Here is a 121,896-nt window from a genome sequence, read left to right as displayed (position 1 = left end):
GTTTCGAGCCCAAGAAAGACAAAGGCTCTCCTGTATACACTTACCCTTCATGGGTACAAAACAGAGCGCAACTGTCCTCCCAGTGTGCTCTCTGTGCCTGTTATTTATGTGCCAACATTTGATTGACACCATGATTGTCGAATGAAAATGCCAGACATCAGCAGTATATCCCCTTGAGTCACTGAAATTTTTTGTACCCTTTGGTGGACATACCGATCACCTCCTTGCTGCTGAACCCATGATTTAAATTACTGAGGGTTTGGCCTCTGGAAACGTTTATGTATTTACTTCAATCAGGAATCATTTAAAGTTTGTACCGCTGTTTAGGAGCTTACAGACCACCTATTAACAGTGGATAATTTACTACTCAGTGGATTTCTTAAATTCAACCTTATAAGCGCACATGTAATATAGACTTCAAACAAATCAAGAATGAAATCAAAGTATGTTGCAATAGGCTGCGAAAAAAACAGTGAATCTCTCTTATCACCCAGCAGTTGATTTGTGCTGTTTGTCTCAAACATGGAGATCCTCCTACACGTTGTTCTGCTGAAATGTAAACATGGTAAAGTGAGGAAAGCCACGGGCTCCTGGAGGTCATGACCATGTGATTGCACTTGGGCCAGTCAGGCAAGCCTTCAGATTAAGATGGCATCCACATTTTCCGCCCCCGAAACCCACATCAGGGTCTTCAGCCAGGCTTTGCTGACAGGCCCCAGTTAGTCTGTCAAAATTTGGTTTCTTCTGTGAACCTCGGCGTTGACACACACACTACACTGTGTAAAGTTCAGCAGGAGCTGTAGGGTCTCAGTGCTAATGGGCAGCATGCGGGTGTGAGTCGAACCTAAAGATTGACTGCTAATCGCCAGCAGGAGAAAGGCTCATGGGGGGCAGAATCCCAAAGGTTGACAGGAATCAGGATCCCAAAGGCTGATGGGCAGCAGGAGACCAAAGGCTGACTGGTGGCAAGAGCCCAAAAGCTGATAGCTATCAGGATCCCAAAGGCTGATGGGCAGCAGAATCCCAAAGGCTGATAAATGGAAGGAGCCCAAAAGCTGACAGATATCAGTATCCCAAAGGCTGACAGGCAGCAAGATCCCAAAGGCTGATAAGTAGCAGGATCCTAAAGGCTGATAAGTGCCAGGATTCCAAAGACTGACAGGCAGCAGGATCTCAAAGACTCACAGGCATCAGGATACCAAAGACTGACAGGCAGCAGGATTCCAAAGACTAACAGGCAGCAGAATCCCAATGGTTAATGGGCAGCAGGATCCTAAAAGCTGATAAGTAACAGGTTCCCAAAAGTTAACAGGCAGCAGGATCCCAAAGGCTGACAGGCAGCAGGATCCCAAAGTCTGATGGTTAGCAGGATACCAAATGCTGACAAGCATCAGGATCCCATAGGCTGACAGGCAGCAAGTTCCCAAAGGCTGACAGCCAACAAGGTCCCAAAGGCTAACAAGTGGCAGGTTTCCAAAAGCTTAGGGTTAGGGTTAGGGTTTGGGCAGGAGCCCAAAAGCTGATGGACAGCAGGATTCCAAAGGCTGATAAGTGGCAGGATCTGAAGGGCTGACAGGTGACAGGATTCTAACGACTCACAGGCAGCAAGAGCCAATGGCTGAGGGGCAGTAGAAACCAAAGGCTGACAGACAGCAGGATCCAAAAAGCTGAGGGAGGGGCAGCAGGATCCCAAAGGCTGAGGGGCAGTACCAGTATGCTACTCAGCTAACAGCAGAAGTTAGCTGTTGACTGAGAGCAGAAGTTGAATATTATAATGCAACAGAAACTGAATGTGACGAAATGTGAAGGAAGGTTTATGATATGAACTGTCCTTTACGGTCTGTAATAATTTGGACCGAATATACAGTATGTTGTGTTCTCACCATGCTAGTGCTACATGTAAACCATGCCCCTCATGGTTTGCTGGGCTCATGCTCACTGCCTTGTTTTAACACTTGCAAACACCAGCTGTTTCTTTTTCCACATGAAAGTGTGAATTATTGCAGCAGAATTCCGGCTTGGCTTGTTTACGTCTTCCCAGCACAGCCACACTGCCTTGGCTCTTGGATTGCCTGTTTGCTGCAGTTTTCCTTGACTGGATACACACAGCGACCGTTATTACACACAGTGGCATAGCAGAACCGTAATGCAGCTGACACACACCTTGAAGACAAACCACAACCGCAGTAAACACTCTACGTGCAGCACCATCCTCCGGCTCAGTGGTTCATGGTAACTTGGGGTCACGGAAGGCCACTGAGGGAGGAAGAGGAGAATGTAAAATGACAAGGAGAGTAAGAGATGCTTTTGTGCATCATCTTGCTTATGGGTTGAGCCTGGGGGTCTGAGTAGATCTGCGAGATGCAGACTTGGTGTAAATCAACATTCTATGCAGCCCAAACGCCCAACTAGAACTGCATACATTTTTTATAGTGACGCTGTCAGCTAAGAATTGGGTGGGGGGTGGGGGCAATTTTAGGGAGCCTCCCATTGATCGGCATCCTATAAATACCCCACATACCTCATCAGTTCTGCCTTATCAGCCCACGTCGCCCCACCTCCCTGTCTGTCTGAGATGATCTGGCACTTTCCCTCCCCAGGCTTCCGGACAAAGAGAGCCCTGTTAGCACAAGCATGTCTGAACAGCACACAAAGTATTAAAAAGCTCCTATTCAGATGGAATTAAGTTCTACAGTAACACGGGAGGATCGGAAATATTGCCTTTTCAGGAATATACACTGATCGATAAATCAAATGTGAAAAAGCAAACCCCAGGGGAGACGTTGCTTTGGGGAAACTGCAACACAGGCGATCTTCACCTGAACAAATAACAATGTCTTTTTAGTGTCTTTTCCCAACCCATTGTGAAATACTCCACTCCCAGGTCCGTCTCCCTCACAAAGTACATGGCCGACGCTGCCTCAGGAGTGTGAAAATGGGTACCCCTCTGATCGGTCAAGGCCACGTCACTCATTGCGTAACCACGTTAGGGTTGCCAGCCGTGCTTGCACAAGCAGCCTCTTGTGTGCATTTTGGAGGCAGCCGGTGATGTTTCTCCTCAGATAATGACAAGCTGAGAGCGAGCGTGAGGATCTTCCAGGCACGCCCGCATACCTGGGCGTGATGGAATCCTTCTGGGCAGTCTTGTGGACCTTGCTGAGGATTCCAGGGTTTCTGATATGGGTGGGATGCTGGATTCCTCAATTAAAGTTCAGCAAAGCCTTTATATGGACACCCTATAAACAGAATTCCTGTTAAATATATAATGCGTTCATATATATACATATACTACGCATCTATGTTTTATTGTGTGTGGTCATGAAAATGTATGTGTGTGGGTTATGTATATATTACATTGTGGGGACCAAAAACTGTTATTTTGACATTTTGGGGACCGTTTTTTTTTTTGGTCCCAAAAGGGGAATCTCAGTTTTATAAAAATCTGTCAGTGCAATACAAAAACTAAAAATGCCAAAAGTCTTGTATTGTTTGGTTATTTAAGGTTAAGGTTAGGGCTGAGTAGGGGTTAAGGGTATCGTCGGGACTCAGGTTTTTCCCATAGAAATGAATGGATGATATGAATACAAACGTGTGTGTGTGTGTGTGTGTGTGTGTGTGTGTGTCTCTGCAGTGTCACCTTGCTCACCAGTGTAGGAGCCCTTATTGTGAAACTCAGCTATTTGGTGTAATTGTCTAATGCCACTCAGACGGAACAGCCAAAATATTACTAATCTCTGCATATTATGTCCAGCCTGGCTGACAGGGGACTGAAATTGATTCCTAAATTGATTTTGCTGTGGGTGTCAGCGGGGAGCCAGGCTTCCAGAGGAGCCGGCTTGATGTTATTATAACGGTAATGAATGAAGCATCAGGAATTTCGCAGCGTGATCCATCTTTTGCGGCATCGCCGACTGCCTGCTTTGCTCTGCTCTGACTGCCCAGCAGGCTGAAGCTTCTGCTGAGGATTCCACCTTGTTAGCACGTGACATATGTAATAATTCACACCCAGGGCCTTTACACTGCCAGCCTTTGTTATCAGCAATTAGCTTGGGAGGGGGGCTGCCTCCCGTATTGCTTTCGGGGGGGGGGCGGAGAACCCCTCTGCCTCCTGGGCCCTCCTCCCACTCAGGTGGCTGAGGCCTAGTTTGTCACGAATACGGTGTTGTGATTGGTCTCTTCTGTGGCGGCATAGCCTCTCAGTTTATCTTTGGTGTAGCCCCACAGTTCAGCCTGGTGATTTGGTGCTAGCGGATGCATTAATAATCCACAGTTATAGGAACCAGGTGGAAGGGCTACGTAGCCCCAGGGCGAAGCACCAAGTAGCCCCTGGTGGTCCTGCACTGCAGCTCGAACTGCTGTAGCTCTTGTGAGGGGGGATATTCGCATCCTGCTAACAACGGGGACGGACCATTTCCTTTGTGTTTCTTTTCAGATGCCCTAGAATTTCAGCTCCAAGCATCAAGTTGTTTGCAGGTGACACAATAAGGGCCTTCATCCATTCCCTGTGCTGACTGCCTTTGGCTTCGTGAGAAGATGCAGTAAAGTTTACAGTATGAAGGACAATGGCGGCTGATGTGGAAGCCCACTGGGGAGCAGGGCAATGTGGAAGAATGATGTAGAGCTTCTCCCTGTTTAATAAGGTCAAGCAGCCGCACGTGTCCGTTTCCCCGCAGTCCAATCAAAATTCCTGAGCTCTCACTGGTCTGAGCGACAGAAGCACCATCTCCCCTCAGTCAGCAGACTCTCGCTGAGGCGACAAATCGGGGAATCGAGGTGGAGTCTGATGGCGGCAGTGTGACAGGGTCCCCCAGAGTCTTAGCGGCATCGGCATGGTCTTACCTTGCTGCTCTCTGCTTTGTGCCTTTGATGGTATCACCCCCACCCATCCTGTGGCGATGGACCCTGTGTATCACAACGATCGCAAGCCAAGGAGCTTGAGTCCCCGCTATGCTGCATCATCATCATTAAACTCTTGTCCTTTGAATAATAAACCTTTCTTCATGAGCTTTCTCATTAATGGTGTTTTATCATAATAATTGAAGCTTTATTGCTATATAGTTTTTTCAATACACATATATTTAAAGAAATCTTTTAACCTTTAAAAGAAGAACAACATTACACGCTTCACTTGTAGACATGCAGTCTGGGAATTTATCATGTTACATATTGTTCATATCTAAGTACAACAAATTGCCCCCCGCCTCCCCAACCACCGGCCGCCACGGAGTACGCTCAAAATCTTTGCCTTCTGGACATGTGGTTTCCTCTCTGATGGGGGCTTGATAAGTTCCCTGACCCGGCCACCCGCAGGAACAGGGGCTCCATTGTGCTTCTCTAGCTGGAACCAGTTGGGGGCTCGCAAAACCAGTTCTCAAAGACCCAAGCCCCTTTCAAGCATGCAGAAGTTCCACAGCGGATATTCAGTTATATACATTATTAAAACTATCTGTCTTTTCATTTGCATCTTTCAGCAGAATAATTGCTGACTTTATTGATTAGTGACATGCCGAAATTGAAAAACCTAATTCATCACTTCAACCTAATTCAACTAATTCATCACTTGCGTTTAAACGTGCTTGTGGTTGAGTTAATCCCTGCGTTTCCCTGTGGGGGGGGCGTAGCTCCCACTCGTGTCCTGATATCAGGTCAGTCTGCTGGTAGCAGTCAGGTGTTCAGGGATGCCTGTTCCTGCAGTTTTGCTGAACATGAGGCTTGGCCTGCTGAGACAACTGATCTCTTTTAGCCACCGATTTTCCAGAATATTCCGGCATGTCTTGGGTCACAGAGGTATGTCTCTGGCACCCCATACTTTGCACTAAATTTGGATCAATGGCATCCCTTGATGTCTGCAGATTAGATCGTTTATCGTGGGAGTCGCTGTTTCTTTTTGTATTGCTGTAATCTGAGCAGCGGGGGACCTCTGCCATGTGTTTTAGCGAGGGGCTTAAACTAGACTCACTGGTATGCAAACCAAAGCTATGGAGATCGACCCTGGTCAGTGATGTGATGTGTCAGAGTGATATCCACTATAGTTATCATACCAGGTATTTTACCTTGTTAAACAGGCAGATGTAACCCATCAATTACTTTTCAGGTACTGCTTGTCCAATTGGGATCATAGCAGGTGGTCGAGGAAAGTATGGTGAGATGCTGATCTGCTGATTATATATGGTATCGGCTCGTCACAAAGCCTTTCCTGACCCACCTCGGGAGCAGGGACTGTGGTCCCAGTTTTTCCTCCCAGTAGTCTGTGTCCAAATGTGACTCCAAATGAATACACAAACCATTCTTGAAACAACATTGTGGAACTTTGTACATCAAATCCATCTGTGGCAGAGGATCCTGGCCATGTGGAATGTATGGTTCTAGGGAAGCTCTGTAATCGGACCCCTGAAAAAGGTATGAAACTCATCGCATCCAGATCTATAAATGGATCCAGTGCAAAACTGCTATTACAGTAACAGTGTAACAGTGGGAAAAAAAATTGACCCCAGCACATACCCTACATGCTCACAATCACTCACTATGGGCAGAGACACCAGGTTACCTGTCTATGGGAGGAAACAGGAGAACACACGCACAGCAGGAGCTGGGAATCAAACCCACAACCTGCAGGTATAACACTGCATTGCCAACCACTGCAACCAATAATCTCCTGTTCATTACAGACTTACATAATGGATATTGTGCTGCTTAACAGCTGTTGAAATGTAAAGAAAACACAGGGAAATAAAGTCAGATACTTTTCTCTAGACATCTGCCACATCCTTGCTTAACACATCATCTGTACTGCTGTCGTCTGTGACTCCTATGTGAAACTGAACGTACTTTAAAGGCGCAGTGGCTTCTGGGAAAGTGGGGATGGAGAGATGCAAAGGAGTGGTACGTCTCTGTATTTCTGTCTCTCTGTGTGAGATCTGAAGACCACAGTTCTGGTACTTGGGCTGATGAACAAAAGGACTCATTAATGTGGTTTTAGCTTTCTGCGGCCTGAGCTGTGGAAACATCTTCACTCCTTTACGAGTCTCTTTGAAGGCCAGGGGGAGATATGGCTGATTCCTATGCAGAGTCATGTTTGGGCGACTTTTGATGATTACCCAGAAAAGCCCCATGTTTTTATGGTTACAATCTATGTCCACAGCACTTCATCAGGACTTAATATTTGTTTTCTGGGGCATTAACTCTGTGTAATTATTTACTTTCTGGTTTGTGGAAAGAGAGAAACATTTTATTTACTTTTGTATAACTCACTCAGTTAAATGGACCCTACTTTGGCCTGTGCTGGGACACTGCAAACACAGACACAATGCCTATTATGAGATATTGTGCTTTTCTCTACTGTATATGTAAACTCATTAGGCCAGTCTTATGCACTTGGCATCCTTTTATTGGCTTATTAATTTTCGCCGTAGCTCTGAGGTACACAGTGCTGCAAGGTTTCTGTTAGGAATTCAGTGTATTTGTTAGTGTTAGCATTGGGATTTGAATTGCCGTTACGGTTCCCATATGTTTGTTAGGCTGGTTGTTTGTATGCAACTTGACTTGCCTCCCATGTGCACCAGTGCCCTGATCATGTGACTAAATGAATCACTGGGTCCTTCTGAGAAGGAACTATATTTTTGTTTTTGTAATGGTTTCCAATGTTTCCAGTGCATGAGTCACTGGGACAAATGGAAATCATTGCCTGGCACTTCTCTGCCTGCCAGCAGAATGCTGCCATGATACCACATCATGCTGGCACACTGCAAGTCTTTCAGGCCTTCAGGGAGCTGGGAAAAGGATGATGAACAAGATTATAAAGAAAAGCATCTTAACAAATGAGCTGCTGTACTTCCTTACTGGGCCCTGTGATGGATGTCCAAGGTGTAGCCCTGCCCTGCACCTTTCCATACCCCCATGTGGTCCTGTACCAGATAAGTAGTCAGAAGGTGGGTGGATGGATGGATGGATAGATGGATGAATGGATGGATGTTGGGGACATCTGTCCGCATGTTTCCGAAAATTTCCAGTCTGAATCACGGCTGTATGGCTATAGGGTAATTTTGTTATAATTATTTTTTTTAAATCTTTGCTGCCCTTAGCCATTTACATATCAAAATGCACATTCCCATCCCATTAGTGCTGTCACCCAATTACAGGCCTTTCTGAAGTTGCTTGGCTGCCCGCGTCTCCCTCAAACCTCTTGTTCTTCGCCCTGTGAGATTTCTCCTCCTCAGGCTGTTTTCCTCCTTCGTCTCACTGAGAGAATAAAGAATTCCAGTGGCAAAAGCAATCAGCAAATTCGGATCAAGCTGCCCCTCGGCTGAATTAGCTGTCAGAATAAAATCATTTGTTCCCCCCGCTTACACCCAGGCTCAGTCCTTGGACCCCAATCCCTTCAAGTGGTGTTTAATGTGGTTTCTACAACAATTTCCTCTGGGTCGATCTGCCATTGTTAATTTTGGACTACAAGCCAGCTAACTTTAGAAAGTGCTTAGTGTGTGCATTGAGTATTTTCACAGGATCCTTTTTCATTCGGTTTCAGAGCGAACTGGGAATGTGGCCCTAGCAGCACCACGGACAGGGAGGCAGAAGCGATTTCAAAGGCCTGCAGTTGCTTTGAAAAGCACACGGCATCTTTTACATGTCTGGGGTGATTTGCCACAGAGGGAAAGGCATTGTTGGGACAGATAGCTTCAAAGAACAAAGTTTGGTTTTACATTATTTAATCAATCAGGACTAATTTTCTTCTAAGATTAAAAGAGGGCTTCAAGGAGCCTCCAGAATACTCCGTAGAGGACCTTAATTCTGAGTCGTGGTGATGATTAGAAGACTGTGTTATGGCAGAGCTGCTCTACAGCCTGCGGCTTTTGCGCGGATGTCCACGAAGTGTGATATTTTGGTTTTCATGGTATTTCTGGGACGGATATGAATGAAGCTACTGTAAAAGGAAAGTAGACGTACTGCAGCATTGACACGGCCCCCGGAGATTGATGCACATTCTTTTATTTACTCCGCGCACACAGAGACGAGTGTCCCGCCCCTGAAGCTCACTCCTCGGCATGATCTTCTCTGCTTCCTATGTGCTGGAGACGTCTGACGGCAATTTGTTTTCATGGATGCCGGAGGAGATTACCCTGTGATTCCAAAGAGCCTCCACATTCAACTACAGTAAAAAAACAGTCAAACTGTATTTTATAAAATGTACAAAAGCTATGTACAGGACCAGATCAATGAAATTTTACTGAATCGTAGAAAAGAAACTGTTATATTTCAATGACAAAGAGTCTGTGTTGCCACGGTACCCCGCGGTCCAACGACAACTGGACCGGTCCAGTTTCGTTAGGGTGGGATTCTGCTCTGCTACCTGAGTCCATCTCCCTATAAACGAATGATCTCTCAGTTATCCCAGAATATGTGTCTCCCATTCGCACATTCCTCTGAGAGTCTCTTGAGGAGGTGGTATTTTCCAGTCGTGTCCAATCCGGCCAGAGTCTTGCCAACAGCATCAGGGCATGCATCATGTCACAGTGTCATATGACAGCATGATGTGACTGTCCTGAAAGGACGGCAGTCTTCCAGAAAACACCAGGAGGACACAATGAGTGGTGTTTCACGGCAGGTGGCAAAACACCAACCCTCATATGAAAACATCGTATAAAGTCAAAACACTGAAGCAATTAGCACAGTCAATAGCAAATACCATGTATATTCGTTTACAGCAACAATACAAAACTTCTCTAAATATCCATGTTTTTGTACATGACAGTACGTTACCTGTCACTGTTACTTGTACATATTATCATTTCCTTATTCAGCACACCATAGCAAGGCACTTAAGAGACTGGGTTCTGTACGATGCCTCAAAACTGCAGTACCATCAAACAGTACTGTACTCTGGTTTGCCTCACATACACAGTCCAAGGTTCCTTGTAAATGTAAAGTATGGCTTCTTAAGACAAATGCAGGCTGCCATCTTTAACAAAATACTTTACACAATAATACATGTTACAGGAAGCAAGGAGAGAAGTAAAGGAGGTTTGGGGAAGTTCTCCTGTATTGTCCTCTGTTCGCAGGGAAGGCAAGAGCATCTTGAAAATGTACTTCTCCCTGTAGACACCAATCAGTGTCAAAGGAAACGCCTCTAGCCAAGTCACTTCCTAAACAAGCAAGCAGGATGGGGAAAAACTAACAGTTTTTCATTTGGTGGCTATACACCACCTGCTCTTAAGACATCATGTTGAGGAATCTATTCTCCTCAGCGAGAGCGGTCAGCATGGAGCTCATATCTCCAATGGCCATGTTGCTGACCCCTGCTGGTACAGAAGGTAATGTCACTGAATTGCGGGGAGTGGTGAGTCGGGAGGAATTCTGAGACAGACTCTGGAGAAGGCTGGGGCTGAGAGTGCCCGACATGAGACTGGAGTGGTCCCCATCATCCAGCATAGAGTCAAAGTCAATCTGGGTGTGGTCCACACCCTGGGTGGAATCTACCGTGCTGGAGACCTGGTTGGTCCCCGGGGAAGCCATGGTGACCGTCACACTTGCTGAGTCACCATTAGGCTCAAACATGTGGATCTGCCCCCTGTAGAACATGACATTCTCCCTGTTGCCACTTGCAAAGTTGTGGCCCACACTGCTGGAGCTTGTGGGGCTGGTGTCAGAGGGGCTATAGCCAGAGCTGAAGGCCTGCTGGGGGAATCCAGGCTGCTGTGCCAGGCTTGGCCCCGAGTGCTGCCTGCTCAGGGGTTTGGGTTCTGTGGGTGGCCTTGGCTGCATCAAGCTTTGACTGCCATTTTGGACGCACTGGTGGGAGGACGCTGCGTAGCTCTGCTGGCTGTAGTTTCCGTGATATGTGGTGTGAGCTTGACTGCTGTCCAGCTGCGTTCTCGATCTGCAGCTCTGGGCATCTTGAGTTTGCATGGCCATTCCTCGGCTGTTAGGACTGCAGATGGTCCCGGCCACATTGTTGCAGGATTGCCGTGAGCCGGTGGCCCCGTTTACACCATTAGCCAGAAGGTCCTGTTCATACTCCTGAAGCAGGCTTAACGGATCGCCCGAGCTGATGGCCTGTGCCCGCTGCTGTTGGAGGCCATTAATCCTCTGGGATGTGGGGCCTGAGCCACGTTGAGTAAAACCCTGCTGTGCCGCTGGGCTCTGACCTATTTGAACCATTTGCTGGTTCCCACCAAGGTTCTGGTAGGGGCCAAAATTTTGTTTCTGCTGAACTATGGCCAGATTCCCTCTTATAAGCTGCTGCTGCTGCTTGATTTGACCCCGCATGGCGTCAACGGTCCCCGAACTGACCTCGTTCCACTGGACAGGCATGTTGCTCTTGTTCAGGCCAGGGGAGTCAGGGAAGTGCTCCTGGGACCCGGGGCTCATCTGACTGGGGAGCTGAATCTGTCCTGCTGGGCTCATATTAGCATCGACAACAGCCATGCGGCGTTGGCCATAGAAAGGCTGCTGCTGCTGCTGTGAGGTCCCGCTTCCCAGTAGGCTCTGAGCCTGGCTGGGGTACGCTGATGGAGCGGCAGACTGAGGGGGCTCGCCACCCTGGGATTGCAAGTACTGCACCATGTCATCCGGCAGCACCAGATCGTCTTCGGCACCCTGCAGGCCTACATCTGCGGTCTCCATCGCCACGTTCTCAGAGATGCTGGGTGGTCGCCCAGCATAGGAGTAGCGGTGCAGGTTGCCGTCGGAGCGGGTGTAGTTCTGTAGGCTCAGACCACGGTGCTCCACAGAGGGTGCAGGCGGATTCATGCTACTAATGCTGTTGAATCGCTGCACCCTTGGCAGTGACAGTGGGTCTATGGCCGGACGGCGGACAGGGTCACTGGCCCGGCGGGGGATATTTGCAGGGATCTCGTGGGGCATCATGCCTGGAGCAGAATAGCCAGACTCACTGCATCGCCTCAGTGTGGCAGGGCTGTGGAATGGGCGAACGGCAGACTCATGGCCATCCCCGAAGAGTGCCATCCTGGTCTTAAGACGGTCCATATTGGGCAGAGGTGTGGGTGGGGCTCCCCCGGTGGCGGCAGCGTACTTGGCTTTGAGGCGGTAATGCTGAGCAGGTGTGAGGCTCAGCAAGCCAGACATTCCTCCACAATGGCTGGCCTCACTAGAGCGGCGGGATAGGTCGGCTGAGATGGGGTCGTAGGAGTCGGCGGAACTGACATTGTTGTGACGTCCTCCGAACTGTGAGGCTTCGCTGGAACGGCGGCTGGAGTAGCACGGTGAGATGCCGGAGGACCTCCGGCTCAAGGTGTAGACTGAGCTGACGGTGCTGGTAGTACTGTCCCGCCGTTGGTTCAACTGGTCCAGCACGGTCACCTCGTTGTAGGGCAGCTCGCCAAGACGTGGGCCTGGGAACATGGTTGGACCACCAAGGCTCGAACTCTCCAGTAATGACCCTGCATCACACAGAGGCTCATGTCAAACTTGATATTCCACCAGTTATGAGCTATTCCACCAGTAAGCAACTAGCTACTGGTCTGTCCAGGTTGTCCCTTATCTTACACCCTATGTAACCTGCAACAAGCTCCCTGCTGCTCCCTGAGTGATACTGATATGATGAGTAGGGATGGATGGACAGATGTTTCTAATACTGCGAACCTAAGGTGCTTATTGAACTATGATATGGGAGGCAGCTTGGTTCTATGAACCCAAGGTTCTTACCAGACACTGGTATGGGAGGCAGCTTGGTTCTATGAACCCAAGGTTCTTACCAGACACTGGTATGGGAGGCAGCTTGGTTCTATGAACCCAAGGTTCTTACCAGATATTGGTATGGGAGGCAGCTTGGTGTTTTGCACTTGAGGCGCTTGGCTGGGCCAGGAGCAGGAGTCCCTCACGGTCTTTAGCTTCTCTTTCTTGAGGTGTTCAAGTCTGTGGGTGGCGCTCCCAGTCTTGCGCAGCTGGAGGCCAACTGCCGGGGCACCTGGGGAGACGGTGGAGTCCACGATGGGGGGCTCATCCAGCGTGCTCAGGTCTCCCAGGCTGCCCCCGCTGGGTACAGCTGTCTCTACTCCACTGTCGTGGTGGGAGGCGCCACCAAGTGGCGACGGCTCACTGCAGCACGATGACTGGCCACCAGGGCTGGACTGATACATCTGGGTGGCGGGGGACAGAGATGGGGGCAAGAGTGAACCGGTGAGGGCCAAAGCAGAAGGATGTACAGGATCAGATGGGACAGGTTTAAGGAAACGGGTGATTCGTGGAGAAGGATGAGCATGTGAAATGGTGATTATGGGAAAAGGTGACCACACCAGTGACTCAGTTCATCATGCAGGGTCCATTTGATCACAGTTATTTATGTATAACCCTTATTACTTGTGTTTGGAGTTATTATGAAACATCTTTATCCGCTGAACAAGAACTGACCTGAGGCCATGCTCACCTTAGTAATGTCTGTCCGTAAGGGAAGTGTAAAGGGAGAGAAAAGAGACACATTCAAGCAGGAAAGCGAGTCAGAGGAGGAAGGATCACAGTTTAGGAAAAGTAACACGGCAGCATAAGTTTGAGCTTGACGGGGAGAGGTCCTCTGCCACCAGCTTACTGATGAGCTCCATTCAGTCTATGCCGACCTTTTGATGTTCATGGGCCGACATGTCTTGTGTTTATATATCATTTATGTTTTGGAAATTAACCAACCCCTCCCCCAACCCCCCAGCATTCTGTGGCCCAGCGTAATACTGTTTAGACACCCCTGGTCCACGGCACTTCAGTAAAATGAGAGGCACTCACTCAGAATAGCCAGGGCAATTTCTGAGTGATGACAGTGCTTTGAACCCGAGGTGCTTACCGGACACTGTTATGGGACCAGCTTGGTTTTATGGACTCAAGGTGCTTACCAGAGATTGGTATGGGAGGCAGCTTGGTTATACTGTCATTTAGATTAAGGATCTTTTATCTCATATGGCAAAATACCATATTACAAGGAATTCAGCCTGAGAATCTGATATCCCAGTGCATCATGTGCAAGCTGAATGGTGTATGTGTGTAGGCATTCACCTGCTGGGATCTTACCACAGAGTTCTCTGTCTTTATCGGCTTGACCTGCAGGCAGTCCTCCATGCCTCTGGTGGTGCTGTTGCTTTCCAGCTTGTCTTCCAGGCCTCTGGCACTTTGCTTGGCACTGGCCTCATTCTCCCCATTCTCACGGGGGGGATGGGTGCGGGAGGGCAAATCGTTGCGCTGCTTCTTGGTGACATGTGCTTCGGGGCCATGGACGGTCTTTACGTGCTTCCTGAGAGAGCTGGGGTCCGTGTAGCGCTTGGTGCATCCGGGGATCTTACACACGTAAGGTTTCTATACAGACAGAAACCCAGAGTGTTTACTATAATGGAAACACTTAGATGTCAGTATCTATTTAATAATTGCTTGCAGCAATATGGGGAACCAGGCAGGGGGCACCTGATGCCAGACCATCACAAGGCACATGTACTCATACACACATACTCACACATGCATAGTCACACATATAATCACACACACGCATACTCGCACATGCATAGACATGCATACTCACATGCAAAATCACACACGCATACTCAAACACATATTCACATATACTCACACACATATCACCATTACATGCATACTCCCATACACTTACTCACACACACATAATCACATATGCATTCTCATACACACTTATTCACACATTAAGGGGAATTTAGGGAAATGTTTTTGGATGCCAGGAGGAAACTGGACTATCTGGAGGAATCATAGGGAGGCCGTGGAAACTCTAGTGGTCAGGAACTGACCCCCAGTCCTGGAGCTGTGATGTAACTGCGCTGCCCACTACCAAACCCATGAATATGGATTAAACACCCCCCTTGCTTGGCACAACAGCTCTCCATGTGACCATAGTGCCCAATGAAGGATATGAATTATGCACGTAGATCGACAGTGGGATGATTAAGTTCCCGGTAAGCGTTCATGGCGTGATTCATGGCCCACATGCTGTAATAAAGTTGCTGCTGCCCAACTTCCTGCGAGCTCAGTGATCCCAGTGCTCATTTTTATCTGCTGGTAGGTAGCAAGAAACTAGAGACGTTCTGGGTCTAATGATGCGACGCTGACCCTTAGGTGGTGCCATACAGGAGGGACCCCCGCTGGTTCCCACTAACACAGTGTGGACCACCTTGCTCTCAGATGGTGTGCTGCACTAGCCACCCCAGCGAGAATGCTGAAGGCGAACAGCAGTAGCAGTGTGTGAGGTCAATAAAAATGTCCCTGATCCTACAGAACTGTCATACCTCATTCGAGTGGGTTCGGTTCTGATGCTTGGCCCGGTCCGAGGCGTTGGAGAATGCCTTGTTGCAGCCTTCATGCTCGCAGACGTAGGGCTTCTCACCGGTGTGGGACCTCAGGTGGGTCTTCAGGTTCTCCAGACGTGAGTAGGCCTTCGAGCAGCCCTCGAACTGCGGATGAGGTAGGCGGTAATGTAGTGAAGGAATGATGCAGTGATTTGGTGACTCAGTGATGGGGTGACAGGGTGACACAGTGATTTGGTGATGCAGCGAAGTGGTGACTCACTGACGGAGTGACGAAGTGATGAGATGATACAGTTCTAGTGTTTTCTCATGTCACTATCAGATGCTTTTATAGTGAGATGGCTAATTAGTGGCTAGTGAGGTAGCCTGGAGTTAACTTAAGAATGCAGGGCCGCCCCTGAGACAAGGCACCTTACATCAGCTCATATGTGTTAATAAGCAGCCAGATCTGTTACGCGCTGAGATCCTGGCCATTACTCTGGAGGCCATGCTGCTCTCACATCTCGTCACATACTTAAAATGGAATCATAAACACAGGCATAACAGGCTTAATGAATAAATAATTCACAGAAAGAATCATTACGAAAAACTCTTTAAACGTACATGCCCTGGTGTCGGGTATGTCTAACTGAATACTGGTTTATGCAGTTATGTGCTTTTGCATCTGTGATACTATCAGGTATATGAACACATGTGCATCTGCATGCTGGCATGATTATATTTGTGCTTGTGCGTGTTATATATGTGTGTCTTTGCATGCATGTCAGCATTACATATATGCATCTACCTGGATCCATGTTCAGATGCATGCAGTACACGTGCCTGTGTGCCCCCGCATGCAGCCTCACACCTGTATCGGGCCTGACGCAATCATAAGCCCCCACACCCCCACTCACCGTGCACTTGTGCGGCTTCTCGCCCGTGTGCCTCCGCATGTGCACCACCAGCATGTACTGGGCCTTGAAGGGCTTCTGCTCCCGCGAACACTCCTCCCAGCGGCACACGAACTCCTTCTTCTCCCCATGGATGTGCTCATTGTTGATGTGCTGCAAAGCAGGGGGGAGGGGACGAATTAGCTTAGCGCGTGCCGACAGGGGAGGGCTTGGCTGTGGGACCGTCCAGACCCCGATGAGACAGCCCGAACCCACCCCCACCATCCCAGAGGATGGCTTCGATAGGGCCAGCCGCCTTTAAGCTTTGATCAGGGCCGCTGTTTGACTCAGCGGGCAGACACCTGAGCTACGAGGGTGCCGTGTCGTTCCGGAGGGGCCCCGCTAATAGGGGCTTGTGAAAACAGCCTCCTAATTTAGGGAGCCCACAGAGAAGCCATTCATCTGAGGAGCGATGTCATCCATCAGGGCTGACGGTGCGTTTCCATTTGTCACGCTTAGAGAAAAGGGCGCCGCACTCGCTCGTTCTTCTGTCGGGGACCCCGCGTGTTGGGGGGGGGGATACCATCTCCATTAGAGGGATTCGGCACCATGTGCAAATCGAAATGATCGTCTGGGAAAATCCCAGGATCACCAATGGAACTTCTGTGGGTTTGGATTCACTCAATACAGGCGGGCGGATCGGCGTCTGTGATTCAGGGCCCTGGTGAATCTGCCCACGAAGCCACGGCTCATTAAGGGCGGTGTGGCGTCTCCTGCCTCATTAGCGCCCCCTGCAGGAACATGCTGTGTGGAAATGTGGTAAGACTACCCATAAACCCCACACTGAGACCCCATAACCCTGTGCCTGGAGATCCAAATCCGTGAATGGCGGAGGCTCATGTTACACATGCTCCACACACAGATACACATGAACACGAGTATCGGACAGCAACCATGATTATTATCATGTGTGCAGTGTGTGTATGGCAGGACTGAGATCCATCCCAAAACAAGCCGCTAACGGAGCCTGCAGCAGTAGGCCGGCCCTACTGCCACTGAGTGTTTCTGCACCTCCCCCCAAGCCCGTGGCCCCCACCTCTGTGCCACGCTTCACTGACAGACAGGAATGTCTGTGTAACCCTCAGCCCGTGTTCCGAGTCTTTTGAGGTGGAGAGGGGCGGCCCAGAGCAGTCCGGCGGCTAAGGTGACTCCATCGCTCAGGTGCTACATAAGAAGCACACACACACAGCCATGTCCAGCAAAGACTCTCAAACGCCCCATCACCACCTTCCTCCCCCTACTCTTTTGAATCAGACACATTTTTGATAGGATTTTATATTGAAAAAATGTTATAATATCCAAAAGATGGTCTGAAAGGCCTACTAATCCAAACTCTTCCAGAGTACTTCACTGAACACGGGGCCCAAATGCACGAAGCATACATGGACCCTCCTAACTCACACACGGAAGAGGGTTCTGGGATTGGCCCCCACAGCAGCTGTTTCAGGGGCCACAACTTTCTATTACACCATCGGGGGACTGCATTCGACATGCGGCTGGTACGCCCCCCAGGCTTGCTGTCTCACTGTACCTACGCTATTACAGCATCGGGGGACTGCATTCGGCATGCAGGTGGGACGCCCCCCAGGCTTGCTGTCTCACTGTACCTACACTATTACACCATCGGGGGACTGCATTCGACATGTGGCTGGGACGCCCCCCAGGCTTGCTGTCTCACTGTACCTACACTATTACAGCATCGGCGGACTGCATTCGGCATCCGGCTGGGACGCCCCGCAGGCTTCCTGTCTCACTGTACCTACACTATTACACCATCGGGGGACTGCATTCGACATGTGGCTGAGACGCCCCCCCCCCAGCTTGCTGTCTCACTGTACCTACACTATTACAGCATCGGGGGACTGCATTCGGCATGCGGTTGGGACGCCCCCCCCCCCCAGCTTGCTGTCTCACTGTACCTACACTATCACAGCATTGGCGGACTGCATTCGGCATGCAGCTGGGACGCCCCCCAGGCTTGCTGTCTCACTGTACCTACAGTATTACACCATCGGGGGACTGCATTCGACATGCGGCTGGGACACCCCCTGGTTTGCCATCTCACTGTACCTGCAGTATTACACCATCGGGGGACTGCATTCGACATGCGGCTGGGACACCCCCTGGTTTGCCATCTCACTGTACCTACAGTATTACACCATCGGGGGACTGCATTCGACATGCGGCTGGGACACCCCCTGGTTTGCCATCTCACTGTACCTGCAGTATTACACCATCGGGGGACTGCATTCGACATGCGGCTGGGACACCCCCTGGTTTGCCATCTCACTGTACCTGCAGTATTACACCATCGGGGGACTGCATTTGGCATGCAGCTGGGACACCCCCCAGGCTTGCTGTCTCACTGTACCTACACTATTACAGCATCGGGGGACTGCATTCGACATGCGGCTGGGACACCCCCTGGTTTGCCATCTCACTGTACCTGCAGTATTACACCATCGGGGGACTGCATTCGACATGCGGCTGGGACACCCCCTGGTTTGCCATCTCACTGTACCTGCAGTATTACACCATCGGGGGACTGCATTCGACATGCGGCTGGGACACCCCCTGGTTTGCCATCTCACTGTACCTGCAGTATTACACCATCGGGGGACTGCATTTGGCATGCAGCTGGGACACCCCCCAGGCTTGCTGTCTCACTGTACCTACACTATTACAGCATCGGGGGACTGCATTCGACATGCGGCTGGGACGCCCCCCAGGCTTGCTGTCTCACTGTACCTACATTATTACAGCATTGGGGGACTGCATTCGGCATGCAGCTGGGATGACCTCCAGTTTGCTGTCTCACTGTACCGATACTATTACAGCATCGGGGGACTGCATTCGGCATGCAGGTGGGACGCCCCCCAGGCTTGCTGTCTCACTGTACCTACACTATTACACCATCGGGGGACTGCATTCGACATGTGGCTGGGACGCCCCCCAGGCTTGCTGTCTCACTGTACCTACACTATTACAGCATCGGCGGACTGCATTCGGCATCCGGCTGGGACGCCCCGCAGGCTTCCTGTCTCACTGTACCTACACTATTACACCATCGGGGGACTGCATTCGACATGTGGCTGAGACGCCCCCCCCCCAGCTTGCTGTCTCACTGTACCTACACTATTACAGCATCGGGGGACTGCATTCGGCATGCGGTTGGGACGCCCCCCCCCCCCAGCTTGCTGTCTCACTGTACCTACACTATTACAGCATTGGCGGACTGCATTCGGCATGCAGCTGGGACGCCCCCCAGGCTTGCTGTCTCACTGTACCTACAGTATTACACCATCGGGGGACTGCATTCGACATGCGGCTGGGACACCCCCTGGTTTGCCATCTCACTGTACCTGCAGTATTACACCATCGGGGGACTGCATTCGACATGCGGCTGGGACACCCCCTGGTTTGCCATCTCACTGTACCTGCAGTATTACACCATCGGGGGACTGCATTTGGCATGCAGCTGGGACACCCCCCAGGCTTGCTGTCTCACTGTACCTACACTATTACAGCATCGGGGGACTGCATTCGACATGCGGCTGGGACACCCCCTGGTTTGCCATCTCACTGTACCTGCAGTATTACACCATCGGGGGACTGCATTCGACATGCGGCTGGGACACCCCCTGGTTTGCCATCTCACTGTACCTGCAGTATTACACCATCGGGGGACTGCATTCGACATGCGGCTGGGACACCCCCTGGTTTGCCATCTCACTGTACCTGCAGTATTACACCATCGGGGGACTGCATTTGGCATGCAGCTGGGACACCCCCCAGGCTTGCTGTCTCACTGTACCTACACTATTACAGCATCGGGGGACTGCATTCGACATGCGGCTGGGACGCCCCCCAGGCTTGCTGTCTCACTGTACCTACATTATTACAGCATTGGGGGACTGCATTCGGCATGCAGCTGGGATGACCTCCAGTTTGCTGTCTCACTGTACCGATACTATTACAGCATCGGGGGACTGCATTCGGCATGCGGCTGGGACGCCCCCCGGTTTGCCATCTCACTGTACCGATACTATTACACCATTGGGGGATTGTATTCGGCATGCGGTTGGGACGCCCCCCCCAGTTTGCCGTCTCACTGTACTGATACTATTACACCATCGGGGGACTGCATTCGACATGTGGCTGGGACGCCCCCCAGGCTTGCTGTCTCACTGTACCTACACTATTACACCACTGGGGGACAGCATTCGACATGTGGCTGGGACGCCCCCCAGGCTTGCTGTCTCACTGTACCTACACTATTACAGCATCGGGGGACTGCATTCGGCATGCAGGTGGGACGCCCTCCAGTTTGCCATCTCACTGTACCTACACTATGGGCTTCTGCTCATGCTGGGGGTCTCCTACTCAAAAAGATTACTAATAGTAGCAGTAGTAAGAGGACTTGAGTGTGTGGTGTTTAAGATGGCTAAGAATCAGATTCAGATGAGGACACGCTGTCTGAGTAATCATTTCTCTACTGCTGCCATGCAGACACATGACAGGACTGCATCCTCTCAGCCTGCTGTGGGTTACTGTCATCGCACGCCTGGCTCACGCTCCAACCAAGCCCAGTACTTTGATCTTTAAGTGCTGCATGAACAGGGGAGTTAGATGAAGTGGGGGCAGCCAGGGGTGGGACCAGCGCGGGCTTGCCTGGAATCAGTGGTATGGGGGTAAAATGGCGCCACCCACCAATGTGCTGACCTCAGCGACGGAATCTGGGAGGATCGAGTGCTGACCCTGAGGAAAAGCCGCAATGCGGCCCCACGCTGTGACGCATGACCCTGCCCATAGGACCTGAAGGGTGGGGCGGGGAAGGCTTCAGTGCTAATCGTATCGTCCTGCAGCTTAAAACGAGGAGCTGGGAATTTGGAGATCCCAGTGTGACGACATATTCCATCTGAGCCCCAGGGGTCAAAGGTTTTAGAGGAGGTCGGAGGGCAGGGCCACCTCTTCTGACACAGCTTCCTGATCATTTCTAGAACATTCTCACTAATCCAAACTCAGTCATGGGACAGTGACACTTACTTGCTTTTCAGAAAAATGGTTTTAATTAAGCAATGGCATGGATGATACCCTTGACGTTGTGATTGCTTGTTTCTTAAAATAACATCTTAAAACAAAAGGGAAGACTTCTGTGCCACAGAACATCGTGTCTTCTGACGTGTCCCCTAGCTATCCCATGATGCAATGTTCCCCCCAGCTGTCCCACAATGCAATGTGCAGCAGTGGCGACAGGCCACAGGAGGTGTCTGGGCAGTGTGTGAATGCGTGTGCGCTGGGCTGCTCGCTTACGTGCACCAGCTGCTCCTGGGTATCATACTCCTTGGCGCAGCTCTCCCAGCGGCAGTGTGTCTCGTACACGGCCTCTGGTTCCTGCCGGCACTCGTCCTTGTCCAGGTCTTCCTTGAGATCCAGAAGCCCGCCCAGGTGGTCCTGTCACAAGGACGCCATGGTCAGACCTGTTCCATTCCATCTCTCTGCATGAGCATGCGCCTGGGACGCCCCGGGATACGTGTATTTGGGTAGCTGTTCCCTGCCCCGACGTGAGGGCGGATAGCCCTCCAGCGGCACGAGCCGAGATGGCTGCACTCTCAAACTTAAAAGGCCCAAAACTCTCTAATGTGGGACGTGGAAAAAAAAAATGTTTTCTTTTATCAGTGATTTCAAACACGGGCCCCCCCAAATCACCCCACTGCACATGCAGTTTTGTTCTAGGCCTGTGATTAAGGGGCATTAATTTAAATGGTGTTAGATGGTCTCCATGTGACAGTTAATGGCATTCCTCAGAAACAGAAAAACCTCGATAAGAGCCCGACTCCAGGGGCCTGTAAACGTGCCCCCCCAGATGGCAGCGGCGTGTTCAAGCTCCACCTCCCCCCCCCGCCCCACACACACACAGATAGCCCCCCTTTCCATTCCCCAGCCTGCCCCTGGCCTGCTGACGACAGCATCTTCATCTCCGCCCCTGAACACTGTCTTCATCAATTCTGCAGGCCCCAGGACGATGGAGGCACCGCCAGACCCATGCATCACGTCCGAGGCTGCCTCCGGTACGGCTGCTGAGAGGGGGGTGTGCCTCAAGGAGCCCCCTTTGGCTGACAGTAACAGACAGCCAATATTTCACTAAAACAAAGTGCAGCAGCATGGTTTGGCGTGGCCGAGAGGGGTAAGGGGAAGGCGCGTGAATGGACGTAAAGTTCTCGTGGTGCTCGGAGAGCGGAGCCGGGGGACTGGCCGCTCCTCTGGGCCCGCTGATGCACCATTGGTCGGAACGCAGTTTTTCAGGGAAAAATGACTCCTGAGGGTAACGGAACGCCGTAGCGTGCAGACGAAAAGCTGCCAGAGGTGCGATTTTACTCCAAGAGGAAAGTAAAAAAAAAAAAAAAAACTTGCGCAGCAGAGAGAGACACGGGCCGGGAAAAAGAGCGGGACTTCACAGGGAGAATGGGGAATTTTTGGTTTGGGGCCAAGATGGAGCATGGAGGATGGATCAAACCTCCAGCACAAAGGGCAGCATCTCCAGCTTCCCATGAATATATCATGTACACATGAACCCATGCATTCTCATAAACTGCGATTCACCATAGGAACCACTGAAAGCCAGTGGGCACATCAGGAAGCCTGGGCTTTTACCTGAGAGCAGGGGGAGGCTGGTCGAGGGCCCTCTGCCTCTGTTTTGACCTTTGACCTTTTCGTGATCATGGGGTTGACGGTGCTGCTGACCGCAGAGTCGCTGCTGGCGTTCTGAGGGGGGGTACAACAGAGTTAGGGTTTAGGGTTAAGGTTTGGGGTTTAGAGATAGGGTTTGGTGCATGGCACACAAGACCAAAACATTAAAACATTTACATAACAGAATCCAACTGGGGCTTCTACTGGAGCAAATGATTATGGTAAAAATCAGAATCAAATCAGTAGATGGACTGCTGGGTAACAAATACCTTCTCTGTTGTGAAAGTCAACGTGGAATTGTTCCGGATCCAAACAGGATTTAGCAGCTAACCGTAACACGATTTTTACGCTTGCTCTTAGCTATGCTATCCTGATGCTGGTCCTCTCCCACAATACCCGGTAGGGCTCACCTTACTGGACTCTGTGTTGTGGATGGCAGGGGGAAGGGTGGAGAGGCCCAGAGGATGCTGCCGGGCCGAGATGGTGGGCGTGGGCTGGACGAGGGGCGGTGTGTGGCCAAAGGCGCTGAGTCCCCGCTGCTGCGAGAGGATTTGCTGGTAGGCGACGGGGTTGATGGGGTGGGGAAAGGGGAATGAGGGACTGTGGCAAAGGAGACAACAACATGGGGAGACATGTCACTGGACTGTGTCCTTCCAGGCAAGCGTCGCGTGACATCGGTCATCCGGGCTAAGAGACAAGTGGAGGGATGTGTACTCAAGTCTGATTGATGCATCCTTGGAGCCACGTCCCCTGCATACCTGATGGCCCCCACAGACAAGTGTCCATAGGAGCTGCTGGCTGCTGAGCTGCTCCGGGAGTTATTGATGTAGGCCACCAGCGAGTTGGGTGACGTGCGGATCATGGTCTGCAGGTCGATGCTGGTGTCTGACAGGGGTGAGATGGACAGGGCACGCTTGCGGCTCAGCCGGGGAGTCAGCCTGGGGCTGGGGAACCGGGACACTACAGGGGTGGGGGGGGGGGGGGGGTGAGAAAGAGAGACTATAACACCCAGTACAGAGATTCCAGACATCATGTCCATTTACCATCGACTTAAATTGCTAGAAACAGAAAGGTTTGTTTATAAATTACAGGCTGGTTAACTGGTTGCACATATTCAGTACTTTGTTGAGCAGTTTGACTGGAAGGTGTGACCTCCCCCCCTAAAGGGACAGTGACCCACTGCTAGGATTATCAATGCAGCCAGGTAACAGCGGAAACCTCCAGGGGCAAAACGCACTGTCACTTTCCTCCCTGGCCAGCGGCCATTTATTTCTGGAGCCTCGTGAGAACAGAGTGATGGATGCGGCCGTGACGTCCCTCAGCCAGCCGTGGCCCCCCCTGGTAACAAAGCACGGGGCCTAGTCCACTGGTACCGCAAAGTCATTCACCATTTATACTGTAAACAATCTGTATGGGGGTCTGACGGACATTCCACCCACCAGAGCACCCATGTGTGCAGAACAGCGAGCTATAGGCCTTCTGTGTGAAAAATATCACTGTGCAAACAATAAAAAGGTAAGGGCCCCCTGAGACCTGTGGCGGCAGGAGGGGAAGGTTGGCAGAACACAGACGAGGGGGTCATATGTCTGTCAACGTCTTTCAGTGACGTCTGCCTCCTGCTCGGGTTTTTCGGGGGCTGATAAGCGGGATTCACGGGACTCGTACTGCACGGCTAGATCTGGTACTACAACTAAAATGAAAGTCGAATCCATTTTAAATGACAGGAGTTGGGACACGGTTCTGGCCTCTCGTCGACAGGTCGAGCTTGAAGAAGGCGCAGTGAGCAGACGGACACCCATGTTTCTGCTGAGAGGGGTCAGTCCAGCCATACTGGAGCGGTTTAAGTCATTCCAGCACCACCTCACTGCACAATCGCACACTTTCATCTCCGGCTGCCATGGTCACATTCAGGCTTTCCAGTGGGTAATTAATCATTCCTGATAATTTACACTAATTACTGTGATAAGAATCTCACTGCAGTGGTTATAAGGCAGCATGTTAAATGGAGGCAATTTGCCGAATTGATTTGAATGAATGAAAAACAGAAAAGGTCCAGTTGTGTTGTTTTAAAATAATATTTTGATAAGTAAACAATGAAAATGGCTGCTTTTTAATGATATTCAGTCGCCCCCTGCTTTCCAGTGAAATTTGTAGGCTGGAGGCTTAAAGCTATGTAATGCATCTGTTGATTGCGATTAGTGGGCTGCCTCTCTAAGCAGTACAGCTAGAGCAGGGCTGGGAGCCCCTGGCAAGGTCTGATCGCCATGAGGACCACTGTCAGGCTTCATGTGTGTAAAACATGAGCCAATGTGCCCCCGCTGCCTCAGGTTCAACAGGTGCTCAGTGTTAGCAAGGGATGTGGAGGAGGGCAAGGGGCAGGGGGCAAAGGGCCAGGGGCAGAGGGTAAGCAGAAGCCCTTAAATAGGCCTTGCACATGTGCTGCCTGCAGAGGCAGCTTTAGAGAGGCTGGGGGCTGTTTTGCTCGTCCGTCTACCCCCAGCTCATGCCCTGCTGTGTTTTCAGTTTCCCTCTGTTAAAAATACCGGGAATGCGAGATAGGGATCTTATCGGGGCTCACGCCACCGCCTCCATATGTGAGCACCGGCAATTTCGGCAAATTACGGGTTCAGCTGTGGGTGAAGAGCACCGAATAAAGTGAGCAGTAACATTCCTCAGCGAAATGCATAGGTCGACAGCAGTGGCGTCGGGGCGGACAGGAGGCCTGACTGACAGGCAGAGCGCAGCCCGGCGGAGCAGGCCGCGTCCGCACCGGGTTTGGCTGGGAACCGCGCGGCGGGCCCTTTATCCATCACCGCCGGCTCACCTTCAGGGAGTCGTGTTTATTAGCGTGCCGCTTCCTGTGATGAATGAGGAAAACGAGCGAAGGCGGCCGAGCTGCGATTGCCTGGCCCCTTGCTCTCCCTCCCTCCCGCCTGGTGATTAATGCTCAGCTATTGCTCCCCCCCACCCCCCGCCCTCCAAAGCCACCCCCATCTTGCTCCACACACACACACACACACACACGCAGGCTTTAGGTCTTGTGACGAGCCTTCCTGGGCGGGCCTGAGACAGACTCCTGGAGGACCACTAACCACGCAGTCCATGTATTCATATCTTTGTGGGGACCCTTCATTAACTTCTACGGATACCCCTAACCCTACCAAACCCTAACCTCAACTGCAAGTAGCCAAACAAAATACAAGATTTTTGGCATTTTTAGTTTTTGATTGCCTCCACAGATATTTATTAAATTGAGGTTATCCTTGTGAAGACTGAAAAAATGTCCCCCTAAGTTAAAAAGATACAAGTTTTTATCACATTGTGGGGAAATCTGGACTCTACAATGTATTAATTACAAAAACAATACCTCTAACTGACAACTAATAGACCACTACCTCCAATGAACTGCTACCTCTAAAGATTTTTTTTTCACTGCAACAGGTACTGAACTTCTGGTACTAAATAATTGTTACTGCCCCTTTTCCATGAACTTCTGTTCCAGTACCAATATCAAACCAGCTGAGGTACATGTTCAATGCTTTGGTACTTTGGTGATGGACATGCAAATGCATTTATTTGTCAACTGGTTATGCAAATAACTTGCCTCGGGAACACAAAATATAACCGCCATCTTGAAAAAGCAGAATTATAAAATGAGAAAATAACAATCAACTAAGTAAGAAAAATAAGTAATAATAACAGATGTATGGACAAATGGAGAGACCCAGGATATAATCGTGATTGGGCCAGAAGAACAGATTCAATGAGTTCTGGGTGGCATGATTAGAAATAAAAAAGCATTTCGTAACACTTTACATTAACTGCTCCTCCATGATGCATTCATTATGTATTCATATAACATTCAAAAGCAGCATGTACGCATACCATGTGACCCTAACATGCTTATTAGCTTTAATATACATTAACGACAAACATTACACAATTATTAGAAACATTACTGAATAATGTTTTTATTAATGTATATTAAAGTTGGTAAGGTATCATGTGAAACGCAGAACAATGCAGTGCTGGTCACTCATAATACCATTCGGTGCCACTACTAGTTTTTCATGCCAGTGTATAAAACTGTTGACTTTAGTACTATTTTGCAGTACCAGAAGTTTGGTGTCTGGTGCAGTGGAAAAGAACCCTAATAGCCCACTAATAGATCATGACATCCAATGGACCACTACCTCAGACTGCTAGCTCTAACAAACCACTAACAGACCACTACCTCCAACAGATTGCGCGTTCTAACAGACCACTAATAGACCACTACCTCCAACAGGCTGCTCCTTCTAACAGACCACTAATTGAGTACGACTTCTAACAGATCTCTGCCTCTAACAGACCACTAATAGATCACTTCCTCCAAAGGATCTCTACCTCTAACAAGCCACTAATAGATCACTACCTGCAACGGACCTCTGCCTCTAACAGACTGCACATGGTCAGCATTCTGTTCCTAACATGGTGTCACTCCTAGTTCCCAAACTGTCTGGTCAAGCCTGCTCCTGGAGTGCAGGTGTTTTCTCTGGCTGAGGCTACTCTCCAGACACCCTGGAACTCTAGTCCCAAATTATTCCAGTATTTTCCTTCAGGGGAGTTGTACCCCCGCCCCATCAAGTTTGTCTCTCTGAGCTGCCTAATGAGAGACAAGGTGTCCTTCTATTAGTTTGACCCAGAGAGCGGGTGGGGGGCTTACGAGTAGGCGTCTTGGCTGCACATTACCATAGTCTGGGTCCTGTCAAGTGTTTACCAAGCTCAGGGCTGCCCAGGGAATTCGCCTGCGGTTTGCAACGGCCTCATTTATTTATTTATGCGTGCATCCATGCAGGCAGCTGAGGAGCGGCCCCTGAAAAGAGCACTCTCTGCTCTTATTGAAAGGCACCCAGTGAAGCATCTTGGGGAAGCCGCACAGGTGACAGATTAATCTCTCACGCCCAGGAGCCACTCTTGGGACGCCCTGGTCCACATGCTGCGATGTCTGGGAACACGTCGGCTCACGCCAACCCGGGATGACATGATGCTGGCGAGGCATGCAGTATGACAGCAGACCCAGTGTAGCCCTGTGCAGGCCTGTGCTCCTGGGCTCCCTCCCGCTGGAGGAACAACTCTGCCTCTGCCGGCTTCCCACAGCTTTTCGCTGCAAAGGTCCTGTTCAACCATCCACTGTGGACATCATGGAAATCCTCAGCAAAGCGTTGGCGCACCGCATATTATAAATTTTATGCATATCCATACTCCGGAAGAATCTCACCTAATAAGGTTTTTCTGTTCAGAACAGGGGACGCTATTCACGGCTGAGCCAAATGTTCCCTGAGCCACGTCCCGTAACCGGTAAGCGAAAGGAAACACCTGAGTGCACGGGGGCGCGGGCCTGCGGTGGGTCCACAGAATTTATTAGCGTATAAATTGGTTTTAAATATGCATATAAATTTATCGGGGGCCCGTCTCGGAGTGAGGGAGACCGTGCTGAATATCCATCCAACAAGCAGATAAATGCAGCCCTTCATTGGAGAGCCTCTCCCAGCCAGCAGTCTGCCTCAATGGCGGTTCTGTGTCCAGTCGGGACCCAGAGGCCTGCTCTCTCAGTGCCAGGCAGCATCAAGCTCACTGAGAAGGAAAGCTAAACATGGCCCCGGTGAGGCGAGGCAAGGCGAGGGCCGTGCACTGCGGCTCTGTGGGTGTTTGGGTAAACAGAGCAGGGGGTCGGCTTGTGCAAACGGCCGCGGTGCCTGAGGGGGGCTGCGGTCCGCCCCTATCGGTTACCCGCCACCACGTCCCTAACGTGGCTTGCAGTTTGAGTCGTGCGTCCATGTGTCTGAAGTGTCAGTGGGAACATGGAAAGAGGGCAGTTTAGGTGACGGCAGCTCCCTGGCATGAGCTACGGGGCACAGTCAACAAATCAGTTGTATGATTATCTGGTAACATTATTCATGTGCCAACCCTTAGACCTAACCTGTCACACATCCCGTATTTTGAAAGATCTGTACATAACATTTATTTTAAATTCAAATTTTTATATTAAAAAAAAATCTGCATCATCATAATGTATTAGCGAATTAACAGCAGATGAGCAAATTGCATGCATAATTCTGTGGTAAGGAATTCACGCGCTGCCACTTACTGTCCACTGGGCTCATGTAGTCCGGCAGGTGAGCCGAGGCGGCTGCGGCCCCTGTCTGCAGGAGGAGGTCCCCGTACGAATGCCGGTGGCTGGCCATCAGGTGGTAGTACTCAGCCGGGTTGGCCCCCGGTGGGGGCGGGGCTAGGCTGAAGAGGCCACGCTCCTTCAAGTGCTCATGCGTCACTGTGGATGAGAGAGGGGAGAGTTCAGGGGACTGGCGATAAGGAGAGCTGAAGATATCTGAAAGGGAGGCGGGGTGGGGTGTGATGGGGAGGAGACCGTGATGGACAGGGAGTGGAGCTTCTGACATGAGGATGGACGAAAAGAGTCAGTGTGGCTTTCCAGCTTTCCCAGCAGAGTCTTTGCTCAGATCTCCACACTAGAGCGGAAGGTGTATCCTATACTGCCATCAGCACCCTGTAAAGTTCTTGTAAAAGTGTCACGAGCAATGAATGTCAGATATGAATTTGTTTAACAGCTTGTCAACCTGGTTTCCGGCTTGCCAGGGTGGGGGGACAAACTCCCCCATGCGTCCCCTCCCCCAGGTACTATGGGTTTCTCGGAAAGGGAACAGGCACTCTATTCGGCCAGGAGCATGCCCGAGGTATAGGACTAACCCTGCTAGTGGGAAGGAGGAGCATGCAGGACCCTTGAAAGTGTCCCTTATCACCTCCCGATGACCAAGTCACCGTGACATTTGGGGAAATGGTCCCCAGGTGTTAATCATTTGGGATTAATGCAAGCACTGCCTCATTCACATTCCTCTAATGGAAAACTGGCACAGTTCTGCTGGCACCATCCTGCATGTGTGAGCTGAATCTGCTGTCTGTATTTTGACAAAATCCAGGGCTACAGATGACGCTGTCTGCATAGCAGTCAGGATCAATTTGGTATGCGAGTGGCTTCCCTTCTGACTGCCTTATCAGTGGGAACATCTCCCTTCTGCTGCTTAAACTTCCAAGGTGCTGACAGACTGTAAAGGCTGATTCATCTCCGTCTGGCTTCCTGCCACAGCCTGTTATCGCGGCCCTGTTCTGCTGAAAGATGCCTCGTCACGTCTTCATAAATACGGCTAAGGATGTTCAGTCTGTTTTCTGCTCCAAAAGTAAGAACATAGGTAGACACACACCTGGACAGGTACTGAGGGACCAATCAGCTCACGACCAGAGGTATTATTTCTCCCTGAGAGCTCAGTGCAGTTTGGGCCATTGCCAGAAAGAGAAAGTCATCATTAATGCATAACAGGGCGCCTGACCAGTGGGGTCATTCATTGGTGTTGATGTGCATCACAATAAGCACCCAGGGTCCTGACAATGAACCTCCCATCCTCTAAAGGCACCATGCATGCTATAAAGTTGTTTCTGAGTTATCAATCAAATCACACCAGAAACATCAAGTAATCTCAGTATTTCCAGCAGAGAATTTCAGTGATCTGCTCTGGGATTTTTACGCACCTGATCGAGAGCTCAGTCATGCATATTTAATCTGTCTCACTACACACATCGGGTGAATCATGGATCACTCACCGTCTGCCGGACTGAGTCCCCGGGCCGCTGAGATCATGGACAGCGTGGGGCTGTGCATGGATCGCAGGTAGTGCTCCATGTGGGAGCCCATGTAGGGGTGTGGGGGGTTAAATGGGGGCTCCCCGGCACCCACTCCATGCGGGGACAGCCGGATGAGGGAGATGTCAGAAATGACGGGGCTGCCGGCCAGACCTGGGGGACTGAAAAGAAGGGGGGTCAGATGTGTAGGGAAGCCGCAGTTGCTGATGAGCTTGACACGTGACACATGGAGGGCATAAAAAAACTCTCTCTCTCACACACACACACACACACACACACACACACACACATGTTGGGTAAATATATCTTTATGGGGACCGCTCATTCATTTCTATGGGAAAAATGCTAACGCTAACTATGACAACCTTAACCTCTATCCAGCCCTAAACATAACCCATAACCCTAAGTAACCAAGCAAAATACAAGAGGTATTGCATTTTTAGTTTTTTCATTGCAGTCACAAATTTTATTGAAGTTTTATTAAAAATGCGTATTCATCACGTTGTGGGGACAATGTGCCCCCATAAGGTAAGTTATACCTGCTCGCTCGCACACACACACAGACACACATAATGCCGTTGGGATTCGAACCCTCAACCCCTGAGGAGGGTGTCTCTACTGAGCTGCCAAGCTGCCATAGCTTAAAACCAACGCAGATCTGACAAATTGCCCCAGAATCCTATACGTTACTTCACACTTTCATAGGAAGTCCTTATGTGGTTACGCCCCTGGGAGGGAGCCCTTCAGAACAGCGTCAGGCACGCAGTCTGTAAGTAAAGCTATATGTGCATCCTGAGAGCCGTCCAGACGGCCATTTGTTTTTTACTTGGCAAAGTGAGATCGCGTCTGCCATAGCCCTCCGCCGCATTGTGCTCTGGCGGGTTGAAGCCGAGGACAGCGGGGGCTGCGGTTTGGGTGGGCACAGCCTCACAGCATGTGAGGGATTACACACCCAGAAGGTGTAAACTGATGTCCTGCCGGCTTGTGCTGTATCGCCTGATCTGTAAAGGATACCGTAAGGCGATGTCCCTGCGCACTCACAGGTGGTACCATGTGACGTTTCTGCTGGCTGGGCCCTGAAGCTCCTGTCCGCTCAGTCGAGTCAGGTAAAGCGGGACCCCATTCTGACTAATCTGGCTGGCCTGTCTGCTCATTACCTCCCCCCACCAGTGCAATTCACGGTGCCTCTAATCTGAGACGGATAGGAGGGCATAGGAAGACTCCCCCAAGACGTGACTGCAGGCAAAAGCTGACGGATGGCTTTGAAATTAAATGAGAGCAGAGTAGAAGCTGCCTCCCCTCCAGCCTGGAGCTCTCGGGATCCCTCTATGAGCAGAGCTGGCAGATGGCCGGACAGGAAGCAGAATCATGGTGAAAATGACAGGAGCAATGAGTGTGCAGTCATAGGGGCTGGCTGGTTGGAAACGTAGCTGGAAATGCATCTCACAGGAAAGCCAGGTCTGAAGACAGGATTCACCATGCGTCACTGGGTGTGTTAGGAAGAAAGAAATGGAGTGGTCCGAGATCCAGACAGAGTGGGTCGAGATCGGATGCATAAGCCCGAGACACAGATGCAGTGATCCGAGACACACATGCAGCAGCCCAAAATGTATATGAAGAGGCTCGAGACAGAGATGCTGCAATATGAGACACAGATGCATTGGCCCGAGACACAGACGCACCAACCTGAGACAGACAGAGCAGCCCAAGACACAGACAGAGCAGCCCAAGACACAGACAGAACAGCCCGAAACACAGACAGAGCAGCCCGAGACACAGACAGAACAGCCTGAGACACAAACGCAGTGACCTGAGACACAGACAGAGCAGCCTAAGACATAGACGTAGTGACCAGACAAACAGACAGAGCAGCCTGAAATACAGAGTAGCAAACCGAGACACAGACAGAGCAGCCTGAGACATAGACGCAGTGACCAGACACACAGACAGAGCAGCCTGAGACACAGACACAGTGACCAGACACACAGACAGAGCAGCCTGAGACACAGACACAGTGACCCAAGACACAGACAGAGCAGCCTGAGACATAGACGCAGTGACCCGACACACAGACAGAGCAGCCTGAGACATAGACTCAGTGACCAGAAACACAGACAGAGCAGCCTGAGACACAGACGCAGTGACCCGAGACAGACAGAGCAGCCTGAGACACAGACGCAGTGACCCGAGACAGACAGAGCAGCCTGAGACACAGACGCAGTGACCCGAGACACAGACAGAGCAGCCTGAGACACAGACGCAGTGACCCGAGACAGACAGAACAGCCTGAGACACAGACGCAGTGACCTGAGACAGACAGAGCAGCCTGAGACACAGACGCAGTGACCCGAGACACAGACAGAGCAGCCTGAGACACAGACGCAGTGACCCGAAACACAGACAGAGCAGCCTGAGACACAGACACAATGACCCGAAACACAGACAGACCAGCACGAGACACAGACATAGCAGAATGAGACACAGACATAGCAGAATGAGACACAGACATAGCGGCCTGAGACACAGAGCAGCAGCCCGAGACACAGACAGACCGGCCTGACACCCAAACCCCTCAAGGCATCGACCCCCTTACACTGATCATGCTCTGAAAACTGGCAATAGAAGTGAAAGCCTAACCCTCAAAGCCCAGAGATCCAGGACAGATCCAGCTGTCCATGTAGCGGGTCATGCTCAACAACACGCCCCCCCCCCCCCCCCATCTGACATCAGCTCCCCTCCTTCATCACTGTAACACTTCCGGGACCCAACAGCGGTGGGTGCTGCAATGTGACCACTCCCTCTGCATCAAAGGGGAAAGTCTTAAACCCCAAAAGAGTAGGAGGCTGACTTGTAGTCCATGGGGGTTTTGAGACTAAAAAGAAGGCCCCGGATCCAGAGTGCTTCCAGAGACTGCCCCAATTTCTCCTTTTTGTATGAGGAACCCCATCTGTGCTTGACCCTAACCCTGCTCCCTTTGCCATAATGGCTGCAGAGTATCACCAGCCATGCTCCAGAGGCGAGCTCTTTGCCAAGGGCCCCACGAAAGCGAGTATAAAGGGTTCTCTGTTTGGATGGGAAACAGGCACTGCACACACACACACACACACACACACACACACACACACACACACACGCACACACGCACACACACACACACACATACACACACACACACAAACACACACACACAAACACAGCCTCCTGCTGGTGGCATGCACTTATCAGTCTGGACGATTTCTGGATAACTGTTGGCTCATGGACGTTGAACTGCTCCAGTCCAGGTTACCAGCTTTGCAGTCATGTTCCTGTCTCGGTGACAGGGTGAGATTTCTCTCAGAGGAAAGCCCCCCAGGTTCTGAGTAGTGAGTCGGCTTCCCCACACAGGCAGGCCCCCAGACTGGCAGCCTGTTCTGTCCACAAGTGACTTAAAACCTCAGTCTCACACACTTAGGGAAAATTGGATTCCAATGACAATGTATGACACTAAATGGCACATAAAATGAGCCGCTTTTTAACAAGCAGATCAAACAGACTCCCATCTCTTTTACGACTTCACAGATTCATTGTGGATTCCTGGCTTGGACTCTTTCCCAGATGCAGTAATAAATGTAGATTTTGACTGCATCTCACAGAGTCAACAGAACCGCTAGCGACCCCCGGTGTCCAGTGTGTCCAGCCCAGCCGTGTAGAACAATGCAGCTGGATTCAGTGTGACAGTGAAATTTCTACTAACAAATATAAGCTGGCAAAATCTTTGGGTCAACAATACGCTGAGCAACATGCCGGGGACACACTGGGGATACGCTGTCCGACATGCCGGGGACACACTGGGGATACGCTGTCCGACATGTTGGGGACACACTGGGGATACACTGAGCAACATGCCAGGAGCATGTCATCTAACAAATCAGGGGACATGCTGTCTGACACACCAGGGACATGACATCCAACACGCAGAGGATATGCTGTTTAACACACCAGGCACACGCTGTCCGACATGCTGGGGACATGTGGCCACAATGAGGTTTCAGGAGAGGGCTGTAGCTGCGGGCAGAGACGTTCAGCAGATACGTTTGTTAGCGACAGATGGCAGTACGGGCGGAAGCTGGAAAACAACATGTATGAAGTAACTAAACAATGAAATCCATTTCCTGCCGCCAAAGAGCAGCCGAAATTCCTAGCCCAGAGCTGACCCCACAACGGAGAGAAGGTTTTGCTTGTCTGGACTTGCTGCTGACAGGCAGACACCCCCAGATGAGTGCCCGCAAACATGACAGGCAGGACATGTCCTGATCTGCCGCTCAGCGGCGGCATTTTGATCAAATCCGCGTGGCTTGTGTTCTCGACCCATAAACAAGGGCGATTAGTCACATGAGTCACACTGCAGCCCTAATTAGGACCTGTATACATGAAGATCTGTACAGACACTTTCATGAACCTCTCACAGTTTACATGAAAGACGGGCTTCACTGGCTGAGTTTCCAGAATGCATTGCTACAGAGACATTACCTCATTTCAAAACTGTTTTCATTTTTACTTTCCTGGAGTCCTATACATTCCTACCCAGATCATAAAACGTTTTATGTAAAGCAAACATTTAGGGCCATGAATGTTATAGATGAATTATAAACTCCCCTCAACGTCTACTCTGGAAAAAAAGTAAAATCTCAGGTGTCCCCTGTGATGAATGACAAAGCTAATATACATCCTCTTCATGCATCATGTGCTTCACTCATCAGAAAGACACTTTGATGCAACGAGGAAAAGTGAGACACATTCGAAGCTGCCAGCAATAAGGCAATATTTTTTTTATAAATAAAAAAGGTAACAGGAGGCCACCCCCGACCCAAACCCTGAGCCACTCTGCACAGGATCAGACTCGGTCACTGACAAAGCAGGGGGAACCCCCGACTGAGACATCCCATAATCACAGGGACTAGAGAGTGACAAACAAAGGGGGTCCTTTAAACCCAGAGGGCAGAGATGGGAAGAAAGTGCCGGAAGCTTCGTGCAAATGGCCTGCTGTTGTCCGGTGGTAGACTGGCTTATCAGTCAATCAGGCTCTTAGTAAATGTATGTGCGTCCTGTTTTTGCTGGAAAGCTGACAGACTGCCCATGTATGCCTGCCCGTCGGACCGCCCGGCACACCGCCTGCGTTGCTGTCCAAACGCCGGGAGCCCAGATCTCCAGCAGATGGACGCAGGCCGGTCGCTGCACCTGTTACCTTCCCCAACGCATGCCAAGAGCCCCCTCAGGACCCTCCCTGGGCCGGACGCCGACACTGAGGATGCGTGGTCGCTGCCAGAGGTCCCAGGGCGCAGGGTTCCTCATCCCCCCCCCCCACACACACAGTGCTGAGCAGAGCGCCGCTGAAGAGGACTGCTGCCGACACGTTTGTGCTTGCAGGTACGGCCCATTTCTCCAGGCGGCGTGAGCCAGAGATGAATCACAACATGACAGAGGCTTGTCTGCAGCCTGAGGCCACGGCTCTGATTGAGACAAATCACAGTATCTGCTATGGGCTCACCATAAACCCCCCACTGAGACTGGACCGGTGCCACAAGCTGGTGGACACAGTCTCACCGGCTGCACCAACTTGCCAGCCTCCTTAGAATAATGATCTATGATTAAAACTGGCAAAAATCAAGTCTAGGGGAAGGACATATTTGCAAATAAAGAAAAGCAGGAGGCTTCCGGGGGCCCAGCAGCTGGGGGGCATTGGGCCCCTGAGTCATCTTAGTCTGCCTCCCAGGTTCGGGGGATATGGCCCTCCCAATACCCCACTGCTTCACCTGGCCAGTTGAGCCACAAGAGTGACCTGTCCAGAGCTTCTTCTAACCATCTTAGTCACAGTGCTGGGTCATTTCTGGTAGTCTGCTAGGAGTGCTGGTTACTTCTACTAGTCAATCGAAGATCGTTCTGTATTCTGGGAAGATTATGTGTTCTACTTTTCAAAGACAACAGTATTTTGGGTCTGCCTGTGGTCCGAGCCCCTCCCAGAAAGGTAAGGGGGGAAACTGCCCCCTGAAGGTACGGCTGGAGATCCCCAACATCCTCTGTACCGGTGGATGAACAAGCGAGCGATTGAGCGGCGCGTATCGTTTGAAGGCCCGGCAAGAGAATGCAGTCTTTGTCTGGCTCGACTGGCTCACATCTCCGGTGGCAGAAGCCACAGTTTGAGGAAATCAATGGGCCCAATCAAGGCATCTTGGCCCGTGGGTGGTGGCTGCTGGGAAACACAGCGTTTGGGATGCACTGCTCCCCGATCACCAGGCGTGTAACGGAAACATCAGAAAGACAAGAGCAAGGCGGGAACCAAGAACCTCCTGGCTTCCTGGGGCTTGCATGTCCCTGCTAGCAGCTAATGCTCAGACTCACCAGTGTGATGATGGAATCATTCCAATTATGCACAAATTGAATGATGGAGAAATCATGTGCAGGCGTACATGGAGTACATGGAGAGGTGTACTTTAGCAGGTGTAACTGGTCCAGCTCCATATACCCTGATATCTGTGTAATAACGAGGGGTGGAGCACCCACGAGAGCAGTGGCTTGGGTGGCTCCACGCGTAGCCCAGTGCCCCAATCCCCCTCCCCCCCCTCGAAGGCATAGTGAGGGAGGCGCGGTGCGCCACTGCCTTCCAGACAGCTTTGACAAAATAAGCAGCGCCCTCATTATGCTATATGCAAACAATGATAAAGGGGACAGCGGCAGGATGTCATGTTAGGCAATCAACGCGGTGACCTTTGACATGCCGCCACGGGCAGATAATAAACCGCTGCGGCTTGCCGCCAATGACACCCCACTTAATTTGCTGTGCAATGCTCGTGTAATTAGGTGAATTTGGCACAGGCAGAGCAAAAGACAGCTAGATCAAGGTCTTGATGAATTAGGGGTCCACTGTCAAGTTCAAATCACATTAATCAAGGTGGCCAGGTACAGAGACAGGATTTTTTCCTTACTTTCCACAGCCGGTGATAAATGTGCCGGCTTCTGCACCGCTCCCAGAATGCATCACCATCAAATCTATGAATTTAATGTAACAGCACAATTTCCACAATCCCACAGATCCCCCCCCCCTTTCTGTTTTGAAATAACATGAGTTTGATGGGACAGGTTCAGGGCTGCGGGGTGGACTTAGTGTCGAGTCATTCACATATTCGACAAAGCATGTGTCTCGCCTGAGCGGTAAGACCTAAGAGGCATCCAGACTGTCCGGTCATACTGAAAAAAGCATTAACAGATGGGAGAACACCAGTCAGGTACCAAGATGTACCAGACTGGAAGGTTCTTTACCACCACGCAAAATCTTTCTGGGGGGCACTTTTCCCTTCCGTGCCAACTGCGACGGGCATTAAGATGACTGTTTCAGGGCGACAGGGCTATCCGTCCCAGTTCAGCATAAGCATAACAGATTTTTCTGTAAATCGGCACTAATGGGAAAAGGATATATGCCCCCCCCCATTTACCGCACGGCGAATCATAGTGCTGGCCCTGCAGCAGACTGCCAACACGCAGGAGGTTTGGGGGGAAACACGGTGGCTCTCGTCATGGATATTAAAGCCGGCTGTCCTTCACCTCCGCTTCTGGCAGCTGACGTTTGGGCCTGCTCTCCAGGTTTCCCCCTCTGAGCATTGGGGGGTGCTAATGAAGCAGAATTATCCGCTTCCTCTGAAGATGGGTGTACAACCCAGTCATGACCCAGCCTGGCCAGGTTCCTGTAGCACAAGCCGGAACCACCTTGACCTGTATCCAGAGCCCCCCCCCGCCCTCCCATGCAGAAACATATCGCCTTTACTTTACATGCGACCATGTCCGATTCAGCAAGAAGGAACCAAAGACAGACTAAAACATGGATCCCTTAGCTTTCCTCGGTACAGAAAATGAGCCGTACGGGTCACTTACGGTGAGCTCTGTGACATTTAAGGCTGTATGAGCGGTAGGCAGAGCGGACGGCATGCTTCAGAGGGATACGTGTTGGACGGTACACTTACCCATGCATGGCAGGCAGGCCATGTGGCTCGTAGTAGTACCTGCCCTCGTGGTGCCGCATGTCGATCGGAATGGGAGTGTGGAAGGTCGGGAACACGGGGTGGGAGGCTGCGAACAGACAGGTGGAGAAGAGGAAAAGTAGAAGATGGAAGGATGAGAGAGGGAGACAGAGGGAGAGAGACACTTCAAAAAAGGAAGCAGGGCACAATAAAACAACACAGATTTCAGAGGCAAGCTGGGCAGTTTTGTGCAGAATATTGGCTCTATCACAGAAGCCAAGTGGAATAAATAAATAATCAAAGTCATCCCAAGAAATCCTACATCTCCAACATAAAAGATCTCCAACTGGGCCTCTGACAAAGACCTGCAGCTAGGCTGCCTTTGAACCATGGCGAGGACGGGCGGTACGGGGCCAGGCCGCGGCACCGGCGCAAACGCGAGCTGACAGCTTTGCGAAAACCCTCTTTCCAGGCTGGAGTGTCTCTGCGGTGCCAGACCCAGTGAGGGAAGTGCTCCGTAAACAATGACCAGAATGCCGCCACCTCCGCCTTCATCCCCGCGTGTCCCGTGCTGGGGACCGTGTTTATTATCAGCGAGTGTTAATCGCTAATCGTAACTTGCAGCTATCCCGGCTCCACCCATCCCACTGAGGGCAACCGCTGTGCCTGACCCATTCAGGTTTTGCTGCATTTCATTCTTAGCTCTTTTATGATGTCATAATTGAAAGCTTTGGCCTGTGATGCGGGGCTCTCACATTTAGAGGCCGCAAGAATATGAAAACAGCTAAGCTTTTGGTCTTACTTTTTATTTGCAGAAGAAAAACTGCAAAAAATCAACATCTTCCTGTAATAAAAAGAATTCTTGGCACTGGGTTTCTTATTAGAAGCAACAAGCCGCCTTTAATTGTCCAGATTACGGGAAAGCTCTGCGGATCATTAGTACAGTGCAGCCTCATGTAATCGCCGTGTGAAGTGAACTCTAAGCATCCCCGAAGTTTTTTTAAGACGTTTGCTTCTCATTAAGATTTTTCCCCTTACGAGCATCAGCCCTGATCCGCCACCCCCCCCCCCCCCCCCACCCCAGCCCCCAGTGCGGCCCCTCATGAAAACGCCCCGTTGTCCTCAGAGAGCACTGCCCGCTTTTACAGTCCCGGTTTGCTGATTGTAAACCTGCATGACGCTTTTCCTGTTTCGGAAGGAGTGAAAACCTACATTAAAATTCCTGGGCCATCACGCATGTTAGTGAGGTGGAGGGGTTCATGGGGGTGCAGATTGTTATCTCCATCTGGGGGGGGGCACCAAGGACCTCTGTGAGTCAGCCTTCAGTGTTTAACCACATTTCAACATGCCTGCACTTTGTACAAAAGATTTAGAGTTTTAGCATTTTTCTATGTTTTTGCAGAAATTTGCACATCCTGTCACTATACAAGCAATATCTGCACAAGTTGCAGTTACAGAACAGCCAGAACAGTCCAACCACTCAAGGCATACAACGGGAAGGAACTATTTTATTGGGGAAGCTGTTTATTTGCTGTATTTCTGGCTATGCCCCGTTAAATGCAGCCATCAGGCACTGCATTCTGCAGTGTTCCTTAAGAGTTTGTGAATACTTCCCTAGTTAAATGAGCCATTTGACTCCTGGGATTGATGGGAAAACACGCCGCAAAAAACACACGTGACTAACAGCCAGATCACCCCCCTCCCCCCACCCCCGCCACGGAAGGACCCCTGCACAGCCCCTCCATGTTTTTAAAGTATCAAGCGCTGGAGGCGGGCAGGGTAGCGGGGGGGTGGCCTACCATTCTATGGCATGGCGGGGCGGGGGGGGGGGGTGCATTTTTCCCTGCGATGTGCAGTAACCAGTATAATAGGGCTCTGTGCGGGCGGTGGAGTGGGCACAAGACAAACAGCTTTATTCAAAGAGGCAACCAAGTTAATGCACCATTAATAATGTCGCGGGTGGAGGAGGGCTGTGGAAAGACCCGGAACCGGCCCTGGAAGCACCATGGAGTGCATCGGCCCCCAACGGCCCCGGAGTCCTCCTACACACCCCCCACGGGTGACCTGCTTTGAATGCTGACTGCCACGCCTGATGGCCCCTGTGCGGCCACATGGGTGTCACCAGACACCCCAGCTGTGAAACGCCACCATCTTCCATTCCGTGACAACTTGGAAATATTTCTGCTGACCCTCCCAAAAAAATCCAAGCTGGAAAAATAGGTAATTAACCCTCCTGGCAAACAACTATTAAAACAGTGACGGACCGTCGCAGTCATTCCTCACACTGCTTGGCCTTAACACTAGCTTGCCTAGTAACCTGAACCCAGAGCTCTTCTTACGTTTTGGACGCCGTTAAAAGTTACAGGAAATGAACGTGCGCATTCAACCCCCACTCCTCCAGCTATGTCAAATACCAAACCCTGGTCTTTTTTGCAGGGGCGTGTGTTGGATTGCACTCCCCCTGCCTCAGTCCACTGTCTACTGGTTGCTTGAGCGCCCCGGGGGGCGGGCAGCGCATTCGGGACGCCCTGAGCTGGCTGGGCCGCCGGGACGAGGGGGGATCAGCCAGCCCGGCTTATTCCATCACCTCGACAGCTCCATTGTTCGCGCACAGCAATAAGAACAAAGGCCGTCGCTCTGGAGAGTTCAAGAGGCGCTTTACCTGATTTACTGAGCCTGGCCCTCCCCCTGCGGGCCAGAAGCACTGGAATGTCGTGTTCAAGCCCCCACCTCTATTAGTCTTTGGGTGATAACATTTGTTTCCACATGTGGGAGAACACGGAGACGAGGGTCTCTCACTTTCTCACTGCCACCACCCCCCCACCGACTGTGAGCCCCAAGCCCAACATGACCACTGAAATGTAAACATGTGGTTAAATAGGGTTTGAGTGTCAAGCGTGTGGCAGATAGTCGCTCTCCACGTCTGGGTAACGCACTGGAAAGTGCCCCAACACTGCACACCGGGTCCATGTCTGCGCCTCGCCTGTTCAGCCGCCCTCTCTATCCACCACCCTTCCTGTCCCGGCTTCAGCGTATAGGTGTCCTCGGTCCTCTCCGGGACACGCAAAGCCAGCCTCAGATATTAACAAAAGGCTCCCTAAGCCGCAAAGAAGAGGGAAAACATCCACTTTTCAAGTTTGCGACTAAGCCGGAGAGCAGGCCACTTTGTAGTGGAGGGGCTCATCCTCAGAGGAAGTGCTCAATAACAGCCATAATAAGCCCCGCGCCCGGCTCTCGGCGCTGTAATTAAAAGGCTTTTCTGTCCCGCTTGGAAAGCGATGGGGGAAATTGGATTCAGGCAGGAAATTCCACCAGAGTAAGCTGGCCCGTGTCCTAACTACACAGCGCCGTGCCAGCTGAATGGCGCAAGGGCCCACCGCGCACAGCACCCTGGGAAATGGCGGGAGGACTCGTGGCTTCAGACGACCGCTGTGCTGTCCGCTACGGAGGTCATTCCCCACCCCAACGCACCCCACCTCACTGTGAAGCTGCCGCTCGCTGCACCCTATCGTGAGTTTATTAGGCGGGTCCTGGTTTGGTGGAGCAGCTTTATGTTCTTACTTAGTCTGCAAAAATGTTTTTCTTTGGTTATTCGTGGCGACAAAAGGATTATGGTCTTAGATGAATGCACATCCACCACTTTATGCAATGAAAGGAGCCATTGAGTGAACAGGTCTTTCCTTTAAATCCTGCTCGGAGTTTGAAAAATGATACATTCTCCAATGATGTGGGTTCCCCCACGCCGCCGATAAGCTGATTAGGTGTGGACTCTCTAAGCGCCAACGGCAGGCAAAGCCGTGACACTCAAATGTGTGATTTAAGGTGGCGCCGCCCAAAGGGAGGCAGCCCATACGTCATGTGCCAACCCTGCCCCTCTCTTTCCGACTGGTCGAGCCCAGTTTGGCAAAAGCAGAGACGAAGGCACTGTTTAGCAGTGTTTCAATTTGGATTCCAGAGAAAAATTCCTATTAAGCAATAGCAACCCCGTGCAGTAAACTCAGGAGTAGAATAAAGGCAGATCTCACACGGGATGTTTTTTTTTTTTTTTAAGATGCACCGCAGTGTAAAACATCCAGAAAATAAGATGTACATGCCCCGGAGTAAGACAACACAGAGAATACACAGTGTGTAATTACAAGGCAATCAGCAAAAGCATCTCAATCCACCGTTTGCGGATGAAACAGTGTTACAAATGCAAATAGGCCAACACGTGGCGGGCAGAGGCAGCGGTGGGGGCGGGGGTGAGCATCCCGCCCCGGCTCCGGCCTCGCCTCCCCAGCTGTGTCCGATCTTCCCAAGCACTCCACCAAGCTCTTTCCCGTGCGTGTTTATAGAGCCGCACCCGCTGGCTTCTCTCAGACACAATTTGTTTGGTCTAACACCATTCATAAATCTCACACGCTGCCCCTGCTACGCCCGCTGGGTCATTTACATTGAGACAGGCCAGTCTCTAGCATTTTATTTTATATGCGTCTCCATGTTAAGGTAGAGACGGACCATCCCAAAAGCCCCGCCTCATGGGGAAAGCAATAGCACAACGTTTATACTTTGAATATTGCTTTTTTACTGTCCCACACCCGGGTTCGGGAGGACACATGTGACCGATTGAAAAGGTACTTGAATGCATTGCCATGATATATTGTTACCGGGGCGATTTGCCCTCTAACATTCATATGCTGGGTGTATCCAACCTGACGAATTTCCTGGATTTATTTTTTAGGGATTTACATCCATTGGACCTTAAATTATGTTCCACTGACACAACTATATTAATGGCACTATTGTTGTGTTTTTGCTGTTTACTTATCATGTAAGATACTCTTAACAACCTTTGCGTGACTTAGCAGAGAGCTGTACAGTCAATTAGTGTGATTTTGACCTCGAAATAACATTTGAAAAACATTCTCTATATCCATATCAGTCCTCTTTCTCCCTCTGTGCCCATCAAAGTCCCATCTCTCTCTCCATCACAGTCCTGTCTCTCTCCGTCCATCACATTTCTATCTCTCTCCATCACAGTCCTGTCTCTCTCTGTCCATCACAGTCCATCTCTCTCTGTCCATCACAGCCCTGTCTCTCTCTCTCCATCACAGTCCTGTCTCTCTCTGTCCATCACAGCCCTGTCTCTCTCTCTCTCCATCACAGTCCTGTCTCTCTCTGTCCATCACAGCCCTGTCTCTCTCTCTCCATCACAGTCCTGTCTCTCTCCGTCCATCACATTTCTATCTCTCTCCAGCACAGTCCTGTCTCTCTCTGTCCATCACAGCCCTGTCTCTCTGTCCATCACAGCCCTGTCTCTCTGTCCATCACAGTCCATATCTCTCTGTCCATCATAGTCCATCTCTCTCTGTCCATCACAGTCCCATCTCTCTCTTTCGATCACAGTCCCATCTCTCTCTTTCGATCACAGTCCCATCTCTCTCTTTCGATCTGTCTCCTGGACTTTAGGCCAGCTGAGCCTGATACTGGATCCACGTCATTGAAGGTTCACCACACCTTATCAGCACTGCACAGCCAGGCTGGGGCCACCTGCTAATAACCCTAATGGATCATTTTGCTGAACTGGGTAAAGGAGGTCGGGTGCGTGACAGACGGCCAGTGAGGAAGAGCAGGGTGCGGGTCTGCCAGCCTCCTCCACGTGTGACAAGCGGCTGGATGTTAGCATGCTGTTTGGGTAATTTGGCTACTTAAGGCAATGAGGGTCCCCAAGACTGATTGTGCTTCGGTGTAATCACCCACCTGGCCGCAGTGATTTATCGCCCACTCGTATAATAGCGCTGCTTAGCACATGGGTTTCTCGACGTTAAGTAATTACCTTAAACAAAAAGTTTATTATCTTTAAGGCTGGCCGATGATAAAAGGTGGCCTATCAAGTAGACCCTAGCTTAAGACGCAGCTCAGCAAACGAGAGCCATAATTAAGATACAGTGCGTTTAAAGCACCGCTGGGTGCCGCCGTCTCTATGTCTGGCTCCTACATATACATCATCCCGTCAGACCATGGCGCAGGCAGTTAGCCCCGCCTGCCTCTGAAGGACACCAGCTCACCAAGCACACAGCTTTGCCACTTCCTGCAAGAACGCTGAGTGGTCGAGAGTCGGTGCCGCAGAAATGCAGGGGCAGAACGAGGAACCAGTAGTGTGTCCCTGTAGTGTATCAGGGACTGGGACCCAAGATCAGAAATAAATCAGCAGTAAGCCAAATCAACAGGTGAATACGAGGGCCGGCCTTGGCCTCCTGCTCAAAGCTGTGCTCTCATTGCCACGTTCTTCCCCCCTGGCCACAATCAAACGGCAGGCCCGTTTGCCGGTCCCTTGAGGCCCAGGCCCTCTTAGTTTAGTGGTTTCAAAGCCCTTGGCCACAACCAACAGGAAATCAGCCTCTTCTGTCACGTGGCTCCCCGTGGCTCCTGAGAAACGGTGGCGTAGCTTCCTTTGTAACGATGTCCCATGATCCTTTTGTGGGGGCCTTGCAGGCCCAGCGCCCCACATGCTCTGGGACTGGGCAGTGATAGAAACCAGATGCCCCGTGACGTTGCCTCCAACACCCGACTCCACCATTAATCTGAGATCTCTTTCCAAACATGGAGAACTCCTCTGCTCCCTGAGTTCTCCACCGCCTCCACTTAACAGTTACATCCTGTGACCTCCTGAATCAGGAGCCTTCCCAAGATGGCGCCTGCAGCTCCGGTTACCCTCCGGGTCCCAAAAACTCTGTCCGTCTGGGTGGATTTACGATGGGAAAGTCCCTGCTTTCAGCAGGATCGGCTCTATGTGCTGTTTCCGTGTCTGCCTCATCTGACCTCTGACCGTTGCACCCTAACTGACATAAAACCCACCCCCAGCACAAAAGCATCTTCCTGACAGTCCCTTCACTGTGGATCATGATTATACCATACCCAGTACCACTCCCCCCATTTAAATGGCTTTCACAGAGCTGAAAAGAGTCTATAATGTTATAGATGATGTGTGAGAGAGTATAATGTGAGTATTAAGCAGTACTATTCAGCAGTACTATCACACAGTAATGTTTGTTATGGGGCTCCACTGAGACATTATCATGCATTTCTACAGCTTCTGGCCCTGTGCACCACCTATTAGTCACGCGTTAAGATGCCACTGGACGTGACATGTGAAACACAGAACCCCAGAGCTCATCACCGGCTGTCAAGCAAGTTTAGCTAAACCCCTCAAAGCCATCACACTGGGCTGGTCCTTTACCTAGCAGAGTGGACAGGAAGGCTCAGACGCGTTCCTCTGTTCATTCTTTGCACCCAGTATTGCAAAACTAGAGCAGGATGAAAAGTGGCTCAACTGGAGTGCAGGAGAACAATACCTGGCAGCTGGAGGAAAAGCTCCTCCATCACATGCTCCAGGGTGATTGCCCTGGCTGCCTTTGCAGTGGGCATAAAGTTATGCTGCCATCTTGGAATTCCTGCCTTGAACTTGTCTGAATGGGCTGGTCTATGACCAGACATATTGGTAAGCTACTTTAGCGATTAAAGCTTTGACTCAGAGAGTAACATCAGGGCAAAGTGATGGCATTACCAGTGAAACATTTAAGGGCTGCTGTAAGATATACTGCATCTTTCTCATCTCTTCCAGCTTTTGTAAACACTGAACCCAAAGCGAGCAGGTGACCATGAGTCTCTAAACACGTCATCCACTCGAAGGACAACAAAGCGGGAGGCAGGGCCTCCTGTCGGCAGCTGCACTCCAAGGAAATGACAAGCTGAGATGGTGGAGAGATGGGCAAAGGCAGAGAGAAGAGCTTAACACACAGCAGGTAATGGTAGAAGCTTGTGGAGGTGACCATCAAATCAAAGAGCGAGGAGCACCCCCCCCCTCCCCACAACACCATTTCGGGTGAAAATAAAATAAACAGAGGCGGTCGGCAGAGAGGGATTTCTACATGGCCCCAGGCGGGGCGTCAGGGTGCACACTAAGTAAACAATGGCAAGAATTACTAGACAAACTCCAGCTGGCTGCCGGGCAAATGCACATCGAGGCTTAAACGCACGAGTTCGTGGCCCAGACGTGGAAGGGGCACGCCCTCAGCCCTGGCGACCTCCCGGCCTGCACAAGCCAATGAGCTGCGGCCCCACAGACCTGGAGTCTTCCACTGAGGTGTCATGACACCACCGCCCAGTGTTTTGAGCCTGCCTTGAAGGCAGTGTCACGATTCCCCTTCAGAACACACGGCTCACCGAGCTCCACACAGGGCTAGACCCAGACGCCCCTCCTGGCTGTGGATGACTGTTTATACACGTATCCATGACTACAAGGCCCTGGCTCCCCAGCACTGATGGAGAGAGCTGGGGGAGGGTGGGCTGCTCCTGGCCACTCCATTTCTCCCCCCTAAGCCACCCACATCATACATTCACTTTGGGCCCACGGTGGGGAAAATATGATGACGGCATTCCCCATAAATGCCAGATATTCTGTACTCCCTGGATTCAAATCTGATTCATAGGGCGAGTTTCTTTGGAACCATACAGACCTAATGGAGCTCAACACCTATGTTTGTGGAAGGAGCCTGGGGATGGATATCTGGCCTTAAAGCTGTGCTGATCTTAAGAACATAGCATGAAATGATTATAACCACAAACGTATAGCATAATGCATATCTCTCTGCTCAGGCAGACACACTTTTACAGTGAAATATGTCACTGCTGTAAGAAAAGGGGAGAAGCCAATGGTATCGCGGCATTCTGAGCAGAGCGATAAATCGGTGCATTTATCCATCAGTTTTATTGTCCCTCATGTGGCCTCTGGAGAGCTCTGTCACCCCACACGCTGGCCATATGTTGCTGAGCTTGGCTTGATTTGAGGGGCCGTGCCTTAGAGTGCCTAGATGCAACAGGCTGGTGTTAGACCCTCCCGTCCAGGATGGCTCGTCCAATAAAAATTCACTGTTCAGGAAACAGCTGGCTGCTCTGAATGTAAGGCGGTTATCTGTTCAGTAATACGCACGAGTAACCGGGTATGGAGATTTTAATGAAGGAATAATCTGCTCCACATTTATTATCGTAGTATTATTGTGTTTCCAAGTTCATGTGAGAAGCTGAAAATATTTGTCTGGAAAACACTATCTAGCATCTATTTTGGTTGGTGCCATCACATCAGAGAAGGATAACACATATGATGGGGCTTATACAGGTCTCATATTTGTGTAGCTGTCCCACCACCCCACCACCATGAAAAGCCAGGGTCTGTTTAGTACATTTTGAGGAGGAAAATAGCTCAAATGTTCCTTGGCCACAAGACATGTATGTAAGAAAACAAAAGGGACCCACGCATACCCTACAGGCTTGCGTGGGACATGCAGAGAAAGGAATGACAGGTGACGGAATGCTCCGAGCGTGTACTGAGGGCTGACTGAATGGTCTGAGTGTGAACTGAGAGGGCAGCGGGGGCATAAAGGTCTGAGCATGTACCGAGGGGGGATGGAAAGGTCCTAGCATGTACCAAGGGCTGGCAATTAAGTCTGAGCATGTACTGAGGGCTGACAGAAAAGTCCAAGCATCTACCCAAGGCTCAACACCTGGGTCTGTGTGTGAACTGAGGAGGGAAGGAAAAGTCTGATCATGTACCATGGGGAGGCAGAAAGGTCAAAGCATGTACCGAAGGTCTGTATGGCTACCAATTAGGGAAGGAAAGATCTATATTTGTAGCGAAGGGGACCAAAAAGATCCAGGCATGTTCTAAAAGCCAACAAAACGGTCTGAGATGAAGTGTCCTAATGAACACAAATCATGGTCCATATCTGAGAACTCATTTTTTCGGTGTGTCCCACACAAAGTCTTCATAGAACCCAGCATCTCTATTATTCCCGCATTACTCAAAGTGCCCTTAGCAATCATCGCAGAAACATTGGTCAACACAGCAGGACCAAGCCAGTCCACCTGTCCCAACTCACCCTCCTGCACCCCCCCTCCCCAAAGCAGCAGAGTGGCTCCAGAGCGCTTCTTCATACTAGCTGCGTGGCAGCTGAATATCAAAGTGGGTGAGGACAAAAGCCTGATCAGGAGGAAGGAAAACATTACCCTAGCTGGGTGTTCACCATGGTCCTTCAATGGATCTCTCAGCAGAAAGAGGCTTTTCAGGTCATGGCTGATGCCGAATATGACCGTCTAAGACTACATCACTGAGGATGTCCAGTAGCAAGTGAAAAGCAATAAATATCCATTTCTTTTATTCTGGCAATTGTGTAAAAAATGTCAGTCTTTTTAAGAAGACCATCTTCCAGAGTTACTGGGGGTAGCCGGTACTGATAGCTAGGACAGAAATGAACAAAGAAGAGAATGACCACTGATTTGATGAAGCAAACAGCTAAAAGCACGGCTGAGTAGTGTCCCACGAGAATAGCCAGGAACTGACAGTGAGAAATAGCCATATAATAGCTGCTGTCTCGCTTAATTGGGGGGTTATTACCATACAATAGAGGCAGACGTCACTTTCGACACCTTAATTTAGTAATTAGATCGTTTGTGTCAAAGGCTGGAAGAGAAAAGGAGGCACAAAGGGGATCTAGAGATGAGCATCTCTGTCCTGCCAGTGTTCCTCTTCTTGGGTTGGTCGTTTGCATCCAGTTCTGTATGTGGTTAGTTTGGACATATCCAGCCACAGGCCATGGCGACAGAGGCCAGGATGACTGGGGTATTTTGAGCTGGTGATGGGGGAGAGCAGCAGGGCGGACTCACTCTCATGGCGAAGATGGATCGAAGGGTAATTGAATCTCAAGACAGAATCACAGGGCTTCCTAACGGGGAGAGTTTAGGCTTTCCAATTAAGAAACAAAACACAGCCCCCCAGTCCCGTGCGCTTGTAACCCAAGCTGGCTTGTTGGGCAGAGGCCCCCAGTTACCACTGGCAAGCTGCGGGTGATTACAGAGGCCCAAAGGAAATGTAGGCCCCTCTGCCACAATACAGGAGCCCAAAACATGGGGCTCTGCTAGGGAGGTGGAGGACTCCCACAAGGTCCCATTTTCCAGAGATTGGTTGCAGCATGGTTACTCTGAGCCAACAGTGAGCCAGGAAAGCCGACATCCATGACTGAGTAGCAGCTTAAACAGGAAGTACATAAACTTCCTGACTGCGTCTTTGCCAAACTTGTACTTACTGATCATATTGAGATGGTCAGTTGAACTGCCCATGCGTGATAGCTGGTCCATTAACTGCTCAGGGTGGGTGCTCTAAGTTACTGTCACCATGGTTTCACCTTCTGTCCAGGAGCCCTTGTCTCACACAGAACTGCCTGTGAGGCTAATGACTCACTGAGGGCTAAAGATGGAGGTTGTGTGAACTGGAGAAACACCGGCAACACACGCACATCACACACCACTAAAAACAGGTCAATTCACCACTATGCCGCCTGAAATGAACCAAAATAAAGCGTCTGTTTAGGCAGAAAAATAAACCTCAGCCTTAACATTATATTGGGCAGCTAACGGTAATTTTAGAGTCCACTGCCGTGACTTGCAATTAACTTTTAAGGGGCTGATTAAAAAGATTTTTTCCCCCAGACCTCAAAGAAAGTTAAACAATGGCCATGGCCTTGATGAAGTTACACGTGTGCTGCAGATGCGGAGAGGAGGAGCCCAAATTCCTCCATTACTAGCGGGCACCATATGTCACAGACCTGAGGGTTTCTCCATGGCAAGAGCTCTGTTTCAGGCCAAGCTTGGACCTTTGAGAAGAGGTGTGCCTTGCTTGCACCAGCATGGAGCCTCTCCATGAATTTGTGCTAAGATCTTCTCATGATAGATCTTTTGCTAAAACTGCAGCTTTGAGCAGTGTGTCTGTGTGTGGGGGGGGTACATGTCAAAGCACAAAGGGGCCCTTTCAAGGGCCGGCCTGCTGTCTGCCTAACAGTGACTGGGGGAGGGGGCAGCAATCTGATCCTCCCAGTTGGGTCTACGGCGTCAGCTCCTTTGCAGTGGAGGACATGTCAGAACTATGTTCCTCCCTGATGAAGATGCTTTCCAGGATCCTTGCTGAGAAGCGAGCGTGACTGCAGAGCTGAGGTTGGAGGTGTGGATATGACCTGCGAGTGCAAGCAGCTGGGCTGCATGGCATACTGTAAGACGCGAGTGCCATCCTGCCGTCATGCAGGAAAGTGTAAGGAGAGGTTTGACAGGGGTGCGCCATCTGCTTCACTCAAAGCTATGTGAATGCAAAGAATAACCTTGGGCAGGGTGAGCGAGTGGGCTGTGCTAAAAGCTCCATTCTGCAATATTCCCAGGCTGCATACCATGATAAACAAGAAAAGTTTATATTCTTTCTGTTTCCGTGAGTTCCCAAATCAAACGTAGGGAGGCCCATTAACTGGTGAGTGCAGCAGCTTTTTCAGACCAGCTGTCTCAGTTTGACGACCGGTGACATGCAACGGGCCGACATAAAAAGAGTCAGAGCGACTCATAAGGAAGCCAAGAATCCTTGGACAGAAATGTTACAACCTGCCAATTTGCAATGACTCGTCATTAAGGTAGATTTGTACTGTTCTGCAGTTTTCAGGCCCTGCTTGAGTTACAGCACATACATCAAGAAGGATGCCATGTTACTGCTGTTATTTTCTCCGTCAGACTGGGATTTCTGTAATAGCTCTGGACCAATAACGCCCTCTGTGTGCATGTATATTCAGGTGACTCTCTTGGCTGACACTGGGAGTCATGTGAGGCCCTGTTTAACCTGAACGTGGAGTGTGTTTCCCATGGCGGCGACATAGCACACCTGTGGCAACAGCTGGCCATTCTTCTAGCTGTGACAGATCCCGCATTTGCAGACCTTACAAGACTCACACTGGAAGACCCGAGACACAGATCCAGGGATGTCCCGCAAAAGGGCTCGAGGTCCCTCTCATCACGTCCTGCCTCTCATCATGAGGCAGGACGTGATGAACGTCCAATGCGAGCTTGTTTACTCAGATATCAGGGCGTCCTGTAATCACTCATTTGTTCATGTAATGAATATATAAGGGAAGAAAAATCGCAACACTACATCTGCCTTCCCCTTACAATTTGACGTTGATGCCCATGGGAGAGGCTTTGCAGCACTATTATCCAATAGAAAATTCTTTGGAAAATCATATGTCATGATGATGGACAACAGAGGTGCAGGGCATTAAATAGATTTAGGGGTCCAGAGGAGGGTCTGGAGACTGGCCTCTCAGTTCAGGCACCTCCTCTCTTAGTACTGGTATGTGTTTTCTACTTATTTTGCATTCTCGCTCCTGTCTTTTACGAGAGGCTGGAGCGGCCTGTAGGAAGCGATTCCTTACGCCTTCTCTGTGCCAGCTGGAACTGCCCAGCGGGGGCGGCTAGTATTTCACAGAGTCATTGTTTTCCCTCCTCCGGACCGGCCGAGTCATTCGACACGTGTTACATCTGGGCAGGCGCGCCGTAGAGCTGATCACAGCAGAATTTGAGATGAAAAAGGGACGACTGACGTGTGTTTTCATGTCTGCTCTTCATGATGTGTCATTAAAGGCAGGGCTCCTGTCCCACAACTGTGGTACCGAGAGAGATGAGATCCGATCTCACGATTCTACACTGGGAGGAGAACTCAGCCCTGCTGCCAGCTTCTCGCCTCCAGGCTACAGCCACCGCGCTAAAATCACCATCCAACCACCTGCATCTGCAATCCTGGTCAAATGGCATCCATCTATCAGCTTTTCTCAATCCCTTTCCTCCTTTCCTGAAGATGCTGAATGCTTTGTTTTGAGCACCAATAAGGCAGAGCTGTCAGCGCCCCCTTCCTGCAGTGAATGTGGGACTCTGAAGCAGACGTGACGCATGGCGGTTCTGGGCTCATTCTGTTCCCATCTGTAGAAGGAGGGGGTGGGGGGCTTACTCTCCAGGGCCAGACGCCTTCATGTCTCCGTGGCGGGGTGACGACAGGAGGCATCACCTGGAGCATAGCACTAACTGGCTGCAGCCCAAATTCCCTCAAACCCTAATAAATGCACAAATATCCCCGCTGTGCTTCAGAGGACCACAGAAATGCAGCACGTGGGGGTGTCCCTTTCCTGCAGCCTGTCCCAGAGCTCAGTGTATGGCCCCCCCGAGGACTTGCATGCTAACAGACCCATAAACATAAACATAAACTTCACTAAAGCTACAGGGACTATTTAATGCAAGAAGACAAAGGAAAATAAACGCTTGTGCCAGACCGACTGAGAGCTTAAAACATGTTTAGAGAGTCTCCTTGGCTAACAGTTGGGTCTGCCCAGTGCTTGCTTGTGCACCAGCGCGGAGATGCAGTGAAGCATCAGTGCTTTAACTGTCCTGCGGTAGCAGCACACAGGGCTGATTTAGGAGAAAGGCCGTGCCCCCCTTTCCTCGGCCGGATGGGTGCCTCCCGCCCACGGCACTGAGAGAGCCTCGTTTTGGAAAACCGTCTTCATGCAGAGTATTGGCTCCAGAGACAATTCCCCAAAAAATGACAGGGGGGCTTTAGCTCATCACAAAAAAAAATCTTTCAATTAAGCCGAACAAGAGTTTATTGCAATACTGCGTAGGGAGTCTCTGTTTTTCAGTCCAGCACTAATGTTAAGAAACCCTTTCATGTCATGGGAATCTCAGTCTTTACATAAATTCTCTTCTCAGCCACAACTGTGTTGAATCAGGGGGGATTTTGGGGGGGACTGTCTCTGGGGGGGGGGGGGGGGGGGGGGGTTAATGCCAGAAACTGTCAGCCTACAGAGGATATGAGCACTCGGTTGCATTGTAGGTAGAAACAGAGGACAGTGAGTGTGTTTTGAGCATGTCAGCCCCCATGCGATGGTGATAATCACATGGCTTCAGGCCCCAACATGCTATAACCAATGTACATCCAGGTTCATCCTGACCCATAGATAAGATAATGTTTTCCATATCTGCTGCAGATATGGCCCTCAGATCTTTGAAGCTGAGGTCAGACATGCATGCACATAGTTTGGCTTATGACAAATTACCTGGGCGGCGGACGGGCCTACAGGCTGATCCCTCAGGCTCCATCCCACATCGCTGGGTGCCTACCCCCACCCTCTTTTTTGGGAAAATTAAATACTTTAACTGGAACCAGCTCACTCCACCAATTGTTCTACATACCAAAATAGTTCACAGGCATGCTACAGGCATCTAAAGGCCCCCAAGGGAACTGGGATGTTGACAGTTACAAATGTGTGTCGACGTGATTTTTCAAAAATTTGACAATGCTAATTCACTTCTGCATGTATTTTTTTCTGCTCTTGCTGTGTTCTTTGGGGACTGACGCCGTGGGCTCATAGCCCAGGTGATGGTTAGTGTGTCATGGGGAGCGTGGATGGCATCTCACAAATCAGGCTCCTATCCTATGTTTTTGGAACACGCCACCATTTTGAATTTCCTGAAAGAGAAATTAGTTTCTGGCATCGTCTCAGAAACCGCTGGTGGCCCACACACAAGGTACCAAATAAGAGCAGGGAGGAGGGAGAGCCAGTGTCGGGGACATGGGCACGAAGAGCTGGGACCTGTAGCTACAGCACTTTGCAAATCCAAGTGCATCACACCAGACCCAGCCAGACCCAAAGGATGTATTGTGTCACTTTCCACCAATCGATGCCGCCAAACCACACATCACGCCATAAACTAACAAGTGCTTTTGTTTGTCCTGGGTCAGAAGAACATGATTAGTGGACGAGCTAAATATAAAACAAGACCGCAAACCCTTGTAATCTCACTCGCTGCCTCAGAATCAGAAGACAGCATGATGTCGCGATGCTCTGATTCTCACTGAGCTTAACTCACTCCAGATTCTCACTGACCTTAACTCACTCCTGACTTTCACTGACATTAACTCACTCCTGATTCTTACTCACCTTAACTCACTCCAGATTCTCACCGACCTTAACTCACTCCTGACTTTCACTGACATTAACTCACTCCTGATTCTTACTCACCTTAACTCACTCCTGATTCTCAATGACCTTAACTCACTCCTGATTTTCAATGACATTAACTCACTCCTGATTCTTACTCACCTTAACTCACTCCAGATTCTCACCGACCTTAACTCACTCCTGACTTTCACTGACATTAACTCACTCCTGATTCTTACTCACCTTAACTCACTCCAGATTCTCACCGACCTTAACTCACTCCTGACTTTCACTGACATTAACTCACTCCTGATTCTTACTCACCTTAACTCACTCCTGATTCTCAATGACCTTAACTCACTCCTGATTTTCACTGACCTTAACTCATTCCCGATTCTTTCTGACTTTAATTCAATCCTGATTCTCTGTGATTTTGGGACTGTTCTTGCTGCTGGCTAAATCACGGCCTCTAGCAGTTCTGTGACCAAGCTGCAGGGTTCTTCACCACAGAACTGAATTGTGGACCTTAAGCTCTTTCCCATTTCATGAAAGTGTTTAACATCACATACACCAAGAGAGACTCTGTTACATTCTGCAAAGCCATCCGAGGGCTAAATTTAGCCAGACTGTTTATCTACCACTAGTAGCAATATTCTTCCTCTATTTGTTATCCCAGGGTCAAGTTGTTTCACTGTAAACCCCCGCTGATTATTTTGCTGGTCGGACAGTTTACTACAGCCTGCCGGAGCCTTTCTCAACACGGCACGCCGGGGTCAGGGCCTCCTCTTCTACGCTGAGCACACGTCGGCTGAGGGGTATGACTGCATAAAGTCTGTGGGAAAATGCTAAGCCAGCCTGGAGCCTGCCTGATTGGCCAGTCCGGATGCATCCATATGCTAATTAGACACTGCTAATTAGCAGTTCTTTCTTCTATTGATTCATAACACTGTGTTGCTCTCTGGTACCTGTTGTGAGGCCCCGCCCCACCCTGCTTGCCCTATAGGCCGCACTGCGACCTCCCAGCTGTGCCACGATCAAATTAACTGCTGAGGACAAATGCTGTTGGATGGACCATGTGACTAATACCACGTTAGATCCATAATTACCAGCAAACTGTCTCCCAGGGGTACAATTGTGGCATCATGGTTAATCGATATCCCGTCAAACTCTCAGAGGCCAGCAATCAAACACAAAGTACTTTAACGGGAAGACTCGCTCACCCAGCACACCCAGTACTTCCGCAGAGTTATGCGACTCCCCCTGGCTTGTGGACATCTATGTGAGCCAAACTCAGAGCTCACTATGATTGCCACCCAGCCCTTATAATATATCCTATGTAATACAGGAGTTTCCAATGCAGCACGATCCCGTATTATGAAGGACACGTAGGAACCCTAGAGCTCAGGGAGCTGTTAGACATGCCAAGAAGGACCTTACTGAGGTAAGGACTGTCCGACTACACCACAGAAAGTCGACGTCCCTCGGGACAGCGCCCTCTGGAATGCTCTGTTTACATACTTCTCTGTACTATTAAAGGCACAGACACCTGGCGGGTATGTCTAATATAGCACTCCAGGGTATGTGGTGTGTAGCCCCCTCCAGTCCTGTGCTTGCTCTTCTGCTGTCTCTTTTGTCCTCTGCTGTCTCTTTTCCCTGCTTCCTGTCAGGGGTGGCCACTTGCATGCTCAGCTATCCAAGAAGGGCTCTGGGGTGTGTGGGGACCTACTGGCCGGCTGGATCTCAGGAGGGGACCTGCTGACTGACTCAATCTTAGAAGGGGACCTGCTGACTGGATCAATCTCAGGAGGGGATCTGTTGGCCAGCTGGATCTCAAGAGAGGACCTTTTGGCTAACTCGATCTTAGGAGGGCATTTGCAGATTGGATCAATCTCAGGAAGGGACCTGCTGGCTGGCTCGATCTCAGGAGGGGACCTGTTGACAGGCTGGATCTCAGGAGGGGATGTGCTGGCCAGCTGGATCTCATGGGGCCAGCAGAGACCACCCATTAGTGAGATAGGGCCTACAAGAAGAGGAGGGCTATTCCTCAAACCATACAGCAATTCTGGATGCCATTAGACACGTGAAACAGAGCATGCCCCGAACAGCCTGTCATGCCTGGGAGGCAACGCAAAAGAGGCGTGGCCAGTGTTACACATGAAGAGCTGAAGACGCTAACAGCTTCATTACCTGGTGTGCCCTTCAGAGTGACCTAATCCAAACCCTAACCTTAACTGTAACTCAAAGTACAGCCCTAACTCTGAACGCTAATCCTAATGCTAACGCTGTGAATGGGCAGCTTACTGGGAGATACGCTGACATGTGAGTACATTCATAGTAATGCAGGGAACAGCTCTGGGCTCTGCTCCTCTTAATGTCTCGAACCCGCTGGCACCACCAGCATCTCCACAAAAGCAATGATGTTGTGTTCCTTTTTCTTTCAAGAAAGAGAACACATCAAACTTTGTGACGGTTATCGATTTTCAAATGTTTTTCAATGCTGGGTTAGGGTCAGGAATCATTACACAGAGGTCGCCTCAAAGATAAAGACACAACCAGGGGCATTTGCTTAGCGTCATAACTGATTTAAAATTTGAAATTAGCATCAGAATTTACACTTGCACAGCACAAAGCTTCATGTTGCTTGGATTATGTTAACAATGATGAGTTTTGGCATGAGGACCATCGCAATTAAATATCTTCAGCTACACAATATCAATCCCTTGCCACTTCAATCCTGGAAAAATCTGTCGAATTTTATCGACCAGAAAAAAAACACGTTTTAAAGAAACACCAAACACCAAAAAACTATAATATAGAACTCTGCAGCAGACTCTATATAATGGATATTATTCATTTCACCGATTGAAAAGAATGTGCTTCATACAAAGTTAGCAAAATACAACATGCCTAAATCCTCAGCCTACTTAGCAGCGGAAGGCCGGAGGTCCTTTAAAGGCTGAGAAAACAGACAGTAGACAGAACCTGTCCACCTAAAAAAAAAAAATGCATCCAGTTGACTTTGCAATCAGCTGCCTATAAATAGATGGTGAAAAAGAGAGACGCTGCTCTGCTTTCACTCGGTACATTTAATCTACAGTGCCCCTTCCAGGCGGCTGGCCTCCCCAGAAGTGAAATTTCAGATAAAAGCTGGAGGGCTATCTCGCAGAGCCATCGAGCCGAATGTTTATAAAAGCTGGATAAACGAGGGCGAGCGCCGGTCCCATTACCTGGACGGCTTTTCAGGAGCGCCGGGGCTCTGTGTGGGACAGATGGAAAGGATCACTGTCCTGCCCGAGGATGGTGACCGCTCCCAGACAGCGTGCAGTCGGGCGGATGCCTGGAATGGCGTGGGCCGGGTCGATGGGCCTTCCTGTAACCCTCTGCCGTCTCAGATATCCGCTCAGGCTGGGCATTATTGACACACACTGACGTGATGGAGACCACAACCAAGTCGAAACCCCTGTGTCTCCGCTGAACGTAGCCTCGATATAGGTAAGATCCTGGAATCTGGAGTCCTTGTCCCGTCCCTGCTGCTCTTTTTTTTGCTTTCCCAGCCTCCCAGAGTTCTCATGGTCCACGTATCGCATGGTCGGATGTTTCAAACAGCTCCCCTTGCAAGTGGTATTTACCGAAAGCAAGTGTTTTTGTGTGAGAGCCTGACTACATGTAAAGGAGAGTGCAGTTATTTAAACCAGATAGCATCGCCGCTACGGGAGCGTGCAGCTTTTCACACTGTGGCACGCTGCCTTGTCAGTGTCTGCAGGCTTTACCTGGAAAGTCAGTGCCCCCCCCCCCCCACCCACCCATCCATCCTGTCCTTGCCGACAATGGGCCAGAAGAAGAATTCCCCTCTCAGAAAGATTAGTGGCCATCCCCCTCCGTGGCCTGCTGAACACCGGGCCGTTTTTGGGGGCATTCTTCTCTGCCATTGGTCTGACCCCCAGAGCAGGTCCCTCCACACCGCTAGGATCCCCACCGTCGGGGATCCCCATCTGTAGCTGTCACCAGGGCGACACCACGGCGGTGATAATGAGATGGCCCTTATCACTAAGCCACTGCTCTGCCGAGGCACGGCATGTCCCCCTCCCCCCACCCCGTTTGTCAAACTGCTGACTTACCGCTCAGTAATTAGGCACAATAACTGTGTTTATAACGCTGCTGCCGCTAATTAGACACGCCACGCGGCCTAATGGGCCGGCCGGTACTGCTCTCTACATATTTCTTTATTTGTTTCCATAATTTATACCCATTATTTCCCAGAATACTTTCCACTTAATTGACGCATTCATTGCTGATTACAAACAGCCCCTTCTTTAATTAAGCAGATTCCTCTGTAATGGGCTCAGCACCCCCCCCCCCCCAATGATGTTACCCCCCCATTGCTAAAGTGAGGCAAACTGTGTGAAAATCCATCTCTGTTGTGCACCCCCCCCCACATTCCCTCTGTAATGCTCCCTGGGTATGGGTACAGGGTCCCGGGCTGTACAGAGAGGTGCTAAGTATCCCCCCTCCCCCCTGTGTCCCCCAGGGACCCCCGACTCAGCAGAAATTTGTCTCGGAGAAGCAGAAGCGCTTAGTGCACAGCATCAATTTCTCCCTCAGCCACCCACCCCCCCCCAAAACAAGAACACAACAAACTCACTACCAAGAAGATGTATGTGAGGGGCCACCAAACCCAGTTAATCAAATCATTAGCAGCCACCAGCCCGCTGGCCTAGTTTGGGGCTTGGGGAAGAGGAACCAGAGAAAAGCCGAACACATGCACATCCTCACCCAGCAGTCATCTCCCCAAACATACAGAGTGTATAAACGAATACAGAATGTATATCAACATATACATAACGTATAGAAACTTCTAAACCTATCTAAACCTTCATGATCTCAGTGAACGGCAGTTTGTGAGTGTCTCTCCATATATTTGGTCACAGAGTCAGTTATAGGCTGAGGAAGACTGTGTCCAACACAGGCAGCTATGTTCATTTATTAACAAGATGCAGAGCCTGGTCTGGCCTATGTTGTGGGCCTGTGCTATATGGCACAAGCTGGATGGAGGTGCAACCTTCACGGCCTTCATTTACACGTAGGGTTCCACATAATGGGCTTGCATTGGAAACTTCATTCAGGCTGCAGGGCTGTAATAACGCCCTGAGAACGTTGGGGGGGGTGCACCTGCTCTAGCTTTTAATTGACTTGCGTTGTTGTTGCAGCCAGCCGCTGCGGCCTTTACAGACGTTCATTACAGACGTGCTGTTTCCACAGACCACTGGGGAGTGGGGCCGACCATGTGCCCAGCCAGCGTGCCGGCGCACGAGCACGCCGCCCTCGCCACCGCGTGATAAATGGTTCTATTAGCGCCGCAGATTGTTAAACGCTGATATAAGAGGCTGGTGGCGAGCAGCAGTCCATCTATCCTGCCTGGCCGCGTAAATAGCCTGTATTTATGTGTAAATAACATATTAAAACTCCACGCCAGGCCTGTTCTTTGATAGAGGGGGAAATTGTTCCAAATAAATAACACGGGACAGGGACATGAAGAGGAGGAGGGGGGTTAGGGTTAATAGAGCCGCTGGAGGACGGGGGGTGGGCACAACAGAGGGGACGCAGGCCAACGGTGTGGCACGCGGCGGCAGTAAAGGGCTGCTAACGGGCTCGTATATCTGCTTTCCGGAAACACGCCGCCTGGCGAATCCTCGAGATTCGTGACCTTTCCCTTGCCGACCTGCCTCCCCCGTCACCCCCCGGCCGCCGGTCTGTGGAGCCGCCCGTCTCCCCCGGTCCGCATAAATAACAATAACGGTAAAGTGCTTGGTGGTAACGGATGGCTTTCTCTCGTCGCTGTGGCAGCGTGCTGTGACTCGGTAGTTAGTCAGCGCAGCAGCGGCTCCCCGAGATGGCGCCCGACGCCTGGCCCACGCTCTCCTTTCAGGAAGTGTCAGTTGTGAATAATGGCGCTCCACTTCTTCACCGTGGAAAAGGGCCCCGTGTGTTTTTTTTCCTGTCTGAAATATCAGAGATGCTGCGATATTGACACTCACAAATGAAGTCCTACGTAGCGACCTGCTACTGGGACGGCCTGGCAACCTGCTTCCTCTGGCGCCGAAGATCTGGAAGACGGATCGCTAGTTCTGAGAGACCCCTCTCTGTGGCTCCTGCTCATGCTTTCAGATACTCCTTAAGTGTGTCACATTTTCAACCGATTACCCTTCAGTGTTTCTTGCTGGGTTCCGATGCTCATCGTACAGAGAGGCCAGAGTCCTGCTAGTGAGCACATTCTGGTAGATTCTATGCCATGAACTAGACCGCAGGACGCAGTCAGGCCTACAATCAACTTTACCCCATGGGGGCCCAAAGCAGGGGTGGAGAGCCAATCTGGGAGTAATAGTCCAGGCCTAATAATCTCCTAGATTCCAGTCTGCAGGCCTTTGAACTTCCAATTAATGTCCCTAAAGCCCTTGTGAAGATGTTAGGCTTAGCGAACTGAGCAGACGGGTGTCTAAGCAAAGGCTCAGGGTATTGAAATATATGACCTCAGCCTTCCATTATGGCTGCTCAGATTAGACATGTGATCATTTAAGGAGATAAAGGTATTAAATATATAGGCAGACAACTGCCTTTTCAAGAAGCCAAAAGTTAAGATTGAAAACCTATGTTGAAAATCAGGTCTTCATAGCTTGAAGTTTAAAACAGTTTAAAACAGTTTTATGACTTTAATGGCTGAAACGAGGCAGGATGACAGGCAGCGTTGGGTCATCATGCAGGAGTATGGATAGCATCGATTTCATGCCAGATGCCTACTGAGGACAGTCTCCCTGAAACGGACGTCGCAAAGAACCCGGAATGAGTACAAATGCTCTATTTTCCGTGGTTCCTTTAATAAACAATTAATGACTATTACTATATGATGGCAGGCCACCAAGCCCTCCATCAAGCAGTAAAAAGGGCACATTATCAGAAGCGCATTACCATTTCAAAGGTAGCCTTCAATCGGGAACTTTGTCAGTTTCTGAAGGAGTATTCGTCCACTGCTCCACTGGCCATTTTAACTTATTTATTACTTTTATACTCTGGAGGTAAGAACAAGGTCCTGCAGCCTCATTATGCGAGGCTTTCATCACGCATTCACTGACATCGTTAAAACGTGCATTCTCTCTCTCTCTCTCTCTCTCTCTCTCTCGCTCTGTGCCTGCAGAGTGCCTGCTCTGGTGCCAGGATGAAGGCGAGGCCTCGTTACTTTTCACTCACATCAGCATAAACATACATTAAAGCACAAACCCGGCCTAGATATACATGAACCGCTCGTTGTTTGGTGCTGGCAAAACGTGTCGGTGCTTATTTGAATCCTTACCATGTTTTTCTCTTTGCTCAGACAAAAGAGAACATGACCCTGGCTGTCATCCTAAGGGAAAGTGAAATTACAGCCCGGCTCGGTGGAGAGCGTGGTTTGGCAAAGCTGATCGCTGGAGATTCCTAAACAAACCATACGAGGCCTCCGCCTCTCATTTTGCTAATTATTCTATTACAAACAAAACCAGAATCTGGAGGAACACCCGAATAAGGTTTCGGCATGCGTCTCCAGTGTCTCTCTGAAAATGCCCCACTTCTTACACATTTATTTAACATTTAATGAACGATTTCAGGCGTGACTGCAGCATCGTGACAGGCCACCGGACCCTTCATTAACCAGTAAAAATGCCACGTTTTCAAAAGGCCCATTAACATTTCAAAAGTAGCCTCCGATCAGCATCTTTGTCACCCTCAGAAGGACCAAGTTGTCTGCTGCCACAGCGGCCATTTTAAGTAATTTATTTCAGTCTGGAGGTAAGAGTGGGCTTTTCACACTCATTATCCCCTACTTTTATCACGCCTTCTCTGACAAGGCTTCCCTCTTCGTTTCTGAGCTTGGGCCACACTTGCACAGTGAAGTAGGGGGGAGTCGAATTACTTTATTCTTTTCAGCCAGTGCTATTCTTTAGGGGGGAGACCACCTCTTTCCTCATCTGTATTTATGTATCAATAAGCAGTAAGATACCTGCATAGACTTCTGCCAACCTCTGGCATAGTCACCTGACTACAACAGTAGTCACATGGTTCACACTAAAGCTCATATCAACAGTGTGCTGTAAGTCACCGATGACAAGATGCTCTTTCTAACATCCTATTCACGGTGAGTTACAGCTGTGTGCATCCTCCCTCTGTCGAAATGTAATTGTTTGCTGGCCCTGCTGTGTGTCATCAATAAACAGCGCCCCTGGTCAATGAAGCTGTGCATCTAATGCCTAAGGGGGCATGAAAAAGCCAAGGTGCCTATGGGGAGGATGTGGATGGCATACCGCGGGTTACTGTCGTCGGAGATGGCTTCTTAGTCAGGTCAGAGAAGCCGCTTCCTTCAAGGCTGGAGGCCTTACACTCCTTCTTCTCTGTGGCCATTGGAGCAGAGGACTCCATGGTAGACAAACAGGGACTCTACAAGGAAGAAAACAAAGCAGGGAAACAGAGGATGAGCATCTGCATGCCAGTTTTCCTGGCATTGCATCAGTTTATATGGATGATTTCTGTCATCTATAAAATCACAAATAATCAGCAAAGTGGCACTGCCCCTTTGCTCCAACAGAGGGAGTCCTGCATAACATTTCTAAGTTGACCAGTGGTCTGTCCTGGGTTGTGCAGTATACAACACAAGAATCTTATCAGAAAGTAATCTGAAACTGGGAAATGCGATATTTTTCATTCCAGTAAATGAGGCAATCTGTCAGCTTGAACCAGATCCCACAAACTCGCCTTTACAAATGCACACTTTGGTATAAGTATCTTCACAGCACACAGCAAGAAACTAAAATAAAGCAAAGGAAATACATTAAGCCTGCACCAAATCGCCCTCTGAGACCTTCCCAGGCTGCTGCCTGAACAGACTTGAACAGAGGTATGGGCGCCATTAAACTGTGAGATATTAAGGAGACACTCTCCAAAATTCTGTCACTGGTGACGGCTCACCACAGGAATAGTCTGCAAAGCCGGCGGGGGCGCCAGTTTGTCAGTGGGACAAGGCGCGGCCTGCCCGTCCGCCTGCTTCCCGTCCCAAACTAGCTCGCCCATCGTGCCCAAACAGCCACCGGAGAGGAAGATGGTTGGCAGCAAGCCACCTGTTTAACTCTGAGGAACATACAAGATTATCCCTGGTGCCGTGCAAATAAGAGGCAGATCAGCTTGAAAGCATCTCTTTCGGGTGCCTTTCATCCAGTGATGCCAGCCAGGATTGGTCTGAGGAGGGGGGGTAGCCCTAAATGCCACTCAAAGCTAACTGTGGTCTTTTTATAAGTCTTGTTTGCACAGTTTTGTGTCCATGTTGTCAGACTTCTCAAGGGAAATAAAACGTCACATTCAAGGTGATACAGACAGGAAGGGAAAGCCCAGATTGGGACTCTCCCAAAAGTGTGTGCCAGCTATATAAACGTACCCTTATGTGAGACACGATGCTGACACGGGGTATTTTACAGCTTAAACAGAAAGCCTTGAGAATTAACAATAACATTACCGGAGAACGCGAAGCATATGGCAGCTCTTAAACGTCGCCGACAAAATATCACTTTAAGAAGGATAAACAGAAATTTATATGGAAGTACAACGGAGTTTGTTAACATTATACTATAATTTATTTATGTTTCCCTTTACTGGAAAATATTCGCCTATTTTTGGCAATTTGGATGTTTTTCAAGATTTTCCAACGATTTCATTGGAAGGTTTTCTTAGTTTAAAAAGTTAGATCTGCCGTGCCGTATTTAGCAGGCTGTGATATTTAACCATAAACCCGCGAAACACAGCGGGAAATTATTATTATTTTTTAATTCCCAGTTTGTTGAACTCGATGTAATACGACAGAATATGATACGACACAGAATAATAAAATATACGATATGATCTTATAGGATGGGGTGAGGGCAGTAATTTATACTATAGGATATGATCTTATAGGATAAGATCTTGTAGGATCGGATGTGATCTTATGCGTTCGGATGGTATTTTATTGGATAGGACACGATCGTATAAGAGAGGATAGGGCTGGTCAATTTCCAGCGTCGATTCATCGATTCATCCATGCGCCTCACTGGACACCTTCAGTAACTCCGGTATGAGACCAACTGTTGTAAAAATATAAAAATGTATAATCACGAATGTATGTATATAATACACGGTATAAGTAATACTAGGCGGGGGAAAGATGGACCCAAGTCTATGTTGAAATATTGTTATTAATGCAGTCGAATGATTTTTAAATGTGTAACCAACAGCTGTGTGCAAAATATAGACTACTATATTTGTAGTATCTCCATACAAAATATGGATTTTTCTTATTTATTTATGTATGTTTGGGAAAGTCTACTTTAAAACGAAAGAAAACTTTATTCACGCACACCGTATGAATGCGGGTAGTTAAACTTATTCGGTGTATGCTTTTAAAACACCCCTTACACGTCTGCACTCTCCTTGTGTGACATCTCACTCTTCTCCTTGTCCCATTTTTCTCCCTAACACTGGGTGATGTATCTCACTTTCTCTCCTTGCATCTCTCTATTCCTAACCCTGGGTGATATATCGCACTCTTCTGTCTGTCCTTTCTTCTGCTTAACCCTAACCCCGGGTGATATATCTTGTTCTTCTGTCCCTTATTGTTTCTCCCTAATCCCAACTGTAACCCCGTGTAATATCTCACTCTTCTGGCCTCGGCTGGACTGGGATTAAAAATCGGCCCAGGCCTTTGGGGTTCCCCACGGTAAATTGTGCCAACCGGGCGGTACTTATGTACCTATCGTGCCCATTTTTGACTAAGCGTAACCCCGGGTGATGTACCCTACTCTTTTGAACGCCCTTCTCTTTGCCTAACCGCAGCCCTGGGAGATGCGGTTCGCTCTTGGCTCCCCATAATGCGCGCGCTCCGCCCTCCGCGCGGCCCCTCCGCGCGCCGGTCACCCGTCTTTCTGTCGAGGTAAGCCGATTAGCACTGAGCGGCTAACGCGGTTAGCAGGCATCTGTTTCTGCTTTGTTTTCGGCCAACATTGAACGGGGGCTTGTTCGCCACTCAAATCAAACTTAATCTAAAAAGGACTTTATTTGACCACCTCTGTGAGAGTTTAAGGTAAGGCTACCTGACCCCGGGTAACTCCATAGCTGCTATAAAGGCGCTGATAGGGGTCATGTTCTCCTACAGCCTGACGGGATGCTGACGGGACCGAGGAGAGGCTTTTTGAATTTACGTTGGGGTGATTTTGTTTTTACTTCCCATCTTTTTGGGTCCTGTGCGCTTTAATATGGTTTATGTACTAGATAACATAAACTTTATTGATCATAGCAAGGGTCGTAAAGTGTACGTATATAGTACAAAACAACATAAAATGCAAGACGGTACACATAGTGCAGACAAGGAAATGTAGTACAAAACCATAAAAAAATACACAAGTAAAATCCGGAAAAACATAATATATAAACAATACAATATATAACGGTACCGTGTATTTTGCAAAATGACAATAACTAAGTATATATATATATTATATATATACACACACATATATATAAACATACATGCATATGTCTGTGTGTGTGTATATATATAGTGCCACTTTACAATTTTAAACACAAGTTTTCTTTTTATTAATGAGTTACTTCCATTTACAAGGGGCTAAAGGAAGCCTTATTGAAAAAGTGGTACCATTTATATATACGTGTGTGTATATAGTTTGTGTGTGTGTATGTCTCCTGATAAAGCCAGTGTCCTGCAATGGAAGGTGGCCTCCCCTGTCCTGCCATTGAACCACACTGTTTTAGTGGATGCTTGTTTGGCATTGTGGCCATTTAGGTGAAGGGAAAAAATACTTTTTTTCAGTGAAGCTTTACATTTTGGGGATTTAGGGTTCACGGTCCCTCCCCGTGTGCCTCTGAGAGACAGACGGACAGAGCGGCAGATCTGCCCCACACTGCAGGCCTCCTCCCCAGTGACGGGCGGCCGGTGAGGTGGCGGTGGTGCGGTACAGGTGTCGAGAACCAAGCAGATGGTGGTGGACGAGAGCAAGAGCCTCAGAGCGGGGATGGGATCAGGACCCCGGGCCACATGGCAGGAATCAATACGGGGAGTGTTTGGGAGCGCCCCCACCCCCCCGCCCTCCAAGGCCTGGAAACTTCTGTCGACTCGCTTTACATTTTAAAGCAGAATTTAAACAAGCAATAAAGAACAGCAGTGAAATTATGGTTAATGGTTAAATCCTCAAGATTAAATGATTTTTTTGTACTTTCCCCACCCTTTTCGAATGGTTCATCTGGCCCCTGCTGTTCAGACTATTTACTGTATTTATGCGACATACATGTCAACGAATTATCAAAACAAGAGATTACATGAGTAACTCCTGTTAAGTCCTGGCCTTGTTTATACGAGCAGTGCTAAGTTTGTCCACCTGTGTAAGGAAGGCAAACTCATCCACTTCAGTGTGGCCCACACCGTGAATTACATACGCTCATAAAAAACTCTCTTGTTCCCACGATGGCAAGAAAGATTTTAATCAAGTTGAGTGATACCATCAGCCCAGCCCCCAGAATGGCCAAATCTTGTTTTAATAACTGAAAATTTGATCTGTGCAGACATGAAAAGGGCCAAAGAGTATATCTGTTAAAGTGCTTATTTTCCCTGCCCTCCTCCCATCTGAAAACACAGAGATTACACTTGACATCTGTGTTTGCCTGTTTGCAGCAGCAGCCGTTGGTAGTTTTCGCATTCCCTGCATCTCGCTCTTCAGCTGTGGGTCTGTGACACGGATGCAAGGCTGTGACAGGCAAAGCTGGTTGCTCCCTTTAAATGTACCAGTCACTTTGAAGGGGTGGGGCAGGTGTGAGGAGAATTCACCCCTCCCCCCAATACTCAGGGGGCAATAAACAGGGACAGCCCCCTCGCTGGTGAGATTGTTATGGGTGATCAGTCATTCTAACGCATTTTGTGAAATCCCTTATGGATAACTAACATTCACAATTTCAGCCCCACGGGTGATGGTGCTGGGGGGGCTTCCCATGATCCAGTTTACAGTATAACTAGCGAACATTTTCATGAATTAGACTCTGATAAGCGTGTAAGATGAGAAAATGTGCTGCTCCTCCTGACAAGGCTGTGAGCCGGGGATCACTGATCATGTGGCAGAAGGATGAGCCCTCAGTGGCACATGGGGACACGGCGGCGGACCGTAAATCATGAAGAGCGTCCTCCTTAACTGTTGTGTGCTTTTGGAATTATCAACAGGAAATGGAGTGCAGCTGTTGGGCCATATTTCAGAGAAGTGCTCTGAGGTTAGCATCATAAACAGGGAAGATGAAACCCAGATGTGTGCCAGCTGAAGACGCATAACGATCCGTTAGCTGCAGCCACGGCCACCATCAGCACCTCCACTCAGACGGAGGGCTGCTTGTCCCAGCCGCTGGCCCAATGGCGCGAGCTTCTAAAGGGGTAATTAACAGGAGCAGCTCCTGGAGAGCCCACCCCCCCCCCTCACACACACAACCATTGTATTGAAAGTGATGTTTGACTTAGCACCTCCAGCAGCACCCCCCCCCCAGCACAGTTAAAGCTCTGTGCCTTTCACTGCGCTGAGAGGAATACAAACAGTATCAAAAGGCCCCTTTGTTTGAAGATCTTCAGCGTCCCTTTGCTCTGGCTTTTGTCATCTTATTTATTTATTTTTAAATCTCACCCAGTGTAGAATGGGGAAGGTGTGCTCCCCCTCACCCCTGGCCCGTTCAGTTGGAGCTGAAATGACACTTGACTCAGTGCCGGTGACTCTCCACGGTCCCTACGATGCCGGCTTGCATGCTGCCCTTAGGTAGGCCACTTGGTTTATATTCCCTTGTGCGATCACTGCTTTAGCCACCGAGCAACCCAGAGTGCCCATGCTTCTAAATGGTTAGGTGGCGTCTTCCTTGTTGTTCGCCTTAGGCGGCCTATGTGAGGGATGTGCTTCTCTGCAGGATGTGCTTCTCTGTGTGCTACAGTCTTTGCATGTTGGTGTGGGCTTTTTGATAGAGCATCACACACACACAAAAATAACCACAGGCCCTTAGTCTCAAGTCTAAAAAACTCCTGGAAGGCTGCTGGTGGCGGGGATGTTTGCTTTGGGTTTGAGGGAGCGACCTGACCCACTGCCTACTCTCAGGGTGTAGCATGTGTGTGTGTGTTATGTTTATATTACATTACGTTTATATTACGACCAAAAAGGCCCCCTCAATATAATAAAGACCTGCTTTTTTGACATTGGGATTTTTTAGGTCCCCTGAAATATCTGTGCATGCCATCAAAAAACTAAAAATGCTACCTAAAAACTAAAATGGGCTGGGTAGAGGTTAAAGTCGTCATGTTGGGATTAGAGTTTCCCCCATAAAGAGATGAATGGAAAGTCCCCACAAAAATGCAAACCTATGTGTGTGTGCGGGCGATGCCGTGTGTCCGTGTCAGCATTTATTAAGGCCATAATGTGATAACATACGGTCGCGTCCTAAAGGATGAGCAGCGCATGATGTGACAAACGTGACACAAATCTCCTTTCCTGGACTATATTTGTTTAATTACACCTGTAAAACCTGGCATTCTGTCTGCATGTGTGTGTATTTCTGTGTCTGTGCTGGTTTGTATTTATCATGTTGCTATTGTTACTTATTAGCTTTTGGGGACATTTTTCAGGTCCCCACAATACAAACCTCAATTGCATAAAAATCCGTGAATGCAATTCTAAAACAAAAACAGCCAAAAGTCTTATATTTTGTTTTATAGGTCTGAGCGCTGCTTCACACATCGCTAAATGTATTTCTTTTTTAATGACATCTCCGAATTAAAGCACCCTCTTTTTGCTCCTTGAAGCCCGACACAGGAAACTGCCTCTTATGAAACGGGATCGTAGCCGACCAGGCAAAATGGACGAGCATTTCAGGGCTTGAGGCATGCTTACAGTGTATAATGTTTCTTTTGGCACAGAGAGTGGACGGTTTGACAAGTTCATGTGTAGGGACCCCATTGCGCAGCACCGCTGCTTAATCCCCAGGTGAGCTGCTTTCCCTGTTAGATGTTCCTTGTCTCAATTTCCCAAAGACAAAGTGCAGTTTTTTGCCCAACCCACAGCCCTATTTCCTATGTTAAAAAAGCACCCAGTTATTCCAGACAAAATGCAGCTGTTCCCCCCCACACACACATATACACACCCCTGCAAGGCAGGATCTCGCCGCTGTAGCTACACCAGTGTAGATTTCCTCAGGATATTTTGAAGTGTACCTTTAATTTAACCTTATTTTCACATTCCAGGTTTTAAAGCTCTTTTAACAGGAACTAATCACTGTGACTGTTCTAATACCATCACAAAATTGATGATGTCACGTGATCCAGAGAGTCTGGAATGTGTGTTTTTTCGGAAGCTCATACTAAGATGGAGATTTGGTTGTGTGATTTATGCAGATGAGTGACCCTGTTTCACGGAGCCTAAAGAAATTAAATGCTTTCACTCTCTCTGTACCTGACAAATGAGGGTGTCCCCATCCCAGGTGCAGGCTGTTTCCCGGCACGCAGGCTGAATGATCACTGCGAGAGGCCTCACATGCGCCGTCCCGCTGACTAATCACACAGCCATCCGTCATTCAAACAAACCATTCCAGCCCAACCCCAAAAGGTCACGCTGTGTAATCGCGGCCTACGCGGCCCGCACACTATTCACTCAGCCCTAATGATGCCGACGTGGGATTTGTCTCCGTTTACCTCACACGGGTGAACTTTTCCGGCGCGCTCATACCGTGACATAATGACTGCACAGTTTGGTATGTGTTTTGGGGGTCGCAGAGCACGCAGCAAGCTAACATGCTACCAGCCAGGCTGTGGCGGACAATAGTGCATAAGGGCATCCAGTTTTCCACCAAGCTGAAGTTAAAGTTATGTTCAAAAATACCACCCTGAGGCGATTGTGTTTGTGTTCCACTGTTTTGAACGGAGAGCCCCGGGGTCTTGGCGGGGAACTTCAGCAGACGGCTGTGTGTAGGACCCAGAAGCTGGCCACCAAGATGCCAGACGTTCTCTCCAGAGATGCAGGGGGGGGGTTGGGCACCGGAGGTGCCAGGTGGCCATAAGACACGGGAAGCCCGGCGTTTGGGATCGCACCCCCCACCAAAAGGTGCAATATCCTGTGGCTGTTCTGAGGCTTCACCGGAGCTGCACAGCTGCCGGGTTCATAACCTCCGTCTTTCTGTAGCACTCATCTCGTCTCTCCAGACCAACCGCTGCAGATGTGACCCAAACGGGCCTTGTCAGTAGACTCCAAGGCACAGACTCTGTTGTTGTGTGCTTTACATTAAGTGGTTCTCCTTTATAAAGAGGCCCGAAGCAGCTAAACCGTGTGGCTCTGTGACACCAGCATGGCCGTGCTGTCCTTCACCGCCTTTTGCTGTCACCTAGCTGAGCCCAGCAGCCAAACTCTGTTATTTTAAACACTCTGCTTTACAGCTTCATCTTCAGCAGCCTGATCCAGCTGTCTAAAGCACAGGATGTGAACATGCTACACACTGCACATTTGTCCAACACTGGAAGATTCAAGTTTTTAAATCATCTAATTTTTTTCTCTTTTTTTTCTAAAAATTAATGTATGTGTGTGTCAGCATGCCTTATGGTATATATAAATTCATTTATATCTATCAGATATAAATATATTTATATCTATCAGATTTACATATAACATTTGTGTGTAATTGTCTTAATTATTACAAGCAAGCAATGGTATTATTGACTCTCCGGTATATGAGCCTTTGCAGTTTAACTTGGTCCAGGATGGACTTAGGCCCCGGAACTACACTGGTCTCCACAGGTTAGGCTCTGTAATGGTACTGGGTAGATGGGTTTAAAGGAGCTACGGCCTGTCACACCCAGGATGTCTGGATGCTGAGAGCCAGAGCTATGAAGGCTGGCCTCCTCAGGGAAGGAGGGGCCATGTTCCCCGTGACAAGCGGGCCCCATCCACAGCTTAAAGACTAACACATGGCTGTTGGATTGCTGTGCGTCCTCCCGCCTGTGTGGAGTCTGCGGTCTGGCTCGCTATCAGCGCCGCTGCATCCCAGTGTGCACACATAACAAGGAACACGTCCCACCCCCGACTGCGGGAGGCCAGCTAATGAGCCCCCTCCCTCAAAAACGCTGCATTCCTGCCTGCCGGCCTAAGGCATGCTGGGAAAATGGCTATAGGCAGGCGGGCGTCTGTCACTGTGTGTCGTGGTGTTTCAGGCGAGCTTGTGTGTTTCATCGCTGATGGAGGTGACAGGGAGAGTTAGTTAATAACAATGATCTCCCTGCCGCCAGCGCCTGTCACTGGCTCTGAAGTAACGACCCGTCATCTGGGCGCGTTCAGGAGAACATTAAGTTATGAATGAAAGCCAGCCCATGGAGACCACACGGCATGTCGTATTACACAGCCCCTGGAGCCCGTCCTGGGTCCCTTAGGGTCCCAGCCCTTTGATTCCCTGATATCCTGCTCTCTTGATGTCAACCCCGAAGCCCCCTGTTTGAACAAAGCTCCATAATTGTTATCAGTCCAAAGCACATGTAACTTCACTGGCATTACAGGGCATCACCACGGCAATGGCTGAGAAGGCAGCGGCCCGATTGCATAAGGCACAATGCACATGTCTGGGATCGGTAACTTTTCCTGAACACCCCCGCCCCCCCGTGTTTATTTTTAATGAGGGCCAGGAGAATAGGGGCTGACAGGAAGTGTGAGGGGACACACTGCTCAGACCAGCCTCACTGAATAGAAGGGCGTTGGTCAGATTCTGGTCCTGCAAATGGCTAACTGCTGCACGCATCTCAGTAACGAAGGAGCCGCCTGTTTCTGCTGCCTCCTCCCCACTTCTCTGTCCCCAGCAGACACAATATATGGCAGTAAAAGTTAACCTGGCAGTACTCGCATAAACTCCAGAGCAGCCCACGGCATTCAATGGTACCGCCCGCCCCCTCCTCCCCCCGCTGCTGATCCGGGCAGCCTGGAGCGCGTCGGGTCGGCTGATGGCTCTGTGAGCACGCCCCGCTTTGAAGAGCACCACTCTAACCTAAAGCAGATGTGTTGTGTTTCGCGGTGATGATTAGAGTGGAGCAACAACAACTCTTCCTCCCCGGCCTCGCAGCCAGTCGGGCACCCCCCCCCCAGCCCAGTGAGTAATACCATTTATTTGAGGGTGGAAAAAAATTGGGGGGTGGGGGGGACCAGCATCGCTGCCAGTTCAAAGCTGGAACCAGAGATCAGGGAAGCACAATGTTTATACGGCTTTCCAGAACCATCCAAAAACCATGTTGTTTTCCATCTGTGTTCAGCAGCCGACTGTAAATTCAACATGACTTCCATTTAGAGGCTGAGAAATGAACGGCCCACAAATAATTAAGCCTACGTTTAAAGGACAGGATTCATCAGACTTATCAGACCCTCGTTTTGCCTGTTTTTAAGATTTAATATCTTTTCTGTGTTCTCCTTAAATGGATGGATGTCATTTGTGCTCAAGCCATTTGGCAGGAAAGGCACCCACCACTGCAGACTCATTCATGGGCACCTGTATTGGGCCCCTGTGGTGGGCCCCTGCAGCCCCACAGCATGGGAGTGGAAGGCTAGGAAGAGTCACCACTTCCAGTCCACTCAAGTTTGTTTACGGGGAAAAATGGGACTGGCCAATACAGGATAAACAGAGATAAATGTGTCAGCATGGTGATGACATGAAAATGTACGGATGTAGAACGTGGGATGTTTCTGAAGAGATCACTAAAAGCAGACGGGTGCTGAGGACTCGTTTAACTGCTGGCAATCTGAGGTCAGTGTCAGTGGGATGCCAACCCCAAAATGAGTTGGAATCTGCCTCAGTCACAGGTTAGAAAGAAACCGGAATAATCAGCAGAGATCGTCACCCTTCCAAAGGACAAACTTCTATTCATGGGCCCAGAGCCGAAATCCTGGAGGCAGACAACTGGCTAAACTGCTCACTGGGTTTCACCAGACGTCTAATGGCAGACCTGCCTGACGAATGTGCCAAACCACGGCATGTTTCTCACAATGATATCGCAGGGTAATGCAGAGGTGGGGCAGCTGGAAGCGGAAGAGATGCTAGAGAGCATGCTCCACAGCGGAACCTGGCCTGGTACGTGGGAGGACATGGGAATCACCACAGGGTGTGTGCGCAATTACGAACGTCCCTGGGTGGAAAACTGTGGAGGAACAGGGTGAGATGGGAGAGCCTGGCTCCATGGCTTCCTGGCTGGACATGTGGGAATGCCATCACCTCATGACGGAACATCTTAACACAGATTCGAACAGCTAATGAGGTCAAACACCATAACAGTTATACTGGCATATTCTGCTGCGGTGATGTCGTACTTTCATGTGTTTTTTTTCCTGACTCTCTAATCCCATGTGCCTTTTGATAATGGATGCAGGAGCCCCATCCATTATGACATAACGCTTCGCCTAATTGCAGCTAGGTGGCACAGCGCCATGAGGTGTTCACCCCCCTGGCATATCTGAAGTACGTCTAATTAACCCCAGATATCTGAGGACTCTCCAGCCTGTGTGAATTGTCTCTGCACATCCAGGCTAAGTGGAGATCAGTGAGTAGAGAGAGGATCCCATGAAAGGAGGAATCACTTCAGCATCTCCTTTCCGTGTGTCCCCTCCTCTCCATCTGATCCCTCTATCTCCATCCTGCCACTAGAAGTGATCCCGAGACACGCTTGGCTTTTCAGAGACACACGCAGCCATTGAATTTCAATCAGCTCAGTCCAGCCACAAGTGTCCTCCAGCCTCACGGCGGGCCTCCAAGGTGCCGGCACAGTGCAGTGGCCGTTGTGCTTTTCAGGAGTGGCGTGTGGCCATGCGGAAGCTCGCCACGCCACATTCCCTGCCCGCATGATCATTCTGGCGCCTTAGCTGTGCTTTGGAGCTTTAATTTCCCCTCAATCATGATTATGTTGCTTATCGTGCTGCATTTTAACGTTTGAAAATTCCCCTTCTTTTTCAGAAGCACTGGCGCTTAATTGCATGAAAGTGCTAATTGAATAATTGAGGTGTGACATTTGATATAATTGTTACATGCAGTTATTCAGATGTAATTCAGCATTTCTAGCAGTGATGCAGTAATGTGGATTAGATTAACATTAAGGTCATTTCTCAAAATGAAAACAGGAGGTGAATTTTTTAAAACGATCCAGGAGGCCTGGACTGCATAAAGCATGCGTGTTCTCATTTTCCTGACTCTTCTCTCCCCAAAAACTCAGTGCTCTCTCTCTACACCTTCCTGCATGTGCTGCTACATGCACGGGGATGCTCTCTCCCAGCCAGATGCCCTGTCCACTAAAAGCCTCCTTTTATGCATGTAAAATGCAAAGACCAGCTGCAATGAAGAAATACCCGAAAACTTGCTCGCAGCCTTTTCAAGTTACTTGTTTCTGTATATTGTTGTCCAAGGAGTTCATTCTCAGGCAAAAAAAGCTCCGGTATAAAGTGGATAGTAAATATTATTCATATTTACGATTATTCAATTTATGATTTCTTAACATCTTGCCATCTTCCCTGATGGCGGGCTGAAGCCTGATTTTACAGAGATGCCAGTTTGACCTATGGAGAAACACGGCTCAGGCTCGTTACGTTTGCCCACTTCCTGTTCCTTTTCCGAAGGCCATCATAACGGAGATCCCTCCTAAATCCCGATAGCACGCAGCAGCATCCAGCCTGCGTAAGTCACACTCAGCGAGGTGCCCCGTCCTTTTGCTTGGCTGGGAGGATTCCACCAATGCCATGCTTTTCCAAATGGCTTAATTGGTACAGAGTTCATGTCTGCAGGGTAAAAGAGAGCCCGTCCTTGTCTTAACTTTTGAATCGGCCCGGTGGGGAGTTTTACTCACTCTTCTTTTAGACGTCCCTGATGCCTCTTCTCCCTGCACACTGGGGCTTCATTGATATTGCTGTTTTTTTGTGTGACCCTTTAAGAAAACGACCTCCCTTTTTTTCCAGCATGTGGTTCATTAAATTTTCCACAGATTTCTAGAAAAGAACCCCCCCCCCCCCACCCCCCAATCAATAAAGGGCAGCCAGAGGGGGACGTGTGAAAACGGTGGCAGAATGGCGGTGGAGGAGATGAAAGTGACGTCCCCATCGCGAGTCCATGGGGCTGGTGACCACAGCTCCAGCCCGCCTGAATCATCTGAATGCCCGTCGTTCCTTTACATCTTTTCACTCTCCTCCGCCTGACTGCTGGAACTCTTCATTCTGCACAATGGCAAATGCACTAAAACTTTTTTTTCTTATGCTAATGGGCACAACCGGGCACTCGCATTAAAAAGCACACTTCCCACAAACTCCTTTTTCTCGAGGACTTAAATTGCCCATTTAGAGCCTTTCCTGCGCTGTTTTCACCCCCCCCCCCCCCTTGTTTTAAGGGCATTCCGTACACTCTAGAAATATATACTAATTGTACCTAGAACTTTAAGGTCTCCAGATCATTATCCTCTTAAAAAGTCTCACTACAAAGACCATCGAACGTAGAACGTACTGCCTGTTTTTCCTTTTTAAACCTTACATGTCGATGGGTCATGAAAGCCGCGTTAAAAAAAAACAATGCAAACTTTACAGAGCAAAATACCGAACTTGCAGCAACCACGCGTGTAAATTGAGGTGCAAGCATCTGTGCAAAAAAAAAAGGAAAAATAGAAAAACTGCTATTTACAGAGACATGCACAGAAATACAAACAGAAACATTGTGCCGCTATAATTATAACAATTTATTGTTTAATGTTTTAGGAGGAAAGGCCAGAATAAACACAGCGGCCTTACAGCAGCACAAAAGGCATGAAGGGTTTGTTGATTTTTCAGTCTAGAGTGCAAACAGCAAACCGCTGGAAAAGCCTACAAACTTTGAACAATAAGCACGTCGGACGGCGATCGCAGGATTTAGGGCCACCGCCTCGGACATAACTGTTTACGTAACGCAAGTAGCTGATAGTTGAGTCTTGATAAACTGATAAAAGGCTCGCCATGATTAACATTTTAGCGTTAAAGCTCGTATTTCAGTGTAGTTAATGTATTTCAGAAAGGAAATTAATACTTAAAATGTATAGCGAAAATAGCCCAATATGGCCAAGTTGTCATGATACACTTTCCAAAGTGCAATAGCATTTGCGATAAATTTCTAAAAATCCCGTATTTCTACTGCATTAAAGGTTACTGCAAATTAACGTATTTAAACGTTTAAAGTCAGTTGATGCAGTAAGCAGTAGTAGCTATAAGATATGCTTTCCCCACAATGCGCTAAAATGTGCGTAGGTTATGTTCGATATTAATTATGCTGAAGGAGGTGTGTATATATAATATAATAACTGCACTTGCACGGCGAACTTCAATACCAGGAATCAGTTGGAAAACTTTCCTAATGGGTTTGGCGCCCGGGACCTTATGATCAAGTCTGTCCGCATATGGATCCAAGTTGCAGAGCAAAATGTTTGAGATTCCAATGTCAGATAAGTTGAACGTAGGATATGAGAAGACATGGGTTTTCCATATATATAATCATAACATTTCCCGATGCATTTTATCGACAAAGTCGACATTAAATTGCCAACCATAACAATGATCGTGTTATTTTAATTTTCACATGGTATATTATTGTTTTGTAGGACAAAAAGTTACACGTTTCTTAAATATCAGAATAAACACAAAAATGCTTCGCCAATTCTGGTAGGGTGTAAGTGAGCTTACAATGTGACTGCACAGAAATTTTACTTACCTTTGTTGATGGTATGTAATCTCTCTCTATTCAGTTTGTCCACTGAGGCGTTTATTTCTCTGGATTCTGCAGCGATCGGGGATTTTCTTTACGGAATGCTTTCTTGATCAAAAAGCAAGGAGACATATTCCTGGGATAGTGTAAAGATCCATCTACTTTCAGTATAGATGCGGCTTGGAAGAGAGTAATAAAGTTGGTGCGAGTCTCCGGATCATGCAGAAAGTTCATGGGGAGCCGCTGAAGCGCATTGTTAACTTCTACAGCCCACGGCAGGCTAATCGCACAAAGTTTCCTGCATGCTTTTCCATCGAAAAAAAAAACTACTTACGGACCATAAAACAGCGCTAAAATAGCCAGAGAATAGTTTTAGTGTCGCTTGTTTTTAGGCGTGCGGTGAAGTCGTCTCCGGGCTGATCTGTTTTCAATCCGATCCCCCTCTTTCTCTCCCCCTTTCTCTCTCTGTGTCTCTCTCACTCCCCTCCACTTCTTCCCTGGTGAGTTCAACCATTTGCTGCAGCAGATGGGCCGGACCAGCACGATTCAGCAGCGGGGCTCGGCAAAAAGTTACATAAAGTTTCATTACTGTCTGACTTGAGTGGATTTGGAGAGTAACGCGGATGGGATAAGATGCACCCTTCTTACCAAATTACCGTATATCTGTGCGTCTCTGCTCTTTTCACTTAATATTATCCTTCATCAATCTAAACGTTTGGTCACGATTATATTAAAGTCAGTGAATTAATTTACTCATTAGAATCGTTACTCGTCTGTATGCAGGGTTCGACGAAAAGTTATTATAACGGAAAATTATTTATCCGGCCTGTGTTGACCCAGGAAATTGAAAAATAATTCTGTATTTTATGCAGTATTAACGTTTATTTTGGTCAAAGGACAGACATCACTGCTGAATATTGAAGTACAGTAATGTTTAAATATATCCTACTGGAATGCGCTGCTAAATTAATCATATGTGTACAATATATTTCATGTCTCGGGGACGGGCAGTTGTTTTACGTAGGCTATATTAAAAATTTACCAACCGATGTGTGTAATATTAGTAATTTGATTGTTATGTTAAAATAATAGTTAAAACTGTAACTAAGTAGTGCTTCAAAATGCACCTTTCCGAAATGCCTGCGATTTTAATTATGCTAATTATTGATGTTATATAAATATATTTTTGTTAATATCATGCTGCTTAATTTTGCGTTACATTATATCTGCAATTTGGAGCTCTTAAATCAAATAAAAAAATCTAAATGTTTAATAATGATTAACTTCAAAAATAAAATAAGTAAGCTTTTAAAACCAAGACATATAGGCTGCGTCGATATTTCGTATATTCTGATTTTATGACAAAATGTATTAAGTTTGAGCAGTGTGGCAATATTCGCTCATATGGAAATAATTTAAAATAGCATATTCGTGAGTGAAATGCACGTCTCAGTTCATACAGAATATCCCTGCCAGTTTGCCGCAGGGTACCTGACCGCTTTGGTTATTTTACTCGGATGCTTTTCTACTAATGTTACCATTGTTTCCAAGCTATTTTACGTGACTTTTCGTCAAGTATTTTATCATGTCAGATAATGCACGTGGAATGTTCCCCAGCTGCAGAATTGTGGGATAGCTACTGCCCTTCTCTGCTCTGCTGAATATTTTCGTTCATTTTTATATATATTTATTTATATTTCTATATACACGTACAAGACCCCCTTTAGAGCCAGACCAACATTATTCGTAGGGAATGATGGAGTAATAGATAAGAATAGCATCAAACTGTTCAATAATCTGGATAGCTGCCCAACCACAGCAATGGCTAAGCCCAGTGACATTCCTGCTCAGCCCGGTGACAATTCTGCGCAGCTGCAGCAATAGCCCAGTCCAGTCCAGTTAAACAGTTCTGTCTGGCTCGATGACAGTTTTTTATTTGCTGTATCAATGACTTAGTCCAGTGACAGTCCTGCCCGACTGCAGTAATGGTTCAGCCCAGTGACAGTCCTGCCTGGCCTGGTGACAGTTCTGCTCAGCTGCAGCAATGGCCCAGTCCAGTGACAGTTTTGCCCGGCGTGATGACAGTTTTGTCTGGCTGTAGTAATGACCTAACCCAGCGACAGTCCAGCTGGTATGGTGATAGTTCCTTCCTAGCTGCAGCAATGGCCCGGTCCGGTGACAATTTTGCCTGGCCTGGTGACAGTTTTCCCTTGCTGCAGCAGTAGCCTAGCTCAGTGACAGTCTTACCCAGCTGCAGTAATGGCCCAGTCCTATGACAGTCCTGACTGGCTCAGTGACATTTCTGCTCAGCTGCAGCAGTGGCCCAGTCCAGTGACAGACTTGCCCGGCCTGGTGACAGTTTTGCCTGGCTGTAGTAATGACCAAAGCCGGTTACAGTCCTACCTGGCTAGATGACATTCCTGCCCAGCCACAGCAATGGCCCGATCCAGTGATAGTCTTGCCCAACCACTGCAGTGGCCTGGTCCAGTGACAGTCTGACGAGCTCATTGACAGTCCTGCCCAGCCACAGCAATGGCTTAGTCCTAAGCGGCAAAATCAATGGGGGAGTTTCATGTGAAACAGTGACATCTGCTTGAGAGTGCAAGTAAGGATTAATAGAGAAAAAGATGCCACAGAGAAGGCATGTCTCTGATGGAAAACAGCAGTAATGATCACTGGAAAACTTATTTAGAGCAACATTTTCACAGCTAAAATGACGTTTTTTTTTTTGACTTGATGGATGTTAGAATGTTCACAAAATGACGCTAATTATATCATTGTAAATCTTGCATTTCAGATGAACTTTCTGGAATCTTTATGTACCACATATATGAATGTACATGTTTAACACACTGTCGTTATATTCCTGTAAGTATAACTGCTTAGATCTGTGCTGATTTGCTAATGCAGTGTTGCTGCAAGGCTCTGCATTAAATCCTTCTGCCTTTTCTGGGACCGGAACCAGGTTGGCGTGAAGCAGCCGGGGCAGCCCCCACTCAGCACATCCCTGCCCCTGGCGAGGCTCCTTCCTGCGGCCCCCATGCCCCCTCTCCCTGGGGGGTGAGGGGGGGGGGGGGTCACTTGCTTTTATAACTTGCACTCAGACGTTTCTGTTGTGCGAGGTGGGTTTAGTGCCTGAGCTTGTTTTAAAGGCTGATACACTGGTGTCAAGGCATTTGCCTTATTCTTACGCCAGCAGGTCCTAAAAGCAGGAATTTTAACAAGCGTGTTGGAGTCCTGTTCGTAAAAACCCGCCCGTTCCTTGGCTCCGGGGGAGATCCGAAGTGCCGACGTATTTGTAGAGGGAATGCAAGAGCCCTTGTTCTTCTTAATTGTGAGATCACGGCGCTTCAGTTTTTCCACATGATCTCATGCATCTTTTCATCAGTGTATAACCCCCTGTGTGCACACAGATCCCATATAATTAAGGTGGTGGGGCAGCTGGGTAAAGTTATGTCTTGCCCATATGGATTAACTTTTGACATCTGTCTTCCGCTATTTGTTTTTCATGTCAGGGTTTCTGCCATTGCGGCGTGACGTGCTGCCACATTGTAAAAGAGCAACACAAGGGTACAGAGCAGGTGAGAATGGGTCCACTCAGTCTCCTGAACGACAGGTTGGCCTCCCGTGACGCCATAACAACTAATCAAACAGCCGAATGCCCAAGTGGTGTCCCTCTACTTTTCAACCGGTACCTGAAAAAGTGAACAGGAAGTCACAGTCAGCTTGAAATGAGAGAACTGCCATGTGTTTGGGAACAGGGGGCTTCCCCCGCTTCAAGAAAATCCACATTCCTTTGTCTCTCAGCACATTACACTTCTTAAGCAATTACATTAACTTATAGATCAACTGGACTAATTAAGCTGTGTGGGTTGCTTATGCAACACATTTTCGGAGTGGAACAGGCTGCAAGTTCTGCATGATTTGGGCTGTTTAACCCTGGCTCTGCTTTGCAGGTGTTTTCCTTGTGATTTGGCCACAGTTTGCATTTTCTGTCCTCACGCGAGAGGGTGCAGGACATCTGTTACGTGTTCATTCAGGGAATCTGGTGGATTCCCTATCACTGATTCCACCTACAGAACTCGTGTGCCTGGCGCCCCCTACTGGGCTGCTTTAATATTGCTCCCTGTCATTTGTTTGTCCCACTCATCCCAAGAAGCCATTTTTAAAAATTCTAAAATGCTTTCAGTGCTGTGTCTCTCAGTGGTTTGCAGGAGGTTCATAGCCCCTCATCCGGAAATTTCTTTTATTGTTTTATTTTTTGGGGATTCAGCCTGCTCCCCCCAAATGTATATGGCGGGGGGGGGGGGGGGGGTGTTTCAACAGCTGTTTCAGGCCCAGGTGTTCATTCTACAAAAGTCGTAATTATCCGCCCCAGGGGTAAACAGCGTCCTGTTGTGTGTGGGACTTTGCATGCAGAGGACACTCTTTCTTTGTAAATAACAGTAAAAGTCATGTAATTCACCCACCCAGTCCCTCTTTGTCGTCAGAAAAACCTTCTTTGTCATATAGCCATGTACGTAAAACTTACGTGGGACTGTTTCATTAGAGGTTTGTAGAATCATGGCCAGGCAAGAGTCCACAAACATGACCTGCATTTCTGTACTGACAAATGTTTGGTGCTGGGGGATTTCAAAATTATTATTAATAATAAAACATTGGTTTTATAAACAGCTGCATCATTTATAGGGGATCCTTTGCATGAGGTACTGTATTAGAGATGTATTTCCTTAGTCGTAGCCTCTAAAAGTACAGAAAAGCTTGAAATGAAGTCATTAAATTTTAAAGAGGATATTTTGTATCAAATTACCCTCAGAAAATATGAGTCCAGATGTTGGAGCACGGCGGCTGCACTGCTTTGGAATGGCCATCTGCGGAGTGGGAATCTTGGAGAACAGGCTCTGTGCCTGGCATTCCTGATTTGTCCCGGTGTGCTTGGCACCTGGGAGCCGTGTCTGGCCAAACAGTTTTAGGGCAGACACATAACAAGCATTATGTCCCTGGCACATGCTCTCCGTACGCAGGCAGTTGTCTTTAATTCTGGGAAAACCTGTCATGCTTACGGGGGCTGATTCAGATACTCGTCTGGCTCCCCTTTCTGCTGTATATCGTTCAGCTCGAGTAGGTATAGACTTGTAGCTATTACGTTGGATTATGAATGAGAAGTATGTCCATCTGAGAGATGGCTTGGTGGAAGTAAATGGTGTACCTTCTGGAAGGAGCAGGCCACCAGGCTGAAAAGAAGAGTATGTTCCATATTTAAGACAATGTTGCCACCTAGTGAGCATATGCTGTACTGAAAATGTCCAACAAGCCAGCTTAATTGAAACAAAACCTTGGTATACATTTGTACTTTCTGGACCTGAAATTCCATGTCTGCGAGCCAGCAACTTTGGTCCTCATTGTTCACTGTACATGCCACTTCCTTATATATGATTGAATGAGTATTTGTGTCATCAAAAATACTCTAATTGGAATCTCTCATCTACCTTATTCCTGTTTTGGGGCCTATAACACCGGCAACAGAGGGCTCTCTGGATAGATGTGTATGGGGTGACACACACACAGACATCAGCCTAACTGCAGGAGGAAACTGGAGCAGCAAGAGGAGACATGAAAAACAGATGCAAACTGCATGCACAGAAAATACAGCCACCAACCCCAGAGGTGTCAGGCTGTAGGTAAGGTGACCCCCTTACCTAAAATATAGTGGATGATTCTTTAGTTTCCTTTAGTTTTTCGTTTACAAATAATGTTAAAGGTGTAAAATTCCCATATTTTTTTAAATAGCTTTGGTTCTCAACATTAAAATGAGTAAAGAATAATACAGTGCAACCCTATAGCTAGAAAAACATTTCTTTAGGGTCCAGTAACCCCATCAATAGGCCCCTTCCGTGGATTTCGCTGACTGGGGGGTGGGGGGTGGGAGGTTGCTGAATTAAATTTTGGATGAGGTTCAAACTCCTAATTTTAGTACCTGGCTATGTGCCGAATCGACAGCAGACATTTTCAAGAGGGTAGGATGGTTCAAACCAGTTATTTTACTTTGTGACTATGTGCCTTATGCAGTGTTTATTATAAGCTCAGTTGCTCAGTGATGGGCCGAATCACTGCCCCCGCTTCATTTACATAGATCTGTTAATTTCTTGTGTTTTTTTGCAAGTGACCAAATGAACTAGACTTAATTATTAACATAATAACTATGTGTAACAGTTTTTTCAGTGTTTCAGTAATTCAATTCAATTCAATTCAATTTGTGGTGTCAGGAAGCCCTTCCAGACTTTGGATCTCCTGGATACACCTATAAGAGGAATATGTTTCTGCTCCAACCTCATCACTGAGTAATGTCTAACATTTGAGTACTCAGTGGGTGCTCAGTGATGGCTCAGACGGAGGGCTCAGTGGGTGGAAGCACATTACTAATTAGCAAGTTACTAATGCATTACATTGTTGCAGGTGTATCATTTTAGCTCATTAAAAAATTCTTATTTTTTATTTTCATTGATTTTGGTTTCTCTGCACCTCCACTTTCGCTGTTTTTCTCATGGTGTCACAGTGGTTGTGTGTAACACCGTCATCAGTCAGTGAGTGTAAATGTCCTCCCCCAGCAAATTCTTTTATCGTTGAGTAGCCCTGTCGTCTGAACATATGCTGGATGATCTTTGACCGTTCAGATTTTCAAACTCGCCTTGGCTGCTCTGCCTTCCCAGCATGCACTTAGATATGCTGATTTGTATTAATATTACCTGCCCTCTGGACCCTCAGTGGGTGGTGCCGGGACGTTGTCAGACGGATGGAACTGCATATGGACACAGAGACAGAGGAGAACATCTGCCAAAGTTTGGTGTGTCATGCATTTCTGTGCGTTCTCCCCCCCCCACCACTTTCAGGTGTGTTGAATTTAATCAATGGAGTTCTTTATTCATATCGTCATACTCTTAAAGTAGTGATGTCAGTGGTGGGGACAACCAGCTACAGTGTCTTCATACCACCACTAGAGGGTAATAGTGAGTAGTTCGTCTGGCATAAGCTGCAGTTACCATTAGACTGTAGGGGTCAGACTGAGGTGCTATTATGCAGTTTTGAGAGTCGTGTGGTTGGGAATGACACCGAAGGGCAGAGTGCTGTGAGGGGATCAGGCTCTCTGTGGGAACAGCCTTACATGCAATATTTGAGGATTTTTTACTAACCATTTTGGGGTTCACCGTAGCCCCCACAGAGCTCAGAGTCCATGAGCATCTGCTACACTCTTTCAGAGTTCATCCTCCCCCCATCCCTCCCTACAGCCACCTTCAATATCCCCTGTAACATCAGTGCATATCCACACCTCATGTGTGTGCTTGCCTGGTCAAATTAATGGCCCTATTCTACAATAAAGGTACTGGCTTTTGTGCAAGGAAAAATGATCTCATATGAATCCATCCATCCATCCATCCATTTTCCAAACCGCTTATCCTATTGGGTCGCGGGGGGTCCGGAGCCTATCCCGGAATCAATGGGCACGAGGCAGGGAACAACCCAGGATGGGGGGCCAGCCCATCACAGGGCACACTCACACACCATTCACTCACACATGCACACCTACGGGCAATTCAGCAACTCCAATTAGCCTCAGCATGTTTTTGGACTGTGGGGGGAAACCGGAGTACCCGGAGGAAACCCCACGACGACACGGGGAGAACATGCAAACTCCGCACACATGTGACCCAGGCGGAGACTTGAACCCGGGTCCCAGAGGTGTGAGGCGACAGTGCTAACCACTGCACCACCATGCCGCCCCCTCATATGAATCGTTTCTTTTTATTAATGGTGCCGCTCCCCAACATGGCCTCCAGGGGGAGACACTTCTCCACATCGTAACAGATCGGAAATATTCCGAGCGACCATTTTTATCCACATGATCGTGAAGATTAATTTTTTGTTAATTCTGAAAATTGTAGAATGTAACACAATACAAAAAAAAAAAACCTTCAAAAATGTTCCTTCTGAAGGAAATCTGAGGGAAAATCCAGTTTTGCGGTTGGGCCCCGTTATGGTTTATGGTCGACCATGACAGGGGCGGAAGCCATGTCTAGACTCCCCTTTGAAGGGCGCACTCAGACTGGAGCGCGCTGGAGATGGTATCACAGAGGGCGCCTGACCACTGTTCGCAGACTGTGAACCAGACCAAAGAGCCTTCTGGGCACTGGGCAGGTGGCGATTCGTAAACGGCGCGTCTCTCATGGGAAGCTTGTGGGGCCTAAAAGCGGCATCTGCTTCAAAGGTGCCACCACACGGGTCAGGGCCAGCGGTGGCTCGTTGAGACCCTCTGGGAACCCAGCTACCGGCATGCCGCCTCAGAGCAGCACAGGGCTTTTTACTCTTGACTAACTGGTCTTAGGAACAGTGTGGTTCCTCTGGAACAAAGAATTCATAAGGCTGGGATTCTTCATTGCAGAGTGTATCAGTGTAGCTACATCCCTAAAAGGCACTGACTGTTATTACAGATAACGCTCACCAGGGTGCAGTAAAGAGCCTTTTGTGAAGTCCAATCAATGATACACGATTCATTCATGTTTGTCTGATTAAATAAGTGTGGGCCTCGTCTTAATAAAATTAACCATACATATTTGTCAGTCCTGAATAAATAAATGTCACAACAGTTTATTTAATCAGGAAAACTTATTTTAAGCCATTGGTAATTGTTCACAAAGGATGGATGTGGAATATGCAATACCATAATTAATTATGTTCAAGTAGATAAAAGTAGGTTTGCTGATTGCTGGCAGCTGCTTTCCCTCCGTGGGGGCTGCCGCGGTTGCTCTTGGGGCCTGGCCGCCTCCAGGTGACCCGGCTCCAGCCAGGAGTGACTGGGCACCTGGAGATGGATGTTTTGGGAGTCTTGCCTCTGAACAAATTGGTGCGTGACCCCTGGCCCCCGAGCTGGCCCGTGACAGGTGTATAAATGACACCCCCCACCCTGGCAATTACACGCTGCGCCTCTTTGAGGGGCGTTGTGCGATCTGAGGCTGCGTGACCCCTGACCCCTCTCATGTTCGTCCGTGAGCCCAACTTTGCCCATCAGGGACCCAAACATGCCCCATCTCCATGTTTAATTTATCCCCCCCCTCCTCAAGTACCCACACACAAAATGGCCCTGTGACCCTCCTCATTGTGCTGGGGGGTGAGGTAGGGGGGCGTTCTACACTCTACACCCCAGGCCAACTGCACACTGTGACTGGCAGAGGACACGCCCTTTGCCTTTCGGAAGGACTACGTAAAAGCACACGCCTCATTTAACCGAGAAACTTTGCGGGAGCTGCTAGTCACTCCCCCTCCCCCCCCCCATTCTTATTTTAGAAGAAATTGCTGGCTGACCGCTGGCCCACTACCTGCCATCACAAGGGATGCCACCTTACAGGGTCTGGGCACCTGTGACATTAATGATATTGTCAGCCGCAGATACCTCGGTGGTGCTCTGGGGCAGCCCTGGTCATTTCTTAGAGTGCATCGTTAATGACTTTGACCTGAAGGGGGCACACTTTTCGTGGTATCCGGTTAGATCATGATACCCTATCAGAGACACCCTGCATTGCCCCCTCCTCCCCATAATGTAGGCCTTTGCGCTCCAAGGTATGTGTCTAAGACACTCTTCCTACTTCCTACACATAGCACTGCTAACAGGGTTTAACCCCTTGGACATTTAAAGCAGGTATCTTGAATTCCTTAGAATAGACTCCAACCTGCCTCAGGATCGTAGTTGCTTCGGTATAGGTGGAGGAAAAGCTCTTTTGGTCTAGGGGTAACTGCAGAATGTATATCTGGGCCGAACGTGCCTTTGCTCTCAAATTACTTTTGAGAGTGACGCTGGTCTGCTGTGTGCTTCGGGCTGTTTCCATGCAGAAGACAGAGCAATTTGACCTCTTCTGGGCCTCATTTACTTAAACCAAATACCAGCCGGAACATCATCATACTGTTTTTCTTTCCAGTAAACAAAGACATAGCGTTCAAATGTGACTGTAATTTCCCATAAGCAGAAGTAGACGCCAAGCATCTAGGTCAGCAGAATCATTGAAAAGGAACAGGTTGGCTTCAGCCCTGAAGAAACCTTCCTCAGTTTAATTCTCTTTAAGTCTGTTCGTTGTCCAGCTCGGGCTTTGAGCATTACTAATGCTGCAGCCAATCAGCACAGCACCTCCATACCTCAACCATCTTTAAGAAGCAGCTGTGCCTTGGCAGAGGATAACAACATGCTAACCTTTGAGCAGAATATCCATGCAGAGCAGCAGACAGCCGTGCAAGAGTGATGGACACTTTTTAAGCATGTAAAGGATGTTCACTGTGCATGTAAACCTGCTCTGTAGGATCCTGAACCATAATGACAGCAAGGGGGGGCGCCTCATTGAGTTTGACTTGTTTGACCAGCCAAAGTGCTGAAAGGAAGGAAAGACCTCATAATGGAGGAGGAGTGTGAGGAAGCTTCTGCAGGGTATCATCACCTTGGGGCACCTCAAGGTCTCATAGATGTTTTGTGTGTTGGTTACACGGCCTTGATGTGCTCTTCAGCAGACGTGGCGTTTCTGCTGGTGACTGCGCTCCAGTTCACAGGACTGTCAGCGCACGGCGTGATGACCGCGAGCGCGAGGCGGTCCCCCTTTCATGACCGCTCCACTCCACCGGATCACTGGGCTCCCGTCCCAGAGATGGAGCTATTTGGAGGGGCTCCTACCGCAGCAGTCTCCGGCTCCTTTAAACCGGCAGGATATGGATGAATTCCATGTGCAAAGCCGTTGCCAGATTCCCGCAGAACGGTCCTGAGCCCTTGCTGATTCCCCCCCCCCCTCCCCCCCACGCTGCACACAGTGACCTGTTGAGTGGCATCCTGCCCATGTCAGTGACTCTGCCACTAACCTGCCCATCCACTCAGTGCCTCTGGGAACGTCTCTGTTGGGAGGGACGAGCCCGCTGGCCCTTCCCTTGGAGATCTCCCTCGGATGCGTCTTGTGTGAATTGTCTTTGCATCGGGCAAGACTACTTAGAAAGGCGCTTTTACGTGTTTTTGACGGAGAGTCTGAGACACCTCATGCACCTGGTTGTTTGAGAGTGAAACAAAGGCACACAGAAAAGCGTCTGGCAGTATGGCATGGGGTGGGGCTAGCGGAAGGGGCGGGGCATGTGGTGGGGGCGGGGCAGTGCTGTCCGATTGCAGGCGCTGGATGGGCGTCGTGAAAGGTCGAGAGTAATGGCATCTTTGTGATAACCTACAGAAATTCCTTTATGCGATGCCACTCCAGTCTTCATGTATCCAGTATAGAACAAAGCCTCGTGGACAATTTGCTGCTTGGAAAAGAATGTATTCCAGTCTTCTGTACCTTCTCCATCCATCCATTTTCCAAACCGCTTCTTCTGTACCTTTTAAAAATTAAATAATTTTGCAACAGGGCATTAACATTAGGTGTAGGGAGCAGATACATAAGTCATGGTGAATAATTCTGCCCTGAGAACCATGATGAGTGCTGCATAGGCTGAGAGGCGAGAGGGGTCATCCCTCACAGGGGCACCGCAGGCCAGCCGGCATGGGGTAGGTTCAGAGGTCAGCAAGTTCCCTGACAAACGGCGCCCTCTGTGTTTATGATAAAGTTCCGATGTGTCATAGAAGGGGAGGCTTCCATAAATTGGGCACCCATTCCCATGATGCTGTGGAGCTTTGGGTCTGCATAAGGAGGTCTTCCCCAGTGCTGCTGGATGTCCCGTGTGAGATCTGCTCCTGAAAGCCGCGTCGCTCTGCGGAGGCTGATCGTTGCCCTCAGTCCAAGTGATGATGAAGCTGTCAGGCTGATCACAGCTGGTCCGAGCTGAGTTGAGTGTGAGCTGCTGTACTGACCTACAGCACGGCATGTCCTTACCCTCACAGCATAATGCATACAAGCTCAGCTTCAGTGCTCCATGTAACTGGCCTGTCTTTGATGAACAAAAGAGGTTTTATCTGTCTCGTTCCTCCACTCCTTTGTCTCCATGAAAAGGAGAGCTCTTCAGCTTCATAGTGTGCCATGACTCGGTGCTGAGTGACTTAAACAGGATGCATTTGTACCCAGAGTCACCCTGACAAGGGCTTTGCCCAAAATGGACCCTTCATTTTGGCTGTGGCAGGGCATACCCCTGCCCCCCTTCGACACCCTCCGCTCTCTGTGGCCAAATGGCACATTCCATCTATCCTTTGTGCTCCCTTCAGGGGCAACCTGCGAGCAAGTCCATGTCCAAGGCGAGGGGAGGGGCACGGAAACCCAATAGGAGACAGCGGGGTAACCCGAGAGACCTGACCTGGGCGTAGGGCCCGTATCGCCGCCAGATCTGCTGGTGAGGCCGCCAGCTGCCCTATCCATCCTGAGGAGGGGTTATCTGACCATCTCTGGCCCCCTCCAGCCCGCTTGACCCCTCCAGCTCCCCCAAGCCCTTTCAAGTGCTCCCGTGTGTTTGTTTGCTCACGGCGCATAATGGCAGCGCTGCTGCCGGGCTGCATGGCTGCTGACACGTCTGCGGGGTCAGCACCCCTACAGGTCCTGCTTGCTCACCCCATGCTGACCTACCCTTGACTGCACCCCCCCATCCCTATTACTGTCCTGGGCTCGAAGGATATCTCTGTTTTGCTTCTATTTGGGAAAAATATACAATTATTTTCACAGAGGGTGTGTTTGTGTATGTTCCGCTTCCCCTGAGCAGCAGATGTCATGAACCATACTGCATTCGGAGCATTCTGGAACGTCCAGCATCTCTAGAGCCTTGCTTTCGCTGTTTCCCGTTATTCCCCTGTCAAAATGTTGATGCTAAAATTAAAAAATGATGTCCCAGCTGAGCCCTTCAGGTTATAATGGAAGGGAAAACGGTGGGTATTTTTTGCCGGAGTCATATCTCAGATTCAGACGCTCACATGTTGTCCATTCAAGGGTATAAATGGGAGAGAGGAATTCAGAGTATGTGAGCGGCACTCTTCAGGAGTGCAGCTGTAAACAGGGCCTCAGCTCCCCCCAGAGGGCTATGCCAGGCGTCCAGCTGCAGGACCTCCACCCAGCGCCCCCGTCACCCCACACCTTGTATAGTGGACGAGCCACCCCACCCTTCCCACTCTTTGGGTGGGCGGGGGCTTTCCACTACTGCAGAGTCTGAATGAAATTAAAATGAGATGATGCTTTATTTGCCATTTGCAGAAAGACAGGTATATGGGAATGTTTTAGTTTCTTCATATCCCATCATGCTCTATCTTTGAGACGTACGATACTGTGCAAAAGTCTCCGGCAGCCAGAGACGATGATGCTTAAATGATTTTCTTGTTGGTGTAAACAGTGCTGTTATGGCTGTCAAACTGTGGAAGCTCAGCCATTTCAAAACCTTTCCATGAAGTATACCCATGTGTCCTTTTGCTCGATTACTAGCGCACCTCTTATAGCTAATCCGTATCTTATGGACTTTTTTAACTAATTAAGTGAGCTAGTGGTAAAATTTAATAAACACATGGAATGGCTCTGGTGCCCCTGAGGAGAGGTTTGGGAACTGAAACGGTGTTCATCTAACTAGATATCAATAACTGCTTGGAGAGTGAAAGAAATTCTTACTAGTTTTTATACTGCATATGTTCTGAAGCTAAATTAGACTGTGATTTTTGTTCTGAGCAAAAGTGCACGTACTACCCAGATAAATAGCTTTTAAATAACATTTCTTTCGACTGCGTAAGACTTTTGCACAGTGCTATAAACACACAGACATACAGGAGAGCGTGAAGCTTGGGGTCTGAGCGCAGGGTCAGGCCATTTAGCTGGCACCCTTGGGCGATTTTTGGGGGTCAAGGGCCTTGTTCAAGGGCCCAAATACATGTGATTATTCTGCTGAAGATGTTATTCAAACCGACAGCCTTCCAATCAGAAGCACAGAGGCTTAACCCACTGAGCCGCACACTTTCTGCCCGAATGAGCTGTGAGGCATCTTATCACAATCTCAGATGCAGCGCCCCCCAGTTGGATGAATCTGTCCCTGACCCCTACAGCGCACGATCCAAGGAGGTCACAAGCTCACTGGAGGGCAATGGACACAAGGCGAGGCCACAGTGGGGTCACAGGCTACCCGCCTGGCAGCTCACAGGAATCCCGTTAAAGACAGCGTAGTCATCACCCCACAGGGCATGGAAGAGCGCAACTGCTGGAGGAAGTGCGCATTGCAGTTCCATCTCCTAAAAACAGCACAGAAACAACCCGTACACTGGCCGGGCCGCCGTGCCTGCAAATAGCACATGGTGTGGTTCCAGTCCCAGGCAGCGCGTGGTCCTGTGTGCATTCATGCCACAGTGTAACTGTGATGTTTATGATCTTTTCTTATCATCGTTCAGCCCACGCAAAGCTGTTCATTTGTACTTAAGTCTCACTGTGTGTCCCGGCCTGGCACTTAAAAGTAGGTTAAAGCTCGCGAGTCTGCGGATGGTGAGGCTGCTTGCTGAGCACGGTGGCGCTCGCACGCCGAGCGTGGCACATTCTCCCATGGTGTACGGCGGCACGTGGAGCAGGAGGAAAATGCCAACACTCTCTCAGAGGTGCCTGCCTGGTGAAGACCGGCACCCCCTGCTTGATTAACATGTACAGTGCCTGTGATCTGTTATGCTTTTATGATGCGTCATCTTCTGGATTTATTTGTTACTTAACTACCGCATTTGCATCATCAGTAGGTGTTTTTAGAAAGTGTCTGAATCAAAGCTTACTCTACACGCTCAAACACGTGTTCCCATCATGCTGCACATGCAGACCTCACAGTCATGTGACCACCCAGCCCCTTTTACTTATGACCTTGCCATCTGGACGAACAACCATTTGGACAAACAGCACGCTTCACACCCAGACCCTCCTATCAAACTTTGAACAGCAAAAAGGACTGTGGGTGGCAGCCGGAACGCATGTGGTGCGTGTTACACGGCAGCCTGAATGTGTGTGGTGCATGAAATGCTGCACCTTAACTGCATGTGGTGCGTGTAGTGTAAGAAGGCAGCCTGACTGCGTGTGGTGTGTGTAATGCAGCAGCCTGAATGCATGTGGTGTGTGAAATACTGCAGCCTGACTGTCAGTGGTGTAATGTGGTAGCCTGACCGCATGTGGTACATGCAATGTTTTAGCCTGTCATCATCACTGTTGCCAGCATGCTTTCTGTTGCATGTTTTTTCTGCTGCATGCTTTCTGTGCTACTTACTTTCTGTACTGCTTTCCTGCTGCCGTGGAGGCTTAGCATAGCACTCTGTCTGCCTTGGGACTGCTTAAAAAGTAGTCGCTTTGAGTTTGTGCTTTGTGCCCATGTGCTTTTCGCTTTGACGATTTAAAGGGCTGTTTGGCTGTTATTGGGGCAGCCCCAGCTCTGCCTTTATCACTGGAGATGGGGCCATCTCCCGCCAGTACTGACCAATCTCACATCGCATCTGTTTGTGTCTCCCCCAGCCACCAGACTCTTGCTTATGCTCTCCCTTCAAACGTGTCCCAAAATGTAGAAACAGCGGCTTACTGTTCCCTGCTACATGAGGATTCCTGCAGGGGGCGAGCTTCCCGGCACATGGCCTAGAAAGCACGCGGGAGCTGGAGCCTGGGAGATTTGTAGAGCCCACTTGGCTGCCCCGCCCCACTCTGTAAGACCTTCCGGAGTCCGTGAGGAGCGAGCGAGCGAGCGAGCGAAGCTGAAGCAGGCCGACACTCCAATTCGCCATTAACATCAAGGTATTCAGAGCAGATCCCCGAAAAGCTGGGCCATTAGGGCCTGAACAGCCATGCTTATCCGGCCTTTATTAGGCTAATGAACCCATTTTGCCGTGTAGGCCACCGTCCTTAATCACAGCGGCTGTCTGCAAGGGGAGTAGCTCCAGAAACTGTTACACCAGATACAATTAAGATCCTCTTGGGGATTAGCGCCGTGCATGGCGTCGCTTAATTCTGATTACCGCGGGGGGGCGGGGTGGGGCTGTCTCAGGCGAGGGGGGGGATTGGGGCACAGGGAGGCGATGTGGGCATTGGACTGGGTTTGAAGATGTTACCGTTTGCCATGTACTGTTCATAGAAACCGGTTGCCAAGCAGAGCATGAAAAACGTTGCATGTATGGACAAACTGACCAGTAAGCAGCGGAGAATGAATGTATGAGGTAGTTGGGTGAGGTTTTTCTCCAGATAATTTATTGACATGTCTGGACTTACTGTCATTACACTTGTGCAGCCACTGGAGGCAGATGTGAACAGTGCATTGTGGGTAGCCCAGATTGTACTTTTGCTTCATACCCTGTTGAGATGTATGATATCATACTTATACTACAGAATCTGAATATGTACAGGTCACTAGTGAATTACACAAGACAAAACAGAATAACTGCGGTTGGGATTGGGGCTAAGAACGCTCACTTTGAGGGGGTGCTTTTGAGTGGCATGGGGCATCCTCACAAAAGCACAGCCAAGCAGGTCATAGAGGCCGCATGCTTCAGAGGCTCTGATTTTTCTGGGCGTTTGAGTGGTTAGCGAGGTTATTGGTGGTGTTACTGGGAATCATTAACTGGCCAGTCGCTGGAGAAAAGGGCCCATAAAGACAGGAATGCAAACGTGTGTGTGTGTCTGTGTGTACGAATATGTGTGCAATGCATAGAAATCAGTGCGTCCTTCACCAAATTAAGGGGGCCACTGTGTAATAAAGGGGGCCGCTGTGTAAACTTGTCTTAAGCTTATTAAATACATATAGTGTTTACAACACCACTGAGAAACACTGTAAATCTCTCAGGACGGCTACAGCATTTAGCTAAAAATGCGTCACTAAAGCTCACCTCCCGGGGTCCCCTGCTGCTGACCCCCCCCCCACTCCCAGCACAGACAGAAGGGCACATTGATTGCACCACCCCCCCCCCCCCCCAGACACGCACACGGCGTACTTTCACACTTGTGATGTGTACAACGGCTGCCCCGGTACCTTCTGAATAGAGCTACTGTGTCCCTCCGACACACATCTCGTGGCTGTGGGTTCGAGCCCGGCCTCCTGGACCCTGAGGCGAGGCAGGTCCGAGCCCTTCTGCCTCCATGTCATTCCATTATTGTAAAAGGTGCTGTGCTTTCTCTTCTATTCACCAAGGCTTAGGCTGCACTGTTAACTGTGGATCAAACGTGGTCCATCTGCAGTGCTGAAGGCGCCTGGTGTTGACAGTGGTTTAGAGCAGGGGTCCCCATTCCGTCAGGCTGTGAATCGCTGGGGCTTTGGGGGAGGTATTAGTTCATTTCCAAAAATAAACTATGTATTTTCAAGCCACACCTTTTTTATGACCCCTGATGTTTGTTCATTCTGATTGCCTCTGAAAAAAATGGAAAAAGCTAACCTTATTAAATCTACCCCCCCCCAGGTTAACAAGTTTTCTCAGTCCGTGAAATGTTTGCACAGCATGGTACGTGGTCATCAAAGGTTGGAAACCCCTACTTGAGTGACTGACTTTCCTCTTCTCCTCGTGTTTGTGTGTGTGTGTGTGTGTGTGTAGATTATGTTTACATTACATTGTGGGGGACTAAATTGGGTCCTGTTATGTTGTGGGGACCATTTTTCAGGTCCTCACAAAGATCTGTGAATGCAATCAAAAAACGAATAATGCCAAAAGTCTCGTATTTTGTTTGGTTACTTATGGTTAAGGTTAGGGCTGGGTAGGGGTTAAAGTCGTCATGTTGGGATAACAGTTTTTCCTATAGAAATGAATGGAGAGTCCCCACTGAGATATAATTACAAACATGTGTGTGAGTGTGTGTGTGTGTGTGTGTGCTGACCAGGTCCTCCCTCCCGCCACCTAACCTTCTTCTCCCCGGGTGTCTGGGTGGGGTGGCTAGGTGCTCCCTCCCCATGCCCAGACCCGCCACACCAAGGAGATGACCAAATGCTTTGCGTGACTTTTGAAGGGCTTGGATTGTAGATTGTAGATTTCAGAGAAGCCTGGATGTCCAGTTGCTGCTGGAACATGCAATCAATTTTTACATGAAGCCTGCTTGAACCTCTACACCTGCTCACCGAATGTTCAGTCTGGCCTGTATCGTAAGTATTTTGGACTAGAAGAGTCCATGCGGTTTGCAGGTTGCAGGTTAGCGGATTATGCTCTTGGCACCGAGTACACTCCAGAGCAGCCCGGCCTGGCACCACCTCGCCACACCCGGGATCCAGAGCAGTCCTGCGCTGTCAGTGCTGTGGCCTTCGGCTCGTCCTTTTTCCACTTGCCCTCTCGTCTAATCTGGCCTTGCAGCCTCCTTCAGAGATGCATGTCCTTATCGCGATGTTTTGGCTGAGGCTGAGGAGCAGCTGTAAGCGTTTAATCTCTTTCCCAACAGGAAAGTGACATAAGACTCTTTTTCGGGCTGCAATGGGCACCTCGCCGAAGCTTCTCTGTCTGCCTGCTTAGCCGCGTCTTGGGTAAACTGTGTCACTCGTCTCACTCCAGCAGCATCGCTACCGACACGCTGGAAATCATTTGACAGTGTCTTCTTAATAGGTCACCTAGTAGTGGTTGATTTTAGTTAATTCACAGGCTTGGTCTAAATAAAAATATAAATAAAAAGAAATCTTTCATTGTACATCAGGCGCAGTTGTAACTACATGGTTTAAAGGCACTTCTGTTCAGCAGTCAAAATTGCTCTGCATAATAATTAATTTTAATCCATCCATTTTCGTGTCTATTTATCCATCTGAGGGCAGTGGTAGCAGTTCTAATGCTTCGCAATAATTAATAGCTATTGTTGTTATTCTGTTCATTGTGTGTGCCAGTATTGTTATGATAATCATTCTAGGAGTGGTCGTAATTATGGTCATTAGCAGGAGAGGCCTGGGGATGGTGCCGTTGGTATCGCTTGCTTTAAGTGCGCGGCTCAGCCATCCAGCAAGGTAGCCGGCATGGAGCTCACTCTGCCGTTAATGTATACAGGTTAAGTTTTTAATGGGGCTCTAATACGCGGCGCTGGCTCGATGGACTGAAATCCTGTGGTAATCGTCCCACAGGGCAGACAGCTGGCCTGTCTGAGCTGCACAGTCTGCCAGTAATAAAGCTGATTATCAGTGTGAGTGGGGACCCACTAACCTGACACAGGCAGCTGGGGCCGCACGGGGGTTGCAGCACAGCCAGCTGCCCCCCCAGTGCCCACAACACTGTGTTCAAAACACTGTGCCTACAACACTGCGCTCACAACACGGTGCTCACAACCAGGGATGGGCTGTATTTCAATTAAATGTATTTAAAATACATATTTCATTACTTTTGAATATTCTGTAATTTGCATTTTGCTGGATGGTAACAATCAGGTGTAATTTGTAACAAAATACTTTTGTTTTTTACATAGTATTTATGTATTTTATGTATTTAAAAAAATTTATATATTTAAAATATTTAACGTACTTAAAATGTGTCATTTTATTTGTTTTCTTTAATATATCATTGTCTTTGGCCAGACGCAAGTAAATCACGTGACCCATCCTGTTGGACCCAACTTGCTTGTCGTTAACTTTGTTTTCCCGTGATCAGTAATCCCAGGAAAGAAGCTGCTTTGGGGCTCGGTGCAAACTGCCTTAAGGAAAAGCATGTAGTAAAATATACTATCAGACTATTGCTCACTGAATGTCATTATAGAGCGATTAGCAAACAGCGGAGCTATGCTCAGGAACTTGTGAATTAACCTCCTAGCCTGTTAGTGACATTCTACTTCATTCCAGCAGGCATGTTCAGGCAGTGGCATCTTGTGGTTTGTCATATATGGACGACTTAATTAACAACGAATCAGGGTAGCTACTTTGGTTCCTAAGGACATAATTAATTTCTGTTAGCACTTTTATGGCTACTGACCCTGTGTAAAATGGAGAACTGACTGGTGAACTTGACGTTGCACATTATAGGCATGGTTCCATTTTTTGAGCCTATATCTAAAAAAGAGTTTCTGTGAGTTTGTGCATGTTGCGCACCCTACTGTAAGACAGCAGGAAATTCATGCATTATGATAATTAATTTAAGAAAGTGTTGCTGTGCCTCCTTTCGCGTCAGCCACCGCCACAAATTCTGTGGGAAACACTGGGTGTAAAAGCCATTTGCATGTTCCTGTTATCATCTAAATTACCAGTTGTCATTGTTTGTTCATTACGTTTCTATGTCTGTGTGAAACACTGTATAAAACCAATAAAAATATTGCTGAAAAAAATGGTGTAAAAACCAAGACCGAAAATGCGACACAAACATTTCAGAATCGCGATAATCCCCCCCCAACCTCAACCTGCTGCTGCAGGTGCAGCCTGCTCACCTCTCATTTCAGAAAAAACACTATGACACATGTGAATCTCAAAATTATTATATTTAAAGTTAGGGCAAACTGTATATTTTGTAAATATTACACATTACTAGGACACATATATGTTGTGCTATTACTATTTTATATGTACATCCACCCATTTTGTGTAATTGCTTATCCTTGGACAAGGCAAGGAACAACCCAGGATGGGACACCAACCTGCTGGAGGGCACACTCACACACACACAATCATGGGCAATTTGGGAACTCCAATTAATCTCAGCATGTGTGGGGGGGGAGCTAGAGTACCTGGAGGAAACCCCACAATGGCACATGGAGCAATGAGCCCTGGTCCCAGAATTGTGAGCCCAACCACCACACCACTGTTCTGCTCTGATTTCTCATCTATTTTTGTATTATCAGATTACAAATTTTAATTAAATACATTTTCTCATACCAGTATTTTGTATTTTATTTAGTTATATTTGATGAGCAAGTATTTGTAATTTGTATTAAGACAGTGCTTAGCACTGGGCAAAAACACCGAGACTAACATCGGGCCCAACACACCGTGCTTAGCACTGGGCCCAAAACACCGAGACTAACACCGGGCCCAACACACCGTGCTTAGCAATGGGCCCAAAACACAGAGACTAACACCGGGCTCAACACCGTGCTTAGCACTGGGCCCAAAACACTGAGACTAACACTGGGCCCAACACACCGTGCCTAGCACTGGGCCCAAAACACCGTGCTTAGCAGTGGGCCCAAAACACCGAGACTAACACCGGGCTCAACACCGTGCTTAGCACTGGGCCCAAAACACTGAGACTAACACTGGGCCCAACACACCGTGCCTAGCACTGGGCCCAAAACACCGTGCTTAGCAGTGGGCCCAAAACACCGTGCCTAGCACTGGGCCCAAAACACCGTGCTTAGCAGTGGGCCCAAAACACTGAGACTAACACTGGGCCCAAAACACCGTGCCTAGCACTGGGCCCAAAACACCGTGCTTAGCAGTGGGCCCAAAACACCGAGACTAACACCGGGCCCAACACACCGTGCTTAGCAGTGGGCCCAAAACACAGAGACTAACACCGGTCCTAACACACCGTGCCTAGCACTGGGCAAAAACACCGAGACTAACATCGGGCCCAACACACCGTGCTTAGCACTGGGCCCAAAACACCGAGACTAACACCGGGCCCAACACACCGTGCTTAGCAATGGGCCCAAAACACAGAGACTAACACCGGGCTCAACACCGTGCTTAGCACTGGGCCCAAAACACCGAGACTAACACCGGGCCCAACACACCGTGCTTAGCAGTGGGCCCAAAACACAGAGACTAACACCGGTCCTAACACACCGTGCCTAGCACTGGGTCCAAAACACAGAGACTAACACCGGGCCCAACACACCGTGCCTAGCACTGGGCCCAAAACACCGAGACTAACATTGGGCCCAACCCACCGTGCCTAGCACTGGGCCCAAAACACCGAGACTAACATTGGGCCCAACCCACCGTGCCTAGCACTGGGCCCAAAACACCGTGCCTAGCACTGGGCCCAAAACACAGAGACTAACATTGGGCCCAACACACCGAGACTAACACTGGGCCCAACACACAGAGACTAACACCGGGCCCAAAACACCGTGCCTAGCACTGGGCCCAAAACACAGAGACTAACACTGGGCCCAACACACCGAGACTAACACTGGGCCCAACACACAGAGACTAACACCGGGCCCAAAACACGGTGCCTAGCACTGGGCCCAAAACACTTCTGAAAACGCTGTACTTCAAAAACTGTGCTGAAAACATTGTGCCCACAATACTGTTTTCACAATACTGTCCCCAGCAATTTGCTGAAAAACATTGTGATGTGGCCAAAACACTGTGCCCAAAACAGGATGTCTAAAACCCTATGCCCAATGATGTTCCCTAAACCATTTGCCCAGCACCGTGTAGAGCGATAAGCACTGTGCACAGCATTGTGTTCAGCAATACTTTGCCTTCTCCAGCCCTAACTGGATAAGCTGTTTTCCACTTACGTATTTTCACATGGTGTAGGTAAGGACCCCACTCCTCCCATTTCCCATAATCCTCAGCTGTAATCACTGTAGCTGTTCCCTCAAGCACCTGCTCACTTCTGTTTTTTTCCACGTTCACACATCATAATAGTTTTTTTTTTTTTCATTTTCCCAGAGTCTCATTCCCACAAAAAAAAACAATATAAAATCCCACCGATCATAAAGGGTGCTTTCTGTGGGGAGGGGGGCTACTCATTACAGTGAGAGAAGCTAAAATATCATTAACCGGCAGAATGCCGGAATCCATACTCATTATAATGGGTCGGCAATAGTAACAAGACTGTTTATTAGCTAGAATCCAAGTTAATTTGAGCTCGTACCCAGAAATGCCTTACTGGGCTCCAAATGGATAGGTGGGAATCAAAACATGTGTTTTTTGGTGTTTATAAATTAGGCCACAAAGTCAGAGAGTATGATCTGTAGATGGTGACGAGTTCATGATGGCACATCTGAGTGAAATTAACCTCGCATTAGCTCCATAAAGCAAGGAAGAAGCCGTTCATTAAGGAGAAATAGATAAGAATAAGGCTGCATATATATATATTATTCACAGACGCAAATTGTTGGTAAATTGAGAAATGAGTGAGACAAAAATTTTTGCTGTGGTCTCTTAATGGCTGTGTGTGTGTGTGTGTGTGTGTATATATATATAATCCGAGAGAGGGGCAGCGTGAAGCAGGCAGGGGTGCCAGAGCGAGACATGGCCAGCAACCGCCATACACACGGGGCTGTGACGCTGGTGCTCACAGGATGCGTACTGAGGATGTACTGGCATCATGTGCAGGAGAGTGGGGACAGCTCTCTATGACATGCCCTCAGTACGCATCCTGTGAGCACCGGCGTCACAGCACGGGGAGGAGAGTGGGGACAGCTCTCTATGACATGCCCTCAGTACGCATCCTGTGAGCACCGGCGTCACAGCACGGGGAGGAGAGTGGGGACAGCTCTCTATGACATGCCCTCAGTACGCATCCTGTGAGCACCGGCGTCACAGCATGGGGAGGAGAGTGGGGACAGCTCTCTATGACATGCCCTCAGTACGCTTCCTGTGAGCACCGGCGTCACAGCATGGGGAGGAGAGTGGGGACAGCTCTCTATGACATGCCCTCAGTACGCATCCTGTGAGCACCGGCGTCACAGCATGGGGAGGAGAGTGGGGACAGCTCTCTATGACATGCCCTCAGTACGCTTCCTGTGAGCACCAGCATCACAGCATGGGGAGGAGAGTGGGGACAGCTCTCTATGACATGCCCTCAGTACGCATCCTGTGAGCACCGGCATCACAGCATAGGGAGGAGAGTGGGGACAGCTCTCTATGACATGCCCTCAGTACGCATCCTGTGAGCACCGGCATCACAGCATAGGGAGGAGAGTGGGGACAGCTCTCTATTACATGCCCTCAGTACGCATCCTGTGAGCACCGGCATCACAGCATGGGGAGGAGAGTGGGGACAGCTCTCTATGACATGCCCTCAGTACGCATCCTGTGAGCACCGGCGTCACAGCATGGGGAGGAGAGTGGGGACAGCTCTCTATGACATGCCCTCAGTACGCTTCCTGTGAGCACCAGCATCACAGCATGGGGAGGAGAGTGGGGACAGCTCTCTATGACATGCCCTCAGTACGCATCCTGTGAGCACCGGCATCACAGCATAGGGAGGAGAGTGGGGACAGCTCTCTATGACATGCCCTCAGTACGCATCCTGTGAGCACCGGCATCACAGCATAGGGAGGAGAGTGGGGACAGCTCTCTATTACATGCCCTCAGTACGCATCCTGTGAGCACCGGCATCACAGCATGGGGAGGAGAGTGGGGACAGCTCTCTATGACATGCCCTCAGTACGCATCCTGTGAGCACCGGCATCACAGCATAGGGAGGAGAGTGGGGACAGCTCTCTATGACATGCCCTCAGTACGCATCCTGTGAGCACCGGCATCACAGCACGGGGAGGAGAGTGGGGACAGCTCTCTATGACATGCCCTCAGTACGCATCCTGTGAGCACCGGCATCACAGCACGGGGAGGAGAGTGGGGACAGCTCTCTATGACATGCCCTCAGTACGCATCCTGTGAGCACCGGTGTCACAGCACGGGGAGGAGAGTGGGGACAGCTCTCTATTACATGCCCTCAGTACGCATCCCGTGAGCACCGGCATCACAGCATAGGGAGGAGAGTGGGGACAGCTCTCTATGACATGCCCTCAGTACGCTTCCTGTGAGCACCGGCGTCACAGCACGGGGAGGAGAGTGGGGACAGCTCTCTATGACATGCCCTCAGTACGCATCCTGTGAGCACCGGTGTCACAGCACGGGGAGGAGAGTGGGGACAGCTCTCTATGACATGCCCTCAGTACGCATCCTGTGAGCACCGGTGTCACAGCACGGGGAGGAGAGTGGGGACAGCTCTCCATGACATGCCCTCAGTACGCTTCCTGTGAGCACCGGCGTCACAGCATGGGGAGGAGAGTGGGGACCCCTCTACATGAGGTGCCCTTAGTGCTGATGTGGATACAGACTCTGGGGATCAAATGCATAGAGTCTAAAGATGTTTTTGTACAAGACGCCTTTTCACTTATAACAGTTCACTGGCGAACATGCAGAATTAAAAAAACAATCTGATTAGGAAGAAAAGGCTTGGCTCTGAACCGTGAAGGATGGAATTAGACCTGCAGCCATTTGAGCCACTGTGATAACATGGTCGAAAGCGGCTTACAGCTTAGAGCAGCCAGGTTCGACTGTGTCCACCTCCCGTCCGGACCACACTACCTGCCGGTTACACTGCTACCTCTCATGCTGTTCGCATCCTACTCTGAGCCTCCTGTCACTCACCCAAGGTTCCGCCTGTAATGGCGCTTCCTCACCTGCTCTACTCTGTGTTTCTTCCACAAACAGACCCTCGCCCCCACACAGTGAAAAGCTGGGGGTGTCGCTGCGGCCCAGCTCCCCCTTTGGGAACCTGTCACTTGCCCCCTTACCTACAGTGCTTTCCTTTGTTCATTGTCCCATGCCTATGAGATGGAAGGCATCAGTGAGCAAACGTGATTATATTTCTGGGTATCAATCATTCCATCACAAAGTGCTTGATTGTGGCCTCACAATGAACAAAGCCATCACACCACCGCCGTCCCCCGTACAGTATTTTTTGTGCGCACTTCCTGGCCTGTGAAAGGAATCTCGCTTCAAAGGCGCGGCTCAGCGGTAACGTGACGCCACATGGGCGCGTGTGCCAGCCCGGCACGCTGACCCCCTGCTCTGCTTCCTGGTGATGTAACGGCGGTGCCGATCGTGGCTCACATGACCACGCCGCTTTGGGGCTCCGGGCTGCTGGCTGCGGTGCCTCCACTGATACTACAATCCGATACTGGTCAGGGAAACAGCAGCCGCACAGATTGCGGGATAAGAGGCCCGGGAGCGCCTTTCATCCTCCTCCGTCCCGGACAAAAGCTTCCATGGTAACTTGATAGATGTGCCTCGCACACAAAACCCTGCTATGCCGTGTTTGTATTTTCTGTTGTCAAGTGACCGTAATTATAAAGGCCGACGTACAAGAGGGGCTCCGGCCGAAGCCGCTTGAGCTCTGCAATGGTCCAGTGAGCCTGAAAACGCCGCTGCACTGTGGCCCTTTCTCTGAGCAGGAATGCCGTGGCAGGGAAAAAGCGCCGCCTGCTATTCCAGCCCGGCTCACCCCCGCCTGCTGGCCAAAGCATTCCCGAATTGCCAGCACTTCCACAGCTCAAAAAGCCCCTCTTTCTAGAGCCTTCTCCCAAAATGTCCTTCCATATTCTGCTACATGCAAGCAGCTAGAGATGTCTTTAAAAAAAAAATGAAAATAAAAAATAGGAATTGATGCCGGTCGTTGCTGGGAGTGGGTTCTTCCGCACATTAGCCGTTAGCATCTCTGCTTGCCACTCAGCTCACCATGGAAGATGCGAGAGGATCTCGAGAAGCGGGTGGGCAGCTCACTCTGGCAAGCACTGCGCCCTTCTCATTCACTGCCGGCTCTGGATTACCTAAGATTTGCGTCCCTTAGGGACCGCGGTGGGCTAACCTTGCTTCTTTAAGCCGATTCTGTTAGTGACATTACTGGGATGTGGCTCCAAAAAGTCTCAGATTCGTTCTCCATTGAAGGTGGCCCCAGCCTGGGGGGTACTGAAACAGATGGGGGGGCTGTACAGCGTCCAAATTCTGGGAACTATACGAGCAGATAAACAGAGAAAAAGATTATTTTGTAAACCCATACATTGGAAAAAGAGGAGGTGATTCTTGCAGCTTCCTGAAGCAGCTGTGTCTGTGTAACAAAGGCACGGCAGTGTGATGGTGTGGTGCTGGTTCCTTATCTCTGCACCTGCTTGGGCTGGCATTCCCATCTGCTCACAGACGGGGCATCTGCTCACGGAGCCGTAAGCAGCACAGCTCTACAACCACCTGCGAAGTCCCCTATGCAATCGAAGGGTTATATTGAGCAGCAACTTTAAGTAGTCATGATTGGAGGTTCTTGTATCACGGGAGATGTGAATGATGCATGTAGCTGGGTTTGTGCATAACTGCACTGCAAACATACGACTCTTGGGCACTTCAGAGACGTGACTGGTGGCGCGGCCAGCCGACCTGCCCACGCTGGCGCTCCGGCGGCGTCTGTCTGTAAACACTGTAGGCTACATCACCAGAGCTAAGTGCAGAGGGGCGCGTGTCACGACTCGCCCGATCGTGGGACGGCTGCCGCACTCAGGGCTCCCTGTCATCCCGTGAAAAACACATGAGTCACTTTGGCTACCGAGTCTCTGTCTTGCTGATGGGCTTCTGAACACAGATTCACATCACGCATGATGGTCCTGCTGCGTGCTAATGGGCAACTGGGGCCGTCAGCCTCTCACTGCAGCCGTGACACGATGCGCCGTGCTCTGCGCCGAGGGTGCGGTCACATTCCTCTCATCTTAATGACTTGGGCCGCCAGCAGGAGGCAACCTATACGGCGTACAGGCTAGGCGGACAGTGAGGAGTGCGTGCAATCATGATACGCACTGATATATAAGTGTCTGACCTCTGCGTGCGTGATGGTGCAGAGTGTATGTGGCGCAACAAATATTGTGGGGAGATGAATGAGATAAATACAGTAAATACAAGGTTGTTTCTAAACAGTGGGGTGACAAGCTTCCATGCTTTGCACAGAGATACCTGGGGAGGAGAGCTTGGTTGTGGTGTGCAGGTGGGTGACAACTGTTGTGCGTCTCCCCCGAGTGACCGTGCTGCGTAACCAGTGACTTGTCTCTCGTCAGGTGGAGGCGGGGCCTCTCTTCATTGGCTGTAGTGCCTGGCTCCTCCTTGTGCACAAAACTCCAGCTACATCCTTATGTATACAGACCTTATGTACAGACCTTATACCTGTTATGTGAGTGATCCAAAATGTTTGATATTATGGCCTGTTTCAGAAGGGTCTCACTGACCACAGGCTGAAGGATGGCTAGCAAGACCATGACACCATTTCTTTAGCGGGTATTACACAGATCCTTCAAATGCTTTGCCACTTGCTTGCAGGGCAGTTTATGCTGGAAGGGGGTTGAAGTCATCATTTCCAGGCGAAGGCCTACCTGCTAGGAGATGCTACGCTTGGCCTCGCTTCACCCTTTTTCTAAATTCCCGCTATGTTTTACCTGCGCAGAGTCTCGGGGTCCTATGCGGAGTTTCATATTGACAAGGCTGCAGAGATCTTGCACGCTTGAATCCGTGCAGCTTCCCCCCCCCACCCCGACAGTGTAGTGTCTCACAACATATGTGTGCTCCTTCCCAAAACGATATGCAATCAGTAGATGTATCTAATGTCTTCAGCTGCTATCTGACACAGGGTCTCACAGTTCTGCATCTTTCTCAGGAAAGTATCTCTATTCGGGGGTGTAGTTAGTGATGAATGGGGCGTCTTTACTGGGGGGGGGGGGGGGTAAACTAAAAATAGACCTACTGCTGTTAAAGTTCAGTGGTAACAAGTGGTTATACGGCACAGAATCATTATTTTATTTTTGCTGCAGACATTTGCTGCTTTAAACTATTGTCTGGGGTTTCCAACACAGGTGAAAACCACAGAACCTTCGAGAAGTTGGACGATCAATCAAGTTGTTGTCTTAACTCAAGAATTTTTTACCAGGGGGTTAGTACACAATAAGAATTTCTGAAGTATCATTTAATGCAAAGTGGTTGCAATGTGTAAACAAACGTAAGGGTTTTACTCGCATGTCAGGACTTGTGTGACTGAGAGAAGAGTGTCACCCCCTCCCCTTCAGCTGAGGGTCTGCACACGGACAAGTGGATACAGGTCCCACAAAAGCCGCATAATACCAATTTAGGATTTCAATCCCACATTTGTGTGTGCCTTGACAGGTCAACAACCATGAGACAATCTGTTCCCTAAAGATTTGTTTTTTGGGCTTAAATCGCTTATTACCTCCGAGGAAGAGGATGAAACTGTCCTCGGCACCAGAATGAGGGGATTATTGGGGGAATGTAATTTTCTTGGAACAATAGCCCCTTTTCAAAGAGCTTGGACTACTGATATTCAGTGAGCCAGCTTCAGCTTGCAGTAGCTCCATAAATGAGCATTAATTGTTTAGCTTCTGGCTGCACTATATTAGCAAGGGACATTTTGACCATGCTGTGGTATATGTGTAGTTATTTGGGGAGCTCAAAGCCACTGGTCAGTGGAGAATGCTTTATTTATCCAGGTTATATGTATGATTTTAATGTTTTATCTTCCCTATGTTAACATGGAATATTAATTATCATAATATTGATTCTTGATCTGGAGCAGCACCATTGATACTGTACTGAGGAAATACAGTAAAACCTCGGATTGCGAGCATAATTCTTTCTGGAAACGTGCTCGTAATCCAAAGCACGAATTTTCCCATTAGAAATAATAGACATCCAATCACTCTGATGATTCGTTCCACAACACAAAAAAATCATATAACAATGATTAATACAAAATATAAAGTAAAAAGACATAAAACAAATTAACCAGCACTTTCTCTCTCTTTTTGTGCATCCGCTTTTACCTTCTTTTCGATTTTGCAAAAATGTGGATATTGTGTTGTTGTTAAACAGATTCATCACTTGCACTGCTACACCCTTATTCGGGTGGTGCTTTTCTGCTAAATTTTTACCCACAATTTACCCCAAACGATTACCCACAATCCCGCAGCGATAGAGAGAAGAACCATCGGCTCAGTTGTGATTACGTGAAGCTAGGCAGACAAAGTGTATACATAATACTCGTATTGCAAGACCTCGCTCATTTATCAAGTTAAAATTAATTTTAAAAATTTGCTTGTTTTGCAAAGCACTCGCAAACCAAGTTACTCGCAATCTGAGGTTTGACTGTATCTGGAAAGGATTCCATAGTGGCGCTGTGTGAATCATGTGATCAACTTTTGTCCTACAGGGAGTGTTACAGGGATTGTTATAGGCAGGGGAGGGATACAGAGAGATTTACATGGAGGGATATAGAGGTGATTAAAGGTAGGGTTGCAGGGTGGGATACAGGGAGGTTTACATGGAGGGATACAGGGATAATTAGAGGCAAGGTTGCAGGGTGGGATACAGGGATAGTTAGAGGCAGGGTTGCAGGGAGGAATACAGTTAGGTTTACATGGAGGGATACAGGGATTGTTATAGGCTGGGTTGTAGGGCGGGATACAGGGAGGTTCACATGGAGGGATACAGAGGTGATCAAAGGCAGAGTTGCAGGGAGGGATACAGGGAGGCCTACATAGAGGGATACATGGAGCAATGCAGGGATGTTATAGACAGGGTTTCAGGGCGGGATAAAGGGATGGTTATAGTCTGTTTAGCATGGAGGGATAAAGGGTGGGTTACAGAGGTGGTTACAGTCAGTATCACAGGGAGGGATATAGGAAATGTTACAGGGTGGGTTACAGGGAGGTTTACAGGGAGTGATACAAAGATGGTTTCAAGCAGGGTTACAGGGTGGGATACTGGGAGGGTTACAAGTTGGGTTACCCAACCCTAACCCTCACTTAAGGTGATCCTGTGAAATTCTGACTCATAAACAGCCGAGAGCAGAGTATTGAGGCAGCTTGTCCAGATTTATTGATTTTCAGCTAATGCGAAGAGGATATGAATGGAGATCAGATTTGGTTTCTGAGGCTCAGAGATTAAGCATCTTTGCTACTTGGCCGTGCTTGCTAAAGCCCCACTTGCTGGCCCTCCCTGCCGGCTCAGCCTCGCTGAAGGGTGCAATGGCCCCACCCTCCCCACCTGCAGAGATTTCCTCATTTCCTAAGTCCATCTTAGTGTGCTTCCCCAAGGCTTTGGTCAACAGATGGTTCCCTAAATCCCCCCATTTCCACCAAGCTGGGACATGTGTGCATGAGGTGCTGTCCTAAAAACCAGGGCTTCTGCTACATCCCAAAGATGTGTCTTAATCCAAGTAGGTGGATGGATGGATGGATGGATGGATGGATAGATGGATGAATGGATGGATGGGTGGATGGATGGATAATGAATGTCGTGATTTCATTCTTTGTTTTCTATTGCCATGAATGAACATCCCTCCAGATGATTCACATTACAGGTGCAGTTTAGCTCTTTAGCTCTTCATAGGTCTGAATAACACTGTGGATTTTATGCCTGTAATCCTTTTATTAATTATCACATCTCCCCTACCATCACTGCCCCCCTGGATCACCCAGTGTGGCGTAAGCTTCTGCTGCTGCTTTCAGCTCATTACCTGTTTGGACTCAGACTGTGGTGCCATTTTTGCCGAGCCCAAAGCAGTGTCCTGGACTCAGCTTGATGTCCTGAGGTGCCGTGAGCGCCCGGCAGGTTATCAGGTCTCGTTCCGTCACCCGACAGGTGTGAGACCCCGTGGATCTTGCCACTGTGTGAGACGGGCTGAAGCCACCGCCTTACCGTTTGGTGGGGTGCGGGGGCTACCTTTCAGACACTTGAAGCCACGTTAAGCTCGTCACACCAAGGAGGGGGGTCGCCGTGAATCAGAAGTGCCGGGTCTGGCTGGTAATGACGACCGCCCACCAGATGCCTGCCCAGACTCTGAATGTGGCCATTGTCCTCATCCCAAGCCTGAGAGGTAAAAGTTACCATTGTTTGCTTTCTAGGTCACCGGGATAAATGCGTGAGTGTTAAAATTAAACATGGAGGGTGAAAGAAAAAACGACCCCCCCCCCCTCCCCAGCTGATCGCTCCTCGAGTTCTTCTCAACCTCAGTGTGAGCCGCACCGGTAAACTGACCTGGGCCATGATAAAATCTTCCTCCCAAAGCCAGCGAATGTCCTTCCATTGACCTGGGTTCCACACCCCAAAACAGCCAGTGTTTAAGCCATTAGTCGGCAGGGGGAAAGTGTCTGTGGAGGCTTCGGATAACAACCCTTTGTGCTTCACATGGGCTCGGTGCACCTTTGGTGTCTGGGAGATCATAGACAGGCCTTAATCTCGTCATCACCTGACTGACAAGAATTCTGTGAGTAATCTCACAATCATAGTAAGCGAACTCAATGATCTCAACACGTTTCATACCTCTGCTTATGCAAAGGGGGCCCAATCCTTTCACACCTTGCCTCATTATTCCTGATGCTCTGCCTCTTTCAGCTGAGTCGTATTATTTGTTAAAACATGCTTGGGGAATGTTTACTTGTTTTCCGGAGTTGATCCTATTTCACAGGGTTCATTTTGCAGATTCCCGTGGAATGCAAGGAATGAAAGTATTGCGACACTGCGTGTTATATGTGATACTCTGTAAACACAGCTTGGAAATGCATGTGTGGCAAGAGGAACCCGCTGTGAAAAGCTGCTGAAGACATTATGTGGAAAGGAATGATTTGGTGTCCGTCAATGATACATGTCTGAGGTAGTTTGTCTATTAAGGGCTCTGCTGCTCTGGATGGGATAAGCGACTGTGGACAATGGAGGGATTGGTTGTCAGGAATGTCATTGTGTTGGTCATGTGACACATGTAGCACAAAGGAAGGTGGCCTTTGGCGTGCCGGGAGTTATGGATGATGGAGAGATGGGATGCCAGGAATGTCACTCTGTTGGTTAGGTGACACATGTGGCACAGAGGAAGGTGGTCCTTGGCTTTTTCTCTCTTTTATCAGTGTTTGACATGTTCAGGTGCTCTGCATCCAGCAATGGGGCTGTTGAGCTGAGTGGCACGTTGACCCGGTTCTTCAAGCCGACCCAGTGGCTAAGCTGTAGACTCTTTCGGTGGGGGTGGGGAGGGGGGACTGTGCAGGAACTGTGCTCGATTCTAGCTGTCTAAAACGTTAAATTGAAATTCCAACAGGAAATTCCAAACAATGCCTTCATTCATTCATTCATTCATTCATTCGTTCATTCATTCATTCATCCACCTGTCTTCTAACCTAAATGCTTGGTAAAGTAGACAGTTTATCATATTTGATAATTCCTAATAGGATGTTAAAAACTACATTTAGTGTCACTTTATCTGTGCTTGGCCAATCAGATTGTAGTGCCTTTCTGCTGCAAAATTACATGATGATTTTTTGGGTATTGGGTGTACGAGCCCACAGACCTGCTCTATAAATCCAGCCGCTCACTAATTCCCTCATCATGCTTTGGTTTCCAGTTTCCTCATGACCCTGGTTGTATGAGATGGGTATTTTGTCAGACTTGCTTCTGTAATATCGCTGTCAATCAAAAAAGTGCTGCAAGGGTCCAGAGAATATTATTAGGCACAGGATCCTTTTTCGGGAACCAGAACCTTTTTGAGGAACATCTGTTGCATTCCCACAGCAGGAACTTGGCTCAGTTATTGTTCCTTTGAGATAGTTCCTGAAGTTCTTATTAGGTCCTACTCTGGAGTAGGTACTTTTTTGCTCAACAAAGAACTACTCGGATGATGCTTATAGCGATAAACACCAGTGCTGACTTAGTTATGCTGAAGTCTGGGGAAAAAAGGCAGAAGTACCAGAGCAAAACTTGAGCAGATGGAATTATTGTAGTATTACAATTACAGTAAATGCATTAATTAAAACCTTTTTGCTTTTGTCTCTATATTTCTGCAACAAAAAAATTTATGAGCAACAGACATACTTTTGTCTAATTTCACCAGTGCTGCCGGTGAAGCTCGCCAGCATTTATTAGTGGAATAACCTTGCATGTTTGTATTCTGTGCAAAACAAAAGATTGATCCACTGCCCAGATTTAATAATGAATTATTAAATATAATGTAAATATTTTCACATCATCCCCCAATAACTAACAAATCGACTTGTTCATCCTCCATTGTTTTGCGGTGGAAGTGTAGTTTTGTATGAATATACATGTGGAGTTTAACCGCTGAACCTTTTGTGTCTCCTGTGATTATGTAGCATAAAGGTCCCAGTTCCTGTTGTGTGGTGGGAAAGTGACACACGAAAGTGGCCAGGAGCTACAAAAGTCCCTGATTGGGAGGGTCCAGGAACTCAGAACCCAGAAGTATGTTTCTGAATTTCAGAAAAATGGCTACTATCTGTTGATCATGCTGAGGTAGAGATCCATCAACCAGTTTTACAGCATTTTTACTCCATTGATGTTCCTACTGCAGTAATGGGGTTCCATGACAGCTGTGTTAGGTAGCGTGATTCCGTGTGCAGGCTGTCAGCACACACACACTCACACACACACACACATTTTGAAATGCAATTCCCATTCTCTCACATCCGTGGAGGAGGTTTTGCAGATTCCCACAGCGCGGCTGAGCACCTCTCTCACGCAGCTTGATAAACACTCCGCTTGAGTTTAATGAGTCACTCTGACCTGGCTGATGTTGTGTTTACCTTCAGGATGCCGCTGTATCAGGATCTCCAGGGTTTGAAGGCGATCTAGGATGTGGGTGGGGGTGCTGCAGGTGCTACCATAGGCTACCATTGGCAGCTCGTCCCTCTCAAAGAAGCACGGAGCCCCACCCCAACCCCAGGCATTGTTGTCACTGTCCACCTGTTCAAACTGGGGTGGTGGGGGTTCATTAATAAGAGATGCTGTCAGTCTGACGCCCCCCGCGCCCCCACTCACGCTTTTCTTGTCCGGCCAGGAGAGAGGGCACAGATGGCAGATGGGTGGTAAACATCTCTCCTAATCAAGGCGTGTTATAATTCACTGTGGGCCGCTGAGGCCACGTGGGGCGCCGCCACGTCCACACCAAGCACCTTTAGTTGTTTTTCTCGCAGCCCTGCAGCCTATCGTCAGGTGCAAGCCCGACCCGGCACCCCCTGATCCAAAAAGACACCTGTATCCCAAGATCAACAGGCCAGAGCGTGACTGGGGTAGCCTTCTGTGAAGATCACGGGCCATTCAGGCGCTGAGAGCGGGAACACGGGCCGCTTTGAAGCTATTCACCACAGTCTGCACGTGAGCTATTGTCAGAGGATGGGGGGGGGGGGGGAGTGGGTGTGGGGGGGGGCTTGGGGTAAGCGTGGTGATGTATCTGTGGAGCTTACTGCAGGTGACAGTGCTGGGGGAGCAGCAGGAGTGGGGGGCGGGCCTGTCAGGGTAAGAGGTGTGAGAATGGGAGGTGACGGTATTAGGTGTTCATAGACCCTGATCAGCTGAGACTCCCCCTATAGGTCCCACTGTTCCTCATACATTCATGCTGCTACAAATGGTCTGTTGATACTCCTCCCCCCCACCCCAGCCCCGCCTGTTGACCATCCATAAAATGTGCTGTATCCCCTATTGACACCTGACCTGCGATGCCCCTGCTGGTGGCAGGTCCCACAGTGCCCCAAACTAGACCAGTTTACGGCTCCCAGCCAACCTCCCTCAGTCATGACGGCCGGGCCTGTGAAGCCATGTTCCATTACCTGCTGCTGGCCTAGGGTGATATTTTCCGGGTTTGAAATAGGGGTGAGCAAGTTGCTGAAAAGCAAATACACAAATGTTATATTACACTAAATAAAAAATCAATAAATGATAATGAGGGTCGCAAACTGATAAAAATGGCTCATTCAGTCTAGAGAATTTAGATGTACGGCATTTTTGGACAATATTATTGATTTTAGTCGCTTTAATGCAATGATGCTCCAATGAGACTCGTATTAAAATAAAACCTAATGCCTTTAACCCCTCCGGAAACCCACAGGAATTGTACAGGTAAAACCGAAGGCGATTTGTCACGTTCCTGCCATTTTGTCACGGGAACAGAAGGGAACGTTCCCCCTTTGAGCACGGCTCTGAAAGCGGGGAGCCAGCCGCTGGCTTGCTTGTGTCGGCACAATGGGCAGCGCAGGACGCAGCTGAAAGGAGCCACCATATTGGGACTTTACCCGCATCTGTGCTCCCTGCACGCCTGGCCGGGCCCTGCCAAGTGCCCCAGCCTCTGCTTTCTCATTCGCATCAGACTGTCACGGCCGCGGAGCTGCCAGCTTCTTTTTTTTTTGTGTAATAAATCGTCAGATAATGGGCATAGCCGGTGGCCATTGTATCGCCGGGATAAAGTGTTTAAAATGAATTTATCTGGGGAGGGTTGAGAATACATTTCATATCATAAATGTCAGGGATGTACAAGAGCTCATTGCGAAAAAAAATGTATTGGGTATGATGCCAAGTCCTGTAATCAGGTCCCTCGCAGAGCATGTAGCTGCCACAAAAGGCTTCACACAGGCTGCGGCGTTAGCTATGCATGCCTCTCGGTTGCCGTGGCTAAGGGGTGGGGGTACGGAGGGGGGCCGCCACGCAGGAACGACCTGCATCACACACTCCGTTACACTGGCCCTCACAGATGCTGTTTTGTCCTCGTTTTCGAGCTTTGTCACCGCTCCTACTGAAAAGGTTTCCCCTAAAAACTGTCCTCTTCACACCATTGTTGATTTACCGGGGGAATGTGTGTGTGTGTGTGTGTGTGTGTGTGTTGTGTAGGGGCCCCGCAGCTTCGGGCCCCGGGTGAAGCCGCCGGCCTGCTTGGCACAACCCCGCCTTCGGCTCTCTCTGCTTCTCTCTCTGACATGTTCCCTCATTCTTCCTCTTTCGCTTACTCTGTTCAAATCTGTTTTCTTTAGCAGCATGACTAAATTTCACTATCAGTGCCGGGGACATCACTAACCCGCACCTGGTACAATTAAAACAAATGGAAATGAAACCATGAAACGCAGACATGAAAACAACGATGTTCTATGCCGAATCTGCCGCTCTCCACTGTTGTTGCTCTCTCTCCCTCGCACACTTTCTGTGTTAGGCTCAAAAGGTGCTCTGTAGGCATGAAGAGGCTTTTGATAACATCCCCGCTTTGTAGAGGTAACCTGGAGCATGCTGTGTTTGTTTATGGTCTGATAAGCGTAGTTTCCCTCCCTTCGGTTTCACTATTCCTCACTATATAATTATTGAAACAATATTTCAAAGCGTTCAGTAGAATCTATTGCAAATGTTTATAAATACTAACGACAGTCAGTGCCACACTGCTGTGACAGTGGAAGGGGCCTCCTGTGTCACTGCTCCATGTACGGGTCCCCAGCTCCTCTCTGCGTCCCACTGTGCCACCGTGTCCCACCACTTGTGTGAAGCATGCCTTCACAGGGAGCCCTTGAAGAGAACACCAGCCTCCATCAGGCTGAGGGAAATACCATCACGCCTTGAGCCAGTGCCACAGAAGGTTTGCGACACTATACGTGAAAAGGTGCTCTTGGCGATTCATCCGCCCCCATGCCGGGTCTCTATTTCATGTTTGTTGGGCCGATGACCTTTCCCGATAACACAAAGTAAACAGCTTTCCATAGATCTCTATCTGGTGTGGAATTTACATGGTGATTCACACTGAATTGGTGGTACATTGGATGGAAGCAGTTACAACACGTGTGAACACGTGCTGAGACTTTGAATCACTTGACTCATCCTACCATCCATGGTAAAGGCCAGTTGAACTTCCAGGCCGGCCCTGTAGTTACGTGTTAAAGGCCAGCTGAATCTCCTGGCTGGCCGTGTAGTTACAGGTTAAAGGCCATTTGAACTTCTCAGCCGGCCCCGTAGTTATGCGTTAAAGGCCAGCTGAATCTCCTGGCTGGCTGTGTAGTTACAGGTTAAAGGCCATTTGAACTTCTCAGCCGGCCCCGTAGTTATGCGTTAAAGGCAAGCTGAATCTTCCAGCCGGCCATGTAGTTACATGTTAACGGGGATGAAATTTTACATTGCAAAATTTTTATGATCCTGCCTGCATGTCCTGACACATGTTTGATCGTTCTCTTACTAATTGCATTCCTTCAATCTTGTCATGTACATGTCATATTGTGATGTCTTAATGACAAATTGTGCAACACAGTGGGATAATAGAAAACAAAGTTACCTGAAATGAACCACTTGTGTAATCATCTTTATGAGCATGAATGAGCAGTGAAGCAGGCTGGCAAGTAGTTTTTGACTCTAATTTTAAAAAACTATATAATTGAATCATTTTATTTAATCTCTAATTATAATGAAATGTAACTTTGTTCACGACTAAATTGTGATCCATTAATGAACAGGATAGTGGTTAATTATCAATGGCCATTTTTGACTGGGAAAGCACATTATCCAGACCTGAAAGATCCATTTCACACTTGGGAACCTGCCAAGTTTAAAGTGATTGGCTGAGAAAGGATTAATGATTCTTTACCTTAGAATCATTTTTCTGCATGTCTCAAGCAGAGCATAGGTAACAGATTGTAACAGAGAACATGTCTTACTTACTACAGCCATGTTGAGCAAAGAGTGGCTTGGTTAGCCACACAAATGGCTCTCGCTTAAGCTGAAAGCTGCAGGGATTTTAGGAACTGTAGCAGCTTGGATCGAAAACTGGTTAACAAACAGGAAGCAGCAAGTAGTTATTAGAGGCACAATGTCACAGTGGGCCTGCATTCATAGTGGGGTACTGCAGGGTTCAATTTTAGGACCACTACTATTCCTAATTTACATTAATGATATTGACACCAATACATTGAGTAAATTGGTTAAATTTGCAGACGAAACCAAGGTGAGTGGTGTAGCAGATACTAAATGCAATCTTGATTTAATTAGCAACTGGGCTGATACCTGGCAGATGAAATTTAATGTAGATAAATGTAAGGTAATCCATGCAGGGAGCAGAAATATAAAGTACAGATACTTTATGGGTTCCACTGAAATAAAGGTAGCTGATTATGAGAAAGATCTCGGTGTGTATGTTGATGCTTCCATGTCTCACTCTCACCTGTGTGGGGAAGTAATAAAAAAGGTCAATAGGATGTGATGCTATGATTCTATAATTCCTTGGTAAGACTCCACCTTGAATATTGTGTGCAGTTTTGGTCACCATACCTTAAGAAAGGCATTGCTGCCTTATAAAGGGTGTAACAAAGGGCTACGAGAATGATTCCTGGTCTTAGAGGAACAGCTTATAAGGAGAGGTTAGCTGAGCTGATCTGTTTAGCCTCGAGCAAAGAAGACTAAGGGGGGACATGATCCAGGTATATAAGATTCTAACAGGTCTGGATGCGGTTCAGCCAAATGGCTATTTCAATATTAGTTTAAATACTAGAACTTTGACCATAAGTGGAAATTAGTGGGAGAACATTTTAAAATGAATTTGAGGAAGTACTTCTTTACACAGGACCTAGAGCAGGTCAATTTAGAACATCTATGGCCTGACCTAGGAGCAATTTGGTTTAGCATCACTACCGTCTGACCTAGAGCAGGTCAGTTTAACGTCACGGTGGCCTGACCTAGAGGCAGATTGGTCTAACGTTGCGGTGACCTGACCTAGCAGCAACATCTTTTATCATCACAACCGTCTGACCCAGAGCAGGTCAGTTTAGTGTTGCGCCGACCTGACCTAGCGGCAGGTCATTCTCGACAGTTATGGCCCCTGAGGAACCCCTTCCACGCCATGGAACCTTGCAAATCTCAATAAATTTACAAAACTTTCCTTGTTTGACCATTTTTTACCAATGTTTTAAGATTGTACATGAAGATTGAGATTTGAAGGAAGGCAGACATCTGAAAAAAAAGCTTGTTTCATATTCATAACACAAGAGGCAACATTGCTGAGCGAAAAGCTGGAAGGAGCTGGGGTGGATTGTCATCTTTCTGCATGGATCATCGACTACCTCACTAACAGACCGCAGTATGTGAAACTTTGCAACTGTTTGTCTGATGCGGCAGTCTGCAGCATGGGAACTCCGCAAGGTATAGTGCTCTCTCCCTTCCTTTTCACACTATTCACATTGGACTTCAGTCACAACACGGATAGCGGCCACCTTCAGAAGTTCTCTGATGATGCCTCCATTAGTCGATACATATCAAAGAGGAAAGGACTGGAATGCAGGAAGGCCATTGGTAACTTGAGTGGTGTGGAGGGAATCCCCTCCTGATAAATGCAAATAAGACAAAGGAGATGGTAATCAACTCTGTCTGCACCGGTGAACATTCTGGGAATGGAGGTAGAGGTTGTGTCTGTTTACAAATACCTGGGTTTTCACATCAGCAGCAAACTGTACTGGTAACATAACACAGATGCCCTGTATAAGAAGGGCCGACGACATCTCCACCTACTGAGAATACAGGTCCTTCGGTGTCTGCAGGACACTGCTTAGGACTTCTTACGACACAATAGTGGCATCTGCTATATTCTACGCAGTGGTCTACTGGGGATGCGGAAGCTCAGAGAGGGAGAGTAAGAGACTGAACAAGCTGATCAGGAGCGCTGGCTCTGTCCTGGGCTGCTCTTTGGACTCCACTGAGGAGGTGGCTGAGAGGAGGATGGTGGCCAAACTTACATCCATTATGGACAATCCCTCCGACCCCCTGCACAAGACACTGAGAGCATTATGAAGCTTCTTCAGCACCTGACTACTTCATCCAACATGCAAGAAGAAACGCTTCTGCAGGTCCTTCTTTCCATCAGCCATCAGACTTTACAACACCTCACCTAAAGCTCACAAATCATAAAGTATCCACTGCATAGATATGTAACTTGTGTATTTGTGTCACTCGGTGCGATATCTGTACCTGTTTTGGTTCATCTGTCTGTGCTATATGTGTAATTGCGTGTGCTAATTTTTCTTGTTTATTTCTGTTTATTATAATATCTTTTGGTCTGTTTTTTTCTATTGCTTTTTTATCTATAGGGTGTTGTAACAAATATATTTCCCCAGTGTAGGATCAATAAAGTGTTATCTTTCTTGTCTTAATCATGCTGTTCTTTGTGTAAGATGAGTACAGGCACTCATACACGCTTCAGCCCTTTGAAATGCGCCCTCAGCATTTCAGCCTACACTTATTTGCGTACAGTATTGTAAACATAAACTATCAATTACGTTTTTGCTGGGAGGCTCAAGCCTAATAGAGGATTTACCAATAGTAAATGTTCTTCTGTCAACTCTGTCAAGCTATATGCTGCATAATCATTCTCATTCTATTCAACAAGTTGTTTGTTTTGGCAGAGACCCCAATGGCAGTGGACTTGGGCTGCGGGGATGAAAATACTTCATTTGTTGCTACTTTTGGCCTTTTTAATTCCTTTGAGGCTCATTGTTTGACGCAGACCATTTATCTTGGGCCCATGATTTGGCTCAGTGTTGGCCCTTTCACTCTCATCGCTGCAGCTCAAAGCTAAATTAGCATCCACCCTGAACGTTCACTCAAACACAAAGGAGCAGATTGTAGCTGTCGGATTTTGGGCACATTACAAGAAGAGCCAGCGGCTTGAAGAAGGTCATGATGCTTGCAAATGATGAAAGTTGAAAGAGGAAGAGGATGACCAGCAACAAGATGGATAGACTCTATTGTCAGAGCAATAAACACAACTTAGTGGAGCCTGTAGGCTCAGGTGGAAGAGGATGTTATGGGGAAATGCCATCTACATGATCACCAGGAGTTCCACATCCACCAGATGGCACTTATTATTATTATTATTATGATTAATAATAATGATAATAATTATTCTTATTATTTTAACAATCCATCCATACAACATCTTCCATAGTTGCCCAGTTCAGCGTTGATTGATTTATGAGTCTGAGGTAAGTTAAACAAATGTTTGTTCTGGTGTCACAGTTGTAATGTGACTGACGGGAGAATAAGTGACTTTGAGGACAGGGGTGGTCTGTGATGATTAAGGTGAGCCCCCCCCCCCCCATGCCAAACCCCCTTTTCCACTGAATAACAATCATTCCATTGTAATATATCCTACAATAAGACAAGATTTATTGTCATTCTGCAAAGCACAATTTTACAGTAATATGTTTTTTGAAGATATCATTGGTCTCACAGGAAATGGCATTTGATGGCATTAGCAATGCAATCCCAGAGATATCATCACCTCATCTTCCATCTCTGTCGATATTTGCTTCTGTGTTCATGAAGTTGTATCAGAGTTTTCAAAGGAAGACCAAGTTTGCTCAGCTTCCAAGGACCACACTGGGTAACACTGATATAAGGGACATACGAGCATGTTTTCAATCATATTGCCGTGTGCTGGGAACTCGAGTGTAATTTAAATCGCAAAATGCTAAACAGAGGAAGTGGCAGGAATGCGTTTTATGTTGAGCACAGAGCTTTCGGATCCTTGTCAACCACATAAACGCTGTTCATTAGATGACTCAGGGCACTTCCACTCGGAAACACGGTGTGCAAATTACGCTGTCTCAATGTCTGTGCCACTGGGGAGGTGAGCTGCTGATAGGAACAGCACAGGACCACATGGAGCTAATGGCAGCCCATGGGGCTCTGGGCCAGGGAGTCATGGGAAATGGCACAGCAGCTAATTAATACGCCGTTTACGCTCTTTGATGACACGCAGCATCTGCACTCCCACCGGTGGTCAGTGATCAGGAGGTGCCCTTAGCAGTGCCATGCTACCCGGCATTTCCTGCATCAGGGTCTGTTCCATCTCCCGTGTCTTTGTTTGCTTGTAACGGCGAAAACGTTTCTCCGTGACTTCTCTCAGCAGAGGGAGACTTGCTGTAGCTGCTGTAACTGTCCACCCATCCTCCAACTCCTCCTCTGCACATGTATGCTGAGAGTGGGAATCTGTCGTTGGCTCAGTGGCGGGGGGGGGGATGTTATGGCCTCCGAACGCAGAAGCGGCGCCTGGAGGGACGGCGAGCCCAGCCTGGGGTCATAAGGTCACCGGTGACGAGGGAGCCTAAGAGCCCAGCTTTGTCCACAGTCCACTAGGCCCTGACCTTGAGCCACGCCGAGCCCCACATTAGTTCTTATCATGGTGATTTCTATGGCCTAGTCATTTACCGCTACAGTGGGGCTGATTCAGCTGAAATGGTTTACAGATCACAGGGGGCATCATCAAAAGCAGAGGCTCTGTGTCTGCCACCTCAGGGCCCAGGCCAGGTGGAAGCATGGCGATCACTGTACCAGACAGGGATAGCCCATTTGGACCTCACGGCCGAATGCAGCGACTGCGGTACTGGCGTGATTCAGCTTTCAGTTTACCTTTATATCTCCCTTAGCGTACCACCTCTGGCCCTGACACAGGCTGTTGCAGCGCACAGCTGTAAGGTAAACAGCGTCACGGGCAAAATTTGGGCACTTTCACACATCTTGTAAGGATTCGTTCACACAGTATGGGTATGATTATTACATGGTCATAGGAGATCCTCAGCAGATATTCTCAAGAAATCCCAGGACACTCCAGACTCATCTGTGCATCAGCTAAGTGACTCGAGTAGCCCTGGTATTGTTAGGCGCTTTCTGACCACAGGAACTTTCTTCCGGAACCAGGAACTTTTGATCCGTTCACACCCCAGGAACTCAACTGGATTGTAATTCCACAGAGGCAGTTCCCAAATCATGTCTTAGTCCCTACATCAAGGTACTTTCAACACGAAGTACGTTGCTGAAAGTGCAGAGAAAAGAGGTGGAAGTAGGGGAGCAAAAATTGAGCAGATGAAATAGCTTTTGTGCCTTGATTACATTTAATGCAGTAATTAATACCCTTGTTGCTTCCATCACCATATTTATGCTTCAGGAAATGTTTTTAGGTGGCAAATCTTGCAGCGCTTATTGGCAGAATAATGTTACATCATTTTTTATTATGTGGAAAATGAAAGATCTGTCTGCTGGTGCTGGCCAGATTTAATAATGAATTATAAACATGTTGCAGGCTGTATAAATAAGATATATGCAAAATGCAGTGTCCCATTTTGAACCAATATGGGACACAATTTGTTTAATTAACCTACAAGCTTTTTGTGTCTCCCATGCTTGTTCTCATAAAGGTTCCAGTTCCTGTTGTATGGTGGGAAAGCAACACATGAAAGTGTCCAGGAGTTATAAAAGTTCCCGGTCGAGACAGCATAGGAACTCCAGTGGGAAAGTGCCTGTTGATAAGTCACAAGATTTTGTGCTAAAAAATGAGAACATTGGTTGGTTGAGTATGAATTGTAAAATGTTTGATTTGTTTTTTAACAAAAAAATGTAACATCAAACATTTTACCAAGGTTCATTGTGAAATTCTGTTAAATTTAATTGTATTTAGATCTAGGCGGGTAAGAGAGTTATCCTGGTTGGTGGCCACATTTCTATTTAACACCATCAACATTAAGTTAGCACTGAAATGCGAACACTGAGGCGAAGCCGTCCTTCACCTGGATGGAGGCATGGAGCATGTGGCCCGTGGGTGGAGGGGTTTCCCGAGCCGTGGAAAGGTGATTCATAGACGGTGGTGCTGAGGTATTTCAGCCTCATCGTGTGAGGGTTCCGTACGTGGCTGAGCCAGTGTGTGTACAGAACGGCCCGCACCCCCTTCACAGGATCCTGAGCAAACACACAGTGAGCGGGCAGGGGTGGGGGGGGGGGGGGGGATATCCGTCCTACATCAATATGAAGCTCATTCAAGGTCATTTAAGCAGTGAAAGAGTCTCAGATAACACTGGTCCCCTCCTGCATTGTTCTGCCAGATTCTTCAGAACCCCACCCCTCCCTTCCAGTGATGTTCTGTACAGCCAGCCCTCCCGTCCCTTCTGTATATGGTGTGTGCGTGTACATCCGTGGGCGGCGGCCCGTGCGCATGTTTCACGTGTTTGTGGGGGCGGCGCCCTCGTCCGGGTGTGTTCTCCACTCTGTAGTCCTGGCCGGTGCGCCTTTCATGTGCCTGTTTGGCCACATTAAAGCGATGGCTATCACGCAGCCACGCTCCAGGCCCACAGACGGCTCTGCCCCCCATTCTCTGTCCTCCAATCACTCAACGTTGACAACCCCACCTTTCACAGGAACCCGTATGTGCTCCAGTAAAGTTGAGATATCACATGGCGCCAGGAAAACACTGAAGGAATGGGAGGTGCATCTCTGAGCCCATGGGGAATGCTTTGCTGCCCATGCTTTGCTGCCG

The 121,896-nt window shown here is 48.9% G+C and overlaps 1 protein-coding gene and 1 long non-coding RNA gene across 3 annotated transcripts; one reads left to right on the top strand and one right to left on the bottom strand.

Annotated features, from left to right (window-relative positions):
- Window positions 1–8,969: 8,969 nt before the first annotated feature.
- gli2a (GLI family zinc finger 2a) lies at window positions 8,970–77,682 on the bottom strand. Its single transcript, XM_048978900.1, has 14 exons — window positions 77,217–77,682; window positions 62,738–62,870; window positions 38,575–38,680; window positions 30,542–30,741; window positions 29,016–29,198; window positions 23,644–23,845; window positions 23,296–23,485; window positions 22,850–22,960; window positions 21,509–21,649; window positions 16,160–16,309; window positions 15,246–15,410; window positions 14,011–14,292; window positions 12,761–13,094; window positions 8,970–12,395 (listed from the first exon to the last, which is right to left on the bottom strand). The coding sequence occupies exons 2-14, from the start codon at window positions 62,850–62,852 to the stop codon at window positions 10,207–10,209; spliced, it is 4,368 nt and encodes a 1,455-aa protein (XP_048834857.1). The 5' UTR covers window positions 62,853–62,870; window positions 77,217–77,682; the 3' UTR covers window positions 8,970–10,206.
- On the top strand, window positions 65,394–71,071 carry LOC125709920 (uncharacterized). 2 transcript variants are annotated; one of them, XR_007382867.1, is made up of 5 exons: window positions 65,394–65,538; window positions 67,684–67,887; window positions 68,141–68,260; window positions 69,406–69,472; window positions 70,915–71,071. It is a non-coding gene; the product is annotated as an uncharacterized LOC125709920 (long non-coding RNA). The 2 variants fall into 2 exon arrangements; XR_007382866.1 differs by having other exon boundaries at window positions 68,136–68,260.
- Window positions 77,683–121,896: the final 44,214 nt, after the last annotated feature.

The sequence above is a fragment of the Brienomyrus brachyistius genome, chromosome 16 (genome assembly GCF_023856365.1).
Source record: "Brienomyrus brachyistius isolate T26 chromosome 16, BBRACH_0.4, whole genome shotgun sequence".
Lineage (NCBI taxonomy): Eukaryota > Metazoa > Chordata > Actinopteri > Osteoglossiformes > Mormyridae > Brienomyrus > Brienomyrus brachyistius.
The sequence above is the reverse complement of the archived record's forward strand: the minus strand, read 5'-3'. Positions and strand labels throughout refer to the sequence as shown.

Bases quoted from the DNA above. Each gene is read 5' to 3' on its own strand.
- gli2a (XM_048978900.1), bottom strand. From the start codon at position 62,852: ATGGAGTCCTCTGCTCCAATGGCCACAGAGAAGAAGGAGTGTAAGGCC. The intron at 38,681-62,737 runs GTATGCCATCCA...GTCTGTTCGCAG, and splicing joins TCCGACGACAGTAACCCGCG to CCTCCCACCCCGTGTTCCCG. The intron at 29,199-30,541 runs GTGAGTGATCCA...TCTCATCCACAG, and splicing joins GGGACTCAGTCCGGCAGACG to TGACGCATGAGCACTTGAAG.